Genomic DNA, 131,457 nt, shown 5'->3' with positions numbered 1-131,457 from the left:
CACCACCTGTGGGAGGGGACAAAGGGGTTGGGTACAATGTGGAATGTGCAATGACGGAGCCTGAGTTGGTGTGCGAGGTAAAGAGGTTCCAGCTAGAAATAGTCGAGCTCACCTCGACGCACGGCTCTGGCTCTGGAACCAATTTCCTTGAGAGGGGTTGGACACTGTTCCACTCTGGAGTTGCCCTTGATGAGAGGCGCTGGGGTGGGCATACTTGGTGCACCCCATATCGGCACCTGTACGATGGGGTTCACCCCGGTGAACTAGAGGGTAGCCTCCCTCCACCTACGGGTGGGGGGATGGGTTCTGACTGTTGTTTGTGCTTATGCAACGAACAGCAGTTCATACTACCCACAGTTTTTGGAGTCCTTGGAGGGAGTGTTAGAGAGCACCCCTCCAGGGGACTCCCTTAATTGCTGGGGAACTTCAACGCTCATGTTGGCAATGACAGTGAGACCTGGAGGGGTGTGGTTGGGAGGAATGGCCCTCTCGTTCTGAACTCGAGTGGTGTTTTGTTATTGGACTTCGGTGCTCGTCATGGATTGTCCATAACTAACACCATGTTCAAGCATAAGGGTGTCCATATGTGCTCTTGGCACCAGGACACCCTAAGCCGCAGTTGGATGATCGACTTTGTTGTTGTGTTATCTGATCTGCGGCCATATGTCTTGGACACTCGGGTGAAAAGTGGAGCACCACTACCTGGTGGTGAGCTGGCTCCGATGGTGTGGGAGGGGACCGGTCAGACCTAGCAGACCTAAACGAATCTGGAGGGTCTGCTGGGAACACCTGCCGGAGTTTCCCGTGAGGAAGAGCTTCAACTCCCACCTCCGGGAGAGCTTTAAACATGTTCCGGGGGAGGTGGTAGATATTGAGTCCGAGTGGGCCATGTTCCGCGCCTTCATTGCCGAGGTGGCTTACTGGAGCTGTGGTCACAAGGTTGTTGGTGCCTGTCGCGGTGGCAATCCTTGAACCCGCTGGTGGACACTGGCGGTGAGGGATGCTGTCAGGCTGAAGAAGGAGTCCTACCAGGTCTAAATAGACCCCACGGGACTTCGGAAGCAGCTGATGGGTACTGGCAGTCCAAGCAGCATGCGGCTCGGGTGGTTGCTGAGGCAAAAACTAGGACATGGGAGAAGTTTGGAGGAGCCATGGAAAATGACTTCCGTACGACTCAAGGCGATTCTGGTCCACCATCCGGCGTCTCGGGGGAGGAGGGGAAGAGCTACATAACCAACACTGTTTACCTTAGGAAGGGTGTGCTGTTGACCTCTACTCAGGACGTTGTGGGTCAGTTGGCAGAGTACTTTGAAGACCCCCTCAATCCTACCGGCACATCTTCCACTGAGGAAGTGGAGCCCTGGGGACCTTGGGGCGGGCTCTCCAATCTCTGGTGCTAAGGTCACCGAGCTGATTAAAAAGCTCCTCTGTGGTAGGGTTGTGTTGGTTAACGTGACTCTGCAGCGTCGCATGGACATCGGGGGCAGTTTCACTGGATAGGCAGACTGAGGTGGTGGTACCCCTATTCAAAAAGGGGCACCGTAGAGTATGTTCCAACTGTTGGGGACTCACACTCTTAAGCCTCCCGTGTAAGGTCTATTCGGGGGTTCTGGAGAGGAGGATCCGTCGGATAGTCGAACCTCGAATTCAAGAAGAGCAGTGTGGTTTTCATCCTGGCCGTGGAACACTGGACCAGCTTTACATCCTCAGAAGGGTCCTGGAGGGTGCATGGTAGTTTTCCCAACCAGTCTACATGTGCTTTGTGGACTTGGAGAAGGCGTTCGACCATGTACCTTGGGGAAAATATGGGGTACCAGGCCCTTTCATACGGGCTGTTAGGTCCCTGTATGACCAGTGTCAGAGCTTGGTCCGCATTGCCAACAGTAAGTCGGACTCGTTTCCAGTGAGGGTTGGACTCCACCACTGTTGCCCTTTGTCCACCGATTCTGTTCATAACTTTTATAGACAGAATTTCTAGGCGCAGCCAAGGTGTTGAGGGGATCCGTTTTCTTCACAGCAGATTGCCGTTGTTCAGCCTAATGTTTTAATTGCTCTCTCTGTGAATCCAGACTTGGTGCTGACCCCATATGGAGGGAGGAGGGGAACGGACAGTGCAAGGTTCTTCCTGTCAGCAGCTCATTTGACGTTAAATCCATGTGCTCAGTGGGTGATATCCCATTGAAAACATCACAAAGGGCAGCGCATCCAGCCATGTAATTTTAGTATCAGCACAAACTTTAGCCAATTGTTCTTCGATTGTGCGTTTAGCTCTCTAAACTCACCTGGTGAAAGTGTCAACTGTTATACACTGCTAAAAAAAATAAAAGAAACACTCAAATAACACATCTTAGATCTGAATGAATGAAATATTCTCATTGAATACTTTGTTCTGTACAAAGTTGAATGTACTGACAACAAAATCACACACAAATCATCAAAGCAAATCAAATTTATTAACCAATGGAGGCCTGGATTTGGAGTCACACACAAAATTAAAGTGGAAAAACACACTACAGGCTGATCCAACTTTGATGTAATGTCCTTAAAACAAGTCAAAATGAGGCTCAGTATTGTGTGTGACCTCCACGTGCCTGTATGACCTCCCTACAACGCCTGGGCATGCTCCTGATGAGACGGCGGATGCTCTCCTGAGGGATCTCCTCCCAGACCTGGACTAAAGCATCCACCAACTCCTGGACAGTCTGTGGTGCAACATGACGTTGGTGGATGGAGCGAGACATGATGTCCCAGATGTGCTCAATCGGATTCAGGTCTGGGGAACGGGCGGGCCAGTCCATAGCTTCAATGTCTTCATCTTGCAGGAACTGCTGACACACTCCAGCCACATGAGGTCTAGCATTGTCCTGCATTAGGAGGAACCCAGGGCCAACCGCACCAGCATATGGTCAGACAAGGGGTCTGAGGATCTCATCTCGGTACCTAATGGCAGTCAGGCTACCTCTGGCGAGCACATGGAGGGCCGTGTGGCCCTCCAAAGAACTGCCACCCCACACCATTACTGACCCACTGCCAAACCAGTCATGCTGAAGGATGTTGCAGGCAGCAGATCGCTCTCCACGGTGTCTCCAGACTGTGTCACGTCTGTCACATGTGCTCAGTGTGAACCTGCTTTCATCTGGGAAGAGCACAGGGCGCCAGTGGTGAATTTATCAGTTTGACTCCTGTTGGCCCACCTGAGTAAGCAAACAGTAAACCACCAGGACCCCCTTCAGTTTGCTTATCGCTGTGGAGTTTGAGTTGAAGATGCCATCATACACCTGCTTCAACAAACCCACTGTCATCTGGACAAAGCCAGCAGCACTGTGAGGATCATGTTCTTTGATTTCTCCAGTCACATTTAATACAATCCAACCTGATTTGCTTTGTCAGAAACTCCAGAAGACTCAGGTGGAGGCCTCAACAATCTCCTGGATTAAAGACTACCTGGCAAATAGACCGCAGTTTGTGAGACTGAAGGGTTGTGTGTCTAACCAGGTAGTCAGCAGCACAGGAGCACCATAGGGGACTGTACTCTCACCATTCCTTTTCACTCTGTACACCTCAGACGTCCAGTACAAGATAGACTCCTGTCATCTGCAGAAATACTCGGATGATTCTGCAGTCGTGGGGTGGATCAGAGATGGACAAGAAGCTAAGTACAAGATGGTGGTGGACCGCTTTGTGGCATGGTGTGGAAACAATCATCTCATGTTGAACGTGATTAAAACAAAGGAGATGATTGTAGATTTTAAGAGAAACAGGAATAAGTCAAACGCTATTTCTATCATGGGAGAAGAAGTGGAGGTGGTGGAGGAGTATAAATACCTCGGTGTTCACCTGGACAACAGACTAGAGTGGAGATGCAACTGTGAAGCCATCTACAAGAAGGGACAGAGCAGACTGTACTTCTTGAGGAAGCTTAGGTCCTTTGGTGTTTGCAGCAAGATGCTGCATATCTTCTATAAGTCTGTTGTGGAAAGTGTGATCTCTTCTACCATCATCTCCTGGGGAAGCAGCATCAGAACCAGGGACTTAAAAAAGCTCAACAAGCTGATAAAAAAGGCTGGCTCTGTTCTGGGGACTCATCTGGAACCTCTGGAGATCATTGTGGAAAGACGGATTCTTCATAAAATTAAGAACATTATGGAGAACTCTGAGCATCCTCTTCATGAGACTGTCCTACAACAACAGAGTGTCTTCAGTCAGAGGCTTCTTCAGATCTGCTGTAAGACGGAGTGCTACAGGAGATCCTTCCTGCCCACAGCCATCAGCATCTACAACGGCTCTTTGAAGAAACCTTCATAATGAGCTACAACAACATTTAATTTCCCTTTGGGATTAATAAAGTATTTTTGAATTGAATTGAATTGAATTGAATTTGCCAATCCTGGTGTTCTCTGGCAAATCCCAAGCGTCCAGCACGGTGTTGGGCTGTGACCACAACCCCCATTTGAGGACGTCGGGCCCTCATACCATCCTCATGGAGTCGGTTTCTAACCGTTTGTGCAGACACATGCACATTTGTGGCCTGCTGGAGGTCATTTTGCAGGGCTCTGGCAGTGCTCCTCCTGTTCCTCCTTGCACAAAGGGGGAGGTAGCGGTCCTGGTGCTGGGTTGTTGCCCTCCTACAGCCTCCTCCACATCTCCTGATGTACTGACCTCCAGGCTCTGGACACTACGCTGACAGACACAGCAAACCTTCTTGCCACAGCTTGCATTGATGTGCCATCCTGGATGAGCTGCACTACCTGAGCCACTTGTGTGGGTTGTAGAGTCCGTCTCATGCTACCACGAGTGTGAAAGCACCACCAACATTCAAAAGTGACCAAAACATCAGCCAGAAAGCATAGGTACTGAGAAGTGGTCTGTGGTCCCCACCTGCAGAACCACTCCTTTATTGAGTGTGTCTTGCTAATCACCAAAGATTTCCCCCTGTTGTCTATTCCATTTGTACAACAGCATATGAAATTGATTGTCAATCAGTGTTGCTTCCTAAGTGGACAGTTTGATTTCACAGAAGTTTGATTTACTTGGAGTTATATTGTGTTGTTTAAGTGTTCCCTTTATTTGTTTGAGCAGTGTATGTTCCACTGAGGCTCGTTTGGCAGGTTTAAAGTACCTTCTGAAAATAACAACCTTCAAGCAGGTTTTAAACATATTTTTTACTAAGCCCACATTATTGGTCTGATGTAATATTCTAAATCATCATAATTGACAGATATAAATGCTTGAAAACACCAGTCTGTGTGAAATGAATCTATTATTGTCTTTCACTTAGTGAATGTAGTTACTAAAATAAATTGACTTTTCAATAATTTTCTAATTTATTGAATGGGCTTGTATGTCTAACATCAATATCAGCCCAGAATTTCATGACTGGCTGACAACATATTGTCATCCATCATATTTAGTTGCTTTTTTAACTGAAGATCTGAACATTAGATTTTTTTTTTTTATACCCACCTTTTTAGATTAACAATTTAAATTGAGTTTTGGATTTTTAATTTGATGCTGTCATTCAGCTTAGCTAAAACTGCACCTTTCTAGGTCAAGAGACGACAGCCAATCAACTAGCGTTTTGCATCATGGAACTTGGAAGAAATCCTGAAATCCTGGAGAAGTAAGAACTAAAAATGAAGTGCACCATTCCTGGTAGTACAGTTAGTGAACCATGTTTGTTTTGGACTGTTTATACTTTACAGAGCAAAGAAAGAAGTGGACGATGTCATTGGGATGAAACAAGAAATAAGCAATGATGACCTCGGGAAGCTGATCTATCTCTCACAGGTCATTTTTAATAACTGCCCCTTCATTAACTGTCTTCTACAGCTTTATACAAGTTTATTTCTAATTTCTTTTTTAGCAGTCTTTATTACCGTGTTTATTATTATAATTATTGGACAGGTGCTGAAAGAGACACTGAGGATTTACCCTACTGCTCCAGGAACATCCCGTGACATAAAGGAGGACATGATGATCGATGGTGTCCACATACCAGGGGGAGTCAGTTGTGCGGTGAGTCTTTTGCTGTTAAATATGATTAACTAGAATGCAAATCTGGATCACTGCAAAAACTAAACACAATACAATTACAACAGACTCAATCTTACAAGAACTTAGGTTTTTTTATTTTGTGGTTCCAACTAAATTCATCACTTTGCACATCAACAAAGCATCTAGTGTCTGATTTATAGTCCCTTTTTCAAGTAGAAGACCAATTCTAAATGATTTTCTATGTGTGGCTACAATTAATTCAAGTGTTAAATTTTCCTATTATAAGCTCATAAAACCATATCAGCATCTGGGCCTGCCCAATTTGTTTAAGGCACAGTAAAAGTGTATGTAAACTCATGAATATGAAAAACACAATAAAAAAATATGTAAAAGTTATTTCTTTCCTTTTTCTGACATATAAGCAATATTAATAATTTTGTTAATCCTAATTGAGCTAAAAGAGGAAACTATTAGTCTGGTTTAATTTCTAACAGGGAGAAAAATATGTAAATATCTGGTTTCAACTATACATGAAGCAAGGTATGTTCCTCATTACGTGGGACACTTTACTCTGATTCTCAGTTCAGCAGCTATATTGCTGGGAGAATGGAAAAGTTCTTCAAGGACCCTCTGAAATTTGATCCAGACAGATTTCATCCAGATGCTCCAAAGTAAGTAAAGCACAATCATCGCACATTGTCCACTTTTTATTACAGTGTGACCTTTGCACATCTTCAGCATGCCACAAGAAAGAATTGAAAAGTTTCTCTTATCTTGTTTTACAAGACCCTATTACTGCTATTTTCCCTTTGCACTCGGTCCACGGTCGTGCCTGGGTCTGAACTTTGCTCAGGTGGGTTGGACAAAGAATCAACATACAGTCCCAACACAAATACAAACGCACAGACAGAGTCAAAAAAATGCCAATGTGTTTTCAGATGGAGGCTAAAGTGGTGATGGCAAAACTGCTCCAGAGGTTCGATTTCAGCCTTGTCCCAGGACAGAGCTTTGACATCCAGGACACTGGGACGCTGAGGCCAAAGAGTGGAGTGATCTGCACCATCAAATACAGGAAATACAAAAACTAAGCGACGTTAATGCTTAACAATAGAAATCACAGCAGTTCTTGTGATGAAACTGAATTGCTTGCTAGGTTTGTAGTCCTGTCTCAGCCTATAGATGCTTATATTGAACAACAATTTCTTTATGTATTTTCATTGCTGACAATCTACATATGGGGGCGCTGTGATAAAAGCTGAGTAACATTTGTTTTAACTGCCTAGGAAGCTGAAAGTCCATTAGAAAAATGTTTAAATGGGATCTTTTCTTGATTTGCACAGGCAAAATTTGAATAACAATGATAACTTGTGCTTGTTCTGCTCAATCCCAACTAATATTGGACACCCTATTATATTTCCAGGGGATGTAATATAAACATTGTGGCCTGATGTTCACAAATGGATTAAACTTAAGATTCAATCAATTGATCGCTCCTTTTCCTGGAAAAAAGTTTTGCTCTGAAGTATCTGCTCACTGGACTGGATATTAGATGAAGAAGTGTCTCCTAGAGGCTTTTTTCACTATGTTATTTTCTGTCTGAGTTTTTGATAATATTTTACTTTATATCTTTGTTTATACTTACTTGACTTTATAACAAATTATTAAATAAATAAAGCATGTGTGTGTCATTTTCTAGTAAGTTAGCTTAGCCATTAAAATAGCTAACTTTTGATTTTAAATTGAAATTTGTAAATTTTCAGCATTTCATGTTGAAAAAGACACCCTCATATTTAGGATGTTGCTGTTAAGCAACAATTTACAGAAAAGTCATTTAATGATAAATGTATTTCATGTAACGTGTAGAGGGTCTTAATATAGATTACATGGCTCTTCACCCTGGGTACCACTGCGTCAGGGGGCAGCAGGATCTGTTGTGTGTAAACAAATAGTTTATTGCTTATTTGCATGTCTAGTACACTCCCTGTGTTGCGAACAGTTTAAACACTGTAAGTACATGGCTTGCTCATGATGCTGAAGTTGGTATCAGCAAATCGAGAGTGCATTTATCATGTCTGTTTTAAAATCTAAAATACCAAAAGTGGTCAAATGCAAAGTTTATTATTACACTGAAAACAGATTTTTTTAAAACACAGTTTGAGATTTATAAAACCTTTATTCTGATCATGTAAACAATAAAGAAGGTTTTTCCTTGCTTTTGTTTTTAGCATAAAAATGGAAATTGATAGATACATCAAACCTTGGCTAAATTATTCTATACTAATTACAGTTTCTTTAAGAAGCAGTTAGGATTTGTACACCTTTTTTGTGAAAATAGATAATATAGTATCTTAACTTTCTAAAAAACATAAGCTGGTACAATTTTTATTTGTCCTTTTACAGATTTCTTCTGTTTGTGCTTAGTCACATAGTCGTGTTAAAAAAAACGTAGGACACATTTTATAACATATTTTGACATTTGGATATTTAGTTTCAATTTTATTGAGTATACAGGTCCTTCTCAAAATATTAGCATATTGTGATAAAGTTCATTACTTTCCATAATGTCATGATGAAAATTTAACATTCATTTATTTTAGATTCATTGCACACTAATTGAAATATTTTAGGTCTTTTATTGTCTTAATACGGATGATTGTGGCCTACAGTTCATGAAAACCCAAAATTCCTATCTCACAAAATTAGCATATTTCATCTGACCAATAAAAGAAAAGTGTTTTTAATACAAAAAAACGTCAATCTTCAAATAATCATGTACAGTTATGCACTCAATACTTGGTCGGGAATCCTTTTGCAGAAATGACTGCTTCAATGCGGCGTGGCATGGAGGCAATCAGCCTGTGGCACTGCTGAGGTCTTATGGAGGCCCAGGATGCTTCGATAGCGGCCTTTAGCTCATCCAGAGTGTTGGGTCTTGAGTCTCTCAACGTTCTCTTCACAATATCCCACAGATTCTCTATGGGGTTCAGGTCAGGAGAGTTGGCAGGCCAATTGAGCACAGTGATACCATGGTCAGTAAACCATTTACCAGTGGTTTTGGCACTGTGAGCAGGTGCCAGGTCGTGCTGAAAAATGAAATCTTCATCTCCATAAAGCTTTTCAGCAGATGGAAGCATGAAGTGCTCCAAAATCTCCTGATAGCTAGCTGCATTGACCCTGCCCTTGATAAAACACAGTGGACCAACACCAGCAGCTGACACAGCACCCCAGACCATCACTGACTGTGGGTACTTGACACTGGACTTCTGGCATTTTGGCATTTCCTTCTCCCCAGTCTTCCTCCAGACTCTGGCATCTTGATTTCCGAATGACATGCAGAATTTGCTTTCATCCGAAAAAAGTACTTTGGACCACTGAGCAACAGTCCAGTGCTGCTTCTCTGTAGCCCAGGTCAGGCGCTTCTGCCGCTGTTTCTGGTTCAAAAGTGGCTTGACCTGGGGAATGCGGCACATTTCCTGCACACGCCTGTGCACGGTGGCTCTGGATGTTTCTACTCCAGACTCAGTCCACTGCTTCCGCAGGTCCCCCAAGGTCTGGAATCGGCCCTTCTCCACAATCTTCCTCAGGGTCCGGTCACCTCTTCTCGTTGTGCAGCGTTTTCTGCCACACTTTTTCCTTCCCACAGACTTCCCACTGAGGTGCCTTGATACAGCACTCTGGGAACAGCCTATTCGTTCAGAAATGTCTTTCTGTGTCTTACCCTCTTGCTTGATGGTGTCAATAGTGGCCTTCTGGACAGCAGTCAGGTCGGCAGTCTTACCCATGATTGGGGTTTTGAGTGATGAACCAGGCTGGGAGTTTTAAAGGCCTCAGGAATCTTTTGCAGGTGTTTAGAGTTAACTCGTTGATTCAGATGATTAGGTTCATAGCTCGTTTAGAGACCCTTTTAATGATATGCTAATTTTGTGAGATAGGAATTTTGGGTTTTCATGAGCTGTATGCCAAAATCATCCGTATTAAGACAATAAAAGACCTGAAATATTTCAGTTAGTGTGCAATGAATCTAAAATATATGAATGTTAAATTTTTATCATGACATTATGGAAAATAATTAACTTTATCACAATATGCTAATTTTTTGAGAAGGACCTGTAGAAAAAACAATGTAATAGAAAAAAGCAACTTCCAGGAGAGGAATGAATTAATACACTCGCACATTTGTTTCCTAAATAAAAAGATTAAACATGGATCTGTGATTATTTATTTTCAAAGAACATTTTTTTTTTCACCTGACAGTAAATGTTTCAGATCACCAAACAAATTTTAATAACAGACAAAGCTGGCATGCACACAGTGCAGTTTTCAAATTATTTTGTATAACTCAAAAGGCCTGAATCCAGTAAATTAGTTAAGACTGGTTCATCAAAGTATTATTTTAAGGTTAAGCACACATATCCAGCCTGGTTATTGCATCTTTTTTATTTTTATTTTTTCCTTTATTTTTTCTTATATACACTACCGACCGAAAAGCTCATTTAATGGTCGTCTTTATGTTCATGACTATCTAATTGTGTATAGATTCTCACTGAATGCATCACAACTGTGAATGAACATAAATGGAGTTATGTAGCAAATACAAAATTGTAAAAAAAAAAAAAAACCCGTTATTTAATTTTATATAGTTCTTAAAGTAGCCGCCCTTAGCTGTAATGATTGAAATATTAACCTTTGGCCGTCTCTCAATGAACCTCTGGGAAGTTCTTTCAAGACTCTTTACAAAATCATTTCAGGTGACCTCATGAAACTCATGGAAATAATGCCAAGAGAGCAAAGCAGAAATCAAAGCAAAGGGTGGCTTTTTTGAACAATCTAAAATATAAAAATGTTTAGAGGTATTTCACGCTATTTGTTTATTATATAAGTCCTGTGTGTTCATTCATAGTTTTGTTACCTTTGGTGAGAATCTACAATTTAAATAGTCATGAAAATAAAGAGACCCATTAGACGAGAAAGTGTATACAAAACTTGGGTGTGTAATTTACCACGGCATTGTTTACATCATTACTACGTTCACTTTATGCATTTTAACAAAGGTCTTGTTTGGGAGCGGTGTATGCGTATTTTTTATTTTGTCTTGCAAAAACCTGCCTACGCACATAAACTTGAATCTCTCTAGTCTTTACTGTCACTCCATTACCATTTAGTGTACTTTCATAGAACTAATCTTTTTTTCCCCTATTTTCCCGTGGTGTCCTGAACGCATCGTGCTGTTTCTTTAAGAGGGCTGAGCCCGGAGTCTGGAGCGCACTTTTCATCTACCTGCTGTCTGTCTCTCTCCTCCGTCTTGATTGGCCCTCTGGAGCCAAATCGTTTTGAATGATTTCAAACCAGAAGACTTTGGACACAGAGGAGGAAGAGGAGGGAGGTGTTCCCTGGAAAGTGGGCAGGGTGAAAGAGGCTGAGACCTCTCAGTCCACCGAGCGCACCATCTCATGACAGAGTTTTTATCCGCGGAGGAACGCTGCAGCTGACGGCTAACCGCGTACGGGCGGTGGGATGGGGAAAGAAACGGACTGAGTTCGCTTTAACGCTCGCTGATTTGGGCTAAATCTCAACGTGTTTTATTATTATTATTTTTGTCCTATCACTTGTGTGGAGTGATGTCCAGCGAGGATGGTGTCTAAACTGTGGGATGCGGTGTGCTGACTGGACTCGTCGCTTGAGACTAATAGGACCAGACTGGGAATTCCTCGGAATCTATATCTGAACGTAAACAGTAATTACTGGAGAAATGTGAGTAACAAGTTGTTTCTGAGGTACAGTAAGGCTTTTATGTACCAGATCAGAGGGGTTGGAGGGCATTCAGCTCATGCACAGGGTGCCATAGCATCACATTAATATTTTCATTATTAGAACCAACAACATTTTCACATTTTGGACAATGTGTTCGTTTTTCAACATCCTTCCTCAGCTCAGGTTGGGTTAATTAAGGTTCTCGCAGTAAATTTCGAGCCACAGTATTCACAAACTGAGATTCAGATTATAGCCATGGCTAAAAATTCCTCTGAGGGGGCTAAGGATGACCTGAGCCAGCTGACGGAGGAGGACCTGCTGCGGTGCAGCAAGGAGGAGCTGGTGAGGAAATTAAGGAGGGTCGACAGCGAGAAAATGAACTTGATGATTGAGCATGGCAACATGATGAAAGACATCAACCGGCGGCTGCAGTTGCACCTGCACGAGATCAGGAATCTGAAGGAGGTCAACCAGAAGCTGCAGGACGACAACCATGAGCTCCGGGAGCTCTGCTGCTTCCTGGACGACGACAGGCAGAAAGGCAAGAAGCTGTCCCGGGAGTGGCAGTGCTTCGGCCGCTACACTGCCAGTGCTATGTGGAAGGAGGTGGGTGCCTACATGATGAAGCTCAAGGAACTGGAGGCCAACCAGGAGAGCGTGCTGAAGGAGAACTCCGAACTAAAGGAGATCATCCTCATGCTGGACGAGGAGAGGAACGGGGCAGGCTCCAGGAGCTCCATTGACAGCCAGTCTAGCCTCAGCAACCTGAACGGGGGTGCTGGGACGGTCAGGGATGTTGGAGACGGGAGCAGCACGTCTAGTACGGGGAGCGCCGGCAGCCCGGATCACCACAATCACAACCACGTACACAAACCCTCAGAAAACAGTAAGATGCCCACTATGAGGAGGTCAATGGATGATCTGTCAGCACTGCATCATCACAGGAGCATCCCCAATGGACTCAATGGTGAGTAGACTCATGGTGGTAACATCCTTGTCAAGCACTTGTCAAAAACACCACTAATTCTCGAATTTCCTAATAAAAGTTGTTGAGGATTGTCATGGAGTTTCCTTATTTAACTTCTCTGTCAAGTCATGAGTGGGGGGATCCAGGTGCACACTGCATCCTTAAAAGACATTTTCAGTCCTGATCTAACTCATCCTTTGAGGTCTGCCCTGATTTAGGTCAGTGCACTCTTGGTTTTCAAGGAGGTTTAACAGCTTCGAGATGAGGTACTGATGACTACCGCTCTCTCTGTGGTGGAGGAAGAGAGCTCCTCTCTGCTTTGGGCCCATTTCGCATGTATGGCAGGGGCTCAGAAATCAATGTCCCTGCAAAACCTAAATACATGGCCAGAAAGCCACAAATGCCATGGTGGGACACGAGGTCACTAAGCCTCGATTGGCTCCCTGTGATCTGTTTGGCAAAAGGAATAAACTCTGCTTCACTGGAGAGTAAAAAGACTCTATGTCTAACCGAAGTGTTATTTTTATTTACAAGGACAGGGCAACGGCATGTAGGAGCGGGCTCAGATCAGATCACATAGGCACATGTTATCCATCAGACATTCATCAGTTGTGTGCTTGGTAAAGCTGTGCAGGTAACAGATACAAAAAGATGAAACTGCACGAGGGAGAGCCGAGGGAGCCCTTAATCCAGATATTGTCATGCACAGCGGTTAGGGCATTGTTTGGCTCTTGTTATGTAACATCACTATTGTGTCTGCTGTGTCCTAGAGCCGCTCTGAGCTGCTGTTTAACCAGATGTGTATGACATTGTGTGCCCCAAGGCATTTATCACAGTCATGTACAGTGCCATGCAAATGTACTATTTTGTCATACTACAACCACAAACTTCTTTGAATTTGATTGGGATTTTATGCGAAGAAGCAAAATAGTGTAGCACATTGTAGTGAAAAGGAAGGTAATTGATTAATAGTTTTCAAACGTGTGGCCTGCAATTGTATTTGGCCCACGTGTGTCACTTTGTAGAACCACGTGGCGCTGAAATTACAGATGCAAATCTTTTCGGGATTGTCTCTATCAGCTTTACGCATCCAGAGAAGGACATTTCTGCCAAAATATTTTAGGCACAGTCAGACTGAATTGATAGCATCTGTGGACAGCAATTACTAGATTTTGCCACATTTCACTTAGACTTTGACTAGGCCATTCCAACACATGAATATGCTATGATTTACACCATTCCAATGTAGCTCTGGCTGTATGTTTAGGGTCGTTGTTCTGCTGAAAGGTGAACCTGCGCAGCATTCTTAGGTCTTTTGCTGATTGCCCTTCTTTCAACTCCATCAAATCAACTCTGACCAGCTTCTCTATGCCTGCTAAGGAAAAACTATCCCCACACCATGATGGGGCATTTTGGGCATATTGCATCTGGCTACAGGGCTTCTTATTGCTTTTTTTCAACATTTGGTTTGTTCCTGGTCCTTATGAGACATCAGATGCCTTCACAGAACAGCTGAATATATACTATATGGAAGCAAATCGTTACCATATTTCAAATGAAAAAGCATTTTCAGAAATGCTTTTTCATTTGAAATATGGTAACGATTTGCTTCCATAATACTACAGCTGCACTATATGTCTCAAATTTACTGTCAATACACTGCACTCAAAATCAATAACCGAAAAAAACAGCTTGGACTGCAATATTTGCAAATATTTTTTGCAAAAGTAGCAGGCATCCAGGCTTCCCATGCCAGCAAAATATTTGGTGCTGTATGCTTTTCAAAGCAGCAGGAAATGTTTTAAGTTGACATTGAGGTGTTTTAGTAAAGTCTTCTAAAAACTGTTACCTGTAACCAAGTTGTTTAATCACCAAAGAAACAGCTGTGGCCAGATTTAGTTTTTTTCTATAAAACGTTGCTTGGGTGTGAATAAAGATCTTTTATGTTTTCCCAGTATCTGGATTGAATACTCACTATCTGGGCTGTATGTCTGCAATAAACACAAAGCAGAAAGATATATATGCTGATTAATTATGTATGTGTTTTTGTTATCACTTGACTCTTCTGTTATATCACTGCACTAACATAAATATGTGAGAAATTTCATTTGGAAGAGTTTTTGTTCTTTTGATAACTTTGTTTTAACCAGTGCACTGGTAATGAGTTTCAAGGCAGAGCATCACAAATCTGTCGTCCTTGTAAACAGCTTCATTTGGGAAGGAACAGAACTGGCATCTCCTAAGATGCCATTTGATAACCGCAACAACACCATCCTCCCCCTGACGCTGACTCGCTATTTGTTACACATCAAAACGCAGTTTTCCTTCTCGGTGAACAATTCCCAAGAACCCCCTCAGATAGGAACCTAGTCATGACATGGGCTTCTCTGTGTGCCATACTGCAGGGAGAGATTTACTCACTTGGCTGGTTGAAATCTGAGAGGAGTGCCCATGTTGTGAGGTCGGTCGACCCCCCCCTTTGTTTAAGGTCTGCAATGGCGTTTATTTCATGCTGTCTTAAATGCCACTGGCTCCCATGGGCATTTAGGACACAAGCTCTGGGATTGCCACTTAAATGCTAAGTGGACAACATCTGTCTGCTTGCGAGACACATATACTGTCAGAGAAGAGGATGTGGATTAAATGAGTTTGACTATAGGGCTTCACACAAGGACCTTCCTCTTCTTTTTTTAGTCAAATCCTCATAGGAAAATTCACATCTTTTTTGGTCCTATGAGGAGCCTAAGCAAGGGGTTATAAGTAAAATTTGGGTTTTGGGGGGAGTGGCAGAATGGCAGTAAGGGGTTGGTTGGGGAAACTTTGAAGAGGTGCGGTGGGGGCTCCTGGAGGGCCTATTAAGCTCCATGGAGGAACAGTTTTGCAGACATCTCACTGTATGCTTAATTGAATCTCTTCAACGTCTGACCACCACTAACATCACCCTTTCCCCCCTTTTCTTCTTACTTTGTGGCTAAGAGTGACGGCTTCTGTTTAGAACAAAAACGCAGATAAATCAGAAAAGGCTGCTTTGAGTGCCATGCCATGGGTTTTGTAACCTAATGCATAATCATAATAGGCTTTTCAAAGTCTGCAATCAATTTTGGAGCCATGGAACCCAATTCCAGTAAAAGACCAGCTGATTCTGAGGCTGTCACAGAGAATTTGCATAAAACTCCCTCTTAGAGCCTTAAAAACTGAACTGAATACAGAATAGGATTAAGAGAAAGTGGCTAAGCGACACAGGGAACTGGTGCTTTGACAATGTCCAGATGAGCTGCTGATAAAAATCTCCTCCTGCAATAATGCTTGTTGACCTTTAGCAGCCCTTAAATGTTCCCCTGGCCTTTTAGCTGATGGTGGCTTTGAGAAGCAGTGTTTGTAGTTTAGCAGATAAAATTGCTCTGAATAAGTCAGTGGATGTTGTTTTCTCGCAGTCAGATGAAAGAGCAATGGTAAAATATCAAACGCGCTCTGACATAAACACATTCTGCTATTAGCGTTTTTTTGTTTGTTTGTTTTTTTGCTCTATTAGCAGAAATACTGGCAGTACATCACCCGTTGTATGATTATAACACCCATAGTACAGCATTAATTTAGAAATTGTTCCAGCCACGCTTTGTCGAACATTACAAACCCTAACAGTCTGGTTTGTCTGTTTTGGTTTTTAAAAGCTTGGGTATACCTTCGCGTAACAATGTCTTCAAATGTCAGGAAGGTCTCTTTTGAAGTGTATATTTTCCCTTGAGGCACCGCAGTTCTCATTTCAAACAGTAAATGTCACTGCAAAGGATAGGTGTTACTTTTCAATTTTTTCCTGACTTTTGCACACCATTTTCAGTAAATATTCCCTCATGTATTCATTCTTAACCGTTCTAATGTCTGTAAAAACAAATGTGCTTTCACACCCTTCCGCTCTTCTTGTTTGCGGCATATAACTTACAAAAATGGGGATGTGCACGGCTGACTGCATAGACAGAACACGACTCCCCCTCAGCAAGGTGGGCCCCAGTGTTATTTGCATGAGTCGTCACTAGTAAGGACAAAAACTGCAGACTTAATTTAGGTGCAACTCTATGATAAAAGCCAATGAGATTTTGAACTGATTCATAAAAATATAAATGGTACATTGGCTTTCTGTTGCTTCATAGCTGATCACATCTGAACAGTAATAAAAGCAATAAGGGAACATCTTTCCAGATAGTCAAATGTGGGGTGAGCTACTTTGTTAGCCATGTAATGCCATTGTTGTTGAGACTGTATATTTGCTATTTCTACTTGAACTCCTGGATCAGTGGTGTGTATCTGATGGGAAAATAAGATCAGGCTTGTATTTATGACCCCATGTAAATCAGGGTTTTAGTGCAATATGACTATATGCTGTTTTGTCAACTCTATTGATAAGAGACAGTGAGAGATTTCACAGTGTACAAATCTTTGATTATCTCTATGGCAAACTCTTCCTGCTGTCAGGGTTAGCATGATCTAATGCCATCCTTGGCAGTGGCTTGCATAAAAGCACACAGCAGTAGGGATGGGCAATATATAGATCAGCAGTTTTATCACCATGTTCTCTTGGGCCAGGCTATGGCATGACCAGGCTTCCACAATCACCCCTAACCCGCCCCCAACCACTCCAGTAGCGCCCAACCTAGACCCCCTTCAGGACGTAATATGGGGTGTTCAGGACGTGGTATGGGGTGCTAGGGATGCTTTTAGGGGTTGTCCAGTTTTGTATAACCAAGGCAAGAGCTGTGTCCACATTCTTGGCACAAGTTAAAGCTTGTTCGCAGTATGGGTTGGACTCAGCCATGGCTGCTCCTTGTCTCTGATCCTTCTAGTGGTGTTTATGGACAGGAACAAAAGATGTAGTGGTGGAGAAAAAGGTGTCTGTCTTGGGATGATAGTGTTTCGTTACAAAGTGGTAGAATAGGGAGGGAATTGGAAAGACTTATCAGACCTCGTCTGCAGTAAGCCGGGTGCTGATCCATTCACTCGTTCACATCCACCTTGAAAGAAAGCCCCGGGAAGATTCAGACCTCACTGAAGGGTTGGGATATGCTCGAATGAATTGGATAGAGTTGCTGGAGAGAGATGGCTTTGCATTTCCCTCACGGACCTGTTACCCTTATGGCCCAATCTCGGATATGCAGAAGATAATGAATGGATAGATGACTTATCTGGCATTTATGGCATTGATGATATATGTTATGGTAAAAATATTGGATTATTGTACTCAGTCAACCCTTCTTATTACATGTAATACTTTTAAAGACTATAGGGATGATTCTGTCTTCCACATTAGTAAATAATTCTTGATAATGCACACCTCATTGTAAATTCTTTTCTTATAGTATAGACAGGATGTGACATTGGAGTGGGTGGTACGGTGTCTCTTATATGAGTGCTTTGAACTTGAATCCTGCTCACCCGATTCCAGGTGAGCAGGATAGTGCAGAGACTAATGACATTCAAGCTGCATGTATCGACCTTCATTGTGATTACTACCTGAAAGCAGTCATCACAAAGTGTCTTGTCTTTACATGTTTTAGGGATTAGCTTCTGTTGTCACTTTTTTTCTCTGACCCGTCAGCTCATTCAGCTGTGCATGGCTGTCAAAAACCAGTCGGGTCAGTTGGTGATTCACAGGAGATTAACATTCATGAGACCTTTAACAAGACCTTCATTTAAATATGTGGCATGCCCCGGTCACAGGGGTATATTGCATAAATTGTGTTGTTCCTGAGAAAGAATTCCTCCTGGAAAGTCACTTAGGCTCAAATTAGGCTCTAATTAGACCTTTAATGAATTTGTGAAGGTGTTGAGTAAATGTGAACTATCCTACTTCCTCGTTTAGGGGATTTTGTTCTGTTTTCCTTTTCTTTTTCCTGGATATATTAGGGACCCTAAAAATAAAACCTCCCGATTAAACTGTAAAACCAGCCTCCCAGATGACTGCCAGTGTGTAAGTGTGTGTGCGAGTGTTTCATCACATTAACACAAATTAATCAATGTTTGAATGTCGACGTTTAAGCCCGACTAAAGCAGTTCTTTCTGTCACTTTGGGTGCAAACAAATCTTCATTTATAATCTTGGGGATTGCATGTTGGAAACCTATGTCTGTTTTTTGTTAAATTTCAGTATCTGTTAGGACTTTCGTTCAAAGTCCAGTTTTGGTATGTTGTGTTTGGTTTAAATAAACCTTAGTCACACCCCGGCATTCCTGAGTTTCTATTTGAGAGCTCCTTTCTTTCGGAGGAAACCAGAGGCTGAGCAACACAATTGTGTTTTCTTCTCTGCAGCTTTTTCAAGTCATTGTGCTGCATGTTTGAATGGCTGAAAAAAGAAATGGTTGACTGGGCAGGAAGAGGATGTTTCGGTCGCTGATATCCTGTTTGTCTACTCTCATGTTCATATTTCTCTGCTCCAAGTACGGAGTCATTTTCTTGTAATCCCTCAATGGACATTCAGACACTTTGTCATGAATCTAAACAGACACCTCCACGTAAGATTAATAAAATCATTGTTAATAAAGAAGACAGTAAGCCTTGTTAAAACCTATAGGAATTGCATCAGAAATTGTTTAAGTGTTTCCCTTGACATCTCTGGATTGTGTTTCCCTGGGATGCTGTCTGTCTGCCTGTGTGGGGCCGGTTGGCTGATAAAGCACAGATAATGGAGTACACATACACACACACACACACACATACACACACACACACACACACACACACATGCTCATGGAAGAGGTTAAGAGAAAGTGCAACAGAGGAAACTCAGCTGTGTACTGTCTTTGAAAGCTTGCCTGTCAGGACATCCCACATTCCAGGATAAACAAAAGAGGAAGTGGGTCTCTCTGCTCTTTGTGACACAGCAGGAATAGCGCTGCATGGAGAGAGGAACAGGAGGATGGGAGGGGAGGAAAAAAAAGAATGAAACTTGTCTCCAGATTTCTTCTTGAACTTTTGTGTCAATGTCTTATCTTACCTAGATGGCAGTCTTTTTCAGTCTTTCTTTCCCTTTCTCTATTGCACTCCATCTGAGTTCATCTTTCTCACGATTCTTGTGAACCAGCTGTCTGATCTGCTGTCCTATCTGTCCCATCAGCACAGCAGCCAGCCGACAGAATGAGGTTACGGAGCCAGCTTGAGTCTAGCACTGCACGGAGGCAGCCTTGCTTGGAGATAGTCATGGTGAAGATAAAGTGCTGAGGATCAAATCGAGCATCGAAACGGAGAACAAAGCAGGATTTAAATGACTTTGACCATGGTGTGGTTGTTAGGCTGATCTCCTAGGGTTTTCATTTTTTTCAGGTTCACAGAGAATGGTGAAAAAAAAGAGCAAATATCCTTTAAACAACAGTTGTGTGGATGAAAACGCCTTGTTGATGTCAGAGGTTGTTAGAACCAAGGAATACCATCTCTTAATGCACAACATGCCAAATTTTGAAGCAGATAGGCCACAGCAGCAGACCACCCTGGGTGCCTTTCAAATAAGAACAGGAAATTGGTTCTTTTGGTGCAAACAACATGAAAGCAAGCGTGCTTGCTACCCTGTGTCAGTGATTCAGCCTGGTGTTAGGCGTGTTATGGTTTGGGGGAAATTTTAATGGCCCACATTTGGCCTCTTGGCATCAACAGAGCATGGTTTAAATGCCACCACCTACCCGAGCATTGTTGCTGACCATGTACATGCCTTCATGCACAAAGTGTAACCCATCTGCTGATGGTAACATGTTCTCATGATCTTCGAGCGGGATGATGCACCAAGTCACAAGTTCAAAACATTTCAAACTGTTTTTTTTTTACATGAGTGGGTTCACTGTACTCCATTAGCCTCCATAGTCATAAGTTCTCATTTCAATAGAGCCACTTTAGAATGGGGAGGTCCTGGATTTGCTGCCACCAAATCTAGTCAACTCGGTGATGCTGTCATTTAAATATGGATCTTTGAGCAATCTTTCTGTCACCTTTTGAGTCTGTATTACGAAGAATTAGGGCAGTTATGAAAAAAAGAAGGTGGTCCAACCATCTGGTGGCTGGTGAGTTAATATGCCAACTTGTTTTTATAGAATAATGCCTGAGAAAAGCTTTTCTGAAATACTATAACAAAGGCTTTTTTTTACACATCTTTACCATGGGGCAAACAAATCTTTCTAGCACTGTAAATAGTCTGCTCTAAATGTAGCTGCTTCATGTCAAACAGCATTTTATTCTTATTATAAGGTAATGGTAAGTTAGGAAGTTTAAAATTATCCCCAGGAGCAGACATTCCTTTTATACAGCATACAAGGCAAATACTAAGGCACTTGGCTTTTTTCAGTTCTCATCTTTGTCCCCCTCTTTGTCTGTGCTGATCTGAGTGGATGTCCTTCTCTACTGATCGCTGAGCAGCACGCCGCTGGGGGGGCTGGGTGTTGCTCAGTTGCCAAGGCGACAGCAATGATCAGTGGGGCGAGTGGAGGGCACCCACGCTTAGCCTCAGAGTTAGTGAAGCGTAGGAAATATAAGACGTTAGGGGATGGGGATAGGTTCGGGCATAGTCGCCCTCCATGCTGGCTGACCCGTGCACAATGATGCCAGCTCCAGTGAGGTCCGTAAAGTGTTTGTTCTTACTGCATCAAAATTACTCATAAGAGGACTCCAAAATGCATAGTTTTTATTCACTAAGTGTATGTATTTCTCCTAAAATGTATGATATTTATCTATCAATCACTATAAAGCAGAACTGTAAAGTTTGTTAAACAAAAACCACTTAAAATAGCTAGAAGAACATCCTGCTCCCCTCAGGTTGGAGGTCAGTCTCTGCCTCAAGTGAAAGAATTCAAACATCAAGTTCCGGTTTCCCTTCTGGATCCAATCCAAGCACAGATAAGCAGAAGATATTGCATAGATGTATATACAAACATAAAGATTTTTCTGTAATAACTTATTTTTAACATGCAACATCTTACCAACTTCAAAATGCAGCACCTAACTAACTTGATACATTACTATTTGTGACATAGTATTAATAATCATCTTTTTTTGTCATTGCAACTTATACATTAAGTTATATAACTCATTAAGTTTTAGGATGTTTGGCAGATGATATTCAAAATCCACTTTTTGTTTGGTCCCCTTGTAAAATATCTCAATAAAATACCTCCTGTTATGGGGTTACGTTTCTTACCATTACATGCATAAAATAGTTTCATATAACCAGGCTTTCTAAAAGTTAAGCCAACATGGTGATTTAGTCAAAATGGGTCTGATTGTGAGTTGCTGTTTATTCTTTGACCTGTTTACTTTGGTCAAAAATCAATAGGCTCTTTACTATGATCTCAGTCAGTTGTTTAATTATTTTCTTCGACAAAGTGTGACATTCATTGTATGAAGCAAGGTGCCTTTAAAGTAAAGTGAATAATAAAGGAATACAGGTATTGGACTTGGAATTTTGTACAAGTGAGAAGGCAGATTTAATCAATGTGAGAGCATTGGTTGGATGGTGCTCTTTTTCTACCTTTTGTAGTTTTGTTTATTTCATATCTGACTTCAAAGGTTAAGAAATGAACGTCTGTGTCACGTGATGTTTTATGTCCACGATGTGTCGATTCCTATACGGGACCATAATTTCTCATATTCCATAAAAATGAACTGGCCCAAATCAGGATCATAACCAAAATAAACAGAAATTAGTTGTAATACAAGGTTTTCAGAATAAAATACAAAATCAAATTAGATAATATCCAAGAATCGAAGATTTTTTTATGGTCGTTCTTAATAATTCATAGAAACACTTGGTTACAAAAAAATAAACTGAGATGCAATGGTTTAAGTGTACAGGTACAAAATGATTCAATAATGGGTGGAAAATGAAAGCAGGAAGGGATTAAATGCAAAAACATGCGTACAAAGGGACAAATTAACTCAGGTGCATTGTTTTTTCTGATCTCAGACCACAAACCATTGGTATCAAAGCTAAAATACAACTTTGTTACACAGGCTTTAGCGTTATTAATCAGTTAGTTCACTGATGCTGAAATAAAAATCGGATTCAGAGTTTAGTAATAAATCAGTGTCTGTTTTTTATTAAAAGTAATTAAAACTTTATGTATATATCACCTTTCATTATAAAAGTCACAAAGTGCAAACTGCCTAAATGTAGTGACTTGGTAAAGTAGCTGAATACATTTTTCAAGATCTAATACTAAGCTTTAAATGAAGGACTTATGTTAATTTGCAACCTCTAAGCTTTTTCATAATTCTTAACCAAACAGTTCAGGGGAACTTGTATAGAACTCTTAATTGTTCAGTGCACCATGTCCTTTTCTTGTCCTCTGTAGTTTGTCTGACCTTAACCAACTTGGGCTGATTTGTTTTCTTTACCCTTGTCCAGAGACGTATTGATCTGTGCCACATGCCAGATTGTAGCTGATTAGGATGCAAATAACAGACACAAGGAGGGTTTGGAAAGAGTAACTGGGTTCATGTGGTGCAGTGACAATAATCCATTTGGGACAGTACCTAAAAGCCACTATCAGCAGTTTCATTCTGTCTATGCAACACAACCATTGACCTTCAGCTGCAGCTCAATCCCAGGTTGCCATAAGTCAGCAGCTTGAGCCTGGAAGGAACATTTGGATTTTCTGTCTGTCAGCTCTTTGGTTTGGACCGCTGTGACACTGGTGGCTGAAGTCAGCAGAGGTCTTTCCCTCTTACTTTAGTTTATATAAAGTGCTGTCACCTTCTTCCAACCTCCAGACTAACAGTAATAGAGTGGTTTCCTGAGTTCAACATGACCTCCGTTTCTAACATGATACATAGGCTGTCAGACCGAGAATATAAAATGCTCATTGAGAATTTGTGTGGGATGTGCTGTGGTAAATAAATATTTAAGCACTTCAGCAGCATGACTTTAATGCAGAACTGTTGTGCATGCAAAAACATGTGAAACTGGCAGTGGGCCACTAAGATGGATAAAATAACTTTTGACTGTCGGCTAAAACATCTGGAATGAATTTTACAGTCTGCAGCACTATTGCTCCATCCTCTGGAATCTTTTTTCTTCTATTTGGATGGTTTCAGGTAACATTTCTCTGCTGTTCTGCAGGCCAATTTCCTCTTGCAGGCTGGACTGTGTAAGTAAACGTGCATTCTTTTAGATGGTATGAGGGTTAAGACACACCTCCCTCTCCTTGTTCTTGTTACTTTTACCCTGGGACAAGGCTGGTACATTTGGATGACAGTTGGAATCAGGTGTGAGGAAGATGCAGAAAGAGGATACCCTGGAAGATGTTGTGGAGTTTGATGACAGTTTCTTCACTTTCAGACTTTAGATAGTAAAAAGAAAGACGTTTCTTAGTTTAGCAGGTCATGTTTCACCTCACAATCAGATGTCAAATGGCGGCTGAAATTCCAACAAGAATATGTTACAAACACCCCTACCTACCTGACCCAAAGTTTTAGCTTATTTGAACTGAGACAAATGTTGGACATTCAATTCCACTGACTGCGACGATTGTAAAGCGCTTATGTGAAAGCTGATAATGCAACTACACGGAAAACTGGCTTGTCTGGCTGAATCGATAACTGGCGGCAGAGGGAGAGGGATGCAAACACAAAAGCTTTTTATCTTCTCATCTGTTTGCATGTATCATGGAATTAGAGGATAATTGCGTTAGCATTAATGTCCATGCAACATCCGCCAAGGGAAAATCCGGAGATGTTCCCAGGCCTTTTTCCGATCCTCTTAAACACCAGAGTCACCTTTGGGGTGTGCAAATGTAGAAATTGGATCTGATTGTATACTGGCTACGTGGCTATAGGAGGAGATTATTACATAAAAAAGTTGCCTTTGGTTTAGGATTTTGCTTATTGTAGGTTGTTAGGAGAGATAATATCTCTCATTGTGAATAGTTTTTTTCCAGATGGCTTAATAAATTTGCAGAGAGCTGCTTAATATAAGATGAGGCAAATTAAGTTTGTTATTCATCTCACTTACACGCTGAGAGGAGCCGACACCCATGACAGACAATTACTCTCCTTGTCTGCACTGTGGCTTGTTTAGTTCTGATCTTAGTTCTGCCATTGGCAGAGTTCAGCATCAGCACATTTTTGACCCAGGCACCAGTTTGCAAGTCTACACTTAAGTTTAAGTATTTGGTTTTCCCTATCTTTATGACAATGTAATTACTCTTGTAGTATCAAAGAAATAAAATTACTAAGTTTTTACTTAATGCTGTTTTACAACTTGTTCAGTAATCAAAGAGGTTCCAAGCTAATTACATTATATGTCAACAAACGGCTGTCCTGGAATGTTTTGGAATCTTTCCCCAAGTTTCCTTGGTTTATCTGTTATTGTCTGAGACTTAAAATGATAGTGAAAATATATCTTGTTCTTGTTCACCTCGAGTGTTTGATAGAACCTCAAGGTTTTTCTTTGACTGTTGCCATCCGTGTTCTTGGAAGCCAGAATTAAAATGTAGGAATTGCATTTAACTATTAGCTCTCACATGTTGACGTTTTACTAGCTTAGTTTATGAGACAACTGGTTTTTTAAGTGGTTACTCGGGGAACAGACATTTTTCTGTTGGTGCTTTGGTGAAAGTTGGAGGCTTCACAAGATAAAGCGTAAAAAGTATTTTGCTCTGTAGCCAAATTTAATTTGTCCCTTCAGGGTAGCTGTATCGGCATTAGATATTTTACAGATTCTTTTAAGTTAGAGGTTGTTATTATATTTGCTTCCGGAGATAACTGTTTGCATCTTCACTTCAATGAATAACAGATTAGTTTTACAGCTTAGGGCTAGTAGAAGTTAAAATATGTCATACGCTTTCAATCAAAAAACGTATCGTAAACCTTAAGGGCTATAGTTGGGGTTAGGATTACAGCTATGGATAGGGCTCAGTAGCTAATACTGTGAAGTATATTTCTACCTAAAAGGGTCGGATACTGGCTGGGCTTGAGAACAGCGCTTCCTGTCGGATGCACGGTAAACAGCCTCAAGAGGCCATTTGAGGAACGTTGGATTTTGGTATTTTCAAACTTGGGTTTCGGTGACATTTTCAAACTTTGTCTTCTACTAAAAACCTGATGCTGTTTACTTTCTCATTCTTTAGTAAAACAAACACAACAAAAGACGATTATTCAAGCACATATACAAAAACATGTCTAAACATGTATGTTACGATAATAATGTTTTCTATCATGGCTTCATGAACTTGATAACAGATGTCAATAAACTCAAATTGATGGGCTACAAATTATTGACTGACACACTGCCAATAAACATACCCCTTACCTGTGGCAATCTTTGCCAGCACCCATCTCCATTTTGTAATTACAATGAGGAGCAGAAAACCAAACCAAGCAATGAGGAATTTTAGATGTTTCACGGTGTTATCCACCACCATCTAGAGTCTCCTATCTTGCTAAATCTCCCCTCAGTAAACAAAAGATGTAAAGGAGATTAAGCCATTGATGTAGCTGTGCCATGGCCCGCTACAGCATGGCAGAGGGTTTGAAGAGGATGGCTTAAAAGGATTTTTCAAAGTGGGATCCAGTGCTATATCTCTGCTCCTTTAAATACAAAGCACGTAGCCCTGTGTATGATAGACGCGGTATAAACCGAGGCCCTCTGTGAAACCCTTCAGAATACACAACAGCATTAAACAGCATATACACTTGATGAAAGTGCTCTTAAAGTGGTGTAACATGGGCCAATCATGGATGATAGGCAAGAAAGGAGAAGAACAGTCTGAGAGATTTTGCTGAGGTGAACTTTTGTAAAGATGTAAGGTTTGAGATCCAGGAGCAACAGAGGACACTGCAGAACAAGCGCCGTTCTCTTTCTGCTTGTTGCTAGGATACTAGGCATCCTTTTTTCGCTATTATGGGGTGTGCGGTACACTACTTTCACAACCTCGTTTAGCTTTGCTCATCCCCACTGTCCACTTCTTTAAGCTTATGATAAATTTCTCCTGACAACTCTTGTTATGTTGTTCTGTGCAAAACATCTAAACAAGCTCACTCCTGTTGCAGAGGAATGCAGATAAATGGATACTGCATTTCTTGCTGTTGATTGCTGTAAAGCTATACTTCTTTAAGAAGGAATGCATGCTTTAGACCCGTAGGGCCTTCCTATAGTCAGTTGCATGTACAATCAGGAATAACGTCTGGTATTAGATTGGGAAACAGAGTTGGACTGTGTATGTGTAACCTGAAACAAGATGAAAAGGTGCACCACAAGCATTTTCCATGCAGAAGTTAATAATTAACCGTTTGCAAAACACTGGAGGAGTAAAACAGATGGATGGAAAGGCTGATGTAGGAGGCTATCTGATGCCCACATCAGTAGCCACCAGGGAAATCACAGAAGTTTACAAAGTTAAGAATTATGTTGAAAAGGGGAGAGATGGTGTTTAAAAAACAGGAGGTTTGAGGCTATGTAGGGTGAGCAGAAGATCTAAAGGCTCAAGCAGCGAGGGCTGGAAATGAATAACATTTAAACTAAAAAGATGAAAGGAGAGATAGAGTGCAGCAGACATGAAGCTGTGAGGAAGAGCTGTGCAGAGGGACAAGAAAAAAGGAGAGCATGTAGTATTGGAGAAGTGAGGAATATGTGAGAAAGAGACATTATTAACAAGACATGGAGAGATGCAAAGCCCTGACAATTATTGCACCAGCAGTGCTCTAAACAACTCAATTCACAAAGCAGTTCCTTTAAAGAGTCAGTGTTGGTCATTTAAATCCCTAGTGGGTTGGCCAGTAACATGGTAAATATAGATGCATCAGCTGGATTTTCTGGCTAATTTATGATCACTGGTTTTCACAAAGATTTGGCTCACCAATACCAAGTTCAGCCGATTCCAATTTTTGTTAAAGAACTAGGGCTGCACAATATCAGGAAAACATGTAATTGTGACACACCTGCTGATTACTGTAATGACTGCATCTGTTATGATAGATAGATACTTTTCTTTACTCTCAGCATCAGCTAGAAACATACATGTGACATGCAGGCATGGTGTCCATCCATCCATCCATCCATCCATCCATGTTTTACACACACTCACTCTTTCAATTTAAAAAGATTTTAAGGAGCTTGTTTTGGCGAGGTTACAATGCAGCTGGGAGGGGATTCATAGCGTTTGGGTTTTGGGGGCATGTGTTCGATATCTGCGTCCTGGTTGGGGGTGGCCCTGTGAGGAAATTCATGTTGGGGCTCATGGGGTTGAGATCGGAATTCATTGGGGGGTTGGGGACTGTTTCATCCTGTGGTGGCTCTGGTTGGCGGGCTTGTTTGGACCAGATAGACCCCTCTTTTGTACATGGCCCCTCTCCGGATGAGGATGGGGTTCGCACTAGTCTGGGCTGGTGCTGGGGCGGTCTGCTTGTCTCTAACCCCGAAGGGAAGGGGACCACCTCCTGGGTCATGGGGCCGGTTGCCCCTATGGGGTATCTGCATCTGGACCTGGGAGTATAGAGTATGCATGGGGAGTGTGAGTGAGTGTACAATGTCCAGTGTTGTTTGTCTTTATGTTGGGTGCGTGGGTATGAGTGTTTTAATGTGTACGGATGAGGGAGGGAATGTGTGACCGTGATTGTGTGTGCCTGTTTTTTTTGTTTCAGCTTGGGTCTTGGACTGCTCCCTCTCTTGGATCAGCTTAGGCCCCCCATCAAATGTGGGGCCTGTTTCCTCCACGCCACACTACCTGCTGGTGGTTGGTGTCTCGGCCTGCTGGTGTACTCGTGGTTCTCGGTTACCGGGTCTGGGTGCTTTGGGGTGTGTCGGCTCCTGCCCGGTGGCTGCTTGCCGGGGCCTGGACCCCTGGGCTCTGTCGGGCCTCTGCTTGGGGAGTGATATGTCCCGGGGTCTCGGGTCCCTGGATCCATGGCTGGATCTGCTCTGGCGCTGACAGCTGCCGGCGGGGCCTGTGAGCTCATCGCTGCAGCTCCCTGGGGCTTCTGCACAGTGGCTGCAGGGTGGTTCTCCTGGGACTCTCCCCTGCTCTTCTCTGTGGGGGTGGCAGTAGTCCCGGCGATGGTTCTCTTGGGGATCCTGTGCTCTGGGGGGCCTTTGGGAGTCTGGCTCGGATCTCCTCCGTATCTGTCCCAGGTCCAGGGGGGAAGGTCTGTGGTTCCTCATACTCACTATTGCATATTTGTATGGAGAAACCTTGTATACACATGCACGCTCTCACTCAGACCCACAGGTGTTTAGATTCAGGTGTTAACAGATACACAAATGTTCTATATTGAACCGCATTTACCACTGATTACATCTTGCATTGATAAATACCATGCACCTTTTGGTAAAAAAGCTGTTAATATGAATGTTTCTGTATGTGTAGAAGCAAGCAGGGTGTTATTTTGTATTCTCTTCATCATTCTTTCTTTCCTCCATTCTTTTCTGCTTCTCTCCCTTTTTCCTTTTTGCCCCACCTCTCTCTTTTTTGTGCTACTTATTTTTCCCTTTTTATATCTGTCTCCGTGTCCATAACAATTTAAATAATCCCAAAGCAGTTTCTAATAAATGTTCTTTTATAAATATCAAGTAGAGCATTTAAGCATTAGCTGTAATGCTCTAACTTGTCAAAGTACTACTAATTTACAAGCTTACATTTTAAACTTATATTGTTGTTTAGCACGCCAGCTAAACATACATCACAATTGATATTGCTTTACTTCAAATCTGATATTTTCAAAATGCTGCCTACATTTTCAAACCAGAATGTTCTATAACAAAGGTCAAAGGTTAAAAACAATTAAACAAAGAAACCTTGCTGTAAGTCTGTTGCTTTATCGCACCTTAATGAACTACGCCCATGTGGTAGATAATGGCTTCTTTTTGCGCAGCTTCTATATGAATGGCGATATCTACGTACCCTGGTGGAGTTTGAATTGAAAAAAGATCATATTTAGGAGTTTCTGATGGGACCCAATCAGGTATTTTGGTCAAGAGCTGATTTTTCTTTGAATGTTGACTTAAAATGTAGGTTCACTTTTTTATCTAGGCAGACAATAAAACTATATAACTGTATTTTTTAAAGAAGCATTAGGAATGTTGAAAAAACGGAGATATCTCCAGTCGTTAATGTCTAACTGCTTCTCTAGGCTGTGTACATACTTTTTACCTGACATTTATGACTATACTATAAACTCCCTTTGTGCATTTCATTCAGTAATGAAATCCATCAGGGACAACACTCTGGCAAAGTGAGCCTGTTTCACCATTCATGCGGCTCAGAGTTCATCTGCTTCTACGCTGTTGTACTATTAAATATCTCAGTGGTGGTCTGAAGTAGACTTATTTGCAGTTCTTCTATTTTATGAATTACACCCATCACAGTGAAACATTTATCGTGAAACTCCCACTTTTGCAAGGCTGCAGATGTTTTTGTTTTTACGGGAAGGACTACACAGAGATTTTACATTTCTGAGGAATATGAATCAGAAGAGTACGTGCTGACAGAAACTTGGATGAAAGGTGCATTGGGTGGAGTATTTTGTCATTAGATTGTAATAGATTGCACTTGAGTGAGTTACATAAGGCACGGACCAATCCCTTTTTTGCTACATCGCCTCAAGGACTTCCATATGTGGGTGGAAAAATGGTCATAGATGGGTCAAATGTGACTTTCCTGAAAAATAAAAAGTTTTATGCAAAAGAAACAAATTCCTTCGTCTAACATAACACTTTCACTAATATTTTTTGTTGACCTGCAATAGTGGACATATTTATGTTGTTACAAGCTGTTGTATTTTTCTGGTTATTTTGCTGATGGCACACAGATTAAAGAAAGCTCTCGATCCATTACTCGCCCCATTTGATCCTCTACATGCTTTCAGGGATGTTGGGCCCTTTCCCAGAACATGCTGTTTGTCCAAGCCAGGTCACCATTTTATCAGAGAGGTGATGTACCAACAAGAAAAGAAACAAATTCACACCTACAGGCATTTTCCAGTCACCAGTTAGGCCAGCCTTGATTTCAATCGAAAGGGAATCTGAACACATTCATGCACGATGAACAGGGCAACTCTCCAAACAGAAAGTCTTTTATTTCAAAGGAAAACTTTAAGTTTTTTAAACAGGAGAGTTTTGCCAAGGACAAAAAGCTAGCATATGTTGCTGTATTCTAATCTGGGGCTTTTACAGTAAGATGATTAAAGGTTCGAAAAGCCTGCATTTAAAAAAACAACACTAAGGGCTTATTTAGATCATGTCGGAGCTGATATAACAACCCTTTTTGCAGCAACTGCAAAATGATCAGATTTAGTATTGCTGATTTTTGTTTCTCATAATACATTTGGTCATGTAAATATTAATACCCCTCCGCTTCACTTTGGTTCTGGTGGTTACTTCCAGCGAGTTGGGAAAGACCGCCTGCTGACCACTGTCTAGTCCTGACCGTTAGCGCTCCCTGCTAATGTGAGCTGACACCGTGACTCTTAAAGGACAGCTGGCTCTGCAGACGACAATAGACACAGAAGAGTATCTGACTCAACCATGCTGGCTAAGACAAACTGCTTTTTGGCTCAAGTTTGCTACATTCTTAAAAGCAATCCATGCAATAAACATAATTCTCCTTTTTAATCATTGTGGCCTTTACAGCTGTAAAGGCAAGATAAACTTTGGGTGGCTTTTAAATTTTTTTGTCCATTTTTATCACAATAATATTTTAATGTTTTAAAACTTTACACCTTCTAATTTATTTATGCATTTTAATCACTCAGTGCTGCTACAACTAGCACCAGTATCAGTTATGAAAGTTTACTGTAATGACTGAAGGAATTTTTTCCTATAGGCTATTCTGACACATAGAAGAAATTATAAAAAAAAGTAATAAGGAAAACATACTAAGAAGGTATTGAAAGCCCCTTCCTCAGTAACACTGTGGGATCTTTAATTGTCTTTAAATTATTATAGCTGTTCTAAAGGAAGGGCAGAAAATTCTTGAGGTCATGGTCCGAGACAAGTCCAGGCTGTTTATGTCAACAAGGAAAAGGCCTCCCAAAATCAAGTGTTTTTGATGGGATGTGTTTTAAAATAAAATCGTAAAGGTTCTCATTATTAAACGTCTGGAATTTTATCAATGATCTGAAACACAAAACACAATTAATCTAGATTTAATCCCCCAAACGGCATCCTTTAACAGCTGCTGTTCCGATGCACTCGCATATTGCAAAAGCGCATCCGCGCATCGATCCAAATCGGTTAGTCTTTATATCCCTAGTTTAAAGATTCATAAAATCGGGTTCGCTCGAACCATTATGATGTTTTTGGGACTGGAGCAGATGATTGATGGTAGAGGTTGTTTTTGGTCTCGGCTCCTCTCGGACTAACTGTTAGCATTCGCAGCCAGGGCAAACTTATGTGAGTTTACACATTTGAAAATGACAAGAGCGCCATTTATTCTAAGCAAAATCTTAACTTATTTTAACTATTTAACAGATCTTCACCTCAAAATCTCAAACTATCCCATTAATATAACTAAACTTGTGCTAAGCTGCATTTTTACCTTTTTAAAACCCTTAACTATGTAGTCAGTTTCAGAATGGCACCTTCAAAAAGATTCAAGGTCACTTTTAGAGAGCGATCAAAGAATCTTTTAAACGTTGAATTTTCTCACCAGTTTGTTCCATAACTCACCCCCAATACAAAGGTTATAGAACCCAATGGCAGCAGTTTCAGGCTTCGCTTCTTGTTTCTTGGTGTAATTTGTTGCTCATTTGCAGTATTTAAAACAAAAAAAGCCTTCAAAGCCATTGGCTACTATATTGATTCTCCACGCTGCCCCATCAGTGGAAGCATCTAACAGTGTTGCGCGTTCGCCCATGTATCTACGATACATTACGATAATCCCTATATAGTAAAATTACCAGTTGATGGCTTTCCATTAGCCTTTATGAGATGTTTGTTTGTCAGCCTTTGTGTGTGGGCAGATGGAGTCCCACTGTGGTCTTCATCCAATTGATTCAGGTCAGGTTAACCATCTGGCTATAAACCTCTAGTTTCACTTGCTAATGGAATTTGTTCCTGTGAGTTTCCTCATGCTTGTGATATCTGTGTATATGTGTGTGTGTGTGTGTGTGTGTGTGTGTTTGAGTTTAACGCTTAGTAGAAGCAACACTAATAAACCTAATGGCTGTGAAGGCAGACAGGGTTTAGGCCTATTAAAAGGATGGAATGCTTCAGCTCTACAGTGGCACTTATGGATTGCGACACTTATAATGCCTCTGAATAATTTATAATGGTACTTAAAATTCTTCCTACATGCTGTCTGAGCTACAGTTAGGATATAAATTTAAAAGCTCCGTCCTCATCTTATCAGTTTTAATACCCTAAACCTAAAAACTGTGTGGCAACAAGAGCCATAAATGTTTTTATCATTTAAAAAGCACGGAAAGGGTCAATGTTTGGAACAAGAATGTTTGATGTAGCCATTCATCCGCTGCACTTAAATGTTTACTGGCATAATTAATCAGTGTCATGTGTTTGGAGCAGGGTTACACCGGGTTGCTGCTGTTTTTTGTTGTTGTTGTTTTTTATAGATTGTGTTCTGTGTGGAGTGCTTAGCACACCAGAATGCAGCCACTGTGTCAGCGCTTAGCTCGATTCCTTTTCACCTACTCAATCTATTGTTTTGCATTAAAACTAATCATGACCAGGCATGTCACAATTATTATATAATCACCCAGCTAATTATTTTTGGATTATAACGGCCATTTAACACAATCCTCATAATGGCTTCTAATAATTCCTTTAAAAAAATAGACAAAACTAATTATCTCATGATTTCTGCTCATTTTTTTAATGTTTGACCTTTCTGCTCAATTTCCACCTCATTTAGCTTCTTTTGCGGCTTTTGTTTAATAGCACCTAAGTGAAGAATTAACACCACCTTTAATCACCATCTGAAGTCATTCAGGACACAAATGACATCCTCTCTGATTAGAAATGCCTTATGTAATTAATAAAATGATCATACTTTTTTACCCTCCATCCTAAACTAATCTTTCAGCTTGGACCAGTTGCTTAGTCCCTGCTGCTGAAAAACATCCACCATAGCAACACCTTCAGGGTTACCATTGCTCTCTGTGCTTCCTCTCTGATTAATGCCCTCCTTGCTCTGTCTTTGAGTTTTGGTTAGTGATCCTCTCTAGGAAGGTCTGTTGAGGTACCATGTGCTTTCTATTTGAAGATGATGGATTTGATGGGGCGCCACGGGAGCTTCAAAGATTTGAATATTTTTTCACAATCCCACCCTGACTTGTACTTCTCAACGACTTTGTCGCTGAGTTGTTTGGAGAGATCCTTGGTCTTCATGGTGTGATGCCTCTTGCTTAGTGGTGTTGCTGCCTCTGAGGCCTTTCTAAAAGGTGTTTATATTGACAGATCATGTGACACTTACATTGCACACAGTTTGACTTGATTTCACTAATTATGTGACTTTTGAAGGTAATTGGTTGCACCTGAAGGGGCCTCATAGAAAAGGGGGAAGATACAGTACATATGCACACAGTAATTTTAGATTTTTTCTTTTTTTAAATTCTTTTTTATATATATATTTCTCATTTCACTTCACCAACTTAGACTATTTTGTGCAGATACATCACATAAAATAAGATTTAAAAAAATTAAACTGCAGGCTGGAATGTAACAATGTAGGTAAAAAGCCAAGGGGGGTAAATACTTTTGCAAGGCACTGCCAATTTAATGGTGCATCTCTACAACAGAGCGGAACTCATAGCTGTTGCTTCAGGAATTAAACACCTTCAAATTCAGTTCATAGGAGGAACAAGTCATGTATTTTGTAATTTTTCAACCACTTTTTTTCTTGACTGAAAAGGCTCTGAATTAAATTGTTTACAGTATTATTTGGAAATTGTTTGTACCTCCTCATGCTGCACATTAGCTCTTGCTAACCAGTTGTTCGGGAAACACCTTGACCAATAATACCAGAAACAATTAGACAAGTTTAGACACCTGAGGATTGCTCGGGAGCTCCCACCAAACGGGTGGCTTCGAAGACATGTTTCCCTTCAAGTCATCTGTCAGCCCTGCAGATGGCAAAAAATCAGAAGGAGCCTCTACTAATGTTTTCTTGTCAGAGCTCATTAGATATTTCTCAGCTGGAGGTTACTGGGCTTTTATAAACATTACGCTCTATTCCACATTTCTCAGAAATTCTTCACCTTTCTCTTTAGTTTAAATGTCCACAAACATATAGATATGCTTTTGCATTTCTTCCAAAGCAACATGTAACCAGAGACTTCAAGGATTAAAAATGTCATTTTGCTGCGGCTTCTTACAAGAATCCTGGTTAAAAATAGCTTTTGCATCCGAACATGTGCGTAGGTGATTTGCCCTCCTGCTTGGACGCGTTTCACACTGTTTTGTCAGGCAGAAAATTATAAGGACACATGGGTGACATTTAGGCAGTGGGTTGTATTAATACTGAAGGGGTCATCTACACTGTAAACAAATTGTTTTAGAATTTATGGCAAATTATAGCAGAAGTTGCAGGAAATGCACTATTAAAATACAAAGACAGGGTGATATATTGTATTTATAACTGTCAATTTTAAAATGAAGACCCTATTTTTGTTTATGATTAATTATCATAAAAATGAATAAAGTTCACTGTAAAGGTTTATATGGTAAATAATCTTAGAACAATGGAAATGCTGTTACTTCAATTAGTCCTTGAGTACAAAATACAAATTTGACTGAAAGGCATACTGTAGTTTTAGTTGGGACTGAGATTTGCAGAAACTTACCGGCAGCTGTAGAAAAAAAATCATGGCTTTGTCTGTCGCGGTCAGTATGTTGAATTTCATATTAAAAATCTTTCAATTCCATACTTAGAAACCTATTTTGTATGGTTCATTTTTCTAAAAATCACTGTAAATCTGTTTTGGTAAATAACCTTTAGAAACTATGGAAATACCGTAAATCTAGATAGAGTTTCAGTAAAACAAAAATGAAAATAAAACATTGTAAACAGAGTATCCATTTTCACAAAAAATATTATTTTATTTACATACACGTGTAAATAATGTATATCTTTCTCAATAATGAATAGAATGGTATTTATTATTTATTGGTTGTATAGCAATCAAATCCGTTTTAAAATCATTAACTTTGGTAAGGAGCTCCAAGTGTCTGAGATTTGAAGGCCTCCTTGCCATCCCCCTACTCTTTAGCCGGTTACACAGATTCTCTACCAGATTCAAGTTGGGACTCTGACTTGGCCACTCCAAAACATTGTTACTTCCAGTCAGAAGAAACATGTTGGTAAAATTATAAAAGATTTCTTAAAGCCTTAATCTGACAGGTTTATGATTAATTTTTGGGATGTAGTCAGTTAAAATTACTGTATATATATACAAGTAATTTACCTTTATTTGACTCAACGGTCTTACCGGAACTTGGAAAATCTGACTTCTCTCTACAAAGCAAACACATGAATGCTGTTGCCATTTTATCATAATTTTTATTACTGAAGGATTCGGTAATGTTTATTGAGCTTATGTTTATACGGTCTGCCCAGCTTTTCTTGTCTCCCCGATGTACAGTGCATCTCGATGTCATTCTCCGGTTACCCTCCCAAAGGCTTTATTTTTCCCGATGACCGGAAAGTCTAAGCACTGTCGTCTCTACTTAGTTTCATCTAATTCTGACGGCGCAAGCAGGATGCTGCAGAGCCCTAGTCCAACGCCAACAGTTTCTAGTTGTGGTCGGGATGAAATAACCGTCTATCCGCACAGCTCTTACGTAAGAGCTCTCTGTCTTTGTAGCTATTACTGTGCTAATAGCCTTTTACAGATCCATTTCACCCTGCATAGGTCAATGAAAAGCTGCTAAAGCTCCAGACAACGCAAGAATGTTCTCTTTAATGTTAATCAATGTGTTGATCAATCAATGTGGTTTGAGTTTAGAGATATTTTTCTGTGTGCTTTTGGATTAATTTAAAATTACAATGTTGCTTTGTTTTTAGACAGTTTTTCCCAGTATTTAGACAGTGTATCTTTTTGCATTTCCTGCATGTTGTTGCAGGTAAAACGTCTTCTGGGGATTTAGATCAGAACAGTGGAGCAGAGAGCTTTTGTCTGGATACATTAGCAGAGCCACAAGTTGAAACTTGCCTGGCCCTTTCTCTCTGGGATTCAGTTGGAAACATAGTTTATTGTCAGGATATACACTAATGACACCACAAAATGATGTCATTGGAAAGAAAAAGATTGTTTTCACTGGATTTGTAGAAGCCCTGATTTGCAGATTGCCTCAGAGCCCACATGGGAGATTGGATTTTTCAGCTGCCAATAATAAAGGGGTTTCAGGGTTGTACTTATGGAAGGAACGTCCTCTGTTGTTACCATCTAATTGCATGCCATCAGACCCTGCTTACTCATAAGCACAACCCTTGCCAGCTCAGCAGTCACTCAGACGGGCTTTAAAAGAAATGCAGATTTATGCAAAAAAGGACGCTGAGGGGATTGTGGTTTTCGAAACCGTGGTAACAAGAGGAATGGGGTTAAAGAGAGCTGTGGGCTCCAAGATGACTTTCTCTACCCGCAAGGCCCTCTGGTGTTTGTTTACACTCTGTGTTGGTTTGCGGCTTCCACGTGGTAAAACCAGCTATCATGTAACAAGCCCCCCACCCCCATATCATGTTGATAAAATCTAAACATTTATGAGAAGCATACCTGCATGGCTATTACCAAAAGGCACATGTATAACTGTTCTATTGCTTATATTTTTACTGTTATTGTGAAAGATAATTAAATTAATTACTAAAGACACAGACCTATGTTTCCATGTTTTGTCACATTGCAGCCCATTAACTCCAGTGTAATTTGTTGGGATTTTACTTTTTCTTTTGGAGAATTGCCATGTGTTTAGCTCCATCTACCATCCCATGGACTCTAAACAGTTTTCCAGCTTTTTTACTGAGAATAAATGCCACACAAAGCAGACTCTATTTACCAATAAGGAAACCCCTGAAAGCTATCGGCTGCACTGGATTTTATATAGGGGATTCAGAGTAAAAAGGGGCTGAATACAAATGAATGCCACACCTTTAATTTTTCAGATTTGTGAAAAACATTTCCAGCAATCTGTTTTCATTCCACTTCACAATCATGAACTACTTTACGTGGTCTATCGCACTTCAAATGTATTGAAGTATGAGGTGCATGCAGGGCACTGTAGATTATTCCTGCAAGCAAATGATTTGCAAACCTCTAAACAGACAATTTCATCAATTCAGCTGCAGGATAGTGATATGTATGAAGGCTGATAGGATTTTGCAGCCATATGGCCACCCGACCTCTCTGTGATACAAAAGCAGAGAATGATTGTCTGATTTAGCAGACTGTTGCATCACAATCTAATACCAGACGGGCCTCACCCAGGATGTGTGATATTGGGAGTTCTTTATGTAACTGATGGGAATGCAAATAGAAATCATTTCCAGGCTTCTTGGAAAACTTTAAGGTTAAAAATAAAAAGAGGTTACAGTACAAAATGAATAGAGGGAATATTCTGCTAAATAACAACATAATTTTCTACATGGGTGAATTGCACAACAGCCCAGAGAAGAACCATAGCTCAAAACTAATCAATCTCCAAATGTCACATAATCCCTTCAGTTTTTGTCTTGTGATGAATAGCCACTATACTCACACATGGACTGTAATTAAGATTGTGGACCAAATATTAGCCGGCAGCTTTGATTTTACGGGATTAAACCAAACTGCCTGGCTGATTGCCTTTCTTCTGGCCTAATCAAAAGATTAAGGTTTTACAGCTTTAGCTGATGTCTCAAAGCAAATACCCCATCAGTAAGAAGTGAACTTATTTTTAAAGGACGTTGAAGCATTAACACATTGGTATGTAGTTCATGTTTGCACTCTGTATAGATGCAAACAAACTTTTCACATTTACAGGTATATTTTTAGCCCGCTGTGTAAACCTAGAGGTGCAAGGAGACATCCGCTGACCCTGCAAAAGGTGGTGATGTCAAGCGAAGGAGACAACAGAGAAATACATAACTTTTCCAGACAGAATATGTGATAGCAGCTCTGTCTGCTGCAGTGCCCATAAATAAACCGGGAATGTCTTTCTTCATCCCTGACATGGACAACGTTGACTGACTGATCAATAGATAGTCAGACATCAGTTTCAACATGTCCTGATTCATTAAATCATCACCTGACCTGCACGCAATGTTGTATGGCTGCAACATCATGATTACACACATAACGAGATGAGATTATTGCGGGTAATTAGATTAGGTCAGTAATGACTTCCTGTCATCTTGCATTTACTTTAATGGTCTGATTGATTTGTGCTGTATCAAATGAGGGGAAATGATGGTCCAGTCGCATTTATAAAGCAGGTAATATGTGACCGTCTTTGTTAAAAACAACATACCCAGTAAACATCAGTATTATGTCACGTCAACATTGATTAAAACATCATGGTTTGAAGCTACTTACACAAAAAAAATTACAAATATGATGTAATTGTTCTATTTAAACAGAAAAGTAGAAACTATTCCTACTGATGTAACAATAATATATAGATTTTTACACGTCTAATAATGTTAACTATAACATTTATTTATCTTTGTTTTAACTTTTATTTGAAGACCTGAGCAAAAATGAAGAATGATCACCCTAAATGTAGTTGAAGAGTTTATTGTACAGACTGTTATAACTTTTGCCATTTTGCTCTTTAGGGAAGCAGTACATGTAGCTAATATTTGCTGGCTAAGTTAATAGCTTAACTGGCTAATAGCTGGCTGATTAACAGACATGTTGCTCGTACCTTGTCAACTCTACTTTTAGAACAGCCTCAATAGGAGTGATGGGTGGCACTCCTTTAGTTTCCACAGTATGACTGATATTTCTAAACAGCCAAACTTGAAAATCTTGAAAGTAGATTAACATTCTTTAAAAAGATTAAAAGCCTCCTCTAGATTAGCACCCATTGGGAGCTCTGATGCAAATCCCAACTTTAGCGTCGTTAGCACCTAACAGTTAACTTGTCCATCACTATGTCACCGTTTTTTGTTTTTTTTTCTACCAGGTAGAGGTATGGTGGTGGGGAATTCTTCAATGCTTTGGTAGCTGAGTGTCTGGTCAGCCAGAAAACAAATCAAGAACTACTTCCTTTCCTCCTTCAAATTAAGAGTCTCAAACATAAATACAGGCTGCCAAGCTTAAAGCACTCGTCTTCTTATATAAGTCCTATAGAAATGGGTTGGTCTAAAAAAGCAACTAGAAAAAATGACTTCATGAGACAGACCTATCTAATTTAGTAGTTTCATTGTTAAGGCATTATGTGGACACTACCGAAGATAGGAAAGTCCTTATAAATTTTGGATCCTCGCTCCTAGTTTTTGTTTTCTGTCTGAAAAAAATCTCTATTATATAATTTCTGTTTAAAAATTGGTTAAAATAAATGTCCCTGTTTTCTCTGTTGCTGTAGTATTGAAAACACATTTTGACCAGCTCTTAACCCTTAAGAGAATAACACAATTAAATGTTGCTAAGATGAACTTTGTGTAAAAGTCATTTAAGTAGGAGCCAGATATTAAAAGAGAGCTGCCAGTAAAGCCTTTTTCTTGATGATTTTTCGGCAGAGAACACAGCTTGGATCCAGTGGTCATGGTTCAAGGTGCATAATCCAGCTGACACTTTAACTTTGACATGTCACTCTGCATCCACAATGTCTCTTTCAGCATGAATTAATTCTAAGCTGTCATTACACGCCAAGACACACAGTTTTACATTCTTATATATATAACAAATGTGCGTTTTTGCCTTCCAGATTGTACTCCTACACGAAAAAGACTGTAGAGTGCACAGTGAGGTGAGGTGCTCTCTCTCCCCCCGAGTGGGTGCCATGTCTTGTCAGATGAGGTTAGCTCACTGCCAGCTGATGAGCCAGTCGAGCCTTTGAAGCCCTTCAAGGGGCTTGTGGTTTACGTGCTTGGGTTGCCAGGTTCTGCCGTTCCCCTCATTAATGCATCATGGGTACCCACTTAACTTGTTTCTCTCTGTTGCTCTGGCCAGCTTGCCCTGGCCTTGACCCATTGATGCCCAGCTGAGCAGAAGAAGCATTTACTAACTTTGAGTGTAGCCATGCATACATGCACTTTAATAGAGACACAGCATAAAATATTAGGTTATGTTTTCTTTGTACTGATTTGTATTGTAGAAAACTATAGTTATGGGCCAGAAACATTTGTTCCAGTTGTCCGTTGATCTTTATTTGTGTTCTTGTTTTATATTACTATCCACAAAAGCACATATTTTAATATGTATTAAAATTTTTTTAAAATATTTTTAATATTTATCTTTAATAAAGCATAGTTTCATGATCACTTTAGGTGCATCTGATGGCCTAATGTGAATTTCTAACTCATGGCTGTCTTTTTTTTAAATGAGTCAGAGCAGCTCTGGAGTCCATGCTAAGCAGATTTAGTGATATATAATGTCTTAATTTTATTTTGGGCAGGTATACATTTTTATGCTTTGCGTGAAAACAAACATTTCAGCAAACAGCAACATTTCCACTGCATTTCTTTTGGTCTATTCTCTGCGAGGCTACCTTTTGATTTCTTGGGCTTTAGAAAAAAACTCCTCTTATACTCCCCTAAAACTACTGAGTTACACTTCAGTGGTGTATGAATTGAAAATAATGCCGCTCAAACGTCACCTTTATAATAACATCACTTAGTCTCATGACTCACTAAGCATATGCTCTGTCAGCACTGACAGAGATGAATTTATCTAGGCAAGGCACCTAGAGTGGCTCCATCTGTGTGGCATCATGACCTACTTTCTGATAATTCAGGTAATGATTAATTGACCACTTGGGGACAGTCATAAACTGCATAACAGAACATTGACCTTTTAGCCCCAGATGGTCAGCTAACTCTTAAATACGAAAAAAAAAACATATTGAGACATGACAGCATTGTAAGAATAATGCGCCCAGTCCTTGTGTAGCAGAACGCTCTGCATTTTACAACCTGCATTAATTGTGCATTAAGTATTAGTTTCGAAATTAGACCAGCTCCAGTATAGTTGCCCTTTGATCCCATTGAGTATGGTTGGCTTTACTTATTCTGGAAACAAATGTTTTAACCAAGCAGCATGAATGAGGAATCTGTTACAGTCCCTTATGTTTTCAAGGTGTTATAAGAAGATTAGTACCTTTGACATCCTGGACTTACATAAAGTAATTTACTTATTAGGCCTAAAAAGAAAATTATTATAGCTGCCATTTTTGCTTTCTACTGATCATTGCTCCCTTTATCCATGAGCTAAACTGAGGCAGTGGTGCCTCATTCTTTTACCTTCTTTTTCACATCTGTCTTTTTTTTGGTTCTGTTTTTAAGAAATTTCTTTTCAAGTTTTACTCCCCAGCATTAAACCATTGTGTTGCAGACTCACTTGGTTTTGTTAAGTTGTTGGTTAGCTGAGCTGTTGGCACAGAAGGTGAAGGGAGGGTTTGAACAATTTTAGCTCGTTCTTCAACATCTTGAAGTAATTTACCCAACCTGGTCCTGCCTTGAACACACACACACACACACACACGCACACACATGTACATGCATGTGCACACAAACACAAAGTGTAATCACAAATGGGTTTAAAAATCCCCTTTCTTCCACAAACCCGTTTGCACATTTTCCCTCCCTCCCACACAACCTCACAATGTCAGCTTAGACACCCATTCAAACCCACCGATACTCTACTGACTTACAAATGCTGCACATACGAATTCACAAGTGCACACACACACACACTTGTACACACATTGCTTAGAGAATACTGTGCTCTGTGCTAAAACACTGACATACAGCTGTGAATATGAGATGAAAGCCAGAGCTGAGCCAGGAATAATAAAAGAAGGCTGATTTCAGTATGCTTTAGGCTTCAAAACTGCTCTGGGATTGGACTCGAAAACATGTGGGGATTCCAACGTGTGGTTCTGCTTTAACTGAAGTATTTTACCGATGCTGCTTTGATGTTGCAAAGACCTTCGAGTCCAGAGACTGGAGGATGGTTTTGTGTCATTCCCCCCAGCATCAAATTACTGCTTAATTTTACTATTCACAAATACTGTACATTCACACTAAGTTTTAATTTTTGCAACTTCTCCTACCAGCATACCTGACACCATGGTATTTATCTGGGGTCTTCAGTCGGCTTTTAATAAACAGGCATGTTTCCTCCTAGATTAAGCTCTTTCCCACCCACTGTCCCATAATGGGATTTGTGGCATGTCCCCAAAAGGCACGATGTGCAATTTGTGAAAAGATCAAGGGAAAGGCATACAGCTAATTTAAAGAAGAAATAGTTTCACCAATGCAAGCATTTGTTTTATTGTAATCAAAATATTATATACTATAAATAAATGTGTAAATAATCAATCAATAAATTAATTAATTAATAGAGATCGGAAAGGCACTTGAGGTAACTGAAGAACATAGCAACTTAACTCAACAGAGAATGTGTACAGGCAGCAACAAAGAGCACTGAATTTATTTTATAAGCTAGTGTTTGCACTGCTTATAAAAAAAAAAGCTTAAAATTCCCATGAGTCATTGCTTCTGAATGAAGGCAATGACTCATGTGGTAGTTTTAAATCTGTTGAATTGTGTGAAAGTTGTTCTAAAACTATTAAGGCATGCAGATTTTACCCAAATAAGTTTAAAGTGTAACTAAACCCTATGTAAAAGAATAACTCTGCCCCCAGACAAATTTTGACAAATACCACCAAAGTGGGCAGTGCCAATTGTGGGGTTGAGTGGAGGAGGTTAAGCAGGGGTGTGGTCAGGAGGACGAGGGAAAGTGGCAGCTAGCTTAATTTGGTATATTGAAACATGGAGAGTGAGCATAGCAACGCTGGTAATTTTGCCTTGGATAGATCTTTTGAGGTGGAGGATTTTTCACCCCTCTCATCATCCAGTTCGAGCCACTGGCTAAAGGCGCTGACTTGGCAATGCCCAAAGCCAGCGCTGCCAAGGCTGTGGGGGAGCAATTCCAACTCCTGACTCTACGAGGGGGTGTCTGAGTGAGATGGTTTTATACTTGAATGTGGGGGCTGTGACATGAGCATGTACCAAGCTGTACCATTTAAACCAATAGGAAAATTCAACTGCAGTAACGACTGTTCAACCAGGTTTGAGGACAAATATTGCAGAACTAAACAATTGACATGACATTAAAAAAATAGCACAGTAACATAAAGATAGCACACTTAAGGCCCAGTTTATACAGTTTATCTGCAAAAAAAAAAAGATTTGGGGTTTAGTTCCTCTTTAAGTTCGATAGGGCGAGTTCACAGCAAGTGTTGTGTCCTGACATTGAAATGTATTTTAAACTACAGCTGAAATCAGATATTTTTATACACTGTATAAAAAGAGATTACTCTTTTTTTTTTTTCCCTCAGTGTCTGACATTAAAACTGACTAAATCATCCCTATTGTGGGTCACCTAGGCTTACCAAATGTTGGTAGAGTAGTCATCCTGCAGTTGGAAAGTTGTGTGTTCAATCCCAACTTCCTTCTGTCATGTGTCGATGTTTCCATGGGTAAGGCAGTTAACCCCAAGTTGCCTACTGATCTGCATATTGGTGTATCAATTTGTTTGTGAGTACAAATTGGTGAATGTGGCTCCAGGGTGGTGAGTGGTCAGTATGACCAGACATTTAGTCCATTTACCATTTAAGCGGCATGACTTGGAATGAAGATTTTGGTTAGCCTTTGTTGGAGTTGTTCCCTAAACTCCTGCGTGTTCGTTTGTTTGGTAAAGCTAAGACATCCTATACTGTTACTAATAAAACAAAGTAATAAAAGAACACGGAGGCTGCGCAGTCTTTAGATGCCTGTACAGGGAGAAGCTCGTCCGAATACCTCTGAAACTTCTGATTACTTCCCCCAGAACAGGAGTTTTATTCAGAAGCAAGGCGTGAACAAAAATACATTTTAATCGAGTGTCAGTTGACCGTCTGATTTCATATTCATATCGGAGCTGTCTGGCACTCTGACATTCAGCTGCCTTTTCAGCACTTCCTGTTTTTCCACTTTTGACCTTTATCTACAAATATACAAATATATTCTTGTTGCAGGGCAGAAGTCTTACATACAGAAATATCTTCTGTTACTGGGCAGATGATATCTAAGTCCAACATACACAGAGAGGCCTGTTTGCAGGCCTAAGTTACACAATACATTTTATTTCACACATTATTAAACATACTTGAGCATAGCAATACAGATCCTATAAGCATAGCATGAATATTTTCCAACACCTTCCACAAGTTTCTCACAATAGTTTGCTGGTATTCTGATTCATTCCTTCTGACAGAATTACCTTTTCAGCTTTGATAACAAATTTTCTGTCAGTGAGGTCAGGGCATTTTGATGGCTGGATTGTTCTGGGGTTGATTTGCACATTTTGCACCAAAACACAGTTGTGTCCCAAATAATTATTGTAAGACAGATATTCTGGTGTAGGTAGGTATTTGTGAGATAAAGCTTTAATGAACCTTAATATCTGAATTACATTGCTTTAACATATGAAGGCCTAATTGTGATACAGGTCCTTCTCAAAATATTAGCATATTGTGATAAAGTTCATTATTTTCCATAATGTCATGATGAAAATTTAACATTCATATATTTTAGATTCATTGCACACTAACTGAAATATTTCAGGTCTTTTATTGTCTTAATACAGATGATTTTGGCATACAGCTCATGAAAACCCAAAATTCCTATCTCACAAAATTAGCATATCATTAAAAGGGTCTCTAAACGAGCTATGAATCTAATCATCTGAATCAAAAAGTTAACTCTAAACACCTGCAAAAGATTCCTGAGGCCTTTAAAACTCCCAGCCTGGTTCATCACTCAAAACCCCAATCATGGGTAAGACTGCCGACCTGACTGCTGTCCAGAAGGCCACTATTGACACCCTCAAGCAAGAGGGTAAGACACAGAAAGAAATTTCTGAACGAATAGGCTGTTCCCAGAGTGCTGTATCAAGGCACCTCAGTGGGAAGTCTGTGGGAAGGAAAAAGTGTGACAGAAAACGCTGCACAACGAGAAGAGGTGACCGGACCCTGAGGAAGATTGTGGAGAAGGGCCGATTCCAGACCTTGGGGGACCTGCGGAAGCAGTGGACTGAGTCTGGAGTAGAAACATCCAGAGCCACCGTGCACAGGCGTGTGCAGGAAATGGGCTACAGGTGCCGCATTCCCCAGACCTGGGCTACAAAGAAGCAGCACTGGACTGTTGCTCAGTGGTCCAAAGTACTTTTTTCGGATTAAAGCAAATTCTGCATGTCATTCGGAAATCAAGGTGCCAGAGTCTGGAGGAAGACTGGGGAGAAGGAAATGCCAAAATGCCAGAAGTCCAGTGTCAAGTACCCACAGTTAGTGATGGTCTGGGGTGCCGTGTCAGCTGCTGGTGTTGGTCCACTGTGTTTTATCAAGGGCAGGGTCAATGCAGCTAGCTATCAGGAGATTTTGGAGCGCTTCATGCTTCCATCTGCTGAAAATCTTTATGGAGATGAAGATTTCATTTTTCAGCACGACCTGGCACCTGCTCACAGTGCCAAAACCACTGGTAAATGGTTTACTGACCATGGTATCACTGTGCTCAATTGGCCTGCCAACTCTCCTGACCTGAACCCCATAGAGAATCTGTGGGATATTGTGAAGAGAACGTTGAGAGACTCAAGACCCAACACTCTGGATGAGCTAAAGGCCGCTATCGAAGCATCCTGGGCCTCCATAAGACCTCAGCAGTGCCACAGGCTGATTGCCTCCATGCCACGACGCATTGAAGCAGTCATTTCTGCAAAAGGATTCCCGACCAAGTATTGAGTGCATAACTGTACATGATTATTTGAAGGTTGACGTTTTTTGTATTAAAAACACTTTTCTTTTATTGGTCGGATGAAATATGCTAATTTTGTGAGATAAAAATTTTGTGTTTTCATGAGCTGTATGCCAAAATCATCCGTATTAAGACAATAAAAGACCTGAAATATTTCAGTTAGTGTGCAATGAATCTAAAATATATGAATGTTAAATTTTCATCATGACATTATGGAAAATAATGAACTTTATCACAATATGCTAATATTTTGAGAAGGACCTGTATTGTTTGTCTAAAAAGGCTTAGCTGAGTTCAAGTTGAGTTTATGCTGTACTATGCAACTCATCCATGCTGTGTTATTTCTACAGTTGCTATTATTCATATTCTGGGTGTGGAGTTGGCCCCACTTTTAAGAGGAACTGCAACTATTTTACTTGAAAAATGTCCAAGAGTAACTGTGGAGCATTGCAGAAAAAGCAAGATTAGCCCGATTAGCCTTTTTGGACAGATGGGGATGGGATGCTTTGGAGCCCAGGAGAAAACAAAGCAGGGTCAGTGGAGGCCAGGACCTTTTAAAAGATCATGGTTTGGATTTCTTTTAGCTGAATGTTCTTGTTGTTTGGTACAGCGTAGGACAGTTTTCTGCTGGACAGTCTGGAAATCATTATGTGCTTTCAAAAAGCACAGAACACAATGGTTAAAGCTGAAATAATTAAAGGATGTAGTAAAAACAGAAAAAAAAAAATAGGGAAATGAGGAGTGGGGCAGAGTTAAAGAGGGAGGGGCCAGTGGAAGTGGGTCACAGTGGCTGTGATGCTATCCAGAGTGACATGGCTATCACCAGGCTGTGCCTCACCTTGTCCTGTACTCACACACGTCTACAGACTGTTTACTACTGAGCTGGGCATAGTCTGCATCTTCACGGGATGTTTTGGTAATCCTTTGAGCTGCTCCAAATATTGCATTCAGGTTAAACCAGACTAGAAGTAACATCACCCTCATCATTAGTTTGCATATGTGCAAGAAGGATAAGATAATAATTTTATCTCAACAGTGAAACCCTGATATGATCTGAAGCTGTTCTCTGGAGTTGTTGAGGAGGAAAAGATGTAATGCCTGAGGGATTAAGGAGTGACGAGGGAGGTGCTAAAGGAACAGTTCCATTTCCTCAACCTTCTTCCATTAGGATGACTGAAGCCCTGGTGTTAAAGAGTGGCAGAGAGTTGCATAATCCATGTGGATGTGTATGTGTTTTGGAATGCGTTGAACAATCCCTTGCTCATATTTAAACTTTCCATCCAACTATACAGCCACTACGGGGTCAGTCATGTAGAAACTGACAACCATGCACAATCGTATGCATCCCTATTGCTGATTTAGAATCACAATCTAACCCAACATGCATGTGTTTACAATGTGGGGAGAACTTGCAAATATACATGGAAAGGCTTGAACTGTAGCATAAACCAGGACCTCTGAGGTGACGATGCTTTCCTCTGCAGAACTGTGCCAGATCCATAAAAGAAAGCTGAGAGTTTTGCATGTTCAGCTAGGCATGGGGCAGTTGCTGCTTTTTAAGGTATGAAAAGGTTACATTTTCTTTTAAACATTTACTAAATCCTGTCTATAACATTATTAGAACTGCAGTAATCCTTATCTTTTATACTAGTTAGGCTTCAGTTTAAGTAATTTCTATCAGTTTCCCAACCCCCCTCTTTCAGAGTCAACCCCCCCCCCCCCCCCCCCCCCCCATTTGTTTTTTTTGTTTGAGCGTGCTGGTGATGACTGAAGGCTGAGGAGCCTCCTTCCTAATCGGCTTGAGATCTGGCTGCAGGTCAGGCCAGCAGATGACTACAGATTAGAGGGTCACAAGGCAGTTAGAGAGGATTACCAGTTCTGGGTACTCCAACCTCCTGCTGTAGGTGTCCAGCCGGTAGTTAACAAGCTGCATGGACTCTCCATAAACGTCAGCGGGGCAGACTAAATGCAGCTGCTGTGACTCTCAATAGGATTCACTACTCTTGAACTTTTGTTCACATCACAACCACAAAATCCAGTGTGTTTGTTAGGGATTTTATGTGATATATAAACACAAAGTTGTGTATAGTGGGAAGAGGTAAACGACAAATGGTTTTCAAACTGTAAATATTTTAATTACTTCCTGAAAAGGGTGGCACTAATTTTACTCTGGCACCCCTAAATCAAATCCAGTGTAACCAATAGCCTTTAGAAGTGACTAATTAGTAGGGTACAGCTGTGTATAATTTAATCTTGGTATAAATCCAACTGTTCTATGAAGGCCTCCGAGGTTTGTTAGAGTACATCACTGGACAAGTAGCATCACAAAGACCAAGGAGCACAGCACAAGGCAGGAAGAAAGTTGTGGAGAAGTTTAAAGCAGGATTTTGCCCACTGTAATTCTGGATATCCACAGCTCAGGTTGAAGAACCGGATGACAGGACAGCAATTAATCAGGCGCTATACAAACCATTGTTGGAAGAAAGGTATACACACCATCCCCACTGTGAAACATGGTGGTGGCAGCACCATGCTGCGGAGCTGCTTTCTTTAGCATGTCTTTAAATGTATTTGAGAACCAGTGGCAAGACTTGAAAATGGATGTTCTCCATCCAGCCTTACTGAGCTTGTGCTACTTCTCAAAAAAGAATCATCAAGAATTTTGATCTATAGATGAGCAAATCTCAGAGACCTACCCTGAAAGACTTGCCTCTGTAACCGCAGCAGAATGTGGCTGTACATGGTATAGAGGAATGCAAGTACAAGGCACACTTTTCTAATGTTTACTTTCAAAACATTTTGAAAACCTGTGTTTCATATTTCCTTTCACTTTACAATAATGCACGACCTTATGTTGGTCTATAAAATAAAACCCCAATAAAATTCATGTTGGTTTGTGGCTGTAACCTGACAAAATGTAGAAGGGTTCAAGAGGTGTAAAGACTTTTACAAAGTTCTTTAGACAAGGCTATTCTTGTATTTTCTCCATCAATAATTCCTTTGAGTAAATCTATTTGTTGCACGATTTTATACAGCCATGTTGTGTTTCACAGTAATATGAAAAAGGGAAACTAAATACAAATTGGGTGTTTTGCTGTCTAATGTCTGTCCTGCAGTGCCCCCTGGTATATCATTCCTGTGCAATAAATCCCACAGACCTGTTAGGCTGGCGTGGAGCATTTCAGTACAAACATAATGTCAGTCTCACCTCCCTGATGGGTAAAATTTGTTTTTACCCTATGTCAGCATTTTGTTATTGTCAACAAACATTCGCCCTGGCTTTGTTACATCAGTGTGCCCTCTCTCAGTCCCACTGTAGTCCCACTTAGTAAACAGAGTGAAATAAAGCCATGTTTCTGCACCGCATAAGTGTGCCACTCCTCATAACTTGGCTTTTATCGCCGTAGATTAAACACAACCTTTTAGGTAGCGGGCTCTGTGCCACCTACCAAGTCAAACTGCACCTCCACTCCCTCACACAGTGTGTGTCCTTCGAACTGAATTCAGCACAGAATGCTGCTTTGTAAGGAGGAACTCAGTTGTGTGATAATTGTGTCTTCTGATACATAACAAGCAGTGCAGGACACATGTAAGGGCATTCAATGGCTCTGGATTACCAAAAAAAGATAGAGTGCTGGTCAGCATACAAATGCTAAGTAAATGTATGTTGATGTTAGGCTACAATATTTGGCTCATAAACTTTGTGCAACAAATGGCTAACAGCTGCAAAAAGACATTGAAGTTAGCTCTGTTTTTTTAACTTGAACTGGCTTTTTTTAAAGGGCTGATAGTAAAAAATAAGAAAGAAAGCAAAAACCTTTTATGAGGGGTTTTATTATGAAAAATTATTCTATGGCCTTTGTTTGAAAATATTGGTGTTATTGTTTTTTTTTTTGTTCTTGTTTATTTTTGTGCTCAAGACACAACAGCTGATTGAACTGCTGAAAATAAGTAAGAAGTAGGGATGCACCGATATGAAAATTTGGGCCAATATCGATACCGATAATAATAGTGCTGTTATGGCCTATAACCGATATTTACAGATTGATTAATGTAAACACCCCACAATCCTGTGCTGCATAACTGTCACATGCCCAAACAAATATCACATTATCAACCTGCTCCCCTCTACCTCCCAAAAAACATACAGAGCAACAGCGACAAGATCTAAATAAAATTAATGTTTAATTTGACCAATTCTAATATGTTAAAATATGACACATTGTCCGATACTGATGTTAATGCCGATATATCATTCATCCCTAGTAAGAAGGAAGTTCTCATAGGAATTAGCATCTTTGATGAGTAATATTGCAATATTATTGACTGCTCAGAAAGGCGCTTTATCAAATGGGTATTGAATTAGGTCTTTTTTTTCTATATTCTAATGTATATTAAATCTGATTTAAAGATGCATCATATAATTATTTGTTGCTATTGCATCATAGAACAAAGGGGTTTAATTACTAAATAAAAGAGCTGAAAAAAATGGTTCATAAGATACAGTTACCTTTGTTGTGCAGGTTTAACAGAGTTGCTTGTAGTCTGTCAGTTTTGAGAACAGTGTTGCCTTAATAAGAAGCTGGCCCTACTTTAGTTCTGACGGTATGATGATACTTGTGTAGTAGCCCTCTTTAGGCCAACTGACTGGCAGTACACAGTAACAGGTGGGGGAAGAGCATCACCGCTCTATGCTCCAAACAGCTGTAGAAAAAAAAAACTAGTTTTCTTGAATATAGTCAATATAGTCAAGTCTATATTGTTTTCAGTTGCAGTTTAATTCAAGTCAAGCTATTTTGAAAGCAAAAGGTCAGTTCTCTGTTGTTAACATAACAGCATTACTTTAAATCTTAAACTAAACCATTTAGAGGGCATTCTTGCAGAAAGAATTCAGATTTTTTTTTTGTCTTATTGCACAGCAACCTTTTTTGCATCACTGGCCTGCCTGCCTTTTTTTCCGCTGGAGGTGTTTGAAATGCCAATCACTTCTTCTCCGTCTTGTTTTCAGATTCCCCCTCCAACTACATCAGGCAGCTGGAGACGAAGGTCCGGATACTGGAGGACGATAACAATGAGCTCCTCTCTCAGGTGAGATGCAAAAACATGCACATCCTAAACACGACTGTCTCAGTTTCACTAAAACATGTCCAACTCACCAACATGTGAGTGATGTCATAAAGTGCTCTCTTGATCTTCTTAAAAGACATTCATTCACGGTATGCCAGCTTGTTATATTACACAAAAATAAGTGTTTCCATTTTTAATTCATGAGGAGTCTGTAATCTTCACTTGCAAGAAGTGACGTTTGCCCTAGCTGTGAGCTGGGGATGCAGAAGAAAGATGAGATGAAGAAGCAACGAAAGAGTAGAAAGCATTAAGTGACAATGACTGAGTAAAAGTATTTTCCCCTATCTTTCTTCTGTAAAGTTGACCTCGTGCTGACTTCTCCCAAATTCAGAGGATTTAAAGTGTAGCGCATGAAAGAGTGAGGAGGTGGTGGGGGTACTGCAATGTAGTTCACCAGGAGGTCACATGTCAGTCTGCAGAGGTGTGTGTTTATCCACACTGCACTAAAACTGAGAGGTACTAATTAGCCCTAGGAGGGGGATGAAAGTTTGGAACATTCAAAGGACAATCATTAATTATTGGCAAAGATGTCATTAAAAGATAGAGACGAGCATTATTATTTTATCCTAAGGTTTTATGATGTGCGGCAGCTCATTTGAATGCCAGCCAGACTGCAGACAGTCAAACTGAGGTTGAATTTTCTATGCTGAAAGCCTTTTCACTCTTAGCCTTTTAAACTTATTCCTTTTTCAACAGTTATGTCCCAGCAGATTCATGTGTAGGCTAGAGTCACCAGTGTGAAATTATACATTATAATAATTATTAAATTTTAATTTCAAAATGTTACAATTAAATGCCACACATGAGTCAGGAGGGAATAATGGGAGGCTCTCCTTTTTAGCAGACTTGCAGAGCCATTCAGGCCTGTTGACCTTTTCCACCTATAAACTTTAAAGTAATTCAGTAGAATATGTGTTCAGGTTCGCCTGCAAGTCATTTGTGGTATGTCTGTACGAGCTTTGCAGATCTACAGACTGACATTTTTTTTTTTTCTTTGCAAAATAGCTCAAACTCAGTCAGATTGGATGGATTTCTTTTTAATCTTGCAACAAATTCTCACTTGGATTCAAGTTTTGACTTTGACTGGGCCATTTAAACACATCACCATGCTTTAATCGTACAGCTCTGGCTGTATGTTTAGTGCCATTGTCTGCTAAAGGGTGAACCTCCGCCCCAGTCTTACGTCTCTTGTAGCCTCCAACAGGTCTTTCCTGTCCCTGTAAGAAAAAAACATCCCCACAGCATGATGCTGCCCTCACTATGTTTTTATAGTTTAGATGGTGTGTTCCGGGGAGAGCTGCACAATATGTAAAATTGTAATCGGCATTGCAATTTCAATATCACTATGTCAAAGGACTGTTTGGATGCAATATTTGGTATGTTATAACATTTCAAGGGAGATGCGTTGAAGCTCTTCATGTAAATAATATATTTGGCCAGATGGACGTTCACCGCCGTTGATGCACACCTTGCTACGGATTTCAGTTGAAAAATGCTAAAGCTCCCAGAAAGGAGTTGGGTTATTGTTGAAAGGACAACAAAAAGAGTGAAAAGAATTGAGGTCAACCACAGTCGATAACGCCGTCGCAGTTGCCAAGTGGTATATTGCAATTATTTGTTTGACTAATGTTGTGAAGCCTTGGTATTGGACGATGTGCTCTGTTATAATGTCAGTTCCTTTTTCCTATTGTAAGATGATGGCTTGAAAAGTTTAGACATAGTTTTATAACCTAACCCTGCTCTAAACATATCCATAACCCTTGGTCTTTGTGATAAAGTTGGACAAATACAAATACCATGCTTTTTAGATGTTTTATAACAAAAAATCTGAATCCTTTGTGTCCCATTTGGGTTAGGGTGCTGTTGGTTTATCGCATAAAATCCTAATGAAATGTGTTGAAGGATGCAGTTGGAACATGGCAGAATGTAGAATCGTTCACGGTGTTTCAATTACAAAACAAGCAAATAATAATGCAATATATTTCTTCACGTTGTGTTTTCTCTCTCCCTAGGCCTATAATCGCTATAGTTTATCGCAGATACAGATGAAAAAGGTAACTTTCTGTAATGTCACCATTATGTATGTTATCTTGGCTGCTCACCAACTCTTTGGGCTTCTTCTTTACTCATCTAAATATTCGGTGATGGGACTTTTCACAGCTTTGAGCTTGAAACTTTCTACCTTCTAAAGGATGGACACAGAGCAACAGCGGTAACATTAAAAAGATTGACTTGTTTAGGATCAGATATGTTTTTGTTGGCTCAGTTTGGGGGGATGGCTGTGCTGGTGGTGATACCTGAGCATGTTTTACGTTTTTAAATGCAAAGAAGTACATTCTAGACCTCCTGTGGGGAAATCAGTACTTTATCTACGCCTGCTCTTATCAACCACTGTTTTGTTTGGGTGTTTGGCCACTCATTGTAGAAAAAATGTATATCAGGTCTTTTTCATCCCATAGATAGGGTGGCAAAGGTTATCTATGCCTGTTCTTATCAAGATGACCTAAACAGAATGATTCATTCAGCAAATGAGTGTGATTCATCACTTACTCATAGCACTTTGCCTGTCAACTCACAGTCAGCCTCTGCAACAATGGGCAAAACCGGTTTCATTCAAGAGGGTGGTAAAAGAAACCAGTTTTATTTTTTTGTAAATGGAAAATCCAAACTTGGCAATTTTTCCTCAGTTAAACTCCAGGGAAGTGGGATAGAGCTAACCCCAACGAAGAGCATCCCGTAAATCTGTGCCATAAAGCAGGAAACCAGCAGAAGAAGATTTTCTGTCTTGGTGTTTACATTTCATAGAATACAAAAGCAACCACACCTTAACAGATTACTGTAAGACATTGGTGCAGTTGCCAGTTTCTGAAGGATTTCCCATGATGTTAGCTTTCTTCCTTTTAGTATGGTTACCGCTGGATCTCTGTCTTGACCTTGTTATTCTTTAACTTTGCTGCTGTTAGAGTATTGGACAAAAAAAAGAAACCTGTTTGACTGAACATGCTGAGTTTCAAACAAGGTTGTAGTTATTTTCTGTATCAGCTGTTATTTGAATTATTTATCTACAGCCTAATAACTCACAATTTTCCTCGGTCTGCCAGCAACCATGTGCACAATTTGGAGCTGTGTGTGCTTTTGCCAAGCTGGGAGTACATGTGCATAGGTGCTGTGGTGCCAGTAAATTAAGCAATTTGGAGCTCTTTACTGTTTCTAATTCACTGCAGAGACTATCCATGTTAAAATGGCTTTTTGATATCCTGGTGAGACCTTAGTCCACAAGCCTAGTTCTGACCAAAAGTAGTCCAGGTAGATTAACATATGCTTTATATTTATTATATATTCTCTTGCTTTTAATTATATTTTCTATTTTGATGTATTTCTTCCATAATAAAAATGGGGTTTAAATGCATTATGGACAGGGATACCTTTAAAGATGTCCTCGGAAAATCAGTGGTAGATTAAGTACATGGCAAACTTTAATTAAAACACTTCCTGTATTGAATAAATCAGCACATCTAATCTAAAAGGTTTAGAGACGCTGATCCCATAATGAGGTAGACGAGGCCGCTATTACTCCTGTTGTGGAGCTCCCTATTAAATATACAGACTTGAGGTTGTAGTTTTCTACCTAAAAAGAAAAGAAAACTCCAGTCTTATTTATTAATATTTCCTAATTGAAATCATGTTTTAAAACAGTTTTTATAGGAATGAAGAAAAAATTCTTGCAAAAGTGTTGCTTCTGTGTCCATACCTCTTTATGTGGCTCCAGCATGTTGCGCTAATGAATCCCACCGGTGGCCCTAATGTCTATATGTGGCTTTTCTTGGCTGGAAAAACCTTTGTCTGTCCTTAGATCTGCTCTGCACCATGTTCGGTACCCTGAACCCCAGGTGAATGAATGCTACATTGTGCTTTGGTGCATAAACCACACTAGCTTGTTCTTGTTTGTCGAGACGTCTGGTGGGCTGAATAATTTAACGAACGGGGGCAACACAGGTGGATCCATGTATACATTATGCATTGCATGGCTCACAGTGGGTGAGTGAGTGTAGCTGAATAACGAAAAAATGTCAGTTGGAAGATAAACCCGTGATTTAAAAGAGGGAAATTTCTTTGAAAGAGGGCCACGTATCCCATTCTTTAGCACATTTCCCTCTTGATGAGTGAATCCTAGCAGATGGAAATGCTATGGTGGATTAGTTGACTCAGTGGACATATTGCCTAACTTCCTGAACACTGAAACAGGCCCATTGAAAGCTCTTGTGCTGCTAAGAGAAAAACAATAGCCTTTTATTTAAGGAATGTTGTACCTCCAGACCAGATTTGCAGAAATATGTTTTTACTGTACCAGAGGGATTGCAGGGGAAATCAACAGCAGAGTTGCACTATGGGCATAAAAAGGGAACCAAAAGAGAGCACGTGAAACTAGAAGAAAAACTTAAACAGGATAGAAATTTACCCCGGATGAAGTCCCTGGTGTACAGGTTGTAGCTTTTCTTTTTAGTCCAAAAGTTCACCAGGAACATTTGGATTGTGTGTTATAGAGAGAGTGCCTATAGTCTACAGCTAACATTTTCTGTTAACAGATTTTAAATCATTAATGTCTATTTACAGCTAGCTGTGGTGAAACATTTAGTGACTCCCCCCAGCTAAAGAACTATTTATGATTTTAAACCATTTATGTTCGGAGGCACAAAGAAACTGTAGGTCTGTAACTATGCATCCAGCTCACGAAACAAAACAATAGATGTTATTGGGTTTAGGGGAAGTAGAGAAGACTATATTGTGTCAATATTTTGGGGAAAGCTAAGAATCTATTATTTCACTAATAGAGTACAGGTGTCACAAATTACAAATAGGGTTTTAAAGAAATCTGAAAAATCAGGGGAGAATAAGTCCGTTCAGGCTTAACTAGACAATGTATTTTAGTTTTCCTGCTTGCCTCAATCTAAGGTAGTCCTAATTCCAAAAAAGTATTCAAAATTAAATTTCTTTATGTTTACACAAATAGAATGAAGGTTTAAATTCTGTAAATGGTTTAACATGTTTTATTGGTCAAAAATGCCTCAAACCCTTGATGTCTATTCATGGCTTATGGTAATATACAGTATCTTGACTCACAAAAGATAAAGAAGCAGCATCTGTTGAGGCTTTTTTCATACATAAAGATTTTTAACTGTTTTGCAGATGTGTTTAGGCTCATACACTGTCAGATCTGTTCAGAGTATAACCTAACCCTGACATTAAAGTGTTCACTGATTTATTTTAAGACCTCACATCCAGCCCTCTACCATTCTCTACTTTTTTTGTTTGCGCTGCTGCAGTGCTGCTCCTGAACATACAAAATAGCTTCAGAGATGCATGTCTCTGGTACCGCTCCTGAGCATAAAGATGGCACATTTTAAAAATAAATGGGGGATAAAATCCACCTCTCGGTTACCATGGAGTAGCAATTCACCATATACAGGTCCCTCTCAAAATATTAGCATATTGTGATAAAATTCATTATTTTCCATAATGTAATGATGAAAATTTAACATTCATATATTTTAGATTCATTGCACACTAACTGAAATATTTCAGGTCTTTTATTGTCTTAATACGGATGATTTTGGCATACAGCTCATGAAAACCCAAAATTCCCATCTCACAAAATTAGCATATCATTAAAAGGGTCTCTAAACGAGCTATGAACGTAATCATCTGAATCAACGAGTTAACTCTAAACACCTGCAAAAGATTCCTGAGGCCTTTAAAACTCCCAGCCTGGTTCATCACTCAAAACCCCAATCATGGGTAAGACTGCCGACCTGACTGCTGCCCAGAAGGCCACTATTGACACCCTCAAGCAAGAGGGTAAGACACAGAAAGAAATTTCTGACCAAATAGGCTGTTCCCAGAGTGCTGTATCAAGGCACCTCAGTGGGAAGTCTGTGGGAAGGAAAAAGTGTGGCAGAAAACGCTGCACAACGAGAAGAGGTGACCGGACCCTGAGGAAGATTGTGGAGAAGGGCCGATTCCAGACCTTGGAGGACCTGCGGAAGCAGTGGACTGAGTCTGGAGTAGAAACATCCAGAGCCACCGTGCACAGGCGTGTGCAGGAAATGGGCTACAGGTGCCGCATTCCCCAGGTCAAGCCACTTTTGAACCAGAAACAGCGGCAGAAGCGCCTGACCTGGGCTACAGAGAAGCAGCACTGGACTGTTGCTTAGTGGTCCAAAGTACTTTTTTCGGATGAAAGCAAATTCTGCATGTCATTCAGAAATCAAGGTGCCAGAGTCTGGAGGAAGACTGGGGAGAAGGAAATGCCAAAATGCCAGAAGTCCAGTGTCAAGTACCCACAGTCAGTGATGGTCTGGGGTGCCGTGTCAGCTGCTGGTGTTGGTCCACTGTGTTTTATCAAGGGCGGGGTCAATGCAGCTAGCTATCAGGAGATTTTGGAGCACTTCATGCTTCCATCTGCTGAAAAGCTTTATGGAGATGAAGATTTCATTTTTCAGCACGATCTGGCACCTGCTCACAGTGCCAAAACCACTGGTAAATGGTTTACTGACCATGGTATCACTGTGCTCAATTGGCCTGCCAACTCTCCTGACCTGAACCCCATAGAGAATCTGTGGGATATTGTGAAGAGAACGTTGAGAGACTCAAGACCCAACACTCTGGATGAGCTAAAGACCGCTATCGAAGCATCCTGGGCCTCCATAAGACCTCAGCAGTGCCACAGGCTGATTGCCTCCATGCCACGCCGCATTGAAGCAGTCATTTCTGCAAAAGGATTCCCGACCAAGTATTGAGTGCATAACTGTACATGATTATTTGAAGGTTGACGTTTTTTGTATTAAAAACACTTTTCTTTTATTGGTCGGATGAAATATGCTAATTTTGTGAGATAGGAATTTTGGGTTTTCATGAGCTGTATGCCACAATCATCCGTATTAAGACAATAAAAGACCTGAAATATTTCAGTCAGTGTGCAATGAATCTAAAATATATGAATGTTAAATTTTCATCATGACATTATGGAAAATAATGAACTTTATCACAATATGCTAATATTTTGAGAAGGACCTGTAAATGTGCAGTTGTTCTAGTGCAGCTGATAACCTCATATCCTAACCCAAACCTTCATAGTACTGTGGAAATAATGAAAAAAATATCTTACAAAAAATCAACCTGACATCAGTCCTCGCCTGTTCTCCTTTCTGGATCTGTTCTATCATTAATGTGATTTTTAAACCTTACCTCACCCTGAAGCTCCACCTGGCTCTAATAATATTTTCATCAGTAATCATTTAAGCCCTCAATGGAGCTTCCTCCGTCTCTCCACCTTTTATTGCTTCAACTGTCTCACTACTTCTGTACTATCATTCTCCTGATGAGGCATTATTGCAATTAATATCTAATATAATGTCAGACATGTTAAATAGCCAAGTTTGATTAAGACCTCGTGATGTGTAACCGTTACCCGCATCCCAAACACTCTGAGCAGCTAAGGGCGAGTCAATGACATCACGCTGCCATGCGCTTTCACAATAAAAGCACGTGAGGTAAAGATTTCAAAACCAAGTATTTTTCTCCTTTGCGGTATAATTTTTGGGGGGTAACACGTCCCCCCTGGTTCCTACGCCTATACCAGCCTCCAAGCCTTTTAACAGAGTGTTGATGCAACAAGCAGTCTGTGAGCTGCCTCTGTCACCACAACATGACAGCTCAAAAACTCAAGATCTTACTTGAGAATAAGAGTCTCATAGAAGCATTTGAACACATACCATCACCAGTTAAAGTTCAAGCTTTAGGCATGACACCCTGCTTAATCTATTTTTGAGACTTCTTTTTATATAACAAAAGAAGTAGATTATTATTCTACATTAAACAGAAATTCTTCAAAACACAGTTTGAGATTGATGAAACCTTTATTCCATTTGGGAAATGCAACTTTTTTTTTAATGGGACCATCTTAGATTGAGACAAGCCACAGTATAAAGACCAGTGAAACCTGAAAGCACCATAATAACCCAAAGGGGGAAACAATAACTTCTCCCTGTCACCACCAAGAACGCTATGATGGATGGGTTGAATAAAGACCCAGAGTTTTATTAATCCCCGGCTGTCTCGCAAACAAATATTTTTATTGGCCTAAACTGTCAAGGTCAGACCCATGTTCTGCTTTTGTTTAAAAAGGCAGAACACAATGAAATCCTGTGGGACACCCCTTTCATTTCCCACCAATTAGATCAAGGTGAATTGTTGATTTTATCAAATATGTGTTTATTATTCTTCTTCATTTGACATTTCAAGGGTTTTGACACAGCCTGTGGGTTGGAATATAAAAAGCCAAAGGATAGATCAAGAAGTGTCAAGAGAAATATTAGGAAAGGGTAGAAGAATGTCAAGGAAGAAGGATGTTAACAGAGGAGACGTATGGAATGCTGTAGTGGGTGTGTGCAAATAAAACTGCAGCAAGTGTACACCTGAGTGTTTTACTCGAACAGAGATAAAACACCATTTATAGCCTGGAGGCCTCCAGGCATCACATGTGGTTAGAAACCACGGCTCACACTGGGGGAACAGTTGTGCGTGACATTAGAAATGTCACAGAGATTGGGGACGGAGCTATGTCCCTGCCTGGTTTGTGCCCCCCAGGAACGGGTAGTCTTTGGCTACTAATAAGAACAAAACCCTAAGAGCGCTGTGCTGTGTTGTGGGGCACAAAATTTCAGCCTCCAATGTGATGAAGTATCATTTATGCAGAGAGCAGCACAAGCAATGTCGTCTAGCTGACAATTAGAGGACAGATGGTGTTATTGGAGGGGGGATCATAATGTACAAATATGAAACGGGTAATCATTATTATGTTGGTGTTTAAATGCCAGTCCTCCAACTCTAGAAATTCTGTAAGAGAAAAAGTTTAGTAGGTATTTTCCTACCAACCTTTTTCAGGTACAAAAATGAGCCGTTTGCCACTGTCCCACTGGGCATTTTGTACCAACCACTCATCAACTTCAAGAACCTCTCATGACGACTATTAAATTGAGGCATGTGATGTCGCCTGGTACGGCAGAGCCGGGGTCCCACCCTGGAGCTAGGCCTGGGGTCGGGACTCGTCGGAGAGCGCCTGGTGGCTGGGTTGCTCCTCGCGGGACCCAGCCGGGCCAAGCCCGAACGAGAGACGCGAGGCCATCCCCCAGTGGGCCCACCACCTACAGAGGGAACTGTGAGGGACTGGTGCAAAGAGGATAGGGCAGCGGACGAAGGTGGAGACCTCAGCGGCCAGATCCCCGGATGCTTAGGCTGGCTCTAGGGACATGGCATGTCACCTAGAGCGCACAATGAAGGTCTGCTAGGAACGTCTGGCGTAGTCCTTGGCCAGGGATGTATTCAACTCCCACCTCCGGGAGAGCTTTGACCAGATTCCGGGGGATGTTGGAGACATAGAGTCCGAGTGGACCATGTTCTCTGGGAGGAGTTTGGTGAGGCCATGGAGAAGGACTACCGGTTGGCCTTGAAGCGATTCTGGTAAACCATTCGCCGTCTCAGGAGGGGGAAGCAGTGCTTCACCAACACTGTTTACAGTGGGGGTGGGAGGGAGGCTGCTGACCTCAACTGGGTACATTATCGGGTGGTGGAGGGAGTATTGCATTCTACAAATCACAGCATTTTAAGTAATTACCGTAATTTAAAAAATAACAATAGAAATAAATATAGTCTTTAAATCAGGAAATAAGTGAAAAAAAATTTGACTTAATTTAAATTTATGAAAACAACATTTATTTCTCTTTCTTCCACCCTCTAAACTCCATTTAGGTTAATTATTTTGATTCATTGGGATCCATTAAGGTTTGTTCTTTTGGTGTTTTAGGTGTCCTTCCCTTGACATCTTTTATCTCTTTTGTCGTTTTGTGGTGTGTGTTTGTTTTGTGCCCACGCATGCGCAGCAGAGCAACCCAGGTGACCTCCGAGCCCTGAGGAAGGGAATGACTCTGTACCACTCCGAGTCCCAGCTGTCCTCACTGCCCCAGCGCCAGGAGGCCATGCACATGGTCAGTACCCAGGAGACACACACTGACACACACAGAGAGAGATCAACCGTCACTTACCTGCTTAGACAAATGCCATAACAACAGGCTGTCACTGTTGCACTTCCTTTTTAAATGTGATTAAGTGTGGACTCGGAGTTTGATTTCATACAAAAATAAACCCAGGCACGTCTAATTATTGGGAGGAGGGCACTGGTGCCTATAATTTTAAATCAAATCAGGTTAGCTTTAATTCACTTTACTGCAAGCTCTTCAATTACACCCCCACATGCAACCCTGCTCTGTATTACTGATGACAGGAAGGGAACTGAATCAGTGGGAAGACAAGGGATAGGTCATAGGGCAGCTATAGCAAACTGGAAAAGAAACAAAGGGGCAATATAAGAAACTTACCGGGAGTCTGAACCCCGTTCTTTGATCCCATATTCCGGCCTTTTGGCTTTTCCCTGGCTCCCTGGAGCTTGTTTGTTCTGAATCCCACTATGAAAGTAATAATCCTCTTCAATCCATCTCTAACTCTGACCCTGAGAATGTCTGGGGTGGAAAGGCTTGGTAATTGTTTTTTAGTCTGCTCGAAGGAAAGCCACCACCCAGAGGACTAAATCTATCCACAGGAACATAAAGGAACAGGGGTTATAGAACTACGTTAAAATTAAGAAATGGAATAAAATAACAAGAGTAAAAATGAACCCTTACATTAAGGTCATTAAGTCTCCTATGTACCAGCACCAAGATTTTAAATTATTTTCTTTTAAAAACAGGGAGCCAGCACAGCAATTTAACGACTGGTGTAACATATAATGAAAGTTCAAGCATTTTAACAGCCTTGTCTGCTTGTCAAGGCCATGAACTTTGACAACAGGTTCTCTATTCTAAATAAATTGGCAGATTCGATTCCTTATTCCATGGCCCAGTTCCACATAACCAAAAAACATAAAATATTATTTGGGTGTTAAACTGAGGTGTAAATGTTTCCTCTCCACTGTCTCTACATGCATGCTCATGATGAAGGATTGCTGCAAAGTCAACGCCAGTGACTGTCCACTGTCTCTACATGCTCAACCGGGAGGAGTGAATGCTACAAGTCACTGTCTGGATGCAATCTACTGGGTTTCCTTAGACAGAAAAACTTTTTATCCAATTTGAATAAATAACTGAATCTGACTGCACTGTTCAATGGTTAGGATTCATTGGAATGTATGAACCTGACTGTTGTGAAGTGCCTTGAGACAACATGTGTTGTGAATTGGTGCTATATAAATAAATTGAATTGAACTGAATTAAAAGTAGCTTCCTGCCACTTGGTGGTCATACAGTACAAGACTGAACCACAATCTTTAGCATCTTATATTAGCATGTTAGCCCAGATATCATAAAAAAAACAAAGTCTCTATAACTGTGTCCTAGAGAAAGTAGGTTCTTACCTTAAGAGTCCCAAAACGCTGCCAGCATTTCCAAATTCAGTATATTTTATGACAGACACTGATACCTCAAAAACATAAAGCTAGGTATCTTATTATTCTCTGGATAGCCTTCCTGTTATCTGCTACAAGTTGCTCTTGCTCTCTCTTGCACTTTTATAGCCTCAGTAAACCGCAGATATTTCGGACATTTAGTAGAAAGTATAGTTTCCAGTTTCAGTAACTTCCTAAATCTCCGTGCTTCCTCTGAATTACTTTTGAAGCACCTGAGTGTTACTGAAAATAACATTACTTTCTTCATGTTTTGGATAAAACTTTCACCCAGATATGTTGTTGATACTGAGATGTGGTAGTGCTTGATAACGGTGTGTTTACTGAACAGAAATTATCAGATTTTTGAGCTTCAAGTCCCCTGCTCACCTTTCAGGACTGATAATGCTGAAAATCAGCCGATTCTGGTCAACACCTAATTTATTGATGCCTCTCTATTAAAACCTGTTGCAAAGTCATTTACCTTTTATAAAGCCTAGCAGCTAAAATCAATGCAAACTCATGAATTCAAATTAACGAACAGATTAACTAGATGGCTTTCAGCAGTTTGTGTTAGCATCTATCAATAATACAATCAGCAGGTCCTAAATTTAGTTGAAGTTTATCGATCCATGCGAAAGAGGTAAGAGAAAGCAGAATCTCAGAGAACGGGACATTGTGTACCCCTTTCACTCTATCAGCTCCTTCTTTTTACTGTATTTAGTCCTTTGTCTCTGACACACAGTTCCAGGTCAGTGAGCGCGAGTGAGTGAGGGAGGGATGTTGTCAGACTGAAAATGATTGGAGAGATGAGAAGGAAAGTGGAAAAAAATCGGCCTGCATGCATGACTCACCCAAACACTTTTCCAGTTGGTTCTGATTATGTATACTCTAACTGTACGCCAATGCGCCAACACTATTTGATTCACCCCTCCCATTTTACTAGGGCTGTTGATACCGGCGTAGCCTACCCCAAACCAACATTCATATGAGCAGTAAACATTTCATCTTTGTACAGTCTGGATCCCTCTTTTCAATGCACAACTCTGGGACTACAGAATAAAGTGAAAACTAGGCCTCAGGGTGGTTGCCTGCAGGCTTTCCTGCTTTAAAACATGAGTTACATGACTGGGCCATCAAGAAACATCTGCCAAACTTAATAATGTGCAGAGGAGGTAGTTTAACCATTTAAATTAGGTGCGTTGGAGCAGGGAAACATCTAAAACATGCAGGTCAGCCCAACGCCAACTCAGAAAACTGAAGCCTTTTAGGAAATTGTTTGTTTCCAAATTCCTCTGATTTGCCATATGGGGCTACTACTATGATCACTGCAGAAGAAGTACCAGTTTGTGCCCCAGAACCATTGGTGCTTAGGGATGTTGAGGTAAATTATTGGATTTAAATAGTTTAAAAAAAGTTTGTTTTGTATTTACCAATAAACAAAGAAACAGTTTGTCTGGTTTAGTAGCATAAACTTCATGTGATCAGCGCTGATAGTTTAACCACTCTTTAGTGGGAAGAGTAGTCGTTTTGCAATCCGAAAGTTGTGGGATCAATTCCAGCATGTTTAATGACCGGCAGTGGTTGATAGCTCAAAATGAATAAAGGTTGCCCCTCCATTCAGCCTTCCCGGTATCAGCCTGAATAAAATGCATGTCAGGACGCATCGAGTCATCTTCACTCAGCAACAGCTTTCACCCCAAAGAGTGTTGCTGTAACCTCAACCTGGTAGCACTTGTGTATGGTGCATTCACCAATCTATGCAAGATCAGATTTTTGAGTTTCCAACCATGCGGTCACCAGTAGATGCCAATTAGGCTGAAAGTTGTCTAACAACCGATTTCTCTTTGACTTTCTATGAATAACCGATTTTAGAGAAACTGATCAGACATCACTTGTGGGCTTTTTATTTGTCAACTAGGTAAAAAATTAAATTAAATTCAACATTTCATTAGCCAATGAAAATTCCATCCTAGGCATATTTGTTTGGAAGGAAAGGCTGGAAACAGTTTTTATTTGGTTCCGGTTGGTTAGTTACTCTGTGTTTATGTCATTATCCATCACTAGAAGCCTCTTTTAGCATAGAGCCTGTGTTTTATGAGGATAGTTTTAATTTGCCTAAAAAGGTTATGTGGGTGGGGGGAAGATGCCTAAAGCCTAAACGAAGATGGTGACCTTTAACTGTACAAAGAAGACAAAACACTCGTGTTTTCCTCAGTTGAGGCTGGAACTTTGAGAACCAGAGATACAAATCAATGTTTGTCTTCGCTGATGTGAAATCAGGGGCTTTGGCTGGGTTATTATTGTTATCAGAATATTTTGGCATCCAAATGGATTCATGGGGGGAGCTGACAAACACATCACAAGCATGAATTGAATCCTGGCGAACAGAGCCAGAGAGCTGTGTCTAATGCTTGGGTCCTGATGCCAGGTCACGCTGAATACTGCCATTGTGTGTCCCTGAGATCTCTGTGTCCCCTAAACAGAGAGCCACTGTCTGGAGCTAACCGGGGGGTGAGATGAGTCAAGCAAACACCCAGGTTGTCTCCTTCCCGGCTCACTGCTCCCATCATAGCAGGTTAAATCAGGCCTTGCAGGTTGCAGACCTGGGAACTGAACGTAAAAAAAAGGAAGGTGATTTGAGTTGTAATGAAAGGGATGACATTTTCAGTGCCACAGCACAGGAAATGTCTCCTTTTTTTAACCTGACCCAGGTGGAGAGAGTGTGGTGAACTTTCTTTGTGTTGGTTGATGCTCTTACGAGGAGCTCTGTGAGGAGGGGTGCAGGGTTTAAACTGAGTGACAGCAGATACGATAAGAGCATGTTCTCCACATGTTTCGGATTTAAAGGTGCCAATTAACCTTTGCAACTGGTCAACCTCTCATTCCTGTTTTTTTTTTTTTTTTCTTCCATTTGCTGTTGCAGGTTTTGTTTTTCGGTGACAGGATGACCCATAAATATATCATTGTTGTCTCCCTACAGGGCACAAACCGTCTTCCAACCAGCGAATCGTCTCCTGCCACCGGCTACCTGTCCTGTGTCCAGAAGCCAGAGGCAGTGGTGCATGCAATGAAGGTCATTTATTAGCTCATACACATTTATGGAAATGTAGTTATGGAGCATTTGTCTTTGCACTTGATTTTGTTGATGTGTGAATGAACACGCCATGATCTCACAAATATTTTTGGTGTTTTTGTTTTTCTGTCACCACTTTGTGTAATGTTGTAAACCTTTTATAACAATCTCCTTACTTTTTCTACGATTCGTGAATGAACCTTCTTCCGCCTTTTTATTAGGTTCTAGAGGTCCACGAGAATTTGGACAAACAGCCTCCTGAAGACTACGAGGACGATCTCAGTGAGAAAGAGAAGGCCATCGTACGAGAGATGTGCAACGTAAGTCCAGCTGTCTCATGTGATAGACCAACACAAAGTAGTACATGGTGCAAAGTGTTTTCTGTGTCCTCTACATGACTGGTGGGCAGGTTGCACAGTCTTGTTCTTTCAGCAGTGGTTTTCTTCTTGCCACTCTTCCGTAGAGGCCAGATTTGTGGAGTTCAGTAGTCAACAGATTCTCCCACCTGAGCTGTGGATCTCTGCAGCACCTCCCGTGCTACCACAGTCCCCCATGGTAGTTTTCTAATTAGGTGACTTTAAAAAAAAACAACTGGATGCTCTGGATTTTAATTAAGGGTGTCGGGGTGAGGGGGGCTAAATACAAATGCATGCTATGTTTTCAGATTTTATTTGTAAAGAAAAAAAGTACCATTAACTTTCCACTGCACAATTAACTCCTACATTGTGTTGCCCTATTACGTACAATCCCCCAAAAATACCTTTAGGTTTGACACTTAATAGTGGAAAAGCTATGAATACTGTGGCTATAAATTACATTACTACTAATGGTAGTTTTGCATCTTTTCACAAATAACAGACCTTTAAAGCCCCTTTGGAGAATGCGGTTTCAGGATTTTCCTGAAGAATTTGGATTTATCAGTTTATCACTTTATCTCTGACTATCTTAAATGAGCCCGGGCCAAAACAAGACAGTGGCCCCTCTGTATCTCGACAGTCTTAACGATGTTATGGTTGATCCAAGTTTTGGATGAGTAATCAGGCTCCTTATCTTGGAAAAACTCTCTGGAATTTTGTTTTATACACAGCCGTGTCTCTGATCCGTTAGGGTTTTATCTTTAAATGTTTTTGGCTTCTGATTCAAAATAAATGTCTTTTTTTTTTTATTGTGACACGTTTTGCTCAATACAATGGGTCCCGCATGTATTTTACATGGATTCCCACTTTTTTGTAAAATTAAGCATTAAATGTTTCATAAAAGCACTATAAGCTCACAGATTTTACTTATACAAGATCCGACTACATCATAACTATTAAGCCCATTAGAGCACAGCTGTAGTTTGATATTTCTGTTCTAACAGCCTGAGCGGCCCGGTTTCTCTGTATCCTCTGTCTCCACTCTTTTCTCTTCTCTGAAACAAACCCTATATCGGAAGCCATCACTATAGGCTCACAGTTGAGCTGTTAAAGCAATTTCACTTTATCAGCAGGGAAAAGAGCACTCCTCCAAGCACACATTCTCACCTATCTAGTCTTTCCCTTCGCTGCCCCTCATTTCCCTCAATCTCTCTCTCTGTTGGTGTTGAAAACGGCTTGTGCGGAATAAAAGGTGCCCTGATGAGAGAGAGAAGCAGAGTCATGCTATTTGGACCCTGCAGCGGTTTGTGACAGGCCAGGAATTTGGGGAACAGTACAATAGTTGTTTTGTGATATTACCAGGGTCCCCCGTGGGCCCCTTTACACTGATGGTAGAGGAAAACCTCACAGAGAGGAAGGTAGTTCAGCTGAACTGTATCGCATACACAGGTGCATTAATAAGAAGTTAATTTACTCCAGTAATTCTATTCAGAACGTGGAACTTGAGTTGAATTATTTAAATAAAACAACTTTCAGATGATATCCTAATCTCCTAAAATGCACCTGTACGTGTGTGAAGTTTCTACAGCTCAGTCAGTGTGCTGACCCCCCCAGTATCTGCTTCCACATCCCGCCCTTCTGTCCCTCTCTCTGTTTGACTCGGCTGCTCACCTGGACCTCTCAGCAGCTCGTCTCTCCTGTTTGCAGGTGGTGTGGAGAAAACTGGGTGATGCTGCAGGATCAAAGATGTCCATCAGGCAGCACCTCTCTGGGAACCAGTTCAAGGGCCCACTGTAGCAAGGCAGCTGGTGCCCCAACTCATCAGTATCCACAGTACCTACCCTCAACCTGGGAAAGCGTCACCTTACTATCTACCTACACGGCCCATCATGCTGTGCCGATGGCGCTCGGCTTCCCTGCAGCAAACACTCTCTTTAGGACCACTATGATGGCTACAGAATGAACTATGTAGTCTGTTATTTACATGCACACTCGAAATATACACGTTTCTTAACTGTCAATGGTGAAGTTGAGTAATGGCAGCTAGTTGGGCCACTTTTCGTCAGCCACAAACACACACTTGCTTTTAGCTTGTTTTTCAAGAGCATAGCTGTGCTCTTATGAGCCAGCAGTGCAACATGGTTTCAAGCACAGACCCGACAATGCCGCAGAAACTGAGAACTCCCAGCATGTTAGGGGCCAAAAGGTCTACAATGCAACAAATAAATAATTTGGCAAATAAATATATAGGTGATACTTGAAATAAAAAGATTTTCATAATTATCAATATTTATATGAATGTTTCAATAGCATATTAAATACAAAATTAAACAATTAAATGAACAATTAAAGAATTTGTCAAAATTATTGAAGTATTTATTTTAGGATTTCATTTTTCTGTGCTACAGTCCATTATGAAATAATTTAAACTAAAGGAGGACCAAGAAACTGAACTCAAAATGTCCTGCAGACAAGACCATGAAAAAAACTGAATAAATATTGTATTAATTACTTAGGCTTTTAATAGGCATAGAATTAAAATTTTAATGGATAATTTCCACCTTTATATACTTAATTTTGTATTTTATCAATTATTTTAGCATTTATATAATTATAAATACATTCATTTCATTAATGTATGTATTTCCAGTTATCATGCAATATTTACTTAACAATCTAATTATTTATTGAATTTTGGCACTTTTTTTCCTCAATACATGCTGAGGGAATGTTAGAGCAACAGTGTGGCTGAATTTTCAGATAACTTTTGATAGTACCCCCTATAGAAACCCTATCTCCAGTTACATGTACCCTTCCACCCCTTAATGGTCAACAAGTATAATTAGGATTAGCATTCTAAAACGTTAACTGAAGTGAAACCCACTGTGATCTAGCGCCTTTTGCCTGTGAGACAAGTCTATGAATAACTACGTCTAGGGATCACTGTTAACTTGTGTACAATGTGTATAAAACCATAGCACTACTTCATGGTTTCTGTTGAATTGACTTTTTCTCTGTTTTGTACATTAGTGTGGCCATATGATCAAAATGTTCTGCTTTGAAAGCACACAGAGTTGGACCTTCCACAGGGTTTGCTTTCAGTATTAACTGTTTATTATTATTATTACTATCACAATTGTTTTCCAGATGAACCTTTATTATACCTTTTTGATGTAATCTCTGAAAATGTCCTGAGGCCATTTGGATTCCACAAATGATTTTATTACTTAGTGAAACAAGCTAAAACTTGTATGCTGTGTGCATGTCAGACAATCATTTACTCAGGTTGGGAGGGCGAAAGCTTTACTGTCACCAATCTCTGAGCGTGTGTGTGTGTGTGTGTGGGGATGTGTGTGTGGATGTGCGTGCGTGTGTTAATGAAGACAGGATAGTTTTCTTTCAGCTGTAGCATCAGGTTACAAAACGAGTAGTGAATGCATTTTCTGAATCCATGTAAGAACTTTCCAACTGCAATAAGATTTTGAACATCTAACAGTAGGTCCACTATAATTTTAAACAGTGAATTTTAGAAAAATAAGCATTTTTTTAGATTAGACTCTGTTGTCATGGATTCAGCAGTTGCATGATTTCTTTCTATTTTTTAATTTTAATCTTAGAATCTGAGAAGTATGTCTTCCCTTCGATGTCTTTACACCTTGAAACTTTGTAAAAATGAGTATTTCTTGCCATTCGTCAGCGTATTTATTACCATGTTTAAGATAGAGATTGGAGAGCACACTATAACTACAAAGTTTAGGTAATTATGAGATTAGCTTGATCCATAAGTTTATCAGATAGATGTGACCGACAGAACGGGCTCTCCCATCTCTAGTGCCATTTGTTCCAAATTAGAACATTTCCGAGGCTGCCGTTACAGACCTTTACTTCCTTAAATTATGTTTTAAAATGAAAAAAAAGTTATCAAATGTTCATTTTAAAGTGTCCTTTTTTATAGGAACTGCTTTAAAGCCATGGTACAACTTGGAATACTTAAAAAAAAAAAAAAAAGTGGCGTTAAGTTTGAAATGTGCCACGTTTTCTTCCAGTGTGTTTTCGATTTGGTACCTAACTACCGTACATTTTTTTTTAAACTTTTCTCTTTAAAGCTCCTTTTTTCCATCTGTATGCTAAAACCACAATCCAGACCTCTAGAATCTCTGGTCCAAACGTCAGTCCTGTAGCAACTAGCATGATGTAACTTTTTCTCATAAATTTCACTGATAAGATTAACAATTTTCAGGTGAACAGGAATTAGGCCTCTTTTAGAAAACTCTGGGAAAGAAAATAAACAAGTTGCTTCATTATGTTGTCAAGCGATGTCTTTATTTGGAGAAGAGAGAACACCCTCTGCCAGTAAGCATCCTGCACATAAACCAGCAGCTCATACACTCATCAGCGTCTTCGTCAGGTACACCAGTTTAACTGCTGCTTAGCACAAATGTTAAATTAGCCAATTACATCGCAACACCTCATTGCATTTATCTATCTCACCATGGTGACGTTTAAACTGAAACACAGAATGTGGAAGACAGAGGATTTAAGGCTATAAGAGACTGGTAAAATGTTTCCTGATTAACATGAAAGCATGGATCCATCCTACGTATCAGTCGGTGAGGCTGGTGGTGGTGGTTTAATGGTATGGGGTGATGTTGTTTTGGCACACTTTGAACCCCACAGTACCAAATTAGCATTGTTTGAACACCCCGGCCCGTGTAAGTGTTGTTGCTGATCATATACGTCATTTTTTTATTTAATACAGTGACTGTACCCATCTTCTGATGGCTATTTCCAGCAAGATGATGCATTGTGCCACAAAGCTCAAATCATCTCCAACCAGCTTCTTCAAAAATGGCAGTGACTTAACTGTATTCCAGTGGCCTCCACAGCCACCAGATCTTAATCCAACTGAGCCCCTTTGGGATGTGGTGGAGCAGTAGTTTTGCATCATGGTTGTACAGTAGACAAATTTGTAGCCACTGCATGACACTATCATGCCAATATGGAAGAGCCTCTGAGGAATGTTTCTGACACCTTGTTGAAACTATAGCACAAAGGTGTACCTAATAAAGTGGCTGCTTAGTGTGTACTAATTCTGTTATCTATGTAATTATTTAAATAAACAACAAATTCCAAATGTTTTAATATCCAAGCAGAACAATGACACATCCTTGATTTTCCATATCAAGCACACCATTATGAATGATAACTGAGTGAGGATGATGTCTGAAACATACAAGATAACATAAACATAAAGAAAGAAACCTGTCTTTGTTTTTGTTGCTCTCATTTAGCAAATTAGGCTACTTGTTGACTGATAGGGACAAATTGTTCAAGAATTAAAATTAGTTAGTGAAAATTAATAAGTAAATAATTAAATTACAATAACTAAAAGCAATTAGGCAGAATCTAATTCGCAAAGAAATTTTTATATACGTATGAGATTTTTTTGTTTTCACATGGCTTTTATTCCTCCGTAATGACGCCCCCTGCTGTTTCATAGAGGCGTAGAGGTTTGTATTTTTCCTACCACCCTCAGCTCTCAGCATGTTATTTTATCTACATTTAAAACTAGTTATTTACTCTGTATAAAAAGACGCAAAACATTTTCTCACTAACATTAAGTCAGACAGAATTACCAAAATCATTTGTATTTACTACAAGTCAGAATTGATGAAATTATCACTTTCTAGCTCAGAAGAAAATATAATTGCTTTGTCAGCTTCTGATAGAATAGTTTAATAACATTTGAGTTAAACAGAGGCACACCTCAATCATAATGCTTCTTTGTGTGACATTGGAAAATAAAAATACATAACAATCAGCCAAGATATCAGGAACAGAATTTTGAAGCTCCACGTGTCTGGTTCATGCTTGGGGACAATTTCCAGATGCCTGAAGGTGACATTTTCATCTAAAAGTTATGTTCAGCCATCCTGTTAGAGAAGGAGACAGGTTCTATTCCCCAGAGATGAATGTGAGAAGATGGTAGCTGAAGCAGAGTCATTGTCCACTATGAGTCCTGTAGCAACATGAACTGAAAGGCCACTCATAGAGGAAGAAGCCATTACTCCAAAAGGGAAGACAGTTTGTGTGTTCTGGGACAAGGACTTACATTTTTCGATACATGATCACCACTGCTATATTTAGAGGAATCAATGGGAAGCTTGCAAGCCTGAAAACACCATTCCAACAGTAAAACATGAAGGTGGCAACACGAGGTTGTGCGGATGTTTTTCTGCCGGAGAGACTGGTGCACCTCACACAATTGATGGAAAGAACATTACATGGAAATATTAGAACATCATCCATGTAGTTTGAACGAAGTCCAAATGGGTCTTCCAAATTGACAGCGACTTGAATCCGAAAAGTCAATGTTTGAGTGGTCATCACAAAACCCTGACCATAGTCCCATAGAAAATGTGTGAGCAGAGCTGAAAAGGTGTTTTTTTGAAGAAAGTAAGACATTTCTATTAATAAAATCGGTCGTATTCTAGCATTTAGCAAATAGAAATAATTGTGGTTATCCTAACTGACCTAAGACAGGAAAGGTTTAGCCTGATTGTAGGAAAAATAGGAAATACAGAATTCTGTTTTAAATGATTTGATTTATTAAAAGATAAAAGCTATTCAAACCAACCTCGTTCTATGTGGAAAGAGTAAATGGTCATGCCGCCCTTGGCAACAGCGGCCATCAAAGGCATCTGGGTAACCCTTTATTTTGAAGAATCCACAATGCCAAAGGTTTAAAGGGCCTTCAGGAAAGAAACGGCCACAGTATGACGGAACCTCCACCATACATAACAGTAGGCTTTGCCTCGTGGTCACCAAACTTCACACTTGTGATAGTAGGTCAGGAAAGGCTTTTCTGGCTTTCTCAGAGGACAATTCCTTTTACCATCATGGTGAACGTGTGTGGTAGCAGGACAAATAAAGTTTTACATCTAACTTAAGTGGCCAGGGGTTAAAAGAAATCTTTGTCACACATTTAAACCCCAGAGAAATGGAAAATTACTAAATACATTCCATCTCTGAAGTTGAAACTCCAATGGAGATGAAAATTAACTATTTTAAAGGGCTTGTTAGAAGACCCAACATTGTTCTTCTCGAAATGTGATTTCTTTCCACTGATACATGTAGTCAAATTACAGAGCAGATGAGATGATGCTTCTGAAATAATTTAGAAGAAATAATTGTGCCTATACTTACATCTTGACTACGTCTGTATATCTTCCCTTATCTAAATATCTTTTGTTAAAATGAAAAGATCTCCCCAGTGTCAGATAAGACTGATCCGATCTGGAATCCTTTTAATACCTTCTGTCATACAGTTTCACTCAATCACAAAAAACAAAAAATAGACAAAACATGAAAATAAACATTTTAATAGTCACAGAACGGTTTGCAACATGAAGCCGGTATTTTTCAAATTAAATTATATGCCAAAACAAGCACAGGTCAGAGTTCAACAACCTATAAACCAATGACTACTGTATTTCTCATGTCCGTTTTCCAGAACTGGAGACCACTTGAAAGAAGAAAGTTAGAAACAGAATGCAAGACAAAAATGCAACTGGAAATCCAGCAGAGGTAAAAGACATGATTCAAATGATAGAAAGCAAATAACAAAACTAAACAACCTGGAACATGTCTTTACAAGGCCATTAAACATGTATGTGTCAAATCCATTAAGAGGAAAACAGGTTGTTGCCGTTTCTCGGTACATTCTCAGTGATTCTTATGGGCACAGTGAGTAGCTTTCAAGATGCCTACCAGAAATGTTTCTCCTGGTTTTCCCAACAATGCTGTCCAGACCCAACGTGTCATGTCAAGTTCATTTCCAACCCCATCAGCTGATAATCTGCAGCTTTGCTGAAGAGAAACCAATTTCACTTCTCTTAGTTGACAAGAAAACTTAAGCTTCTGGTTGGTTCAGTCTAGAGTCAACAACTATGGGTTGGTAGACTCATCTCATCCACCCACCGCGGTTGAGGGGCATTCCAGGTGGAGGGGGCAGGGGCACTTGGGACTGTCCTGGAGGCACAGGGGGTGGAGGAGGATACCCAGCAGGAGGAAGTGTGATCCCTGGGGGCGGCACGTGGCCCGGGGGCATACGTGGAGGTGGTGGGTAGCTGTTGTAGCCTGGTGGAGGGTAAGTTGGGGGCAAACTGGGTGGTGGGTAGGTGGATGGAGGAGGTGGAGGACCTGGGGGTGGTGCAGCAGCTGGTTGATAGACATGTGGATGATACGGCGGGATTGGAGGTGGGTAGCTGGGTGGCATGGGGGTGTAGGCTGGACCTTCTGTCTTCATCATGGACTGCAGGCTTTGGTAGCCCTCTCCTGACATGTAGGAGCTGGTAGTGGACATAAGGTAGTTGGAGGGTGGAGGTGGAGGAGGGCGATGGGGCAAAGGAGGGGGCTGGTGTGGAGGTGGCGCATGTGGAGGCGGTGGAGCAGCTTCGCATCCTGGTTCTGCCTCGGCAGGAGGGGCTTGTGTGGGAGAACAAGGCAGAAAGTAAAACCATGTTAATAAAAACATTCGACAACAAAAGCCATAAGACTAGTTTTCAAACATGACCTGAAATAACCTCTCTGTTCCCAGACAGGAACGCACAGCCGGGCCAAGATCAGCCAACTTCACCACACAGGAGGTCTCATTACCAGGCTTAAGCACTAATCAGATTGCTCTGGGTTAGTGTAGGACCATGTGGTTTGTCCAGACAAAAGGTGATTACATAAGCAGACTAACAATTTTTGGCTGCTCTATAATCCCAAGTTGACTACAGCGGCACTGGCGGCTCCTAAAGTGTCTGTTCAGTGGCACACACAAAACAAAAAACAGCAGGGTGTCCTGGATACCAGCATGTCCCCAAGTTCAACTCTATTTCCAACTCCATGCTAAAATACATGACACATACGATGGCGGGTAGATGTAGGAGTAGTCATGGTTACCTGGGGGAGGCTGGGATGCAGGCAGGGGAGGCATAGGGCTCTCCAGTCTGGGGATCTTTGCCCCGGCTTGTTCTGCAAATTGTAAAAGAGAGCGTTAAGAGACTAGTCTGTGTGTGACTTTTTTTTTTTTTTTATCATCAAGTATTAAAAATGCAAAAAAACTTTTACATTTGAGATTGAGATTTTTTGTGACAAACTATTTATAACTCAAATGGATGGAAAATAATCAGTTTTTTTTTTTACTTTTTAATAAATTTTAATCTGGAAAGTGTGGCATGCATGTGTTCAAAACACTTAAAAAAGAGGACAACTCAATATAACACACATTTTTATGATAGGTGTCATTATGCTGACGAATCTAGTCTGGGCCAAAATAGAATTGGGAATTTGTAGCATGACTTGAAATTTGATGTTGAAATATGTTTTCATCCTATCTGACAGAGCTCGAGTCATCCTGTAAAGAAGAATGGGCAGAAGTTTCTTGAGCAAAGCTTTAATCGTAGGGAAAGGTGGTTCTACAAAGCTGAAAACCATGTAGCATTTTCTTAACACTGATGGGCCTTATACTTTTGTGTTTGTGTTACTTCACCAAATGTAAAACAAAAATCATTTAAGGGGTGTAAATATTTTAACAATGCACTGTAACATTTGAAAAATGAAATACCTGGAGGTTTGGGCTCATCCTTTGGAGATGTCTAAACAAAAACAAGATTTTCTACATTTTAAAACGAAGTCTTTTTAACGCTAAAAGCAAATGGCAACGATTTTTTGCTTGCACCATTTGTGTTGTTAACCTTGCTTACATGTGAGCGTTTGAGTTGGCGTGCAGGGCTGCCAACCTGAGGAGGAGTCTTCTTAGGAGGTGGTGGAGGAGGGTTTGAGGCTGGGGGCGGTCCCTGTGGCACTGGAGGTACAGAAGTCGGAGTAGCGGAGGCCCGCTCTTTCTCTTGGATCTGCTGAGGGATGGGCTTGTTTCCCTGCGAGTACAGATCCAGGATCTGGTGGCAAATGTCTATACAGGAAGGAGGCATGTTTAGGATGAGAAACATCTGGGGGGTGAGGAAACATCTTTAAAGAAGGAGATGAGTACCTTCGAGAAGCTCAACAGGAACATCCTGGACAAACTGCTCCCACCAGCGGCGGGAAGACTGCTTGGCCGTCCACTCCTGGATGTCAAATTTACACAGGCGCCCTGCCAGGTACATCACAGCCACTGCGATGATTTCTGGCTCCCACTGAAGAGACAGCATGGTGCAGAGGCTACCAGAGACACAGACAATGTGGTTAAAGTCTTCTTTCAGTTTTCTCAGGAAAATACTACACTGATGTAAATCAGGTATTTTCAGTTCATTAGATCTAAAGCTGGGTGTACCACAGCCATGCATGCTCACCTGTCATTGACAAAGGTCCAAGCCATTTGTAACACCTTGCAGACTTTATTCTTCTCCCCTAGGATATAATGGCAATAATATAATTAGCCTGTTCTTTACTGAATCCACGTGGGACTGAAATGTTTGTCTGAACTTACCTTTAAGCTGCTTGACGTAGCGCAGCAGGAACATGTAGGGGTGCTCCACCTGCAGGTCGAACTTGATAGTCTGGAGCAAAATCCTCTCCAGAACCATCACCTCCTCCTGTTCAACAAGAAGGCTAATTTAGAGCACAGGTTTGCTACCAAGTCGTCTTGCAACATGGGTGATTTTACCTGAACTAAGTTTGACAAACACAATCCAGAGGAATACAGGGGTCACTGAAACAAAGACAGTGGTGTTCCCCACCAAAGCATTTCCAGTGCATAACCAGAGCTGATGAAAGAGGCAGTTCTTTACTGGTTCGGGTTCTGCCAGAAAGCCAGATCACCACATGTCTGTATGTCACTAAAAATGTCTATTTAAGCTGAATTCTTTTGTTAAATTTTGCTGAAGATTACAGCCTAAAGAGACAGTTTTACAACATAAATAAAAATATTTATCTGTGTTTCCCTGTAAACACACGTCCTAATTTTACCAGCTTCAATCCTTTATGTGATTCAAGCCTGAAATGAGATTGATGGTGGAAGATAACTTCTATAACGGCAGCTCCAATAGGTCAAACCCGGTGATGTCAAAATAAAAGGGGATGATAAGGGACTGTGGGCTCATGTTATTGTTATACCTCATTCCCTCCTTTTTCATTTTTTCTGCCTTAAATTTGTCAGAACAAAAATGAAAGTAACTCCAGAGTTTTAAACACGGCTTTCACAACATTCTGATTGGTTGTTACCCTGCATGCAGCTCATGGTGGAAGCGGTTCTTACTCCCTGACCCAGCTGAAAGTTGGTGCTGCGATAGAAAATTAAAAGGCTTTATAAAAGTTTGTAAAGGAATCTGGAGTGAATCTTAACATCTGGGGCTCAAAACACTTGAACGGTTCAAAACTAATCTGGATTTTTCTGCACTGAAAACAGAGATCCTTCAACCCAGTTTGGGATTTATGAAGCTTGCTTCTTTGGCTTTAAGACCCCTTTAGAATGGAAAATGTATCAAAATGTTGCTACAAAGACGGGTCAAAGTTGGAGCTAATTATCTACACTGATTATACATATTTCTAAAACAGAGATTGATAAAATCCTTATTAGTGACACCCCTAATGCTTATCATGTTTTTAAAACTAACTATAATTATAATAATATTATAATCGACGCTATTTAACCAGATACTTGTGCTGTTTTTCTCTAAACTTAAACTGTATTTTGAGAGGTCTCAAGGAACATTTTGTGCCATTTATTTCAGGTCATTTTCACTTGTGTTGAATGACCATATTTAGTTTCATACTTTTTCTTCTAGAACTGATATCTAAGTTGCTTAAATGAGCATAAAATTGCAAAACTACACAAAAACCTATTTGCTCCCAAGGAGAGAACAAAAACAACTACTGCCATATTTATCATAAAACAAACTAATATATTCCTTTAGCTTATGATTTGGGTCTTTTTTTTCCTTGCTTTGCTACTGGAGTAAGTGTATGTTACTATTGATATTATTGAGTGTATAAAAAAAAAACAAATGTGTAAGAAATGCATTTGAGGGACATTTGTGTTTTTTTCCTTTTATATAAACACACTGGCTTTCAAATATTTCAAGCTGAAGTAATTTCAAAAAGACTGACATGCTAAAAGTGGGAAATAACATCGTGGACAGCTGTCCTTAGAAAGCTTTTAAATGACCTCTTAAGGGTTAAAATTCAGATTGCCTTGAAATACGGGTTAGCCAACAAAACCTCACAGGCCTCTTTAACTTCAAGCATTTTGCCAGCTCCTAGTGTCCCAAAGATAGGACACTAGACAACAATAATTGTAGACACTTCTGGACCAAATGTATTTATAAAAAAGTCCAAGGTACAGGGACTAAACGAATTAAAACCGCACCTTTGGATCATCGCCGAACTGCGCAAACTGCACATCATTCAGTAAGCTCCGGGCCGTCTTGATGATATCTTTACATTTCTTTGGGGTCTCCTCGACTTTTCCAGCTAGGAAAAGACAACAAGCTCCAGTCACCTGTGGAAACAAATGTCCCGACATTAATTTCCCTACATTCAGTTCGCTTTCAGAAACCAGGGAAAACCAAGGATGATCAGGAACTGAACTCACGTATCTGGGAAATTGCTTGAAGGAGTGAAACATGTAGAAGCGATGGAAATATATGATGCCGGTGGCAAGTGTGTCATAGTGTCTGCTAACAGTCAAGGATTCACACACACACACACCCCCTTTTCTATAAATGAAACCTGATTAAAAGGCGTACCTTTGCTGCCATGATCACATTAATTAACTCAACACTACACTATGCAAAACTTACTTTTAAACTCACACTAAAGCATCTAAAGCACAGCGTTCATGTACTTTTGTATAAAATGAAGAACTAGGCCAATTTATAGAGGATTATATGTTATTTATAAATTATCCATATGTTGGATTCAGTGTTTTTTGCTGAAGTTTATCTGAAATATATGAATCAAGTATCACTCAAGTACCGGCTAAAGCTTTTTCGTGGCATAAACCACTCAAGGATACAGGCCGAGGCGGGTTCCTACGTCAAATATGAAGCGGGCCCCCTCCCTCCTATAGCGAGCCTCCGTGCCAGGGTCAAGGCCTTCGGACTGAGAGGGGGTGTGGGCTAAGTCCTTCTTGTCCCAGTACCAGCATGGCTTGATGTGGTCCAGAGTTGCTTGGCCACTCAAATTCTCCTTGGGTTCCTTCATTGTTTGCGGGGAAGAGGTGGATGGACCCGCTGAGCTGGACTGCAGGGATGCACAGGAAAAAAAAACTCATTATTACTCACTAGCTTTTAGTGTGAATGAGTACGACCATAACAATCAGAGAACAAAAAAAGTCCAATAAGAATCAGCATTATATGTGCGCCTTAAAATCTCACCTCCCCTATTTAATGTACATAATTGGGATGGTAATATAATTAATATTTTTCACATCCAACTTTTGATAAAAGCTGCTTTGTATGGTTTATTTATTTATTATTACCATTAGAGGTGCACCGATTGCAGTTTCCTGGCCGATCACCGATCTTTAAAAACCTAACCTGCCGATACCAAGTTTCTTTTTCTTTTATAACCGACGCTGTCAGGTGTTATAAGTTCACAATACACCTTCAAAGTTCCAATCTTATTTCATTCAAAAACACTGAACAACACCCTGAAATATAAATCTAAAACACTTAGAGCATTGCAGTTCCCTTAGTATTTCATTTTTCACATTTTAAAAAGAAACAAAACTTGCACAATAGGTTAGACAAGTAGATAAGATCGGTTGATACGATCGATTTCACATGTAAGTACCGGCTGATCACGGATCTCCCAAAATTAATAGATCGGTGCACCCATAATTGCAATGTTGTTATTTTCCTGTTGATACATTGATTTAAGTGGGAAAAAAAAATCTAGTTAAACGTTTTCAAGCTCTTATTTTGCTTATTTTATTCTTTTTTCCTACTTTGCTATTCATACAGCAACCCGAGTGTAACAATCTGATATTAAACTGGTTGGGCAAACTGCTCAGAAAGCTTCTCTGTAATTGGCCAAGTAAAGTTTTCAGATAGCATTATCCTAGTAGAAGTGAGAACTGATTCATCTATTAGCTTTCCTTCCTTCAGCCATCTGACCGGCAGTGTGCAGTAAGAGATGAGGGAGGGGCAGCATCACATTACTCCATGCTCTAAACAGCCAAACATAACTCTGGTCCGTCCAGCACGTTCTCTGGCATCTCATTAAAATTAATTCAAACCGGAAGAAAAGCATGAGGGAAAATATTAGAGGTTTAGTAACCTGAAATTTTTCAATATTTAGAGTTAGACTTAATATCTAAAACATATACATACAGGGCTGAAACTAACAATTATTTTGCTAATCGATTAATCTGTCGACTGTCTGTCAATTGGTTGATTTAATCAGATAGCAAAAGGTGCTTAATAGATTTTTTTTTACAGAGCTTGAACCAGGTGAAGTTAAAGCTAGGCCACTTCTGGATAGAGAATGTTTACAGACAATTAAGGTTTTTTATCTTAAATGGAAATTGTATGTATAATATGTACAGTTTTGGCTTAATTACTGCTGTGAGTGGGTTGTTCTTTCAGGAAATGTTATGTTTTAGAGTCTGTATACTCCAATTAACGATTATTCGATTAATAAATTAGTTGACGATTATTTCAATAATTGATTAATTACAATTTTTCTGATTGTTTCAGCCCTAAAGACATATAAATCAAAACAAAATCAGAAAAGACTTGACAAAGACAACTAATACGACCAAAAACTGAGTTTATCTGAGGTTATATATTACTTATTATCGATTTCATTTTTTAGGCAAGTTCGTTTAGAACCGATTGCTTCATCATCTCTGGTTCTCACTGAAAACTTATGATTCTAGAAAACTGAAATGTTTTTCGCTACAATCTATTCACATTACAAAATACATATCAGATACATTGTTGCGGCGTAACGTCGGATAAATACTACTTCTATTTACGTAACATGGTAAATTCTTAACTCCTGCATAGTTTATATAGAGAGCAACAGAGTTACCAGTCACTGATTTATTGCTGAGTCTATAAATATCGGATTTAGCAAATTAGCATAATAAAGACACTAGCTGCTCCCTAACATTTGTTTACTATAACACCTAAAATATTTAAAACGTAGCTTCGTCGTGTGTGATAAAGGCGTTTGAAGTAAAAGAAAAGCAGTGAGTTGGTAAAATATCAAGCTCAATGAACGATGAAACTGAAAGAAAACGTGTGAACCAGGCAGGTCAATCTGTTCGCTAGCATTAGCTTAGCAAGTTAGCTTGAGCTAATGCTAAACATATCAGTCTGTCTGGAATTCTAGTTGTTCATCGCCACGGTTCCAATGAACCGTGAAGCTTACCTTTATCATGTATGCGACGGGATGAGCCACATAGACGAGACGACAGTTAGAATAATCCGCAGTTATTCACACTAAATTGGCTAACAAGTGAGCATTCACAGTCCCCATTGTGACAAGGACGCCGCCGTCTTCTTGCACGTCACTACTTGCTTGTAAACGTCATTACACAGGAAATAAGATACACGTGCGCTCTGGTAGAATATTTTATTTTACATTTCTTGTTCAAAATAATCTTTACTAAAGTGAAATGACTAATTTAACCACAGAAGTATCCGTTATAAGACACGCTTTTAAAACTACCCACGTTTGGGTGGGAAAGAAGGTGTTATTTTTAACCGTATCCACTAGAGGGAGACAGACTATCACTCAATTGTTTAAATCGCCTCCAAATGCAACCCACCGCGCAAATCTCAAAGCAAACGAACAAAATTCACGTCTCTAGTGTTCAAAATGTGTTTATTTATTTGTATATTGATCCATTTACTATCCCAGTCATATAGGTTTAACACTATTATATGTATTTTAGAATCTACTGTATTCATCTTAGAATTATTTGTCTAACTCTCTCCACATGATTGATAAATTGATTGATTAATAAATTGATTGATCGATTGATTGATTAAGCAGTCAAACTCATAATTTCGAGAGCATCTCTTAATTAAATGTTAAATGCTGTGGTTAATAGTTTTAGTAGTCTATACGTATTTACTGAAAAGAGTGGACTGTGAATTAAAGAAAAATGACTGAATTAAAAACGATTTTTAAAATCATTGCTATCTTATTCTGTGTGTAAGGTTTTAGAATTTTGTAATAAAAAAAACTGCAGGAGATATGTGCAAAAACCTGTTATTTAGTGATAATAACATCTCAGGTAAACAGATTATTGTAATTTGCAAAAGCGAAATGTTTTAAATAATGATTGGTAAAAGACTGTCTACTAGTGCTGTAAAAGGAGTGATGGTGATATCTTTCTCCAAACTATGTTACTTGTCGTCAATTAGTCCGTTGTGACAATTATGTTACATACATTTGTTGCCGTTTAATAGACAACTGAAGTTTCCTTTCCACACATGCCATTGTTAAAAAGAAAAAGTTTTAAATCTATGGCTGAAAAATGCCTGAGAACCACCAGCATCTGGGCCTGCTCAGAGTATGACAGCCTGTGTTGTAAGAGCAGACCACTAGTAACATCTCGTGCCCTCTTTACTCCCCTCCCGGCCCCACTTCTGAGAAAAGCCAGCATTGAATCATTTACTCGGCCCACATTAAAATTTGGAATCTGCATGCATTATATATTCACCCCTGCTCGGACAAATCCTCTTAACTGTGGGAGAAATTGTTAGGACGGGTCCTGTGGAGAAGTAAGAGCCTTGTCTGGTTGTATTGCCCGTAGCAAGGGAGCATCTCAATCTGTCACTCAAATCCACACACACGCATACACACCCCAACCACACTATGAATAGCTTATAAATTATATATCCTTATACTTTCTTTATTAATATTAAACACTGCATAATGAAGCAGCGACTATAAGCAAATCCCACAGCAATATTCATATTACCACAAGCTCTCCTGGAGTGGACCTTTCATTGTTTATGTCAGCCCTGTCACATTGCAGTTAATCACATCAAAATGGCTTTGAATGTTTTATTTTTCCCCCCTGTAACACAAAAATCCCCCATTTCTCTCTCAGAACCTGCATCCCGAGCAATGTACATTGCTCAGAAAAAGTGTTTTATTGAAAAAGTGTATTTCTTACAGATTTATCTGCTTATTTAGTGTACTTGCACACTTAAATCTTTCAGATCATCAAACATGTTTTAATCAGTTGCCTAAGTTAAGTTCAGTGATGCTTTAACACTACGACGCTGGGCAACAATGGCATGCATGGGAGGGTTCCAAGGCAAAAATATCTGCTGACCAAAAAGAACCCAGAGAACCGCCTTATATTTCCCCAAAACAGCTCGATGATCCTCAAGACATTTTGGGAAATATTCTTTGAACTGACAAGACAAAGTAGAACGCTTGGAAGGTGTGCGTCCTGCTAGAATTGGACGTAAAACTAACACAGCATTTCTGAAATACAATCTCATAATGGCAGTCAAATGTGGTAGTGTTGTCTGATGGTCTGGGACTGCTTTGCTGCTTCAGAAGCTAAACGATGAGTTCTGCTCTCTGACACAAAGTCCCGAAGGAGAATTTCTAGCCAGTCAGTTTGTAACCTTAAGCTCAGGGGCATTGGTTTTATGTAGGAGGATAACCGTGTGAAGAAAATCTGCAAGTCCACCTCTGGATGGCTCAAAAAACACAGAATAAAGGTTTTGGAGAGGCCTAGTCAAAATTTGGACTTAAATTCAATCGTGATGTTGTGGTGTGATCTTAAACAGGCCATTCATGCTGCAAAACCCTCCAATATGGCTAAATTAGAAAATATTCTGCAACAAAGAGTGAGTCAAAATTCATCCGCAAGGATGTGAAAAAAACTCCTCCTGTTATTGCAATGGATGAATTACAGGGGTTGGACAATGAAACTGAAACACCTGGTTTTAGACCACAATAATTTATTAGTATGGTGTAGGGCCTCCTTTTGCGGCCAATACAGCATCAATTCGTCTTGGGAATGACATATACAAGTCCTGCACAGTGGTCAGAGGGATTTTAAGCCATTCTTCTTGCAGGATAGTGGCCAGGTCACTACATGATACTGGTGGAGGAAAACGTTTCCTGACTCGCTCCTCCAAAACACCCCAAAATGGCTCAATAATATTTAGATCTGGTGACTGTGCAGGCCATGGGAGATGTTCAACTTCGCTTTCATGTTCATCAAACCAATCTATCACCAGTCTTGCTGTGTGTATTGGTGCATTGTCATCCTGATACACGGCACCGCCTTCAGGATACAATGTTTGAACCATTGGATGCACATGGTCCTCAAGAATGGTTCAGTAGTCCTTGGCAGTGACGCGCCCATCTAGCACAAGTTTTGGGCCAATGGAATGCCATGATATGGCAGCCCAAACCATCACTGATCCACCCCCATGCTTCACTCTGGGCATGCAACAGTCTGGGTGGTACGCTTCTTTGGGGCTTCTCCACACCGTAACTCTCCCGGATGTGGGGAAAACAGTAAAGGTGGACTCATCAGAGAACAATACATGTTTCACATTTTCCACAGCCCAAGATTTGTGCTCCTTGCACCATTGAAACCAACGTTTGGCATTGGCATGAGTGACCAAAGGTTTTGCTATAGCAGCCCGGCCGTGTATACTGACCCTGTGGAGCTCCCGATGGACAGTTCTGGTGGAAACAGGATAGTTGAGGTGCACATTTAATTCTGCCGTGATTTGGGCAGCCGTGGTTTTATGTTTTTTGGATACAATCCAGGTTAGCACCTGAACATCCCTTTCAGACAGCTTCCTCTTGCGTCCACAGTTAATCCTGTTGGATGTGGTTTGTCCTTCTTGGTGGTATGCTGACATTACCCTGGATACCGTGGCTCTTGATACATCACAAAGACTTGCTGTCTTGGTCACAGATGCGCCAGCAAGATGTGCACCAACAATTTGTCCTCTTTTGAACTCTGGTATGTCATCCATAATGTTGTGTGCATTTCAATATTTTGGGCAAAACTGTGCTCTTACCCTGTTAATTGAACCTTCACACTCTGTTTCAGTTTCATTGTCCAACCCCTGTACTTTTTAACATTTGGGAACCTTGCTTCTCTTAATAAAATCCCCCTTTCAAATCTGGTTTTTGTCCTTAATGTCGTTATCTTTGTCTGATATTAAAATTTCAAATACCACAGCACTGTTTATATCTGTCTGTTTTTACATGCCCAATTTTGTCACATTTCTATTATTATGAGATGGTGCGATATTAAAAAATGGAAAGGGTGTGCCCAGTGAAAACCAGCTAAGTTGAGCATACATTTTTCCATTCATATGAAGGATCCAGTCTTTCAAACACTGTCCACGAGCTTGTTTTTTCACCTCAACATGAATAATTAGTGTCTGAAATCGGCTTACATTCAGGAGATTTTGCTGAAGAAACTGAAGATCAGCATAAAGCCTCTTAGTTGGACAGAACTTCCATTTCACCTCGCCGTGTTTTTGTCCGTGGTGTGGATGTTACCCCGCGGTGTGTTCAGGTTAACTCGTACTGAACGATGACACTTGCCATGACAGATGCGTGTCTCCTTGGAGGCAACACTTTGGACTTAAAACCTTTCCTGTGTGTACAACCAGGGCAAGTTGGCCCTCTGAAACCCAGCTCAAACTGCTTTTGCCCCAAGCCTGCAGATACAAGCTATAATGGAGACATTGATGTATTATTGAGAAACCCATGGGTGAGGATCAAGGAGATGCTCACAGCCAGCAGACATAGCAAGGGAAAGCGTGTGAACTCGGTATAATGTTTTCCTTTATGTCCACGGCTGCTGGTGACTATTACTTTTATGTAATATCACAAACTGTATTTGTGCACTCTGGTCAAATATTCTCCAGCCAGTCTGTGAAACATAACTGTTGTTGCCTTGGTGTTTTGCATATGGCATCTGCTGTACTTACGTCTGTTTGAGCCAGAGCTGAGATGACATTTCATTTATATAAATAATTACTGTCCTGAAGGTCCCACAGGCCTGCCCTGAAGCAATCAAACTTCTAATGCTCTTAAAATTGCCCACCATGTTTTATTAATGGTCACACTGTAAAAATGTGTCGCCATGGCTGCACACTCCTCTCCGCGGAGCCAGGAAATATATTGTCAACTTTAAATGGCCATGAGAGGCTTTCATTTTTGTTCTACAGAGTATTTTAACCAAATTACAGCTTTGGCACAAGTTTGAATTGCAAGGTAAGATTCTGGGAAAAAAAAAAAAAAGCTGTGCTACGTTGTCTGAAAGGCACTTACCTGTGCATATATGCTGAATACAATGAAGAGTATGCTGAATGATTGTCCATTAGAGTCCTTCATTACCTCTCAGTGGACCTGATCCGCTCTGAGAACACTTTCAGATTCTGGATTCTACACAGTACCAAAAAATATTCACATCCCTGCAACGTTTACACATTTTGTCATGGAACCACATTTAATGTACTTTGTGAGGATTTTATGTGATAGACCAATTCAATGCAATCCTAATTGTTTTTTTAAAAGTAAAAAAACAATGTTTTTCGACATTTTTAACTTACCAATGTTTCAAAAGTGTGGAATGCATTCATGACAAATTTCAAGTCTTTTTAAGTCAACTCTGACAAACATCCCCACAGCATGACAATGTCTCCACCATGTCTTACCATAGGTATGCTGTGTTCAGGGTTATCAGCAGTGTCCGTTTTCCACCGCTCACAGCATTTTGCATGTAGTCCAGAAATGTCAGTTTTCACCTCATCTGATCAGAGAACCCTCAACCACATGTTTGCTGTGTACCCTACATAGCATAAGGGACCTCTTATGGCTTTATCCTAACTATTACTTCTTTTTTTTTTTCAGATTTCTGGAGTGCACAAATAACAGTTGTGCTTACAACACATAATTCTCCCTGAGTTGTAGATGTCTGCTGCTCCACCAAAATAACCATAAGCTTCCTGTTTGTTTCTCTGATTAATGCTCCCTGTGCCGGCCCTTTTAGGTCAGGGGTCTGAAATTCCAGTTTTAGGGACAGGTCATTAGCAGGATACCGGAGGAGCTAATTCAGCCCCTTGAATCAGGTAAATTGACACATCAATGAATTGCAGCACCCAGGTCCCCTGGGACTTGCATTAGAAACCCCTGCTATAGGTGGATGGCCATGTGTTGGTATGTTTGCAGTTGTGATGTATTTTCCATTTTAGGATAATAGAGCAAGCAGTGCTTCATGAGATGTTTAAATGTTGGTTTATTGTTTTTTTAATCATCCTTTCTTCATACGTTTCTCCCTGACCTGCCTGCTGTGGTCTTCATGATGCTGTTTGTTCTTTAATGTTCTCTAATTAACCTCTGGTTTTAAATTAGACACACAAGTAAAGTCTATTCAATAATTAGGTTTTGTTATATTAGAGTAAAAAGACCTGAAAATAAATGTACACGTTATCGGTTTTTATATGTTAAACAATAAAAACAGTGCATCCTTTTTATTTTACTTCACAGTTAGTGATGGTCTATTACATAAAATGTCAAATACATCGAATTTGTGTTTGTGGCTGTAAGTCAAGAAAATGTGGAAAAGTTGAACGAGCATGAATACTTTTACAAGGCAATGGGTAAGAAAGCTGTTTTAAAGTGCTGCTTCCTGAACAGGTTGCCTCCTGACTGTGCCAACAGAGGGTACTGTTGCCTTACACTACCCTGACAACCAACCCGCAGCATGCTGTGCACACCCCCTGTGTGGAAATATATGTTTTACATTTATACTGATTATGTACTTGAGCCTTACTAAATATTAATAACATTTAAAGGACATCATGCATTAAAAGTAACATAAGATCAATTCAATGTTTGGCCTGATACGAATGGAGAGCATGATGCAGGAGGTCTAATCATTCCCGTCTTTGTGTTTATGTGAAATGTCTAATGACATTTCATGAGATGGAAAAAAAAGCTGCAAGAAGTAAGGAGCAGCTAATGCGGAAAATTTGCACGCTTTTATGGGGATAAAATGATGATAAATGCGAAGGTGAGATGGTTTATTTTTGGTGGTAACTTGACACTTCTTCAATGACCAGACAAGCATGAGCATGAGTCTGTGAAGTGAGTAACCGCTGATGACTGGTGATTACTTCCCGGAGCTGATGGAGGTGCCCCGGGGAGCTGCTGGTGTCCGTGCGTCCATCCAGCGCCCGCTTGACGCGCGAAGCACACGGGCGAACTTGAACTTGATTCCGTTCCCTTCGCACACAGACAAGCACACAAGCCATTCAGCCGCATGCACACACATGCGGGCAGAGCATCTTTCATCGCGTGAGTCAACTAGAAGTAGCCTCAAACACCGTAGGAAACGGAGAAACATTGGACCTCAGCTTGTTGGAAGAAAAGAAGGAGGTGTCATGTCTGCCCGCCTGGTTTCTCTCTCTCCTTTCTCTCTCTCTCTCTCTTTCTCCTCTGTGTGTGTGTATGTGTGTGTGTGTTTATGTGTGTGTATGTGTCTCCCAATCAGCGAGGCTAGTGCCGCCGGAGCCAAGAGTTGCCGTTCCGCGCACCAATGCCAAATCGCACAGGAGGAGTCAGTGCCAAAGGGTCATTTAGCGCGCCGCTGCTGAGATGGAAGGACTGTAGGGATCACATAGAGTAAACAGCTGCTATTTGGCCCCAAGATACGGCAATCATATGCTTTTAAGATAAATCTAAAAAAAATAAATAAATAAACAGGGGCGATTCTCTGTTACCACGGTCGCAGCAGAGGTGGGGAAGCCCAGGATATTTAAAAAAAAAAAAAATCTGCAAACAAACGCTCTTCGCAACACTTCTAACCTGCTCTCATCGATCCCTCGCAGCCCTAAAAAAACAGCCCCACTTTGGTTCCCATCCGCCTCCCGATCCAGGTGTTGCTTCCACGACAGGACACCGTGCGGATCTTCCACCCTCATCGCGCTCCTTCAGCCCCAGTGTTCCAGCTCCTTAGCGCGCATCAAAGTTTACACCTTCAGAGACTGTCGACGGCGAAGCGATAAGAGCGCGATCGAAGGGAGTGCGGAGGAGAGCTGCTCACCGACACCACGGTTCAAGCCGACTCCAAGTGCCGTTCACCGGGCGATGCCAGAGTAAATGCCGGGGCAATGTCCCGCCGCAAGCAGGTGAACCCGCAGCACTTATCGTTGACGCACAGGGAGACGGTCCAAGGTGAGCGTTTGTCTTTCAATAATAGTATTTTAAATAATGATAATAGTATAAATATAATAATGTTTATGTTTATCACTCTTGATTTGGACTACTTTTTCTTTTTTTTTTGCAAGAATAAAACATTTTACGGGCAAATATTCGCACAAAGCCTATTTAAATTTTGTTTTTTATATTTTACTAGTTTGATTATTACGTAGCACAAGTGAAATAACTGATCAGGTGAAGACATTACTATGATAAACACAACATGGTTTGCCTTTTTTGTTACTTCAGTTAGTTCGTACAAATAAATAATAGAGTTAAATACGCGTTATTTCCCAGATTCATTAGATTTCACCACCTCCTCACAAGTATACAGTGAGGGCGTCTGTTTTGAGTTTGAAAGCATGCGCGCACATGTGTTCAGCGTCTCGTCACAACACACGTTTTTTATTGGACTCTTTTCCTATTTTTCATTTTTATTATTTGTGTTTGTTTCACATTTTTCTTAATTTCTCGCAAACGCTGACAATTTTGCGCAAAGTTTCGTTTTGTTTTTCTTTATGATGTTTAAAGGCCTATCGTTATTACTTCACTGTAAGGTTGATAAAGCAATACAATTTATGCGTTAAAAACGGGGATTCCCTGCAAAAGACCTTCATGTAGAAAAAAGCAAAAAGGTGACACGTTTTTGTGATAAAAACAATTTTTCTTTTTTTCTTTTGAATGTTTTCCAAAAGTGCGATCAGCCAACTTTTATAAGGGCCTGCCGATTTAAAAATGGCAATTTCCAATTATATCGATAAAACCTTCATCTTTATGGGCTCGGTGTGTGCATAAATCCAATTTCAAAGGGGCTCTCTAATCTGGGTTATTTATGCACAAACTTCATGATGTAATCTCTGGCCCGATTTGTTCTGTGTTGAAAACTGTTAGGTGGGTTTCGGCTCATCATTTATTTGCATCATCCACTTTGTGTATCACTTCTCACAAGATTTCCACTGTTGATTTTTTTGCATAAAATATGTGAGATATTGTTTTAAACTAACATAACGGCCTTACAAGTTAAAGAAATATTTAGCTGATTATGTGTGAGTAATTATTTGACAGTTTATTCTATTTTAAATGTCTCTGTTTTAATCTGTACAGTTAACTAAAATGTGTGATGTGTGTGTGTTCAGCATTTACTTGTGTAAAATATCACACACAAGTGCAATCATTTTTAAATATTGGCATTTTTGATTTCTTGTAATAATTACAGTAAGGCACTCAGACACCTGCCATACAGTGAGCACATTCCAGTCCTACTCAGTGTAAATAATTGCATTGACAAATAGTTGTCACCCATTATCTATTAACTGTCTTTGTCCTAAAATGAAGCGGCATGCAAGTGTCCTCAGGATTTTTTCTGTTCTTGCCTGAAGGTGTGAAGGACTGTGCTTTCAGATGCCACTTTAAAACTTCCAGGTGTCAAACATGCAGCAGCAGCTTTGGAAATGTTGTTTAATGCACCCAGCTCAGTGTAGCTGCTGAAGTGACCCTTTGAATAAAGATGACAGTGTAGGATGCTGATAAGCTGGGCAATTTGGAGGACCTGAGTCTTGTCCTATCTGTTCTTTTACTTGATACACCCTCTGGTGTTTGTGGAACTGTGCCCTCAGGCAATGACCTGAGAAGTACAGGTATAAGATTTAGGCAGAAACTGAAGTCTAAAGCTTTTTCACCTATTCTGTTAGATCCTGTAAAATGCTCGAAGCCAAACAAAGAAAATATTCTGTAAATAGCAAGTGTGTGTGTGTGTGTGTGTGTTTGTTTGTGTGCACATTCACCATTTACACTCATCTAACAGATTTAATAAGGTTGCTCGAGCAGAAGCTGTTATGGATAGAAGGCGTTAACACGCCTATCATTCTGCAGCTGGTGGCAGCATTATGCTGAGGGCTGTTTCTCAACAATGGGAAGGCCTAGAGACGACCGCCTGAGGCCGGGGGGATCTGAGGAGCGTGGGCGAAAACTAAACTGTAACTTCCTAAAGAGAGCATTTCACCTGCCCTCTGTGACAAAGAAAAACTCATGTCAGTTAACTTATCCATAAAAAATTTTTCATCATTACCTGTCAGGACCAGTGGCAATGTATCTCTTTACATGAACCATAATGTGAAGTTTCTACGGGGCGCCAACATATATCATCCGCATGTCAGATCAGGAAGAACGGCGTGTAACCAAACGCAGCTTTGTGCCCTGCAGCTATCGGGGCCTATAGGGTCATGCTCTATTTGGGAGAACATGAAACCTGAATAGCAGCATATTTCTGGACAGGCTTGCAAGTGGAGGATGGTGTCTGTTTACGTGCGGGGAAAATACTTGCTCGGCCAGACATCTAGGGACACTCAAGTGCAGTAAACGCACACGGTGTATGCAGCACAGACAACACACACACTCACACACCAATTCAGCATTTACTGTGAGTCTGCAGAAGTTATGCTCAGATTGCATGACCACATGCAAAGTGTGCGGCTTCACTGCCTAAAAGAAATCACATGTAAGAAGCTGTTCTGCAGAAGGCTGAACCTTACAATCAGTTTACAGTTAATTATTTCCTTTCTAATTACACTTATACGATAGAGGTGTTGCATTAATAACAAAGTGAGACCTGGTTTTATAGTAGTTATGATGAATTACTCTTAAATCATTGTAGAACCGAGGGACTTGACTGTTTTTGCTCAGACCCAGTAATATTTGCAGCGTACCATCACTGTCAGAGCAGAGAATCCTTCCCTGGATCCATCCACGGAAACGCCTCATGATAACTGTTTACTCTCAGATTTGGCATGCTACTTGTGAAACAGTCAATGTTTTCTTCTTTATTCATGCCATATGTGCCATCAAATTGCACGTGCTGCAACCCCACAATAAATATTCACACAAGCATTGCGGTAACGGAATGATAATCTCACAGGAGATGGCCAGGGTGAGCGATTTACGATTCGCAGATATTTCTCTCAACAATTTCAACATTACAGAACACGTTCGATGAGTTTTGCAATGCTGCAACACTATCTTTTTTTTTAATTATAAAAATTTGCCAGATTTGATTTATATACCTCCAAGTGTCATTCCTCATAGGTTGCAAGTCATTTATAGCGATTTTGGTGACAAGTCACAGTCAGCAGCCGAGCTCTATTTTGCTCACTTTCAGGCTGATAATCTAAGATTTATGATAAGGAATGGGACTGCTACACATTAAATGCTGATAAGATAATTAAACACACACACACACAGGCCTGGCCTTACACAACGTTGCAGTGTTGCAGCTCCACTTGGCAAATCGCAGATGAGATGAAAAAACGGGATAGGCTAAGCGGGGCCTCGCTTGTCGTTTGAATTTTTGATTGCAACCATCTGCAATGTTGCTGGTGTCATTCGTTTTCAATGGTAGAGTGAATCTCACCCGACTTTCCCCCCCCTCATAAGATTGAGTGCGTTCTTTAAGCTACGCGGTTGGAGAAACAGAGACAGGTTTAAACCTATTTAATTCACTTGACTGTAATCTGAGAGCCTGTGGCCTTACACTGCGATTTTAGGAAATCTGACTAAGAAGCCTGCGTTGAAATGTTAAAGAAAAAATCAAGATTTACATTCCAACGAATACATAGTTTGATGCTCTCTGTCTGACAATTTGATCAAATTCACATTTATTAAAAGGAAATTTAAAAAAACAAAAATGTTTAATGTTTTTTAATCATAATGAAACACTCCTCATATCATGACTTATTATTTAAGGAGTTTATAGGAGTGGTTAGTGTCAGAGTCCATTTAATTTGTTTTTCTACTCTCTTATATTATGTTTGGCCATATAATTATACGACAGTTCTCACAAAAGTTTTTAAGATTTTATATTTTATTAAAAATAAAATAAACAAACAGATCATTGCCTTTAAGGAAACTATGTCATTTCTGAGTGTTTTCTTGCCATTATTTTTCTCTTTTTTTAACAAATGGAAATTTTGCTGAAAGAGGCCCATTGTCTTCAGCAGCGTTTCCCATCTGGTACACATTGTGCAGCAGCAGCAGCAGCAGCAGCAGCAGTAGTGCTGGAGTTACTGACTGGCTGACTCTCCCCTCATCAAGCTGATAGGGGGTGCTCTAAGGCTGCCTGACTTAACCCACACTTGATAAGGCAGAGTAAGGTGAAGATCCAGCTCTGTGTGTGAGGACAAAAAAAAAAGAAAAAGAAAAAAGAAACAGAGTGAGGTAGAAAAAACAAAGTATGTGTGGTATTGTGTCAGACAGCTGGCTTTCATTGCTATCACAACGCCTTCCCTTGCGATGGCATGTTTGACAGAGCGTCAGCCATGCTCCTTTACCTATCAAGCATGTTCCTTTCACATGCAGGGGAATTAGACACTGTCTGTCACCCTGATATGCCACATTAGTCTGGTTTTCTCTATATGTGTTTCCATTTCAATAGTTTTCCAGTTTTTTCCCCTTGTATGCATTCCTTTTTTGTTTCCTTCTTGCACACACAATAGTTTTTTTCTCTCACAGGTGAGCATCACCAAAGATAAGCAAGCAGGCATGATTACAAGAAAATTGTCCGACTTTCGTTCCAGTGTCATAGATTTGGTGCCAGCTCCTTGTAATGAACCACCCTCTGCCTCCAGGCCGTGTTGCTCAACCATAGGTTAGCAAACAGGCCTCGTTCTGTTTGTCTCTCAGTCAAGACACGGTGCAGGGTGCAGTGCCCAGGTGTCTGTCAGCTGGTTGACTCATTGGTTGTCTCGTTTTCCCCATGCCATCTGTCTTGTTTGTCTCCTGCGCAGGCAGGGCCGGCCCGGCCCAAGGTTGATTTGGGCCCTGAGCAGAATTCTGTTAAAGAGCCCAATTGGTTAAACAGCCCTGTCCTCTTCAGCTGTTTCTGTACTTTGCATTTAAGACATGTCTTGATGGTAACTGATGAATTCCCTAAATTGACTGATTGATAATCATGTCAGCCAGTTTAAAATATTTATCAAAGAAGTAATACTGAGGATGACAATTTAGAAGGTGGAAACTGTGAATAGGCTATAGAGATTTGGATTGACTTCATTTGCTCCTGCAGTCATATCTTATATATCATTTCAATAAAAAGCTTAATAGAGCTGGGAAGACACGCCAAGTTTACATATCTTAAAGGTTTTCAGTTACTTGTCGAGCTTTATTTTCAAACAGTCACACTGTGCATGAAATGTAAACCAACAGAAAGTATTAAACTAGAGCAGTGGCATTAAATTATGAGTTTGCACACAAGATGTTTCTTTGTATGTTTGCAAGTAGAATAATTTAAGTTTTAAATCATAAATTAATTGAAGTCTTCCATAATTAATTGAAATGATTTTAAGAATTTAAGACTGTGTTAAATTAGAAAAGAATTCATTTTAAAAACAGAGTGAATTTTAAAGTTTACTCATTCTTGATAAACGTGACTAAAAACAGCAATAAAAAAAGTGCTAAGATACAGTATGTTAGAATTCAAGGGCTCTTGGGGGCCCCCTGTTGCTCTGGGTGTCCTAAGCGGGGCATGTTTTGCATGTGCCTCGGGCCGGCTCAGTGCAAGGTTCCGCTTACATGCACGGCCCATATCTTTTTTACATGGCCCGAGTGTTGCTTCATCTGAATTATAGTCCCAAGCTGTGAACTCTAGGTAAATATGTGTGTGTGTACCTTTTCTGTCGTCAAAGATTATGAGAAATTATTTGGCAGGAGTCCAGGACGCCATCGGCATCTAGAGAACAATATTTGGCATTGGTTCATCACAGGGCGAATGAAGATGACTAAAATATGCCTGTGCGGGTGTGTGTGTGTGTTTACGTGGGTGGATAGGTGATTAGGCCTAGAGGAGAAGGAGTTATTTATTTGAACCGAAATAAATGAAAAGGTAAAATTGGATAAAAATGATCGAAGCAGTTTGAAATAGGTGATAAGAACATCTACGATGCCTGCTCTGATAACTGCACAACAGGATGCAGTCACACCTACAGGAAGCACCGATTCTTTGCCATTTTTTCCTTTTTCTTATGGTTGTGTGCTGTCCTGGCAGCTTATGGAAGGGGTGGGTCTGGTCGCCTTGTTGTGTGAAATCAGATTTGCTAGATTTGATAGACTGAATGGCCAGAAACGCTATATCCGATTCAAGGAACAAAGTGGACAACCCACAACAACTGAAAGAGGACAAAGATGGTGGCTGGAAACAGAAAGACAACTATTTAAATAGTACAGCAAACAGGTGCTGATCTTTTGCCCCTTTATCAGCTTGAACTATATTTTGTTCCTGATGTCTTCAGGTCTGAAATAGAGCCTTCTGCTATGGAACGTTTCATACGTACTCATGGTCAATTACTTGACGTAACAACACATGATTTAAAGTCATTTTCTATCATCTACTCATACTATAGAGTAAGGAAATGTGGTTATATGGCTCCAATAAATATTATCCAATAGCAGAAGGTTATTTAGATATTGTTATTTCATATGTCACAAGAGTTAAATGGCCCAAGCAGGAATCAGAGCCAAAATAACTAGTAAAAGGCTATAAAACAATGTTTTTGGAAAACTGTATTTAAATACAGTACTTCAAGAAAAACTTCATATATCAATTTTGTACTCACACGTTGCCATTTTATCCCTTCCTACTTCCTATTCATTAATGGAAACAAACCATTTCCTTCCCACGTCTTAAAACTATTGAGTACCAGTTTATTTTTCTTACAATTTAAGTATTTTCATTAATTATAAAGATAAATAGAAATAAAATGTCTAAAGCTCACATATTTCCATTTAACTGTCCAATACCTCAAACATGACTGTCAAAAAATAGGAAGGATTAGAAAAAAGAGTCTTTTTAAAAATAGTCTAATCTTTTTCAATTCAATTCAATTCAGTTTATTTACATAGCGCCAATTCACAACACATTTTGTCTCAAGGCACTTACTTTACCTTTTTTTCCCTTTCTTTATAATTGTTTTTTTTTTTTTTTGTTTGTTTCAATTTGACCCTTTGCCATTTCGTAGCTTTGTTATTTTGGCAATTTTGTACCCAACATTTTTAGGTACGAAATAGTGCCCTCTACCCCAGGACGTTCCACTTACGCAGCATCAACTCATACCTCACAGGGTAAAAGTTTTTTTAAAATTATTATTCTACTTTTCTATAAAGAAAAGTTGCTGCATATTTCCAATAAATTTGATCTCTCAACAGGAAGTTGCTCAGGGTTATTTTGGTTTGGTCAGGGATTATAATGATCGTAGTCTACTGACCCAAATGCAGATAAAATAAAATAAAAGAGGGTTTTATACAGTTTATAAATAAATATAAAATGAATGAATGAATGAATGAATGAATGAGTCAATCAATCAATCAATCAATCAATCAATCAATAAATCAATCAATCAATCAATCAATCAATCAATCAATCAATCCATCAATCAATAAATCAATCAATCAATCAATCAATCAATCACCCAGAGTCCTGTACAGGTACATAAAATAAATTGAATAAAACACATGAAATAAGCACCAAAATACAACATCTACCATAAAACTAAAGATAAGAAAATAAAAACTATCAATAAAACCAGCCTCATACTTCTGCTCAACTGGAATTAAAAGCCATATTTAAAAGATGTTTCTTTAAAGGAGATTTAAAGTCATTCAAGTTATCATTCAATATTTCAGCCCATTTATGAACTCTATAATTCATAAAAAAAATAACTATAAGGAAAAATAAACTGATTTGGTGTATTTTAAGCAAGAGGGTATGAAATTGTATGTTTAGAGGTATGAAGTGGAGGTAGGAAGGGGCAGAATGGTAATTCACTCCTCTATTTCAAACATCCATTTCATAGTTTTACATTTTCATTTTGTAGCCATAAACAAACCATTTCATAGCTGCATATAAAAATCCCTGGACATCGGTTATGTTTTATAACTGTGCCATTCGGTGCCTTCATAACTTCGGTCATTTTGTACAAGGGTTATTCTGGTGGAGCAATCTGCCACAGGCTGTCTTACACCAGCCATGTGTGGTTTCATTTCTAGCAGAAGAATGTTTGGTGTCCACTATGACATCTGACAAGTTTAAGTAATTGTTTAGTATCTACGCTGCAAACCTGGTTATATAACTCCAATAAATAATAGGAGGTTGCATATAGTTTTTTGGTTCGATCAAGGGCTGTGATAGGGGTCGTCATATTTCTTGTTTATACATAGATTAGACTCAAAATAAAATAAATTACCGCTAATATATAGTTTTTAGATAGTAATAAATAATGAATTTAAATTTAATTGTATTATTGAATGAGCTAATATGCTGTAGTTTGTTTGCTTTTGGGTATGAACCGAAAGTAAGAAGGAATGAAATGGAAACTTATTTGTAAGACATTCTGGCATTAATTGGTGAAGAGGCGAATTGATCTTGAAACATCATAACAAAACAAAAAAGTACAACAACAAGATAGAAAGACAATAAGAAGATAATTAAAAGAAAAAAAAATTAATAAATCTATACAATGGTTCTAATGTCTAATCTTTATGATCACTGTGGTGTCATGTGGTGAAAAAGAGAAAGGGGAGACAATAGAGGAAGAGATGGGTTGCTCTCTCTCCCCCAGGCACCAACACCTCTCCCTGAACAGCCAGCCGCTTGCTCAGACATCCCCCAGAGTCTCTGGAGCTTCTGGTTTCCTCTAAGCTCTGGACATTTTTTCATGCTGGTACATCAGGGTAGTGTTGAAGAAAATGTGGACGTTGTCCATAAGGAATTTGTGTTAAGCTGAGGGACAGTGTCTGTGCCATGGGGGAAGAGAAGGAGAAGAATGTGTAATGGTTATTAATGACCGTGTCAGATCTGTGAAGAATGAGATTTGCTCTCCTAACAGGACCCCAGGTTTGGCTTTATAGATTCTCTGTCTGTTGAGAATACAGTTTAAACTCACCTGAGTCCTGATCCATTCATGCACAGACTCGAGCTGTTTTTCCCTCCTCATGTTTCCCTTTCTAAGACACACACACACACACACGCACACACACACACACACACACACACACACACACACACACACACACACACACACACACACACACACACACACACAGAGGCTGGTGGATGTGGCCTTGGTTACGCTACACTTTGTTGAGCAAAAGCCGAGGCTCCCACGTGGTGAAGGCAACCATCTCGCTGTGACAGCTCGGTGCAGCGAAGGGCCCTCACCGGAAACCCAGCCTGCATCGTGAGATGAATCGCTTCCTGGCCGCACAAACACAAACGGAGCACATACGCTCACAGAAGCACACCAGCACGTAGAGTAAAGTGTTTGGTCCCACCTACGCAGATCTCTCTCAGAGATAAGCGCCGCAGGTGTTTATCTAGGTAAAGTTGTTTAAACAGTGACGCTGTTTCAAACCCTGAACATGACAGATTTTAACATAACGACCACCCTGTGCGGTACATGGCATGGTTGTTATCTTGTATGGGTTTCAGGACTAAACCTGGCTGAGTGTTTTTATTTGTCTCAAAAAGTTTTTCTCATTGACTGAGGTTTTTCTTCTGTGTCTTTTTCTTGCAGCGGAGGTCAACCATGATTCAGGAGCACGATCTCCCTCTCCGGAGCTGTCCACCTCCATTCCTAGGAGGATGGGGCCCGGAGAGCATGACCTCTTGACCTGTGGCCAGTGCCAAACTAATTTCCCCCTCGGTGACATCCTTGTTTTCATCGAGCACAAGCGCCGGCTTTGTAGGGGGCCTGGCGGCAGACCCGACACCTTCTCTAAGCCCGGGGAAGCCGGTGGGATCATGGGCATTCCAATCTCTCCAAGGGCCCGGTCACTAGGGCTTGGCAGGGGTTCGATTCCTGTGGAGGTGGGCATCCAGGTGACCCCCGGGGGAGAGGAAGATGAGCAGAGGAGGTTGACGCCGGCCAAGGGGATCTGCCCCAAACAAGAGAAAGGAGGTACAGATAAGTTTTAAACACACAGGTGCACCTACACATCCCTTACCTGTCCGGAACAGACAGCTCTCTTTAAAGAAAGCTGTTTGTTATTTTGACAGCGGCCTTCAGGAGGTATTAATGCACCCTTAGATGATTGTATTAGAGTGACTCAGAGCTGCAGAGCTGTGTCTGCTCCGTTGTAAGGAAAGTAACACCCATGCAGTTCCCTTCACAGCCATTTGTTTGAGTGTGTATGCTTGTGACTATATATAAACATAAAAAAACTTATTGGCACCCCAGGTAAAGATGCATAAAACCTCCTTGAAATAAATGAATCTTGAACTGTAGGAGCATATTCTCACACCAAAAGACAAAATCAAACCTTTAATTTGAGTACATTTATTCAGTGGGGAGTAAAGGTTAACAAAACAATTTAATATAAGCACTGGTGGCACATTTACTGGTACCCCTGTTGGCAATACTTTGTGCAATCCTTGTTTTGCCAGTAGGACAGAACTTTTCTCCCATTTCACAATGCCGATGCATGCAGAGAGAGGGATCCTTCACCATATCTCTTTGAACGATCTGTCCAGATCCTCCAGATCCAGAGTCCTGGATCATCTCTCATGCTCTCTTTTCTTCAGCTCAGCCCACAGTTTTTTTTATTTGATTTGGAGATTTTTCTGGATCATCACACTGCTGACAAGACCCAATGATGATCCATTCTTTGTTTACTGGCGTCTTCCAGATATTTATTTAAAATATCCTAGTATTTCAAAAAGGTCATGATACCATGCAGGGCTGTTTAGATGAGAAAAAATGTCCCACAGCATCACAGATCCTCCACCTTACTTAACAGTGGCCATGAGTGACTTTTATACATATTCACAGTTTGTTTCACACCATAACTGAAGTGTTTCTTGTTCATGAGATCAGTGTTAGTCTTATCTGGTTCCAGAGCCCATGGTTCCAGTTAAACTCCCAGCAGAGTTTAGCAACCTCCACATGTTTATGTCGTTGATGGTAGGACAGAAACGTTTTTTTTGCTAGCGTCACTCCCGCACAACTTGTTGGCATGTAGATAATGTATAATGGTTGTTGTGGGAAATTGACCTCAGATTGCAAGTCTTCTAAAAGTAAACTTCTTTTTCCACTCTTTTCATCCTGCTCACTGTGTGTTAGCGAGATACATATGGGTATACATATTTTGCCCCTGGCATTTTTTTCCCCTGAACTAATGTACTAAGATTTAAGGTTGAACTTTTATACATCTTTAAGAGATATTGCAATAAAATATACTTTACAGGAGTGTGAAAAATGTGTGCATGTAAATACACATTTTGATCATGGACACCCCCCCAAGCCAACCCCCGAATGTGGTTTATTTGTTTGTTTTACTTTTTTCTTGACTGCACATCACTTCTCGGATTGTTTGAAAAGACATCCAGCAGCATATGAAAAGGTTAAAAATTTAAATGTATCTGTGTGCATGCGAGGGGATGAGAAGTGCATTAATGAAACTGCAAGGATGTTCATCTGGCTGTGAGGGAAAAAGGGAAAAAGGAGGGTGTGGATGAATGGTACGGCCTGCCAACTGCCAGCGTTGTAGGGAAACCAACGCACAGTTATCAAAGGAGACCGTCACCATCGCACCCAAGAGCTGGGAAGGCTATCCCGGATTACGCAGGCTTCAGCAGACTAAGATGTTTCCAGACAGAATTTCATGCACAATTAAATGGCTAACACAGAAACTGGTCACCGCTGTGTTACACTATTATGTCATGGTCAGATCTAAGTGGTTAAAGGAAAGCTTTCATGGCTCGTTCTCTAAGTAAAGTATCTCTGTTTAGCCTGTGTTATTGCAGACTTCACACATCCAACTGATGTAGGAGTAATTATATTGTAGTGATTAAACATGCAACATAGGATGGGTTAGTATGAGAGTCTCACAATATAATAATCTTAAGTGAAATACCACAGTATCAACATCTAAAACAAAATTATTTAACATGATCTAATAGCTTTATTTTAAAATAAAAAGCTACAATAACCCCTACTGCACCTAAAATAATATATTGATTATTAGAGTTATACTATTTACATGTATACTGTTTTTTTTTAACGTGAAAAATAGAAAAAACTTTAGAAATTCAATTGGAGGTTTATCCTTATTGAATAGAACAGGGCCAGCCCAAGGCATAACTGAACAGGGACCCTTAAACTGACCAGCCCCTCAAAGCAATAGAATTGTCCGACAGACAATGTTTAGAAATGTTGATTTTTTTGTTTAGTTTTTTCTATACCATCATCAATGGTAATCATGTGAAACAAAGCTTTTATGTAAATCAGTGAAGTGAGACTTTAAAGTCTTTTACGGAGAAAAATGTTTTGTTGACTATATTGATCCCCTAAAAAGCAGAAGGAAGGACAGAATACTTAAAACTTGACTGTTCCTAAAATTATCTAGATTCATTTTCTAAAAGTCCAAACACTTAAACATGGATATAACTGTAATATCAGTTGTGCTTTGGTGGTGGCTGATGGTAGTTGGAAAGTACCCAAAGGAAATTCTGCTAAAGCCTTTATGGCTTTCTAATTTTTATTGTGTAACAAAACCATAACAGGCTGATTGGCAATACCCAGGTTGTTTTTCTTTTAGGCGAGGTAAAAGTGTAGTTGCTTTTCTTCAGCCAACTGACCAGCAGTGCATTGCAAAATCTTTCCTTCTGGTAAGCAAGGTAAAACTTTTAATCTTCTTTCAGCCAGCTGACAGACAATTTGCAGCTGAATTTATCTTTCTGGTAAGCTGTATAAAAGTGTAGTAGCCATCTTTCAGCCTCCTGAGTGGCAGTGCACAGGAGCAGGTTGGGGAGGAGAAGTGCTGTTACTCCATGCTGTACACAACCTGAGATGACTCTGGTCACTTCAGCACTTTCTCTGGCATTTAATTGAAAGGACTTTAAACTGTTGAAGCGATATGAAAGCATTTAGTTGTTTTGAAACCTTGATATTTTTAAACCCTTGGTCCCAGTAACTAGCATTTGTCTTAATGGTGAAGCTATGCATTTTTATAAATAGCTATTTTTACACATAAAATGCCCAGTGAAGGTGTTGCCTCTTGGGTCTACAGTGGCTGTGCAGTGTTTTTCTCTTTATGCTCCGTGACCCTTAAAATACAAGCCGAACAACTTGGATCCAACAAGGAAGTTAGTGAGAGCGCAGTTTAGTTTCTGTTTCAGATTTCCAGCAGACTAAACTGACATTTTAGGTATTGCAAATGCTTTGCAAGAACGGCCATGCCCATTTCAAATCTGAACAGTTTATTTTGAAAACTCAGTAAAGACCTCTTTTGTTGCCTGTGCAGCTATTGGTACATATGCACAACGTCTGTGTGTGGCCAGCAGCTGTGTGTGGCCATCATCTGTCACTGTGGAAAGTATCTGTAAAAGGAGATCAGAGACAATATGTGACAGCAAAGGTTTGGGTGTCGCTGTCGATTTGTGAAAATAAAAGCGATGTACAAAAATAACTTCTCAAGATTTCTCTCAGCAGATAATAAAAATATTGGACCATCCCTCAATAACAATGTGGCTTTTGTTAATTGTTTCGGTTTTTGGAATGCGATTTGGGAAAGTTGCAGAGCTTTCAAGGGCCCTGGGAACAAAACAAAGACAAAAAAAAACAATTAGCCAATCTATCATTTTACATTGAATTTTGTCTTTGCTGGACGGTCAGAGGAAAAAACAGGCAGAGTTAAAAACTGAGTGAGCCTGTTAGAGCTGCAGCCAGTTAGTTATTCAGACAGAGTCTTATTACTAAGAGAACAGGACATGAAAGTACTCTGAGGCCCAAATGAAAGCGAGGAAGGGAGCTTTGTTCAACACATTAGATTGCCACTCAAGTCTGTCTCAAGTTTCAAGCAAATTAGATTACATTATTAAGACTAATTAAGTCCAAAGTGTTAGAGGCATTCACATTCACTAGCACATCTCTCACACACACTCTCCCTATGAGGAAATATCATAATTTGACTGCATATGAGCTTCAAGGCACAGCACCAAATACAGCCTGCAGAGCAAGTGAAGAAAGTAGGGAGATGCACCAATGTACCCAAATTATGCACGCTAATAATCCACAAAATGCTTGTGTAGCATGCAAAGCATATGCTTAAGCCCTCTCCTCTTCACCTAGTTGTGTTTTATAACATCCTGTCTGGCCTCTTTGTCTGTCAGCCCGCTCGCCTAAACTGCAAACTAGCTGCAAGGGCAGCAGATTCAACCCCAAAAGGTGCAAAGGCACTTGCACAAATTAACACATGTGCATGCTTTTTTCTTTTTTTTAAATACACAACCTGCACAGTAGATGAAAAATGGTCCTACTCTGCCCTGTTTTTTTATTTTTTCGTCTCTTGAGATTCTCCTGCTGATGCATGCACAACGTGTGTCTCCCTGTGTGTGTGTGTGTGTGTGTGTGTGTGTGTGTGTGTGTGTGTGTGAGTCTGGTAATATTTGGATGGATTTGGGCATATCAAGAATGATGCTTGTCATCACACAGGGGAGAGGTTGTTGCTGGGGGAGCGTTGCCGTACTGAGACAACCCTGGCCCTGCTTTGAACTCCTCCCAGGACACCTGTCGAACCCCCTATCCCCACCGCCACCCCGGAGCACTTTAAGGCACGGGGGCGAAGTCGCATCATGACAACCTTTCCCTCTTCCCGTTTCTATCTCTTTCACCACACAAAGTGAATATTTCATGAGATGATGTGAGCAACAGTGACATCCTCCAACAGCTCTCTCAGTTTTGCTCTCTGTCCACCTGTGATCTCGCTTGTGTCACTTTTGCCATGCCTGTTTGTTGTACTTTTTTATGTTTTGGGTGGGGAGAAAAGCGCGATGTGATACCAATACTGCAGTTCAACTGAACCGAAGTGACACTTGATTTACGATTAAAGGACCAAAGTGGAGTTAAACGGTGCTTACAATGGGGGACACTTGTATGTAGGGAAACTTCTGCGGGTGTGAAAGTATGCAAAGGAGCAGTTTAACGTGATAAGATCAGTTTTTTTAATCTTGAACTCATGGGCAAGGAGGGATCTTTTTTCTTACATTGAATGAGTCACTGTGGTTACTGGATGAAAACCTGTGGTGCAACCCTTCAAAATGTCTTCAAAGATGAAGCAACCTTTTGCACTTAAACAGGTTGAATAAATCTAAAGACTGACACTGACATTCAGCAATGTTCCATTTTGTAAACGTCTCAACTTGTGTGGACTTGAAGGTGTCCCTTTCCCCCCTCTTTTCTTCATCCCCCCCTTTTTTTTTATTTTTTTTATTTTGCCCCACCACCCAATGCTCCTTTAATCACCTGGCTTACTCTCATTTCCATATTAAATAGGCTTTAATCATGAAAAGCAATCAGGCTTTTGCATATTCATACCTTCCCCTGTTCGCCGGCTTCCCCGTCTCGCTCCAGTGCCAAGCAGCCAGTAATCAGTAGGCAGGCGACGTAATGCCATAGCCCCGGCCCCATCGCATGAAAACACACACACCGCGTGAGTTCAGAAATAACTTCACATGCTACTTACGTATTATCTCTACTCTGAGAAAGTGAGAGATAGAGGGAATGGGAGATAAAAAAAGAAAGATGGCGAGACTGATCCCTGATTTGAGCTGCGAATATTTGTACAGAGGCTCAAGGAAAAGTCGATTTGCATAATGACTTTGTAGTTTTGCATTAATCACATTTGCATATGAAAATGCGTTAATTACTCCTGATGATTTTTTTTTTCAAACTTGCTTCATTTGATGTCCAAGCTCTGGGGTTGTGATTAGGGGTCACATGGTGGGAGATGTGTGTGTGTGTGCTTATTTGTTCTTACATGAGTGATCTGAATGCTTGCCAAAGAATTTAGTTTGAGTCTGCTTGCAGGCATGTGTGTCTATGCTCATTTTTTTAATTCTTGAATTTCTCTGGCTTCTGAGAGTCGCAGATTTGCCCTCATTTCACTTTTGGGGAGGGAAATGACATACACTCGATCCTTTTTTTCAATAAATACTCTTCTCAGTAACATACAGTATCACAGGTTTAGTTTGCTAGTATGTAAAAGAAAAAAGAACAAAGCACAAATCTGAGTAATCATCCTAGTTTCAGTTATTTTTTAGGGTTTCTGCAGAAATGTTTTGTGACCACACAGCTTGCATCTGCACACCTACTTGCAGGTAACTGCAGTATAAAGGTAAAATGCTTTTGTGGTTACAAGCTTTGTCTAACATTTTCCAGCAATTTAGTGAAAGTGAAAGGAACGGGTAGCGCATCTCCTAAAGTTTACACATTCACAATAAGTGTGAACATCTGCAAAGCTCCGCAAATTAAAGTGTGCAGCTTGGGATGAAAATTAAGGTAAAATATTAAATCTTTTCACCATGTTTTTCTTTTCATGTTTTCTAGCTTTTACACACATCTGTGCATGGACCTATATGTGTGTGCGTGTATGAGCAATTACAGTATACGTGTCCCTGCCTGCATATGGGCCCCTAGCCTTGTTGGCCCATAATACCTCGCCTCAGACAGGACCACCCCAGGGTCCGTCTGACTCTGCTTGTGTCTGTCTGTTATGTAGCAGCAGGGTCAACTGGGTCTGCAAAAGGGGCTGCTAAAGTGTCACAGCTGCACATGGACATATATGAAGGTGTATTTCCGTTTGCATGCAGGGACATAGAACATGCACGTGCATCGAGACACACGGTGATAAGAGGCATACAAACAGAAAACATATGCCTGTGCGAGAATACATACAATAGCTCTCATCTCCCATTAAGGCCTGCATGTCCCACTAAACACAGACACACACACACACACACACACACACACACACACACACACACATGCACATCCACTCTCAGCTTAAAGGCTCCCACATGAAGGCATCAAACACTCCACAGCCAGCTTTATGGCATTCATATGGCAGCAGATTTGATATTTTCCTACCACAGCGGGGGAATAAAACTTGCCACTAATTTGGACTGCGAGCGCCACCGCTAACTTTCAGCATGTGCTGACTGACTGTGTCTTCCAGATGTGTGGACTCTTTGGTCCTTAACAGCCTTTTACTGAAGAGGCATTAAAAAAAACCGTGCACCATCCCTGCCATGCATGGTGAGCGATGATGACGTTCTGGCACTTCTGCACAAACACAGCCAACCACTTTTTGCGTTGAGCTTTGAGTGAAGTGTTGATGTGAATTTCTTGTCAGTTGCCTTGTGTCAGTGGGAATCTGTGAAAGTGTTTTTGTTCCCTGTGTAAATAGCTATAATCAAGGTATTTTGACTACGGCACTGTAGTTACAATATTTGAGCTGCCTGCTTTCTTGCTCTGTCTAGCAGATGTACTGGGTGAAGGAGCATTTGTTTTCTTAAAAAGAACATACAGTACATGTAGTGAAAGCATACCTCTAAATGCACAACCTGAATGGAGAACCTGCTAAGCTGCATGTATGACTTGGCCCTCTTTGGTAACCATTCATAAACCTGTGCAGATTACTTGACAACATAATGCACAGTACTTATGTGCTGTTATTTTTCCACTATAATAGGTGAGCAATTATTTGTATTTTTGAAAAGAAGAGGTTAGGAATCATACTTTCTACACTGATGTTCTTCCCCTCTTTTTCTTATTAGCACTGTGACTTGGGTGGGATTGTGAGAAGAGGGGAGACAAAAAATTAACTTTTACAAGCTGCTTCACCACCAAATATATTTGAAAGCCTTTCGTGGCACATTTACAGTACCCAACTTCCCCCAGTTCATCCACTTGCTGGTCTTGAGTAGTTACACTAAAAGAGAACTCTACACAGACGAGCGTAATATAAACTGGCTTGAGCCACAGGCGAACTCTGCCCCTGCTTAAAGTCCCCAGGCCAGCAGGGGGCCACAAAGAGCACTTAAATTCTAATAGCAGGTTCTTTTCAGTTTGTATCTTTGTAGTTTTGGTTGATTTGTGGGCCTATTATTTTAGATATGAATTCTAGCTGTTTCCCACTAATCTGCGGTGTTTTGTATCTCTTATTGGGAAAATTGTCCCCATTGTATGGACATTTTGTCACTTCTTTCGCAACTGATAATTTCAAGTAATTTTCCAGAAGCTAGTCAGTCTTCTGTTGAAAGGGGGGTTTTATGAATAAACAATAGATATATTAGCAGGAGCTCGCTTAGAGACCCTGTATCATTTTAGCCATGCGTCAAATCATATGGTTTGTCCCCACTTTGAAAACTGACAATTTAAATTATTTTTCTATATTCTATTCATACTCTGCTGTGAGGAAATGTTATATTACTCAAATACATCATACGTACTAGAAGGAAATCAATGCAGAGTTATTTGGGTTTGGGCAGGGGTTAATATTAGTAAAACTTCATAAGACTCCAATGGTCCAAACTGGCATCTAAACCAAAATCAGTGGAAACGGTGTAATAAAAAATCTTCAATAAGAATATGAACAAATACATGAAATTAGACATGAGATTTGAGTATTATTTATGACCATTTATCTAAGAAGTTTGCCAACAATGCTCCACTACTAGGAGCAATAAACTGACATGACAAGCTTAACTATATGGGTATGAAACTGAGGTATGGAGGAACAAAACTGCAAAGCATATATATGAAATAGTTGGCATAAACTGATATGAGGCTATCTCAAAAGTTTTTGTTTTTATTGTTGTTTGTAGAGAAGTTTACCAAGAATGGCCAACTTTTAAATCACCGCATTGTTTTTATTTGAACAAATTCTGAACTTCTCAACTAATTTCAAATGATTAATGTAATATTGAAACTTACTTGAAGTTTGAAATAAATAATGAGTGCTCAATGTGTAACATACAACATACAAGTAAAATGTTTATAGTTTTCTGTTGTTTCTGTCACAGTTTACACAGGCTACAGCTGTTTGCAAAGTGTTCTTTCATAAGTCATTCTGACTGACAGCATTCTGAAAACAGTCATTTTAGAGAATTCATCAGTAAACTCTAAGACATGCTCTCAGTTAAACAGGGTGGTGCTGTGGTGGGCTTATCTGCTAGAGGGCTCCGAAGACACATTCTGCTCAGGGCCCATTTCAACCTTGGCACGGCCCTGTCCACCTTTGCGTTGTTCTGCCGCAGACTTGTCCCAAGAACAGGATCTAAAATCATGTTCTTTGGTATGAGCTCTATAACACACAGCCCTCATATACTGTGGGAAAAAAAGGGGAAAATGAGTAAAAAGCAGATGTTTTGGCATGAAAGGCAGAGCTACTTTCATTTTTAATCTAATGCTAACATTTTTCTGTCATTTACAGAGTCGTTAAATTTGATTTGGTTCAGTTTGGCCGTCTCTTTTTTTCTTCCCACTGAAATCTCAGACACTAGAAAATTTGGAAAATCATCAATACTTACAATATGCAATATGTATTCAAATATATGTATTCCTTTATCACAAATTTTTTATTTTTTGATGAAACCATTGTGACGCCAGCAGGCAAAGGGCAGAAAAATCTGTTCTGGGTTGCTTTCTGAATGTCAGAGGGCCTGCACTGTCATGTCCGTAGATGGCACAAACACACAGAGGGGCGGAGGTTAAGTGCTGAAGGTTAAGGGGCTGCACTCTTCCTTTATGCTGGTGAAATTCATATTTTTCCAGCAAACTTTCTTTTTCATGCTGGTCTTTCCCACAGCAAAGCACAGAGAGCCAGGAATGAAATAAAGCTTGAGATGTTATCAGAGTGATTGGTGCCAACAGAGCTTGTCTGGGCCTGTGGTCTGGCTGGGGCAGCACTGGCCCGTACCAATGCCTGCAAATGTGCACAAGTGTGTTTATGTGTGTATGTGTCCTGAAGGGCTCTGGATAGATGAAAGCTTGCTTTAACCATAAGCTATGCAGGAGCCATGCCAGGAGCAGGAAATGTATCAGCGTGATAACAGACAGAAAGAAAGAGTAAGAAGAAAAAAATATATATATATAAACGAGTGGGTAAAAGGAGGGAGAGACAGAGGGAGAGGCCACAGGGGAGGGCCTGGGGCCAGATTCAGCCACATCGTGTCACTTCTTAAATATGTGTTGAGAGAAGAATCAATGTTCATGCTTGCATTTGAGCTTGTGTGTCTGTGTGTAGCAATCCGAGGCGATGTGTTGAAGACAAGACAGGAGACCGTTTGACACACCTGGGTATGTTTCAGGACACACTGGAGAGAGAACAGAATTCCCCTGAAGACATGACCGTTGCAACGTGAATAATGTTGTGGTGCTGGTATTCAGTATATCAAAACAAGACCTCATAAATATAAGCGATTAAAAAAACCAATGAAAACTCAAGGAGGCACTCTCAGATGAATGTCATAAGTCATTTTACTTTTTCTCATGACATATCAGAGTTCATTTATATGTTGGATTTTAGGACACAGACAAAGTCAGTGAAATTTTTATGTTTATGTTTATCCATTTGGCAGGTAGTTACAAATGAGGATATAACACTGCAGTTGATGTCATAGCTAACAAAAAGTTTGTTCCTATATATTTGTGAATGTTACATATTTAGTTTGGTTGTTAGGATGTGGAATATTTCTTTTTATGAATAGCATGATTTTTTTTTCTTTCTGCAATTCAACAGCAATTTGTGTGGCTGGCACAAAATGTAGTCCTCAGATTTATGTTCTTGAATGTGATATTGTTAGAGAAGCACTGATCAGACCTTTCATGGCCGATTTTTGGGCTGACCAACCCATTCCTATTAGGATTTGTTGGATTGTTAAAGCTATTAGGGTTTGACTGTAACACATAAAAAAGGGAAAACTGTACTGCAGGTTTTCTTTTTCAGGCAGTAATTTTGAATCTCGGATTATGCCTATTTTTGCTTCAAGGACATGTCCCTGAAGTGTATTAAGGTACATGTTGTTGGCTGATGTGTTTATTGACAGAAAGTAGTGAAAGTTCCTGGCTTGGAAGTATTTAATGACTAGTTAAACTAAATCCTTATGTTTTATAAATTGACCTGCTGATCACTGATCAAGTGCCGATGAAGGGAAAATTGGCTGATTTCGATTTTTGCCTTATTGATTTGTGCATCTACATAAATAATTTTACCTTTTTTAATTCAGACGGCTTTTGATTATATTCAAAATAAATATTCATGGGTTCCACAGGGATCAAATATCATTTGCTTTCATTTTTCTTGGTTTGGTTCCGTACATTTGCTTAGGTGGAAGCACAAAACTAGTTTGGATATATTCGAACTATTAAATGAAATTTGGGCATGAAAATATGACTTGATCAGCTTTTAAATAACCACTCCTTGTTCTAGGCCCTTAGACAACACTATTGCACATTTTCATGGTAAGCAGAGAATGTAATGGAAAACAAAAATCATAGCAACAAAACTCAGTAGGTTAGCTTATTAATAGGTAAAAGAAAATCAAGTGAAAGGGGATTTCTCTCCCTGTTTGCTACTGGACACTAAGTAGATGACTTGCAAATTAGCATCTAATGCAATACGTATTGTGCTCACTGCACAAGGTCTGACAAATAAAAGTTAAAAAAATAAAAGCAACTGGCTGAAACAAATTGCATGCAATTCATTTGGATAAATATAAATCCAGAGACATCCCAAGACTGTAAGGGACCCTAAGCAGAATTTGATCTGGGGTCCCAATTCCAGTTTTTACATTATTCATCAAATTAATATTATACTAAATATGATAAATGGTGGAAAAAACCCAAACTATTTCTCTGTCTTATTCATTTAGTCTGGAAGTCGAGTCTAAGGTCCATTGTTTCAGTGTAGTAAGGAAAGAGGGACCAATTGTTATTCATTGTTTAATTTGCAATTATATTGTGTATAAAATGAGTTTCCAGCATAGATAAAGTAACATAAATAGAAACATTAAATCAGCAGGCTTGACAAATGCAACTACAATTGAAAAGTTTTTAAATTATTATTATTGTTTTATGTGTTTAAATTAAGCACTTTTGAGACCACCCAGCAAGCATGGGTTACCTATGCAGCAGCTTAGTTAGGTTATGCCTTAAACCGGCTCTGTTTTCATTAATATATCTCTCTGTAACAAAAATTATGTAGGTTCAACAGTTAAAAGATACTGAATGCATCAGAAAGGATATTGACCAAAATGTTCCTACTTAACAAAAATAACTAAATTTTGAAGGTGACCTATCATACTTCCTTTCAAACATTTGGGATGGGTCTATGGGCTATACAAAACATGTTAATAAAACTGTTTGCACAAAATCATTCTCTGATAATGAGATTTCACTTCCTCAGTTACCCCTTTTTTGAGCTACTTTCAGAATGAGCTGTTTTAGGGCTCTGTCACTTTTATGCAAATTAGCTGTATCTGGCCAAGCCCCCAACCAGCACTTTGTACACGTGAAAACTAAACACTTTTTTTTTTGTGTTTGGACTGTTTGTAGAAGCATTAGAGACCCAAATGGAAGTGTAAAAGTGATCAATAAATTTTGGATAATAGGTCAACTTAAATTACCGTAAATTCCGGACTACAGAGCGCATCTGATTAAAAGCCGCATGCTCTAATTTTAGAAAAAAACAAAAACAATTTTGTGCTTGTACAGGCCGCACTGGATTTTAAGCCGCGGGTGTCCCACGTTGTAATATGAGATATTTACACAGAAAGATATTACACGTGAGGATTTTTTAACTTTTAATTTAATCTGTATGGTAAAATAAAATGCATATTGCAAATGCTTTTTTTTTAACAGTGCCTGTAACACGGCTACCTTTAAATACACGCACGTTATCAGTAACACACCAATTACGTTGCTTATGCTTTTTTACTGAACAGTGCACGATTCCAATGTCTCCTAACGACTGATATACACTGCAGCCTACCAGGTCAAAAGTCATTGATCGCCTTCTTCACGTTCTTCCTGCGCACTGAAACCGTCAAAGTCCTGTTCTCCAGGGTCCAAATTGAACAGCCTCAGGATCTTGTCACTCACTTCAACCTCTTCGTTGACGCTCTCACTTTAGCGCACCCGGTCCCCTTAATCACGCTGCAGTCCAGCCTTTCGAAACCCGTTGGTGATTTTCCATGTTGATGAGGGTGAATATGAATGACTGATTTACAATACCGGTAATTGAATTGTGAAAGTGCTATTGGTTTATCGCACAAGTTCATTGGACCTCTTTGAACTACTCATCAATTTCATTGGTCTACTGTTACCAAGCAAAATGTTTTTGGTGGCATGAAAAAAAAGCACACAAAAAAATACATGCATTAGCCGCACCGTTGTATAGGCCGCGGTGTTCAAAGTGTGGGAAAAAAGTAGCGGCTTATAGTCCGAAATTTATGGTAATTATAAGTTTCAGTTTGCTAATTTAGTTTGTCCTCCTTTGTTAAAAAGAAACAAGAATTGCTTTGTGATTAAGCCACGACGCGCTACAGAAATAGTAATAAAGTTTTTGAAATCGATTCTAACAAATGTAAACCGTTTCCCTGACAACCACAACTGAGATGTGTCGTTCATTGGGAATGACTGCTTTAGGGTTAAGAATCTCAGCTGGATAGTAAATTCTGCTTCAGCCTTACCACCAATAGTGAACTAGTTAGAGCTGCGTACAAACTTAAATTCTTCCCTCAAAAGAGAAACTTTCTGGCAGGTCTAATTGCAGTTCCTAAATCATATATTCAACATTACAGCTCTCTGCTGAACACCACACATGGCAAATTAGATTAGCCAACCAAAATCACAAGCTCAATTTTAATCAGAATGTTTTGGTAGGATTTGTTTCCAACATATATTGTTAGAATTTTGTTTTTTATGAACATTACATCTATAACTAGTATGCTTAATTTCAATTTGAATTATTTGGGGTTAATACTCATTGCTCGCCAAAATTCCTTTTTTACCGTGCAGGAAAAAGTTAAACAACAGGGATTAGATCATGACTATTATCCTGCCCTGACTCTAGTGGATTTAACAGCGTTTGTGAGGGGAGAGAGAATAAAGTTTTAATGGGGTTCTGCAAGCTGGTAGGGCTCCCGCACCATTCAAGGCCTTGCATGTTTCTTCCTGTGGGCTCCCAGTTAAGCAGGACCGGCTACTCAGCTTTAGTGGGCAGAACCCAGCTGGGAACCATTACTGCATGGCCCTCTCTGTGAATGAATAGGCATATAGCATGCAAACACATATACACAAACACCACAAACTGCACCACAAAAGAGCCACTGTCTGTAATGCAACGTGTGAGAAAAGGAACGTTCCTGGGAGCTTTTGCAACAGCAAATGAGCACAACACATTATGATGTGATGCCTAAACAGTTATAACATTTATAAATATTATGTATAAGTAGTTTAATTATTCATACTATAATACATTAAACAAATATGCATGATGGATACCATGTATAAAATGACATTTACATGACATTTTGAGATTCCACAAAGCAAAATTCACGCAAATGAAAGTCAATTTTATGTTCTGTGCCAGTATTCCTGGGGCTCATTTGGATGTAAAACCTTAAACACTGTGCATATCTACACAGCCAGTCTCTGTTTTATTAAGTCAATTTGAGTTTTCTGTCATAAGATGCATTTATTTTCCCCAAATATTAGTTGCTTTTCCTATCTTTTAGAAATGTTTGCCATTTTTTTCCCATCTGTGCAAATATTTTTAGTTAGTGGACAACAGTACCTTTATTTCCACACTGGCTGCCTACTTCTGACAGTTTTTGACTTTTTGACTTTTTTCCATTTGAAGTTTTTCCTGACTTCTGACATGTCTTTCCCAGTGCTTGGCCTTAATGTCTTTAATCTTCTTCTCCATCTTGCTCCTTTCTTTTACATCTTCTTTTAACCGCAAGCACGGCTGAGTGTCGTCCATTTGTCAGCCTTGCGTGATAGGCAGCAGACCCCACAAGAGTGTGCGTGTACCCCCACTTCCCCATCCAAACTTGACCCACACAGATGCATTTTGTTGGAGCTGATGGCAATGAGTCAGGCTTAGAGAAATGCCACAGAGAGCTTAGCTAATGCACTTCATGAAGCTCCCTTTTTTCTTCTCATTCTCTCTGGTTTTGTTTTCTTCTCATTCTCTCTGTTTTTGTCTGTATTGCTTCCTCGCCTGAAGTTGTAGCTCTTCACTGACAGAGAGGTCTTGCCAGTCATTTTGCACAGCACATCCCCTGTGTCCTTCTTGCCTAATGGCAGCAACATGCTCCCTCAGTCACACCACACGAGTGCCTCCTCCTCTTGTGCATTGTTTTGCAGCCGGACCTACTTGCTGTTTTCTGCCTGTTTGTGTTTGCATGCCTACGATCAAGCTGTTGGAGAAACCTGATCCCTTTTTATTGTTCATTTGACCCACATCCCAGAAGGAATGAGGGTCAGGGTGGAGTACCCAGATACTTTGGACAGGTGCTCGGTGTGTATGTGAAGGAAAAGGGAGATGGGACAGAGTAAAAAAAGTTGAGATAAGGGAAAAAGTAAAACAGAATAAATAGTTTTTGCATTGCTTTAGGGCCCACTGACTTTTTGCAGCAATCTCTTTAAGGAGTGCTGTTGCTTTAAATCTTCTCTCAGGCAATCAGGCATTTCAGCTGGTCATATTGGTTGCAGACACACACAGATGTATATGGTTAACAGGCCAAAGCTGCTATGAGTTAGCATGGAGCCAGTCACACTGTGTGAGAGCCGTACCCCCGACTGCCACCCTCCACCCTCCACGTTCCTTCGTTCTTTCTTTCTTTCTTTCTTTCTTTCTTTATTTCTTTCTTTCTTTACTACATTGCTGTGACATTACTATCCTTGCTGTCCTCTTGGCCAAACACACACACACACACACACACACACACACACACACACACACTGTGGCCCCTGATTAGTCTTCTTCATGACAAACAAGCCGTCAAAGCTGAGGGGAGAAACACGTAGAAGGTGAAGGAGGAGGAGTGGGATGAATGGGAGAGCTGGCGGGGAACGGAGCAGAGGTGCAACGGGGGGGCAAGGGGTGAGGTGAGTAGGCTGGGACCCCTGGGGACCCCTAGATCACAGCCATGCTAATGAGGAGCTGCTTCGCCAGCAGCAGAGGTGTCAGCTAAAGCCCTGACAGGTGCACATGCACGTACTCCCAGGGATTGTACAGGGGTATGTGTGTGTGAACAAAGAGAGTGTGTGTATTGGATGCATGTTTGTGTGCGTGCACAGAAAACAGAGGAGGGGCTGCAGGGGCAGGTTTACGTCCCAGTGGCCTAGCCTGCGGGCGGCTTTGTTCTGTATGCAAATGTGTCGCCCTGGCATGCTGTCGCCCTTGATGAAATGCTGGAGCGGTGAGGCGCACCTGAACCTCAGGAATGTTGCAGCGTTCACTCGCACTTGTGACACCTTCTGTAGGACATCCTCGTCATCTACTCCTTAACAGCCAACACCTGCACTGCTGTGTCCTGTGTCTATATTAATGCAACATTGTTCAGCACAGTCTGTTCTGCTAGATGTCAGATAACTCACCCTGTAAGCTCTAGAGTCCACAAAATGCACTCAGATGCTGATTTCTTTGTTTAAGAGCCACAGTGATGTGCTGAAGCATTCGTAACCCATTAACTTTTCATATTTTTGTCATGTTCAAACCTCAAACTTTATTTGGTTTTCAAAGTCGTTTTACAAGTAAAATTAAAAACGTGTGGTGCGCATTTATGTTCAGTACCCCTGAATTAACAGTTTGTAGAGCTAGTTTTATTCCACCAGCTTTGCACATCTAGAAACGAAAATGTTTGCTTAATTTTCCCTGCAAAACAGCTCAGCCTTAGTCAGGTTGAATGGATACAAATACATGCGCACATTTTTTTGAAAACCATTCACAATTATGCACTATTTTGTGTTGGTCTTGTGTTGCAACATGGCAACATGTGAAAACGGCTGTGAATAGTTTTGCAAAGCACTGTATTTTTTGTACAGCTACGTGAAAGGAGAAGAGTCATCATGGTCTACTTCCTGACCCGCTCTCTTGTAGAATACTGACCCTGTAGAATTCTTTTCTTCTGTGGGCCTCCTGAAGGGCCCTCTGGATTTGATAATCTGATAAAGGCCACAAAGTATAAATGGAGGGACCTCAAGCTTTAAAATACAAATCAGAAATAACATGTCAGCTTTCCAGAATGGCATATGTGATTTCCTTAGTTAGACAGAAAGCCACATAGCCACACCATATGTCTGGTTTGTACGTCAGCTCTACCAGACTAACGCCACCATTGCTACACTAGCCATATGCAAACAGTCACTACCATGGCTTCCCTTTATACACTGGCATTTTGTTTGTACTTTTTAAGGCAAAATAATGACTATAAAAGGCAATCTGGAAAGAATAAAATCTGATGTAAAGCTCAGATCTCAGTCCCTGTAGACTGGGTTAATTGGCCCTAGTGGTTTAGTAAAAAAAAAACAACAAAAAAACAACGCAGGAGAGAGGGAGAGCATTATTACTGGCCCACCTCAGCTTCCATGCATGTGCCAATGCTTTAATAACTTCCTCCAGGCCTCCTGGCCCTTAGCCCTTGTTTCCTTGTGCAGGACAAAGAGCTGCCCCTCTGAGCTGGTCTCAGGTCTGCATTGTGAATGTCCTCCCCTGTTTTCATGTGATAGCCTGCCAGCGTGAACACCTGGGCAGAGAAATAACAGATAGTCCCCTTTTAGATGAATTCCATTACAGCAAAGCGTTTACAAATTGCTGGCAAACTGACAAAAAGCAGCAAAATGCAGTGTAGCGTATTACTGAATCATGCTGCGACTCCATTTCATTTAACCTCTCATCTAAGCCTCATTCACAAACACACACACATGCGGGACTGTGTGTGTCGGTGCGCATACGGTGTGGCGGGGTAAATTGGGTGATTAGGTCCAGCATTGGTGACTGCGTTGAGAGGAGGACATAACTGTTCTAACTGGCAGTTGACCTCAGTGGTCAGCTGGGGAAAGGTCTAGGGCTGCATGTCGAGCAGGCGACTGTAATTACCACAAACTGAAGCATGACATGACCCACCATGATCCCTTAATGAGGGCTTGTATTGGCCAGACAGGTGAATGCCAACCCTCTCTCAGCATTTAGCTTTCTTTCTGTGAATTTACGTTATAAAAAGGAAGTTTGGAGGATATTAAATATTGGCTTAAATATCTATCTATCTATATCTATATCTATATATATATATAGATATTGATATATCAAGCATATTAGTTTGTAAATGTAATGTCATATTTTCTTCCTGTAACAAATCCTACCTATACTTTGACAAAATTTGACTGAAGCTGTTGGTTTATAAGTGAATATATGACTTTAGTAAATGTTGATATAAGATGCTATATTAGTCAAGGGACTGCCATAAAACCTTGCTGCTGAGAAAGAGCTTGTGTTAAAGCAAGAATTTAAGCAACTTCACTCATAGACAATCGTCATCAATGACATTAGCTGAGAATGATAGGGGAAAGGTTAACATGCTACATTATCACAATTTATTCATAAGGTTCGTTATTACTTCAGTTGCACTTACTACCTCGATCATTGACCAGTTCTTATTTTTCTTTTTTTATGAGGGGAAAAAAATCACATAAGGGAAATTATCCCAATAATTAGTTAGAATTTTGCTAATTTTGTTGGTAAGTACATTTTAGAAACTGTAAAATAATTATATACAGTATGTCTTTTAGCTAATACACAAAGCTACAAGTTGTTTCCAAACAGAGCCAGCCAAAGGCATAGGCAAGTTTGGCTGTTGGAGGCCCCAATGAGAGCTCTACTTCTTACAATGATGTTAAAACTTTAAATGTGTCTTACTTTCATTAAGAATGACCCTACTTTACAAATTTGATTGAAAGGATGACAAATAGCAAATTTTAATAAAGCTACTTTAGCAACAGCATTAGTGTTGAAGTCAAGTTTGCTTGATATGAGAACTTCTTAACCCTGAGGTTGCTGCTGAGGGTTTAAGAGGAAAAGACACATTTTATGCCTTAATTACAAATGATTTATCATTTTGTGTTTCTTTTGAACATTGGAGGACCCACCAGACAACCAAAATTATCTAAATAATTAGAATTTAACTTATTTAGTTAAGTAAATACATTAAAACTAGTTGAAATGGGACCATATTATTTAAATGTCTTTTAGCTTTTGGTGTTTATCCTCTAAATTATTCATCAAAATCTACCCCTAAAAAATTATGCAAATTGTTACACCAATTGTATTGATTAACTTGTAACACTTTGTTTTATTAGAGTCTGGTTTAGCATTTTTTCCACACTGTGTTTCTGTCCTCCCCCCTGTTGCTCACTTGCTTGTTTAGGAAGTTGATGAAATTTGTCTTTGTCCGTCATTAAGCAGCCACCATTGACTGCCACTCTATTAGCTGCCACGCTTCCTTTAGCAGCATATGGTGCGCCTGTGTAAGATATGACAAGATGCAAATTTGTTGCTACAGTGATGGTGGGGCTAGGAGGCTATGGGGATGGTGGTTTTTTGATTGGTTTATTTGGATTCGTACCCTTAGTACAGATTTTAAAGTGACTAAAAAAGAAAGAATGGAAAAACATCAAGTAGATCATCAAACCCTTTTCAGTCCTATATAGTTATTGATCCTTCAGTTGCTGAGATAATGCATCTCTATCCCTGGGGGGGCATGTAAATAGCATCTGTGTGTGTGCTGTGGTGTGTGCGCCCAAGCCGGCCAGGTCCCTTAAAGACAAACCCCTCTTCGCCCCCCACCCCCCGCGCGCACCTCTCTTCTCCCCATCCAAGCTGTTAAGCTGTCCAGCTCTCCGCTGCCAAGCGGCCGTGTGATGCTTAGCCAAACTAAACACGGGCAGGCAGTCCGCCACTCGCCCTACACACGCACTGTGCCATGCATGTACGAACACAAAAAACACATCCATGCACATGTTCCCACACACGCACAAATGGTGGCCTCCGCACACACATGCAAACACGCTACACATATTAGTAGCAGGAGTCAGGTCGTGTCCCAACCCACACAAATAGTGAAAGTGACGGCTGCACCAGAGCACCGCTAATAGCAGAGAAAAACTGACTGAATCAGTAAATGAGCCCCTCATTAACTTCTTCTGACCCTTTCTCCCTAGAGGCATGCCAAACCAATCACAGCGCCAAATCAGCTTCCTGTACCAGACACTGATCCAACATCAGCTTTCGCTCATCTGCTCTCCTCAGAGCACAGTGAGAATATGTGAATTTGTGAGTGAAAAGATGTAGACTGTGGAGTAGAGAGAACATATTCCTGAGCATTTACCAGTGTCCGCATGTGTGTGTGTGTTTTACATTTCATAACAAAGGGTGGCTTTGAGGCAGTCAGCCATCTTACGGACTCTTTTGTTGATCACATAAAACTCTGGCCAAGCCTAACTTCTCTGGCTTTGTGTTGGCCCCTCCGGGTTTAAAGCTCTGGGACAACTGTACCAACTTGACTTCACTTGCGGTAGCTGCTGATCATAAAGTAGATTCAGATGCCTTACAAGCAAACCCAGGATTGTGGAAATGCCTCTTCAGGACAAGTCTGTGTTCAATTAGATGAACCTCTACCGAGGTTCTTTTTTTTTATGAGTCAAAAGTAGGCTGACAGGACCACGCCACAGTGACTGATAGATTCATATGACATTATTAAGTCACAGCATTTAAAGGGGTAATTTGTCAGCGAGTGGCACTCGGTTTTCAGAGCATGGAGCCACAACAGATCTCTTTACAGTCCCCCGTAACTACACCAGTGACGCAGAGATCCATTTAATGTGGACACAGTTTTAAAACCAGCAGTATTTTTATTTACTCATCAGCTCTATCTCTTGTCTGGTCTGTGCTTTTAAGTTTTTCTCTTTGTCACACTCTCTGTCTCCATCCCCTACCCCCACCCCTAATATCTTCTGTTTTTTACCCAATTGTTCGCTCCCGGGTTTCCATATGGAAATGACAGAATTGACGAGATGGATCTGTATATTAAAGCCCTGCTGACATTAGAATTTGCATAATGTGTCATGGCCTAAGGGCAATACCTGCCACCTATATTAGCCTGTAGAAGCACACCCTTTCTTATGAAGCCTCATAACACAACGTGCAAACAGAAAGCTCATCTTACACTTCAGTCTCAGTGCAATAAATTTTCCCAAATGCCTCACGTGTTCATACACAGATTCAAAATGCAAAGGTTGGTTTGTTCTCAGCACTGAAACAGAATGCAACTGGGCTTTTTTTCCGTGTCACTTAAAGATATGTCACCTCTTATCTAAAAGGCGCCTTCAGTCCTGATCATGGGTTGGGAATTTATAAGTAGTTATAAACTTGAAACTCCCAAACATAGCTAAAACAGAGCAGGTCTTTTGGATGAAAGGTGAAACGTTTTTAAGAAATACTAAGATAAGTCCAGTTTCCTCCTTTTTTGGAACCTAGTAATGCCATGTTCTTGTCAACCGAGAGTCTACACCAATGTTAAGTTTGGTTTGGTTGTTGAATAAAAAGGTTTTTTGTACATTATATGTGTTTTTTACAACAGTTTGTCTTTTTCTCTTGACCTGCAGATAAAGACGAACCATCCAGCTACATCTGTACTACCTGTAAGCAGACCTTCACCAGCGCCTGGTTCCTGCTTCAGCATGCCCAGCACACTCATGGCATCCGCATCTATCTCGACAACCATCTGGCCAACTGCTCTTTCACTCCCCGCATGGCTCTGCCTCCTCCCCCGGGAGCCGATGCCTTGCCCCGCTCCCCTCTCCCTACTTTCCTTGGAGACACCAACAACCCATTTCACCTCCTCCGCATGGCTGCGCCCTTGCTCAGGGAACATCCCCACCCTCCAGGGTACATGGAGACTCGGCTGCCTGCAACACCTCCCTTTGTTAGCCCTCCTCCTCCCCCTAGACCACCTCTAGAGCGACTGGGCCCAGAGGAAATGGGGCTGCTGTCACAGCACCCCAGTGCCTTTGAGAGGGTGATGAGAATGACCCCCATGGAGCCTCCTTCCATGGACTTCTCCCGTCGTCTGAGAGAACTAGCGGGCAACACAACCAATAACGGCGGGCCCACACCTCCTCTGTCACCAAACCGCGTGCCACCAATGCACCGCCTGCTGAGTCCGACACTTTTCCAGCCTGGTGCCAAGCCCCCAACATTTATCACCTATGTCCCACAGCCACCCACATCTCAGGGTGGGCATGGCTCCTCCAGCCCTCCAGACACACAGGGTCAGAATCAGGCCCCTGGGAAGTCCAAATCCTGTGAGTTCTGTGGCAAGATCTTCAAGTTTCAGAGTAACCTAATTGTCCATAGACGCAGCCACACAGGAGAGAGGCCCTACAAGTGTCATCTGTGTGATCATGCCTGCTCCCAGGCCAGCAAACTTAAAAGGCACATGAAAACACATATGCACAACAAGTCTGGGAACATGAGTGGCTCTCCAGAACAGGGAAGTCGTGGAGAGGAAGGAGAAAGTGAAGGGAAAATCATAGAGGGAGACGGAAGGGTGATGGAGATGGAGAATGAGGAAGAAGAGGAAGAGGAGGAAGAAGAGGAAGAGGAAGAAGAGGAGGAGGAGGAAGAGCTACGGAACGGAGGTCGACTAGATTCCAACTTAAGTGAGGATTCCCAGGAATTCAGTCAGAATAGAGAAAACGGTCCCAGACAGTCCCATGAGGAGAAACCCATGAGTGGAGACAGAGTTAATGACAATGGCGGGATGGGAATCATGCACCCATACAACCACCTGGACAATCACCTTAGACTTAACCCTAACAAGAGAGTCTTGGAGAGGCAACCTAATGGAGACAGTGGAGAGAGGAATGAAGCTGAAAGAGAAAATGACAGGGAACCAGACAGAGAGCGAGAGGAGCAAGAGGATATTAGGCCTATAATGAATGGCAGGATCAGTGTAAGTGAAGCCGAGTCCTTTCCTGGGCTCTTTCAGCGTAGGCCCACTCCCATCACCAGCCTGAGCCCCTCTAACAACAAGAGGATCAAGATAGAGAAGGAGCAGTTGGATATTCCTCCAACCATACCTCTCATATCTCCAGAAAATGTCTACTCCCAGCTCCTGGCTGGCTACGCTGCTTCCCGCCACTTCATCAGAGAACCTTTCTTGGGGTTCACCGACTCCCGCCAGTCGCCATTCGCCACCTCCTCTGACCACTCCTCCTCAGAAAGCCTCCGCTTCTCCACTCCCCCAGGGGAAATGATAGAAGGCGGCAGTGCATCGGGGCGCAGCGGAAGCAGCACCCCTCACCTCCTGCGTGGACCTGGACCTGGCCGGCCTCCCAGTTCGAAAGATAAGCGAAACGACACCTGTGAGTACTGCGGCAAGGTGTTCAAGAACTGCAGCAATCTGACAGTCCACCGGCGCAGCCACACTGGGGAGCGGCCATACAAGTGCGACCTGTGCAGCTACGCCTGTGCCCAGAGCTCCAAGCTGACTCGCCACATGAAGACCCACGGCCAGTTTGGGAAGGAGGTGTATCGATGCGACATTTGCCACATGCCCTTCAGTGTCTACAGCACACTGGAGAAACACATGAAGAAATGGCATGGTGAACATTTGATGGCCAGTGAGGTCAAACTCGAGCAAGCGGACAGAGGTTAAGCCACCAGTGATAAGTTATAAAGCATACGGCATACAGTACACACACATCCTTGTTCTCTCCCACACATACACACACACACACACACACACACACACACACACACACACACACACACACACACACACACACACTATGCACTCATACATGCACACAAATCCCAACACCACTTCTTCAATGATGGGGTTTGGCTGGATTATCACTCTCTTGAAAAAAAAATTAAGATTGATGTTTATCATTTTTTCGTGTCACAGAAACTGCCACCTGAGAATATTACCAAATGGAAACTTTAATAACTTGTCTGAAATGCTCAACTGGGTGTTTCAAACAGTCTGAGGATTTTATCAGTTAAGAATCTATGGAGCCTTTCTACTGTGCAATAATTTCTGTATTTATTGGATTTTTGTAATGATATTTGGCATGTGCAGGTAAATCTTTGTGGGATTTCATATGGAGTTAGTTTTGAAATGTTCTAAAAAAACATTTTCTTTTTCTAAAATGCTATAACTGAGAAGACGTCACCGTTAATACAATGTTTAACTTTTTCCTTTAAGGAAGCTTGTTATCCTGTGAGAGTAAATTTGTGTGAAGCAGTTAGCTTTTAAAAGTAAAACAAAAAAATGATTTGTTTTCTATATTACCTGCAGCAGCGGATTACAATCCATTCCCTCATACAGGCCTAAAGCACTGAATGTCAGCCTGACAAAAAAAAAACATCCATTCTGGGTTTTAAAAATCCGATATTAGCTGAGAGATCTGGTAAGTTGGTCTTAATTTATTCAGGGAGCCTTGTCCTTTTAAAAAAATGGCAAAAAAATTGGAAAAATGGCAAAATGCAGTTACTGTATTAGTGTCCTTGCTGCAAAAAAGGACGTAAATAAAGGTTGCACTTAATGGAGATACCCTTAAACTGATGCTCAGTACATTCCTAATGTAGGATTAAACCACCATATTTAAAATGTTGAATAGATTAAAGACTACTTGCGATTAATGTGAGAACAGGAACAGTCCTTTTTATGGTTTGTAAATATTCTTTTTTATATGTTAATGTAGCCCTGACTGTAAATGAAAGATGGCCTAAATCTACACAATCAAAAGACCAGCTGCTTACAAATGCTACATGTAACCACCATCTATTGTTTTCTTCATCAAGCCCATCTCCAGTTCATTGTCAAAGGTCATTTAAGCAAAATTTACCTTCAAAACCGCTTCCTCTTGACAACTTAAACTGACTTTCTGTATTTTCATGGTGACCTGAGAAATGATTTTTAAGCGAAATTCATATCAAGATGTGTTACTTTGTGTTTCTCACCTCTTTGAGGTGCGCTCTGAGTCTCTCTCTGACGGCATCTTTTCACAGTTCACCTGCTCAGATTCATGCATTGGAGCTGCATTTTTAAAGGAATCCTGTTCATTCGCCTCACACAGTGATATGGGTTTAACTCCCTGTAACAGATTTTGAGACAGTGTGCCCGTACATGTCTTCCGGGGATTACTGTTTTTATTTTCTGCATCGTTCATCCTAAAATGAATCTGGTGGAACAACAAAAAAAAAAAAAGCCATATGAGTTATGATAATTTGGAGCACAGCGGCACTAGGGGATGGCCGAGCGACCTTGAGTAGGGCTATTCTTATAGCAAAAATGAAAGATTGGAGCTGGGAAATGAAGATGTGTGAGAAAGAAATAGAGGGAGAGAGAGCAAGACCTTGACTGGGGATAGTAGTCATTCAAATGAAATTGGAAGCATATGAAACATGTATTTTTTTCTGTACCCAAATGCACATTTACTGGCCACATCTTATAGCAGACCATCAGAGTGAGACAGAGCGAGCATGAGAGGGAGGGAGACAGAGGAGCCACATGAAAAGAGAATGAGGCTACATCTTTCATTTTAGCGCTGCAATACTCAGCCATTGAAATCATAATCACTTGAAAGTTTGACCTACCATTTTGGCCTATTGTCAGGTTTTATCTGCACCACTTCCCTTTGATAGATAAAAAGATATGCTGTGCTTTAAATGCAATTTCACTTTTTTTTTCTGGCAAATCTGAGAAAGAAAATTTTGTGGTCACAAAGAGCTCTGCATAAGCTACGCAGCTAGGTATATTTTGGTGAATTAACACAAAAGCGAAAGAGAGCTTGCTTACACGTGGTTATGCATGAATGCAAAAAAAAAAAGAAAAAAAAAAGAAATCAAGGTGCTTTTTAAACACGTCGTGTATTATTTCCCCCGTTCGGAGTGAGGCCGTGATGAGCCATGTAAACACACTCGGACGATGAACAGTGGAAAGCTCACAGAGACCCAGATCACACACGGACATTCAGTCTTACAATATGTTTACAGTGTTGAAGTATGCCATTAAGAAAATACGCTGTGTTAGTGTTGAAAATGATGCTAAAGTATTTTTTTTCTCCAATGTTCTCTCTGATAATTTGGCAGTTTTGTATGATTTTCCTGGTGGAGGGGATTTATCTACATTAATGTGTTTTGTATGATTGCTTGTTCACTGTATGGAAATTGTTTTATGTAAATGCTGTCATGGCAGATATTTTTTTTAACAACAGTGATGTCACTTTTGACTCCAGCTATTAGTTGTTTTTATATAATTTTTCATTTAAAAACTTTTCTTTTTCTTGAGTTATCCTTAGTGGATATAAAACAAAATGATTGAAAAAAAGAGGAAAATAATGCTGAAGAAAAAACCTTCAGGCAAATACAGTGGTTCTGTGCAGGAATTATTTTCCAAATCAATTTTAAAGGACTTTCATGGACTTTCATGGTCTTCTCCTCATGTTGGTTGAAGGTCTTGTGATGGCACTTACAGCTGTAATTTTGGATACATTTTCACTTTTCACTTTTCAACACTTTCACCTACACTCTTTGTACAAAAAAGTTTCCTTGTTCCTTTTTTTGTTTTTTGTTTCGAGGGTGGGGAGGGCATCATTGTGAAAAAAGTGTTTTCAGAACAGTACACATCTACTGTTTTGAACATATATGTATTTTTGTAATGTGTTGAAAAATCAATACAAGAAAGCCAACACTTCAATAAATGTTGCAATTGCTCTATGACAGAACCATCGTTTTTTATTCAAACCAGATCCCTTTCTGTGCAAGAGAATGTCATAATATCTATGACAAATATTGAAACGATGTTCTTTTGACTTTTAGGACTGTACATCAGATCAGTCTTAGTTAAATATTTATTTCCAATACACTGGAGACTTGGATCCTCGGTGGTGTGGCCTTATAACAAGGCTTCTGGTAAGCCTCTTAATTCATCTTGACCTTTCTCCCATGAGTTCGCATGTTGTTTCTCTAAAGTAATTGGCAGTAATAGTTCCATTATTTGCAGTAGAAAGATTATTGGGATTATAACCACTCATAAAATTGTTTTACGATGTGTCCACCTGCATCAATCCCATATGCTGGCAGGCCAAATTCATTATATTCCTGAAATGCATTCTGGGGCCACACAAACTCAATTCAAGGGCTGCAAATGGCCTGCAAGCCACATTTTGAACACCTCTGTTTTTGGATGGTTAAAATGTGCTGAATTGAATGGAGGGGTTGGAGGATTAGTCTGACTAGCAGCTCCCCCACTCTAAAGATTTCCTCATTTTCTACAAACTTATGATGAGTTGACATCTGTCTATTGCAGGTTAGGGAACTATCACTTACATTTTATTTACATCACATTGCAAAATCCAAACGATCTCTTTAACGATCTCCATTTTTCACCACATTTGAGTCTTTATGAGGATTGTATATCTTAGATTGTATATTAACATTTTCTAGGGTACGCTTTTCGGTTTTAGTTACTTTTATTTTGTACAGGTTAAGAATAAAAAAAAAAAACTATTTTTAAAAACCCCATACATAGAAATGAGTTAAAACACAATGAGCATCCCCTATCTACGTATACATACATGTTAAAGCCTAACAGATTTACACTTGTTATGGGTGGATTCTGCAATACTTTGATGATCACACATTTTTCAACGTGAATTCCATCAGTGCAAGGTCTGCTATTTGTGAAGAAAACACAAGCACAATCCCAACAACACTTGGCTTGTAGCAGGAAGGTCTCAGTGTTTCTCCTGATTTTCTGGCTTCCACTAAGAGTCCAAAGATATGCAGATTTGGTCAAATGGCAACCCTCACCTTTGGTTTGAACATGTGTGTGTGCATGGTTGCCTGTCCAATATGTGTCTGAGCTGGTCCTGCAAGGAACTGGTTCTATGTCCTTGGTTCACCCTATGTCTCACCCATTGACCACAGGGATAAGCTCCACCTTCCCTCTGATTAAAGACAGTTAATGATTGAGGTTCTGTGAAAAGGTAAGACAGTCAATATCTTACCTGCAGCAGATTACCCTCTTTAGTATAAATCAGGATAATTTGGTCCCAGATGGTGAAGCTAACGGCTAGCCCGAGAGGGACCAGGCTAAAGTGGACCGATATCTCCTAAAACAAATGCTATTTTATCAACCTTTAAGCCACCAATGTGTTTTTATTGGGAAGGTGTTTATACAGAAATGAAGCTTGGAGGCCATGTGTCACCTACTGTTTAAATGAGAATTGAACACATTAAGCACTTTCAGCTAGAGTAACTAATATAATCTTAATTCAACCCAAGAAAATATTATTTTCTATCAGTCAGTTACTTAAACTGGAAATACTTAATGTGTTCCTTTATTTGTTCCACACAGGGATATTATTGCTAGTACAATGCCTCCAACCTCCCATTCCCTTGTAAATAGTCTTTGCCTTTTTTGTAAATAACCACCCAGTACAACTGTTTAAGGTTTCATAAAACTGCATTCACATAAAAAGCTATGATGTTTTAAGATAGGAATATTTTAAGACCGTCCATCCATCTTGTATTTGGCTTCTCTTAGACTAGCTATGAACATTTGCCTGCAGAACCAACTTACCTGGATTTTTAGTAAATGAAGACACCAACGGAGGTATCTACTGCATGTAAGATATTAAGAACCTTCTAAAATTTCAACAGAATCTGACTTGGACTAGACTCTACCTGCCTCAGGGGTTTTCTGCAAGTTAAGTTTGTCTCTATTAGAACATGAGAGAGCTTAAAATGTCTAAATAGGAATCTAACACAAAATAAAATTGAAAGAAATATTGTATAATCTTATTTAATTGGGGTATTAGCCAAGATTTTTGCATAAATAATAAAGAACCATACAATACAAAATAACTGAAGACTAGTTGAAAACATAACTTGCAGTCTCTGCTGGAAATCTTATGTTTGATGCTTAATAAATGTCTGCCTTGTTGTCATAAGATTTGAGTTGGGGCAAGATAAGACAGAGTCAAAGGCTAGTGTGCAAAATTTTAATCAGAATCTACCAAATTATATTTAATGAAATGCCAACACTTAATGAGAAAATAAAACAAACAAACAAACCAAAAAAAAAAATAAAATAAACAGAATCATCCTGGTAAATTAAACTTCAGAGATGACTGTTACTACAACTTCTTTCTTCTTGTATTAGAAAAAAAGAAGGCATATAAATGTGACTCATGAGATTTATTCTTAAGCTAGTTGCTGACTGTCTCATGCTTCAGAAATGAGTCCTGGCATGATTGTAAGGAACCATCAGGTATTTGTTGAGATGAGGCCAACAGCAGTCATGTCTGTCCTCACTCAAGCCTGCGGGCCATTGGACAGCATTGCAGAAATCATGCGCGGGTGTGCAGAATGGGTGTTGAGCTTGCGCATGGAGAAAGTTTAAGAGGAAGGAGAGGAGACAACAATAAGTTGTAGACGGAGGGGAAAGAGAAAAGGCTTTTGCAAGGCCTTTTCAAGGTGAGTCAGGAAGAGTTCTCCACGCTTGCTAGCTCTTTCCGCAAACAAAAACCCATAAAGTAACTTAAAATGGAAATTCTATATAAAAATGTGATTACTGCTTCAAAGGTATCTGTTATAAATTATGATATATATATATATATATATATATATATATATATATATATATATATATATATATATATATATATATATATATATATATATATATATATATATATATATATAGTTTGGACACACCTTCTCATTCAAAGAGTTGTCTTAATTTACATGACTGAATATTGTAGCTTCACACTGAAGACATCAAAGCTATGAATTAACACATGTGGAATTATATACAGAACAAAAAAGTGTGAAACAACTGAAAATATGTCTTATATTCTAGGTTCTTCAAAGTAACCACCTTTTGCTTTGATTACTGCTCCACACACTCTTGGCATTCTGTTGATGAGCTTCAAGAGGTAGTCACCTGAAATGGTTTTCACTTCACAGGTGTGCCCTGTTAGATTTAATAAGTGGGGTTTCAAGCCTTATAAATGGGGTTGGGACCATCAGTTGTGTTGTGCAGGAGGTGGATACAGTACACAGCTGATAGTCCTACTGAATAGACTGTTAGAATTTGTATTATGGCAAGAAAAAAGCAGCTAAGTAAAGAAAAAGAGTGGCCACCATTACTTTAAGAAATGAAGGTCCGTCAGTCCGAACAATTGGGAAAACTTTGAAAGTGTCCCCAAGTGCAGTCGCAAAAACCATCAAGCGCTACAAAGAAACTGGCTCACATGAGGACCGCCCCAGGAAAGGAAGACCAAGAGTCACCTATGATGCGGACAATAAGTTCACCAGCCTCAGAAACGCAGGTTAACAGCAGTTCAGATTAGAGAACAGGTCAATGGCACACAGAGTTCTAGCAGCAGACACATCTCTAGAACAACTGTTAAGAGGAGACTGTGTGAATCAGGCCTTCATGGTAAAATAGCTGCTAGGAAACCACTGCTGAGGACAGGCAACAAGCAGAAGATACTTGTTTGGGCTAAAGAACACAAGGAATGGACATTAGACCAGTGGAAATCTGTGCTTTGGTCTGATGAGTCCAAGTTTGAGATCTTTGGTTCCAACCACTGTGTCTTTGTGCGGCGCAGAAGAGGTGAACGGATGGACTCTACATGCCCCGTTCCCACCGTGAAGCATGGAGGAGGAGGTGTGATGGTGTGGGGGTGCTTTGCTGGTGACACTGTTGGGGATTTATTCAAAATTGAAGGCATACTGAACCAGCATGGCTACCACAGCATCTTGCTGCAGAATGCTATTCCATCCGGTTTGCGTTTAGTTGGACCATCATTTATTTTTCAACAGGACAATGACCCCAAACACACCTCCAGGCTGTGTAAGGGCTATTTGACCAAGAAGGAGAGTGATGGGGTGCTGCGTCAGATGACCTGGCCTCCACAGCCACCGGACCTGAACCCAATCGAGATGGTTTGGGGTGAGCTGGACCGCAGAGTGAATTCAAAAGAGCCAAAAAGTGCCAAGCATCTCTGGGATCTCCTTCAAAACTGTTGGAAAACCATTTCAGGTGACTACCTCTTGAAGCTCATCAACAGAATGCCAAGAGTGTGCGGAGCAGTAATCAAAGCAAAAAGTGGCTACTTTGAAGAACCTAGAATATAAGACATACTTTCAGTTGTTTCACACTTTTTTGTTCAGTATATAATTCCACATGTGTTAATTCATAGTTTTGATGCCTTCAGTGTGAAGCTACAATATTCATAGTCATGAAAATAAAGACAACTCTTTGAATGAGAAGGTGTGTCCAAACCTTTGGTCTGTACTGTATATATATGTTTGTGCCTGAAGGCATCATCTGGGCTCCATGCTGATGATCCTGGTGTTCTGGTCAGCAAAAATGTGCATGACTTTCAATTGGCTCAATGTTCACTGTTGTATTTAATATCTGAAAACAGGTAAAAACAAGATGAAATTGCTCATACACAGTTCTAATATTTGCTCAGTGTTATGCACTCCACGTACAGATTTAAAAACAGTGTGCTTTTAGTCTGTTTTTGCCAAATCAAATTGTTGGATTTTGGCTCAAGTTTCTACCTGCATTTAATATCTTTCTGAAAGAGTTACTGTCCAAATAATAAGAGCAACACAAATACAGTTTATATACACCCATCATCAGAATGAATGTTTTATTTTGGGCCTTTA

General features: G+C 40.3%; 3 protein-coding genes across 6 annotated transcripts; 2 read left to right on the top strand and 1 right to left on the bottom strand.

The window, feature by feature from the left end:
• Nucleotides 1–11,259: 11,259 nt before the first annotated feature.
• On the top strand, nt 11,260–70,971 carry ccdc85cb (coiled-coil domain containing 85C, b). Of its 4 annotated transcripts, none has more exons than XM_047389052.1 (7): nt 11,260–12,712; nt 51,628–51,707; nt 53,759–53,800; nt 61,688–61,789; nt 66,221–66,313; nt 66,535–66,633; nt 68,377–70,971. In XM_047389052.1, exons 1-7 carry the CDS (start codon nt 12,001–12,003, stop codon nt 68,464–68,466), a joined length of 1,218 nt encoding a protein of 405 aa, XP_047245008.1. In that variant the 5' UTR covers nt 11,260–12,000; the 3' UTR covers nt 68,467–70,971. The 4 variants fall into 4 exon arrangements, with proteins under 4 accessions (XP_047245008.1, XP_047245010.1, XP_047245007.1 ...); XM_047389051.1 differs by having other exon boundaries at nt 11,261–12,712; nt 61,685–61,789; XM_047389054.1 differs by lacking the exon at nt 53,759–53,800.
• A 3,064-nt stretch (nt 70,972–74,035) lies between these two features.
• On the bottom strand, nt 74,036–82,270 carry ccnk (cyclin K). The gene is made up of 11 exons (XM_047387066.1): nt 82,036–82,270; nt 79,673–79,899; nt 79,250–79,331; nt 79,025–79,156; nt 77,147–77,252; nt 77,010–77,067; nt 76,709–76,878; nt 76,422–76,630; nt 76,283–76,313; nt 75,619–75,690; nt 74,036–75,156 (listed from the first exon to the last, which is right to left on the bottom strand). The coding sequence occupies exons 1-11, from the start codon at nt 82,042–82,044 to the stop codon at nt 74,633–74,635; spliced, it is 1,620 nt and encodes a 539-aa protein (XP_047243022.1). The 5' UTR covers nt 82,045–82,270; the 3' UTR covers nt 74,036–74,632.
• Nucleotides 82,271–88,935: 6,665 nt separating this feature from the next.
• bcl11bb (BAF chromatin remodeling complex subunit BCL11B b) lies at nt 88,936–126,486 on the top strand. Its single transcript, XM_047388132.1, has 3 exons — nt 88,936–89,850; nt 99,432–99,815; nt 121,365–126,486. Exons 1-3 carry the CDS (start codon nt 89,787–89,789, stop codon nt 123,416–123,418), a joined length of 2,502 nt encoding a protein of 833 aa, XP_047244088.1. The 5' UTR covers nt 88,936–89,786; the 3' UTR covers nt 123,419–126,486.
• The last annotated feature ends 4,971 nt before the right edge of the window (nt 126,487–131,457 follow it).

This window comes from Girardinichthys multiradiatus, chromosome 15 (assembly GCF_021462225.1).
Source record: "Girardinichthys multiradiatus isolate DD_20200921_A chromosome 15, DD_fGirMul_XY1, whole genome shotgun sequence".
Classification (NCBI taxonomy): Eukaryota; Metazoa; Chordata; class Actinopteri; order Cyprinodontiformes; family Goodeidae; genus Girardinichthys; species Girardinichthys multiradiatus.
Note: the sequence above shows the minus strand (reverse complement) of the source record. Positions and strands in the feature narration are given on the sequence as shown.

Bases quoted from the DNA above. Each gene is read 5' to 3' on its own strand.
- ccdc85cb (XM_047389051.1), top strand. From the start codon at position 12,001: ATGGCTAAAAATTCCTCTGAGGGGGCTAAGGATGACCTGAGCCAGCTG. The intron at 51,708-53,758 runs GTGAGATGCAAA...CTCTCTCCCTAG, and splicing joins ACAATGAGCTCCTCTCTCAG to GCCTATAATCGCTATAGTTT. The intron at 66,314-66,534 runs GTCATTTATTAG...CCTTTTTATTAG, and splicing joins CAGTGGTGCATGCAATGAAG to GTTCTAGAGGTCCACGAGAA.
- ccnk (XM_047387066.1), bottom strand. The intron at 76,879-77,009 runs GTGAGCATGCAT...TGTCTCTGGTAG, and splicing joins TGGACCTTTGTCAATGACAG to CCTCTGCACCATGCTGTCTC. The intron at 75,157-75,618 runs GTAACCATGACT...CTCCCACACAAG, and splicing joins TGCATCCCAGCCTCCCCCAG to CCCCTCCTGCCGAGGCAGAA.
- bcl11bb (XM_047388132.1), top strand. From the start codon at position 89,787: ATGTCCCGCCGCAAGCAGGTGAACCCGCAGCACTTATCGTTGACGCAC. The intron at 89,851-99,431 runs GTGAGCGTTTGT...TTTTTCTTGCAG, and splicing joins GCACAGGGAGACGGTCCAAG to CGGAGGTCAACCATGATTCA. The intron at 99,816-121,364 runs GTACAGATAAGT...CTTGACCTGCAG, and splicing joins CCCCAAACAAGAGAAAGGAG to ATAAAGACGAACCATCCAGC.